General features: G+C 45.8%; 1 protein-coding gene, 1 long non-coding RNA gene and 1 pseudogene across 4 annotated transcripts; 1 reads left to right on the top strand and 2 right to left on the bottom strand.

Moving 5' to 3' along the window:
- The first annotated feature begins 26,507 nt into the window (after positions 1 to 26,507).
- LOC148000057 (uncharacterized) lies at positions 26,508 to 39,284 on the top strand. 2 transcript variants are annotated; one of them, XR_015641533.1, is made up of 3 exons: positions 26,508 to 27,033; positions 28,701 to 28,873; positions 38,330 to 39,284. It is a non-coding gene; the product is annotated as an uncharacterized LOC148000057 (long non-coding RNA). The 2 variants fall into 2 exon arrangements; XR_015641532.1 differs by lacking the exon at positions 38,330 to 39,284 and adding an exon at positions 30,601 to 31,986.
- Positions 38,569 to 117,404, bottom strand: LOC103694056 (proteasome maturation protein pseudogene). Of its 2 annotated transcripts, XM_087591824.1 has the most exons (6): positions 117,136 to 117,404; positions 50,128 to 50,224; positions 49,907 to 50,023; positions 46,023 to 46,170; positions 43,660 to 43,779; positions 38,569 to 39,124 (listed from the first exon to the last, which is right to left on the bottom strand). In XM_087591824.1, exons 3-6 carry the CDS (start codon positions 49,950 to 49,952, stop codon positions 39,025 to 39,027), a joined length of 414 nt encoding a protein of 137 aa, XP_087447950.1. In that variant the 5' UTR covers positions 49,953 to 50,023; positions 50,128 to 50,224; positions 117,136 to 117,404; the 3' UTR covers positions 38,569 to 39,024. The 2 variants fall into 2 exon arrangements, 1 of the variants encoding a protein (XP_087447950.1); XR_015641531.1 differs by lacking the exons at positions 43,660 to 43,779; positions 117,136 to 117,404 and adding an exon at positions 76,118 to 76,288.
- LOC148000056 (proteasome maturation protein pseudogene) lies at positions 64,450 to 64,991 on the bottom strand (annotated as a pseudogene).
- Positions 117,405 to 132,563: the final 15,159 nt, after the last annotated feature.

Raw genomic sequence — 132,563 nt, 5'->3', positions numbered from 1 at the left:
TGTGTGTGTGGTGTGTGTGTGTGTGAGTGGTGTGTGTGTGGTATGTGTGTGGTGTGGTGTGTGTGTGTGTGAGTGGTGTGTGTGTGAGTGGTGTGTGTATGTGTGTGTGAGTGTGTGGTGTGTGTGTGTGAGTGGTGTGTGTGTGGTATGTGTGTGGTGTGGTGTGTGTGTGTGTGAGTGGTGTGTGTGTGAGTGGTGTGTGTATGTGTGTGTGAGTGTGTGGTGTGTGTGTGTGAGTGGTGTGTGTGTCTGTGGTGTGTGTGTGTGTGTGTGTGTGTGTGTGTGGTGTGTGTGTGTGTGTCGCATCATTGAACTTTGGTTTCTTCAGAAATAGAAAACCACCTTGAAATGAACTCAGATCCTAAAAGATTCACAGTAGAGTTAAATTCACATACCGTAGGGACCAAGCAGACTTTAGGCTCTTAGAAAGCATGCTCCTCCAGCCCCTCTCAGCACTACCAGCTCTAGACTTAAGAGGGAAGGCTGAAGTAGAATTCCAGGAGTGAATTATTGGCTACAGAGCAGTGCTGGAGGATGGGAAAGCACAACATAGGAAAATTAAGACTGGAATCAAATGTTGCCTGGACCCCAGGTCATGACATATTGATGGTGGGACCTGGACAAATACATGATGTCCCCGAGCCTCTGAGATAAAGACAGGAGTGTCCAAGGTCATCGTGTGATATTAGACAATACATATGAGCACTTGGGATACCAGGTGTGCCTGGAGTTAGGAGACAGTAGATGCTCAGCTAAGTCCCCTTGGCTTCTCCCGTTGATGTTGGATGTTGGATACTACAGTCCAAAGAGCAGTAACTGTATTTTTTTTCATCTTTTATACTTTTAGTGCCTGGCACTGTGGTGGTGCAAAACTGACTGAAGAAATTATTACTGAGGCAAAATAAATTGACTGAAGGACATGAAAAGAATTAATAGTGGAACAGAAGAATATTTCTTTCTTTTCTACATACCAGTCAATACTGAACAGGATCTCCAAGGACCTGGGAATTAGAGGAAACACTTCAGAGGAGTAGGATAGATTCTTCCAGCCATTTCCACCTTTGAAAAGATTGGGTATAGTGGGAAAAATTATGTGTCATTTTATTTTTTTAATTAAATTAGAATCACTTCATTTCCCCTCTTCCTTTTCCTCCCTCAAGCTCTCCCCGTTCCCTCCCTCCAACTCCTCCTGTTCCCCCACCCCTTACTTACTTTCAAATTCATGACCTCTTGTCCTTTGATTGTTAGTGTTACATATTGTCTTAGTTAGATTTCTATCTAGCATGATAAAGACCAGGACCAAAATGGCTTGGGGGAAGAAAGGGTTTATTTCAGCTCACGGATCTTCTTCACAGGGGAGAAGTCGAGAGAAGGAACACAGTGAAGGGACTGAAGGCAGGAACTGAAGAAGAGAATGAAGAAGGAGGTGTCCTGACTTGTTCCCTGGGCTCGTCCAGATCGCTGTCTTATGTAACTCAAGACAACCAGTCCAGGCAGCATGCTATACGCAGGACCCTTCCACACCAAACACCCATCAAGAAAATACTTTATACATTTGCCTACAGGCAATCTGACAGAGGCCTTTCTTTTCCAAATGGGGTTCCTCTTCCCAGAAAACACTAGCTTGTGTCAGTTTGATAAGCAGAGAGAGAGAGAGAGAGAGAGAGAGAGAGAGAGAGAGAGAGAGAGAGAGAGAGAAATATTGTTTATATGTATAGTGTCAGGAACGACCACTTGATATTGGATAACCAGTAAGGAAGCTCATCCCCGAGGAAGACTAATCCTCCCTCCCTCAGCTGCCGTTCATTGTGTAGTGGCATGGGATGGGGCCCCATGAGAATTCCTTCTTCTACTTTAGCATGTCTATTGGCATCGTTGAGGTCTTCCTTAGGCAGCCAAATGGTTACGATCTCACAGATGTAGCTTTCCTGTCATTTTTTAGGAGACGAGATCTCACAGAAGACTTCTTGGTCCTCTGGCCCGCACCCTCTTTCTGCCCCCTCTTGGTAATGTTCCTTGAGCATTGCAGGTCGTGTGTTGTAGATACATTCGCTGAGGCAGGAGGTCCACTATCAGCCATTCTGTGCATTTTGAACCACTGCAGTTTCCTGTAATGTTGTTTCATCTGCTGATGAGAAGAGAGATCTACATTTGCCTGTAGGTGTGAGGATAAATATTCAGAAAGCAATTAGGGGTTAGGCTGGTCCAGTAACATGGCGATTGTAGGTTCTCCTCTAAGATCCATTACCTTAATAGCTGTGGGGAGCTGACTAGGTTTCCAGAACCAGGCATAATCTCCCTCCTGTAGAGGAGCCCTTAAGTCCAATTAGAGAGCTATTGGTGACTGCCTGCCATGATCTGCAAGTCACTATTGCACGTTTAGGGATAGCTTGCTGTGCTGGCCGTCAGTGTGGTTCATAAACACCACAGCTGGGTAGGTGAATTGATTGCTTTTCTTCTTTGGCAACGGGCAAAGCATCTTCCAGGTACTGTGAAATCTGGGCCTCCAGGAGGAGGCTTTTCGGGTCAGATCCAGCTTGAATCTTCTGAGTCCGATGTTAGACATGGTGCGTGGTGTCTTTTACTTTAACCTCTGAGAGACAACCAAGAGCAACAGCAATAGCCTATATCGTTTTGGGAGTCTCTTGAACTGCCCTGACCAACATCTGGAAAGGAGGTTTTCCATGCCTGGTGCTAGGGATTTTGCTTGATGGTCTAGGGCTTTCGGTGGGGGTTATTTTCAGACCAAAAGGCATAACTTGGGTTCAATAAAAAGATAGAAAAATAGATACATAGGTAGATGGATATCTATGTATGGATATATATACATATATGCTTATATATTGCCCATAGTTTGAGGTAAATACAAAATAATGCTTCCTAGAGGCTTTCCAAACATACTGTTATTGCTCCTCCCTCCTCCTCCTGTACTGCACATTCCTCCCTCCATTAAAGCGCTCCTCCTCCTTATTTTCCCCATTTACTGCTTCACATCATTTGTACCCTGCTATTTCCTCCTCCTCCAGGGCTCCTGCCACCATGGTCCTTCCTTTCCTCCTCTCTGTGGTTGGCCTTTTATAATCTGGGGAATACTCATATCTGCAAAATAAAAGGCAAAGGAAGAGGTTGTGGCTCAGTTGGTAGAGCGCTTGCTTACCACGCGTGAGACCCCGAGTTCGATTCCCAGGGTCACTCGAACAGACAGTGGTGATGCACACCGCTGACCTTAGCAGTCAGAGGTTAAGACTGGAGATCGAATGCTCAGATGCAAAAAAATGTTTGAGACAAACATGGGCTACACATATGAGACCCTACCACATTTTTTTCTAAATGTGTATGTGGGCATGTGTGTGTGTATGTATGTATGTATGTATGTATGTATGTATGTATGTATGTATATGGAAAATAAATGAAATATTTATTTTATGAACTGTATAAATAATTGTTTAAAAATGAGACTACAGAACCCAGAGACTAGAGAAAGAATATGGCTTAATATACTTTAAAGCAGGGAATAATATTAATATCCTATATAATTCTCAAGGTAAGTGTTCCTGGACCACGAATATACCAGGGCTAAGAAGACAGAGGGAAACACTGTGCCCCAGGAGAGCCTTAGCTATGCTGTGAGAGGAAGATCCACCAGGACAGGGCCAGCACTGACCATCAGAGGCTGACCAGGGTCCAGCCACAGACTGAGGGCACAGCATTTCCTGAAACCAATGTTCCGTACAACATGATTTTTAAGTTGACGACTCACGTTCACGTTACTCTGTTGGCGATGACGTAATGGTGATAATAATTAAACTTCAAAGACTTAACAGGAGTTACAAACTAGCTGCCTTATCTTACATCCAACCGAATCCCGCTGAGACCCTTTCCGCAAGCAGGCTGAGAAGGCTAGCTCCCCAGAGGGACCGCTTTCTCTCCTGCTTGCTTCGTTCTACACTGATGCTGGTTTCGACCGGATCGTCGTCGCCCACCCCCGAAACAAATCTTCATTGAGTAAATCAGCCCTTTATTTGTAACGGAAGAGCATCACACTTGAAAAATCACATTTCTCCTCTGCATGCTTGGGACCTAAATATCTGTCGTTTGGAACCAAATTCCCAATTCCAAAAATACTCGGAGTCCCCAGCTTAGCGGAAGCCCGGACACAGGAAGCGCCCAGTGGTTGGCATCCGGCCACATCACATGGGACCTGGAATAAAAGCCCGTGGTGCTCCGTGGTTCCCCAGCCTTTATTACATGGATCCTGGTCCTGTGACACACTGATGCTGACAACCCAGCAGATGCTGACAGGGAGAAAAGGACTGAGCGTTTCCTTCAAATTTTGAGCCTCTGAATTTCACTCAGAGGCCTTTTTTTCCCGGGCTACCCTTGCCCTGCCTTTAGTCATTAGACTCCATCACCCCAAGTCACTTCCTATATGCAGCCCGCATTTCCTGTAATGAGGGGGTGCTGAGACGCAAGCGCTCCACAGCCGCATTAAGTCTCAGGTTATTGAATTAGGTTGGCATAATTTTAAATATTAAGCAATCTTCCCAGCCCCTGGTTATTGTCACTCAATGCGGGAGACACATGTCATATTATCTGCCCGACACTGTTTCCCCTTGTCTGACAACAGCACCCCCTTCTCTTTTTGGGTAATTATCCCCCTGCCAATCCAGGTACCGCTGACTAGCCAGGGAAGAAAATGGCTCCCCATGAAGGGGCATCAGAGACCCATCCTGGGTTTTCTATGCAGACACAACAGGGGCAGTCATCTTTCTCTTAGGCCATCACTCTCCCGCCTCAGAAAGCTTGGAGAGCTCTCTGTAGATTTGCCCAGCTCTCAGACTAAAAGAACGGACAGCCTCATCCCCAAACTCTGGGTGCAGTCATGCCTGACACCAGCTGTACCTCTGCGGCTCCATTACGAGGCGGTTGTTTGCTCTTTCTCCACGCTGTCCCCCTCCAGGTTTGGTCACAGGTTTTCTTCCCACCAGCCTAAGCCCTATGCAGATCATTTAATCTGTTGGTTCTAGATCCACCCCACTTTATTTCAGCATAGAGCTTTCCCTAGGTAATTAATCGCTACCCTCTAGGCTCCGTGTTCTCAGAAACTTCTAGAAATGCCTCATCCTGGCACTAAGTCTTAATTTGCTCCATTGGTCTCACAAGCTCTATGCTGCCAGCACTTTCCCTTGTATCTCACACCCTGTTATTCTTAGTCCCTTTTCCTTTTGCTAGACTTTGGATTAAAGGTTTTCTATAGCCAGCGTTATTAATGAGGTCACCAGCCTAGCCATTAATGAGCTTTGAAATCATATGTAAGCCTTATCTGAATATTCATGTTTAGATGCCTTAGTCACCAATGCTATATAACAAGTTATTCCATATTCTAACAGTATAAAACCACAGACATCTATTGCTTCACAATTCCTGTGGGCCGAAAATTCAAATGTGGCCCAGCTAGCTGCTACCTAAGGCAATTAAGGAGGGGCACAAAGTCAAGAACGTGATGGGAATTGTGGTCAACTGGAAAGGAAAATCCATTCCTAGCTCCCTGTCCTCAATGCTTTGGGAGAAGGTCTTCCTAGGTCTCGGCTTGTGAGCCCCAGGAGCAATCCAAGAGCAGTGGGTGGCCCTTTGGCTGGTCTGTCATCTAGCCTTGGATGTGATATGATTTCACCTGGACTACAGTCTACAGATGAGGCACAGGTCACTAGGCCTGACCAGAGCTCCAGGTGAAAGGCTTCCACAGCATCTGAATGCCGGGAGGCAGGGGCCGAGGTTTGCTACAACAGTGCTGTGACAAGGATACTCCGATGTTGTCCCCTCCTGTATCTGTACTCTCTTAATTTCTGTTTCAATCATCAGCTTTATCCAATGTCTTTACCTTCACACACACAAAAGAAATTGCCAGACTGTTCTGTGTAAATACACTAGATGCCACCCACCTCAGCTTTGGAATGACAGTCCTTATTGCCCCCTGTTGCCAAGTTTGTGACACAAAGATCCTGCTATCACCTACTCGCCAATGAGCACCCCCAACCACACACACGCACACACTACACATGGCTATTTGATGAAAAGAGGGATGCTTTTTTAAAAGAAAGAGGAATGCTTTTTTAAAAATATTCAATTAGTATATAAAGTTTTAAATAGCATATAAGCACTATGAGTTTTTGTTTTGCTTTGTTTTGTTTTGTTTTGAGACAGATTCTCATGTAGCCCAGGCTAGCCTTGAATTTGTTATGTAACCAAGGCTGATCTCAGAAAACAAAACTTACTAGGTGGAAAATTTGGCTAGCATTTCTCCATAAATCAACCAGCCACACGGCCTGCTCTACTGAAGGAACGTTGACCCCTAATTACCATTTAATCATACAGAATGTCCCAAATACGTAAAGGGGTGGGGTTTACGGTAATTTATGCGTGTACTGTTTTGTCTGTAGGTGACACTGGCTTTTCTTTTCACTATGAGTTTGATGGAGAATTCAGTGTCACCCTTGCAGCCAGGTGCCACTGGCTAGGACCCTCCCAAGTCTCCAGGTTTCATCCAACGTCACTTTAGCATCAACATCTGTGAGGAAAGGCAAGCAGTACCTTAACACCCATATAGAAATGGTTTTGACTTCAGGAACACGCGGAAAGTGACTTAGGAACCCCTGGGAATGCAGGACACCCCTTGGAAGCCACTGTTACAGACTGCTATACATTTGTATTTTAACCCTGCTGTGTGTATACATGGTGGTTTGATAGATTATCTACTTCCTTCTGCTTTCCAAGGTCTGCCGGGAAAAGAGACTTGTAATCAGATGTTCTGAACTAATAATGAGCAAGAACCACCCCGATAGTCCTCAAACATCACTAATTCACAAGTTTTCCCAGAGAAACATAATTACTCAAGCCTAAAATGAATGTTTCAAAAGACTTTTCTCAATCTGGAAACAACCATCTCTTTCCACAAATAGTGAAAGAAAAAAAACAAAACAAAACAAAACCAACCCCATAGTATCCTTGCTAAAGTGCATATATAACTATTCAATCTTTCACAAGAGCTTTCCATCAAGTATGCTTCCTGAAGATCCCCACATTGAAACATTGAAAACTCACTTGTAGGAAGAGTGTCGTAGTCCAAGCGTCTCCCTCTCCTCTCGCACTTCTGAGCTCACATTGGTGAATTACATTGTATGCGATTCGCTTGCATGTATCTTTTAAATCCTTTTACCTACAGACTGTGAGTCCCTCCTGTTGGGGATAATTAGAGAGCAGGAAGCTGGGGATTGGGTAAGAGGGGAGGGGGGCAGAACAGATGGCAAGGAAGAAATACAGCTTCCTTGGGCATGAAGCTCTGGGAGACATAAAGGAGAGAGCAGGGGAGGAAACTTCCATTTGAACGGCCCTGTAGGCTCTGGAAAAGCAGAGGGTCGAGGTGAGTGTGGAAGGAGGTAGCAAAGTGCTCTTCTGAGTGAAGGATGTTGGGCTTTAGCACTGGCGACCAAACATGTCTACCCAGCTGGGTTAAATAAAGCTTTCTGCAAAAATCTTTCCGTTAAAAAAAAAACAAAAAAAAACAAACTTCATCACACGTCTCCGAGACTAGGGTAGACGTTGTTGAACATGTGAATAAAAGGCATGTGTCAATGTCATTGCTTGCACGCACACGCATAACATACTTGAGCATGCCATCTCTAGATATGTGCATTTTTTTTCAGTGAATCGAAACAATTTGAAAGCATGGTATAATCATGGAGACCGTCCTGAGAAGTCTCTATTGAGGGAGAAGGTATACACGAGAACAAAGGCTGTGATGCCCACTGCCACCCTCTCAAGTTGTGGAAACTCGGCTGAGGGTCTTGCTTCTGTGGCCCTCTTGCAGCTGAGGTACCCGTGAGGACTCCTCTTGGCCCGCTTGTCAGCTTTGCTCGTTAACTCTGCCTTTGCACAGACAGTGGGCTGAGGGTTTGAATGAATTGATCAGGGTCTTCGTGTTCCCACTGTAAGACCGTGTCTCCTGCAATCTGTCCCAAGTCCAAGCTCTCCCTCTCTCAGACTTTATCTGTTGAAAGGCCTATGATTCCATACATCCCCCCACCCCAAATCCTAATAACTTAAGACAACCACATCCCTAAGTCTAACGCCCCTCCTAAATTTGAAATTTTTCCTTTCAACTTTCAAAAAAAAATAAGAAAAACGAATGCCAATATTATATGCAAAATCTCAGAGACACATGGTCAACAACATCATAAAAGAGGATACCTAGTGTGTAGGGCACTTTAAAGTGTATTCTACCCCGTATTCCTCAGTTTCACTGTAAGGAAAACCATTCGAAGACTGTCGTGTAACCATGGGAATGGCTAGGCTGAAGTGGTGACATCAAGATTCTGTGTAGGAAATGGGGAAATGGGAAGTTTCCCTGAATATGAGGACGTGAGCTTTGCATCACCAACTGGAGAGATGGCAGTGTCCACCGAACATCGGAGGTAGCCTGCAGCCCAGTCACTATTCTCCTAGGGGCACAAAGGCATTCAAGAAGGCTCAAATACAGACATCAAGGTAGGAGGGGGACTTGCTGGGAAGAACTGCTCTAATGAATACAGGGATTTAAAAAAAAAAAAGAAGCAGTGGGTGGGAGGGCGGGTGGGTATGTTTATAACTCGTTATAAACATGAGTGAAGTCATTGAGGAACCGAACCAAACTAATTAACCAAAGAAAATTCCTCTTAATTACAAAACGGTGCTTATAATGGTAAATGTTCTGTTATATTACTTTTACTACAGTAATAATAATAATAATAAAAACGGGGACAAAATGAGAACATTCACAGAGCCTCTCAATATGCAAACATTGAAAAGGGAGTAGAGGAAGCCGCCAAAGCTACTCCTTGAATTTATTTTACATGTATGTACTCGTCTATTGTATTTTACATGTATGTACTCGTCTATTGTATTTTGCATGCACACGTGTGCGGGTCAGTTCTCAGGAGTTGGTTCTCTCCTACTGTGTGCAGTACTAGGGATCAAACTCAGGTCCTCTGGCCCTAATATGTGCCGCTTCAGGGATCAAATTCGGGTCCTCAGGCTTGGTGGTCAAGCACACCTAGCTGCTAAGCCGTGGTAGCTCCAGTTTAAGGATCACTGCCATAACAACGACAACGAGGAAAATCCACCCTTCCCGTTCTTAAAAAAACAAAAGAGTAAGTAAATCCGGCCCATTCCCCTGGAGCATCCACTTAAGGTCAGAGAACTCCAGGATTGTGCAGGCAAAGGAGGCTGGCAGAGTTTTGCTTGGGAAAGCTGGCTGTTTGTCAACAGAAATCACAGTTGGTGGCTATGGTAAGACAGTGCCAAGCACCACGAAGGGCCAAAGACAGGGCTATCATAAAACAGGATGGGGATTCTTTCCTAAGTCTCTGGGACCATGTTTCCCTCCTCTGTGTGCAAAAGCTAGTTGGACTTGCAGAGTGACTCTGTCCTCTTTTCTTTAAGCACTTGTCACCCTTAAAGTAGAGAACTGGACTGATTTGGAGTATCCTGTCGTACTGACTTTCGGGCAAAAATTACCCACCACCCCCCGCTCCTGCCCCACTTCACAAATACCTTGTGAAGCCGTGTTACCTAGCACTGGGCAGGCTGAGGCAGGCCGACCATGAGTTTGAAGTCAGCCTGAACTGTTACAAGTCATGGTCTCAAAAGAAACAGAAAACCCAGAATACCCAACGAGACGGGGAAAGAGAAAGCCCATCCTATAAAAAGACGATTTGACTCCAGAGAGAAAAGAAATAGTAGAAAGCAGCTTGCTGAAGGCTGATCCATGGATACTCTCAAAAACTAACCAACCCAAACCAACAAAACCGAGAATAATGTTACTGTGATTTAAATGCTCTACCATGGAGCCCAGAATGTTTGGGATAGAAGTGAATCCCTACAGAAAATGGACGGCAGTTTCAGAAACCTCCTTGATGGCTCACTTTGTTCTGCCTAATATTTTGGGGCAACAAACCCAACAAATTGAGGTCTATCTCTCCAACCTTCCCTTGCTCTCGCTCTCTTTCTTTTTTAATCGGATTATTTTATTTATTTATATTTCAAATGCTGTCCCCTTTCCTGGTTTCCCCTCCACAAACCCCCTATCTCATCCCCCACCCCCTGCTTCAATGAGGGTGCTCCCCCACCCACCCACCCACCTCACCACCCTGGCCTTCCCCTACACTGGGGCATCGAGCTTTCACGGGACCAAGGGCCTCTCCTCCCACTGATGCTACACATGGAGCTGGAGCCATGGGTCCCTCCATGTGCACTCTTTGGTTGGTGGTTTAGTCCCTGGGAGCTCTGGAGGTCTGTCTGGTTGATATTGTTGTTCTTCCTGTGGGGTTGTAACCCTCTTCAGTTCCTTCAGTCCTTCCCCTAACTCCTCCACTGGGGTCCCAACAGAGAGAAAACTCTTAGATCATTCATTTATCACCTAAAAGGCTCCCAACTGCAATCTCAGGGCTTTCCACCTTTGTCCAAGTTCCCAAAATAACAACTCTGAGACTTATTATTTATGAATAATTGCCCAGGCCATAAGCTTTGGCTTGTCCCCTGACTAGCCCGTAGCTTAATTAACCCATTTATTCTATTCTAAATCCTGCCACACGCTTAGTTACCTCTCCTCAGGTTCATAAGAACCACCCCCATAACTTTCAGGGTGAACTGGCTTCCAGTTCTCTACCCCAGAATCCTCTCCCCGCGCCAGAACTCCCGCCTCCTGTTTCCTGCCTAAGCTGATAGGCCAACGGCTATTTTATTGACAGGTGATGCTTCCATACAGTACACAAGAGACTCTCTATACACCCAACCAAAAAGAGACAAATTGCCTTCAGTCCCTTCCCTGAGACTTCCTCGGTCAGGATGGATTAAAGTATTATAAAAGGGCGGGCTTCATTGTTGGCGATTGTGTGTTCTCCATCTACTCAGCTTCCAGAGAGAATCATTTACAAACTCTTCAGTTCTGGGGACCCACTCGGCTGTCTGGAGATCACTTACTGCCCCCCAAAACTGCCTCCATTTCCACACCTTCCCTCCCTGTGAAGAAGACAGGTGAGTGCCTGAGTCTAATGGGGGTGATCAGAGGCCATCTTTCTCCTGTATGCCTTAGGTGTATTTCTTTTCTGGTGATATATGGTAGGGCAGAAGAGACATCTCCCTTGCCATGTGCAAATGTATTAGCAGTCCTTCCACCAAGAAGAAGGAATAGCGGCACCATGGGGCTCCCCTGATAAGACACAGATGGGGGATTCGGGCAATGCTAGATCCCCGGCAGCAAACATACTAGCAGCTCAGGCTGTAAGACAGAGCAATGGGGAGAGGAGAGAAAAGAGCGAGATGCACACACAAAGATTGTCTGCTATGGCCAGAATACATCAGGATGTGGGGAAACCAAGGGAGGAGATGCTGAGAAGATAGACGAAGAATGGAAAGGCTCCACGTTTAACGCTGCCTTCTTTTCTAATTACAGTTCTCCTCCTGGGAACATTCTAGAACCAGCGGGGATTGTTGTGATTATTACTACTGCTTATTGCATGTTGATATCCAAATACATAAATTATGCACCCAATCCTCCCACCTGCTGCATTCTAAATGAGTGTTTTCCAGAATGGCATCTCTGAGAATTCGTTTATCAGCAAATCAGGTAATGCGCAGGCCTATGTCTTTGTCATAAAATGCATCTACACATCTCTCTCTGTCCCTCCATGCTGGCATTACGGGATGCACAGCCATGCCTGGCTCTTTGTGTGGGTGCCGGGGATTTGAACTTGTGTCCTCATTGTTGCCCACCAATGCTCTTGCCAGCTTCCACTCTTCCAAGCCCCCAAGACAAAACTCTTGACATTCTGTGCTGATTTTTAACTTACACAAATAAGTTCCTCTGAAGATGTTCAGAGTTGTAACCCTGCCCTGATGGTGACCCTCTCTCAGGAAAGGCCTCCCATAGCAAGCATTAAAAGGCACTTTGCACTGGCTCCTGGGTGACACATTACCTGCACTATGCAGTTCCGGAGGCTGCAGCCTTCAGACCCCTTCCACATCCAGGCTGTTTGTACCTTCCTCGACCTCTTACAGCAGGATCTGTATTTATAATTCATGCCCCTCTGTTGGTTTCCTCTCCCGGTCCCTCTGGGCTGGTACTTAAACAAAATCTCTACCCACATTGAGCATGTGTCAATCCTTCCTCAATTAATAATTGATAGTAATGGTGATAATCACGGGCAAATGTTTAAGAGTATTTATCTTTTGTCTTTCAACTGAAGGTCACTTCTTTCCTTGTTACAAGGAAGCATCATTGAGACACAGATAAACTCAGACATCTTGAAACATCACTGACTGGATTTTATGTAATAGTTAACAAGAGGCATACACCAAACCTTGGAGATGTCCTAACTGTATTAACCATCATAATTTAAACTGTCTCCCAATGTGATTACAACAGTATTTCCCCTAAGAGAACACTTTTTCCTCCTACCTACTCCAATTTGTCACTCTTATCTATCCTCAGTTAAGGCCAAGGTCACCATTGGGCCACAGGGCTGGAGGGCGACTGCCCAAAGAGGTCTGTCCTCCTACCAGCAGAACCTGCTTTGTGTGGGAGCTTGTGAGAAAGGCTGTCTCAGATCCACTGGAATCGGAACCTGACATTCCTCCCGCCTGCTAGACAGCCCTAGTGTCTACCCTCAAACTAAACTCCCAGCTGAGTCCTATGTGCGTATTGTGGTTTGAAGGGTGTTGTTAAGGGTCCCTGCATAGCCTTGAGGATTACGTGGCCTGAGAATTACATAGCCTGAGGATTACACGGTAGCACCAAGAAGACCTAAGCCTCTGTTAGTGACTGGGAAGTAGATTCTGACTGTGACTAGTGGTGTGTGTGTGTGTGTGTGTGTGTGTGTGTGTGTGTGTGTGTGTGTGTTGTATAGGTGGGTGTACTCAGGTATGTTTGCCCATATGCATACCATATCCCCTCTCAGGGATGAAAGAAAGTCATTTCAGAAATGTAAGGCACACTGCTGTCCTTTGGCAAGGACAGCCAGACCAGAAAAGGTTAATGCACGCATCACGAATGTCCATCTTCTAAGTTGGTTAATGGATCTTCCTAGCTTGCCTGACTGTTTGTTCCTTTGCCAGATAGCCCAGCAGCTCCCTGAAGCATCCCCGTAATGTAGCTGCCTCGCCCAAATGCTAGAAGCATCTAGGTTTATCCCCAAGTTCCTGGTTTAACAAAATACATCTGTGCCATAGAGGCCACCAGAAGAATTTGCCTTGTTTTCTACGTCTGTGGAACAGAGGCATATGGATGGTAGAGTAGCCAATTAAAAGGTGTATTTCAAATAAAGAAGGCTTTCTCTTGCTTTCTTCCATTGACCTACCACTACTGTGACAGTGTCCCAAGGAATAGCCCAGGAGTCTTAGGCCTGAGCACTCCTGGGGAAATAAACTCTATCAGGGGTCCCTGGGCCTTTTCTCTCCTCCTCTGGACTGCCTTAGCCCACACTGATGATTTCACTGGGGTTGGAATGGATGAGCTCCAGAAAGGTGCCTTTTAACCCTGAAGTTCTGTCTCAGTGGGCTGGAGTTGACGATCAGCAGTTGTCAGGGTGTTCTATGAGATCAGACCTACTCACATACCCTCACAGAGGAAGAAGATTGGTCAGGAGGCTCAGGAAGCTTCGTGAGCGTCTCAACCCCACCCCCACCCCATCCATCAGATGATCTAAGAGGTGAAAAATTCACTGGGATCTCCCCATGGTACAACGGCCTGTGAGTTGCCCATGCTTCTTAAATAGGCCCCACGAGCTCAGATCACCAAGATGGACTTAGATGAAATCCTTTCTCCTGCCTGTGAGAATACTCTCGCTCCCTGGGAAGAACAGACCTTTCTCTCTGTCTCCTCAGAAGAAGTCACGGAATGAAGAGAAACAGCCAAGGGAGAGAGAGGTGAGAAAGGCAAACTGCTGAGAAGGAGAAAGGCTTGGGGGATGGGAAAGTTGGTGGCTTTGGCCTCTTGCTAAATGAAAATCAGAACCAGGGGGAGGACAGTGACATCTGGGATGAATGTGAAGGTGGAAAGGGAGACACCATGGCAACCCCCACAGTGGGCTCCTTAACTCTGGAACATTCGTTTCCTGAAAATCCCAAGCCTCCTCCCACACCATGTTAGCAGGGCTAAGGAACCACGTCAGGTTTAGTTGACTAAAACCTTTTTCTTTGTTTTCTGAGACAGGGTTTTCTGTATAGCCCAGGTTGCCTCAAACTCATGATGTAACTAAGAATGGTCTTGAATGTCTGATCCCCTTTTCTCTGCCTCCCAAGTCCTGGGGTCACACTGATGGACCATCTAAAACACTGGGGGCCTTGTGGTTTTGTATCTTGATCATGAAGAGCTCCCAATATTATTAAAGTGAAAAGTTCAATTTGTTTGTGAGGTTTGAACAACTTAATTTTTTTTACATCACGACATGGGTCAGATTAAAATTTAGACACTAAGAGCGCCGTCATCTGCTCGATGGCCCCGTCACTTTGAGAAGTGGCCTTTGTTACAAATGGAAAATAGCTGTGCTGACCCTGCAAAAAGACGGTGTTCTGCAGTAGAGAGCAGACGCAAGGCTTGACAGGTAGGCCAGCCGAGAACCAAGGAGACACGCTCTCTCAGCCCTTAACCTCTGCTCAAGAGGAAATTACTGATTTCACAGTGGTTTGCTTTCCAATCGCTGTAAGAACTAGAAATATACCAGGGATACCGTGGAGCTGAAACCAACATGTTGACAGTCAAGGATCTTTCTGGAGGCTTCAGTGGCTGCCAGCAGTCCTCAGTTTACGGCCATACAGTATCAACTTCTGTTCTGTGGGCAAATGTCCCTGGGCTCTTTCTTACAAGGACACTTGTGGTCCACTCTTAAGAATTTATCCAAATAACCCAGGATAATCTCCCAGCTATGGTTTGCACATGTCTGTTCCCTGGGACTTCTATGTCGAAGCTTAATTCCCACTGTGAGGAATTAAAGTGGAAACTTGACCCAACCTTAGCAGGTGATTGAGACTGGGACTGAAGGAGGAGGGAAGGAAGGTTGAAGACTCTACAACGATGCTTCTATTCTCAACATATTCCTTCCTTCTCCTCTATCTCCCAGAAAACTGCTCTTTGCTTTAGACTCTCTGTTGTCTGTTTTTAGATCTTTCTCCCCCCCGTAAAACTTGGTTAAGCTGGTGGCTTACACAAAAAGCCTTCCCTGGCTCTAGACACTGCACTCCGTGGAACTTCAGAGCTGAATTCTGTTTGCGTGTTGTTTGTGGCCACGGCTTTTAGACTTTGAAAGCTATTTGGGAAGCGTGAAGACACGAGAAACACAGAAACAGCATAACCACTTGAAGGACTGGGCAACTAACAAGTAGATAAGCTTGGTTTAAAGGCAGTATTGGATTTCTTTTCTTTTCTTCCTTTTGCGTGTGTGTGTGTGTGTGTGTGTGTGTGTGTGTGTGTGTGTGTGTGTACCAGATTCAGCTACATTCTAGTTCTAGAGGCAGATAAATTACATGGAAAACAAGAGGTAAATCCGTAGGCAAAAACAAACCCACCCCTTGACTTAAAATGTGTATCTCTTTAGAACACTCCCAGTGGGCCAATGGGCAAGCAGCATGAGCATTTTGTATGCTCTAAGCCTACAGAAGTGAGCACCCACCCACACTAGTTGGCCTTCAATAGGCTCATGTGGATATCCTTGTATCTTCAAACAGACGCCTATGCCAAGTTTCAGAACTGACTTGCCAACAAGAGCAAAGGGAATCAGCCAGTGAGAGAGAAGGGATAAGGGCATGGAAGTGATGTCAGGGGCACTAGATTGCAGGGCCTGAAATGTTGCCGTCACCTTCCACAGGTCTGCTCAAAGAGAAGCCCATTTGGGCCTTCATAGTTCACCATTAAGTGGAAACTTTGGTCCTAAAGAATGCCAGCGGAGACACATGACCTGGCCTTTCTGTTTAGTGGCACTTAAGTACCTGGAGGTACCCAGTCCTCATTCCATTCAGGGCACAGACAGCACTCATGTTCATTGTGCCCAGTGAGTCCAAGTGATTAATATCACCCTGTTTTACAGACAAGGGAGCTCAGGTCACTGACCAAACTCTTGCAGATCATGGCTAGGGCTAGGGTTTGAGTCATGGGCTTCCAGATTATGAACCCCTAAGACTGGTTCACGGTGTGCTCGCTGAGCCATCTGGTCTACTAGCTCCGTTTTTCCTGTGATACTAATCATTTCCTGAAAATGGATCGAGTCTCGTTTAGTTATCATTTCTTCTTCCAGCCTTGCCTTTCCTGTGCACTCCAACCCTGCCCTGTGCTGTGGGTTTGGGCCTGTTGCTGTCCCTGTCTAGCTGACTCACACAGTATTTCTCTGTCTCTCTCTCTCTTCCCTCCCTTCGGATCCTTAGTGGAAGTGTTGAGATCTAATAGCAAAGACTCCAGTAACATCTGCTTTGCCTTCTTGTCTGATTTCTTTGTATCTTGTTACCCTACCCCCAATAACCACCGGAGGTAGATACTGTTGTTATCCTCGCTGCACAGAGAACAACTGCAAAATGTCCAAGACACTCCACTATTCCATCAAGTAAATGCAACAGAGCCTTGTCTCGGACCCTTGTATTCAGGTACACTAAGCCACTCTTCTCCCTCTCTGGTTTCAGGAACCCAAGCCTCCCTGCTTCCCCTATCCCAGCAGCCTGTGTTTACACTAGTGTGCTGTGTGTGCCCAGGCTCCTCCTGCTGAGTGCCAGGAGATGTTAGCTTATCTGTCTCCACAGGGAAGCTCTGCATCCCACCAAAGGCTCTGCCCGTGGGGTTTGGCTGCTCAGAGACATAGGCTGCTCGGTGATGTCATGGTATTCAGTTAATTGACAACAACTCTTGCAAGGCTTTTGATGTCCTTGGTGGTCAAAGAGTTGAGGATCCATGTGGGGAGCACCAAAGGCCCCTGGCCACAGACACTAGACTCCCTGTCTGTTGCCCCAAGTGTAGATAAGCTTCATCTGCAGACAAGGGTCTGTAAGGGGGTAGCTAGCTGTCTAGCCTACAGTTGATTCTTCCAACTCAAAGGGAAATCTAGACCAGGAGCATGAGGGGTCTATGACCTTAGGTCAGAAAGACCTCTGAGGTTTGCTTCTGACTTCACGCCCAAGTAAAGGCCATGATGTTAGGGGACATAAGCAACGTAAAAAACAGCAGCCAAACACTTGGGATATACATCCTGTTATAAGTGCGCGCGCACACAGTTAGTGTACGACTAGTGAACTTTTTGCTGGCGAATTATCCAACTCCATTATTTTCTTTCTGTGATAAAAGCATTCGTTAGCAGGGGTTGACAAACTTCTTTAAAAGGCTAATTAACTACCATGTTCGTTTGGTAGGCCACACACAGTCACTACAAAATATTCTTCGTGTTTTACTTCTTTAAAAAAAAATAAGCTTGTACGAATATAAATCTGTTCTTAGTTCATGACTGTGCAGATGGGCTGCAGCCTGCATTTGACACACGAGTCATCTTACCACCCCTAAATGCAAATAAATATATAAGGGTACTGCAGTTCCTGTGGCTTGGGTTTGGGTTTGGTTTGGTTTGTTTCCTGACTGGCTACCTTAACGTTACAGGAGTGGCTGGGATTGAGGTCAGTCTGCCCAGGCCATAGGTTGTGGGAAAAGGTCTTCATTAGTCAATGTTTCCCACCGTGTAGAAAATGGAACACCAGAAAACTGCCATTTTATCACTGTGTTTGGGCAGATCTGTGGGAAGCTTGAGGACTCATTTCTGGCATCATCTTGCCCTGCCTACGGAGTGGGTATAACATCAACACAGCCTCAGCAGGGACCGCAAGGCTCTTGTGCTCCTCTGGTCTGACACATTCTACTTAGAAGTTACAAATTTTGAGGCTGGGTTCGCTAGCTGTGGCTTTGCAATGAAAGCTTTTCACTGTCTCACAGACCACAGCTGGGAAACGGTTGACAATGAGTAATCCTTGGGCAGCCAACCACTTCAGCAGCTGAGGAATGCCAAGGGGCAGGGCTTGGGGGTGACTTTAGGATATCCCAGATTCTCAAATACTCCCTTTGCTGCTCGGTGAGACCGAGCACCTCACTACACCAACCTGTCTTTTCTGAGGCAGGGCCCTGACCTGACCTCTAGTGCTGTGGGGGGAGGGAGGGGGTCATAGTCTCACTCAACTCCTAGCTTCTCCATCCTCCCAGTGGGAGGTAGAACCAGGCTGCACCCTCGCTTCCGGGATGTAGAAGGTATCTTCTGGATTTGAAGACTCAGATCCCTGAAGCTAGCAAGACCTGGGTTTGAGTCCCTGCTGTAACACAAATCCACAGAGCAAATGCTTTGGAAAACTAAATCCCTCTGGACCAAACCTCTACCATGAGGGCTTTGAATATCAATGGTCTCCAAGATCTTCCCACCATAAGCATCCTAGCTCCCGTGGGAGGCACCTCCTGACCCTCTACAGACAACTTTATTTCCTACCTCCTAGAGAAAAGAATAAATGGCAGCCAAGATAGACTTGCTCACATCTGCTCTCCTAGCCTCCATGACTGACATCTGTTTCGTGTTTCCCTCTCAAGCAAGGTAGACATAGAAGAGAAGGGAGTAGTGTCCTATCTTCCACGGGCGAGCGCTCCCCTGGAGCCTCCACCCTCTCCCAGGATTACCATCCCTTGGTCATGTCTTCACACCAGTGTCTCCATTGGCTCCTTCTCTGTCCCCTTTCAGAGACAGAAGCACATCTAAATGCTCTCCCTAAACACATCCCTTCCCCTAATCCACTCTCCCTCTGAGAGCCTGGTCCTGCCCTGCTTGCCCTGCAAAGTCTAGCAGCTAAACCCCTGAAGTCGAGTGTCTGTCCCTTACCGTGGCAGCCCAGAGGACAAACAACCCTATCAGTCTGCCTATACTCCGTTCTCCCTGCCCCTGAAAACTGGGGCTGGAGGACACTGTGCCTATCCTGTCTGTCCTCTCATTGTCATTCATATACTGCACTATGGGGAAAATGACACCAAGGAAACAGGCTCCGGCAAGCCATAACTTATACCTGCTTGGAAGGGGCAGCTCCTACCTAGGTCTAGTCATCTCCAGACTCAGCTGTTTCCGTTTCTGATCCACCGAGAGTCCCTTGCCTGTCTTAAGACATGGGGCCTTTGTAAGGGGAGACTCATTTCCTAGCCAATTTCCTCATTCTCTTCTTTAAAATAATGAGGAGGAGGAGGATTCTTTGAGAAGCTGAGATTCTAAACCTCCCCAGAGGTCAAACAAATTGCATTTTTGCAACAGAGATGGTTAGGGCAGGAGAGGGGCAGATGACGAATTGGATCCGTGAGAGCCTTCCTGTGCTGTCTTTCTGGAAGCCCCCAGCTGGCAAAGCTGCACTGGAGTGAGGGGAAGCCCCTCTGGTGGGCAGATCGGATCACAAATGGAGAAACAAGGCGAGCCAGCAGGAGCCACAGCAGCAGGGAAATTATTTCCTAATAAAACTACAAAGGGAGGGGCGATAACCGGGCACCGCTGACAAGTATTGTTGTCTTGTATCAAAATCTCTTTATAAACCTGTTTGAAGAAAAGAGTCCGGTTTCTCTTTGAAGTCCCAGTTCAAAGCCACTTGCAGAGTGGGGGACGGCCAGGGAAGAGAAGTCAGGAGGACTTGGCAAACTGTCTCTCAGCCCGCCGAGGATTTGTGAGATTTCCCAATGAGCTCTAATTATTAGTAGCCATGGAGCCCTACCTCTGTAGTGTACCCTCCTTAAATCCATCTCATTTAACACTGACTTCTCTGCAGACTGGTTCCCTGTCCTTGTTGGCAATTTTTCAGAGAGAGAGAGAGAGAGAGGGAGAGAGAGAGAGAGAGAGAGAGAGGAGGGATACCATCCCTTTCCATGCAGAGCAGGGAGTAGAGCTCTGGCCTCACTCAGGATGGATCCCATTTAGCGTGGGATTCTGACAGCCTCGTTCCCGTCCCAGGCCCATTCTCTTCAACTGTCCCCAGCGTACATGTTCCTTAGTCTGCATCCACTTAGTCACACCCAGTCCCTCTTTCCAAAAACAGGTTTCTCGGGTCTCCAAATGAGTGTGTCTCCAAGTGTAGTCTCCAGACTGGCAGCGAGAGCTTGGCTTGGAAATTGGCCGGAAGAGCATATAGGTGAGTCACATCCCAAACCTATGGTGTCGAACTCTGGAAGCAGGTCCTGGAATGTGTGGTATCCTAAGTCCTAAGGGAAAGTCACGGCCTTGGCTCCAGTAAAAGCTCACAACAATGGCGTGAGAAGCCATTCCTCCCCTGGTTGTGGAGAGCAGGACTGGCATCTACAGAACATGGTCTTAGCCGTATGTGGAGCTGAGGATGTGGTGGGAAGAATGAAGGAGTCGGTCTCTGAGGCTAGCAGTCCACCCTCCCCTCTGCAGGGTGTCTCGTGGAGAACAAAATAGACCCAATAAAAAGCCAGACCTTTCGATTTTTACAATGCAAGGTCAATGGCCTACTGACCCTTCTGGAATTGGCCCCACAGTCCCCCACAGGGCAGACATGAGACGAACACAAGGTGAGCTGTCTTGTCTCAGGAAGATCAAAGGAGCCTGCATTGTTTCCTCGGTTTGGTGCGTGAGCTGGTATAAGGTGGTGTGACATCCGGTCTGTGCCCGACCGCAGCTTCTTCACTTCCTTCTCTGCATGGGCTTCCCTGATGTTAAAACAGTCCTCAGTGTCTCCCTTCCACAGGATGGACCTGCCAGCAAGGTGGCTCTGCTTCCCTGACACAGGGGGAAGGGTTGGCAAATGCACCTCATGCTTCTTTTGCTTGGTCACTCAAACCAGGAGGAAGCATTTGACTAAAAGCAACCTTCCTTGGACATCCTGGTTTCTAAGATTAACACCCCCCCAAAGCCCTCCCCTCAGTACACATCCCACCATCCCCACAGGCTCAAGTTCACAGCCTGTACCTCTCATGTAGGACAAGTATCCCCGTTTCCTTCGATTTTAGTGGGGCCCACCACAGGGCAGCTATGAATGGGGACTTTTCATTTGGTGCTCTGTGCGTTGGATTTGCTTTGCTTTGTTGAAGAGAGGGTCTCTCATGGCCTGTGCTGGCCTGGAACTCACCATACAGCTGGGCATAGACTTGAACTTCTGATCTTACTGTCTCCAACTCGTGGAGGTTGCAGGGATGTGCCACCCCACTTGGCTTTATTTAGTGCTGGGATCTGAATCTAGGACCTTCTATAGACACAGCTCTACTGAGTTACGTCCCTGGTCCCCATTGTCATTTGCTTTGTTTACCTCCCATGTTTAGGATAGCACCTCCAAGAGCCCATATCACGGAAGGTCCACTGCTATTTCCTCCTGCCTGAACCAGCGCACTGCAGGTACCTGCTGCCTCCTAGGGTCTCCCCCTTCATCCCACCCCCATCCCCACTGTTCACTCCCATTCCATCCCTCATTCTAAGAGCAGGCCTGGACCACTATTCTGTTCTCATTGAAACAAACAAAACAGCCTCCGGCTCTGAAGTCTGACTGATGGGCGGTGCTTATTCAACTTGTAGCGTGAGAACACTGTCCCTCCTAAAACCATCCAGCTTATCGCCTTTGAGTCCCAGTCGTAAAAACATCCTCTCACACCAGTTCTTATGAATCCACCGCCAAGGAAGCAGGGGTCGCAGCTTTGGGGACAACAGAGAGATGAGGCAAAGCAGAGGTGGGGCGCCGAGACTGGCATCCCCTTTCAGCAGAGAGTCCTTGAATGGCTGCTCTACTCCATGCCATGCAAATGAGGGGCCGATGAGGTCATTGCATTCTGCTGGATTATTATCTCTGACATTTTATTCATAATAATTATAGGGCCTTTCCACCTTCAAAGTGCTTTGCAAACAATAATTAATTAATTAACACTCGTCACACCCCGGTGAGGTAGCTCAGTATTATTAATTTATCTCTCCGGCATATTATTATCCATCTCCTCCTCCCTCCCCTCCGAAAGGGCCACGGCGCTCTGGAGCTGAGCTTCCAATCCTCCGACGTCTCTCCCCAGCTCTCTCCATTCTTCCAATGTCCTCAGGGGTGTGACAGCCCTAGAAACACCTCTTTCGATTTTTAGAACAAGTTCACCATAACCACCCATTCGGTCTTGTAATATGAGAGTCGTTTCTGGTCCCAGAATGCACCACGCCTGTGTTAACTCAACTTTCAAGCTTACCCTTTCGGCCCACTCACTTCCTGTTCTGTCTCCCCCAACACACACAGAACTTGGTCTTTATTAGAGTGATTATTGTTACTGTTCTAGCACAAACTTATCTCTGAGCCCCTCTTCACCTCCTCTTTGTGTCTCTTCCTATCATTACAATTCTATCCCCTCTCCATTCACTGTTTGTACTCCTTGTTATTTGGATTTTAATTATGCAAATTTAGTGTCTCTAAGGGATGCTTAAAAGAAGGGTATCATTGACTCCTCTCTCCCAGCTCTCCCTCCCCATTTTTTATCTCCTCTCCTTGATACAGATTGTTCTCCACCCCCCATTCCCTCTGAATCTTGCAGCCCACAGCTGTGCCTCTGTCCCTGCATTCCTTGCACGGCAGACCTGTAGTGCCCACTGTGTGCCCACAGAGTGCCCACTGTGCACCGGCTGCCATGCTCTGCACTAAGCATGGAGGTAGGGCGGAGGAAGGAAGATGACAGAGATAAGTTATGACACAGGTGCCATCTCCAAAGAGGATGACAGAATCCCTGCAAGAGATGGTGACAGAAACGCGACAGCAGGCCAGAGAGGGTGGTAAAGTGTGATTCTGCCTTAGAGCAGGGAGAGGGAGGGGAGTGTTACAAGACTCTTCAAAGAAGCTGCTTACTGATGAAAACTGGGGAGATGCACCATGGGAAGGCAACGCATTCGGGGAATGCAGGCTTGGGCTGTCTCTGATTTCACCTTGAGCCACCCAAAGACAGGTACCCCATTGACATTCACTGAAGGAGGCTAAGACGGTAGAGAGTTAATGCCATGAACATCCAAAGGGATCTGTAATTTTTCATGGATAACCAGAGAGAGACAGAGAGAGAGAGGAGAAAGGACAGAGACAGAGGTAGACAGACAGATACGTACAGAGAGAGAAAGAGGAAGAAGAGGACAGAGACAGAGAGAGACAGAGGGAGAGAGACAGAAACAGAGGGAGACAGAGATCTCCAGAATGTTCCCCTCAACTCTGTCCTCCAAAAACCTCTGTGGGACCCGCCAGCCTTGGACAGTACTTTCCCTGGCTCCCACGGCCTCACGCGCCGGACCCCTGGCTCTGGATTCCCCCTGTCTGCCCTGCTCCTGGCTGACATCTCCTCCCGCACCACATCAATTGTCTCTAGGCTGCAGATGGCTGCAAACAGAAGGCGCTCCGGGCACGGGATCTTAGTAGACTGAGAGAGTCACGGCAAATAGCAAATGATGTCTTTCCATCACAAGTAAACTTGTCAGCCATATTTGCTGGTGGAAATTCAAATAGTCTTCTGCGTTCCTGTGTGTACTTGAAGGGGTGGGGGAGGAGGGCTTCAAATGCCCCGCTAAGGAGTCTGAACTGGTTCCTATAGCACAGCAGCGGGATGATGCTTACTGCCAAGGGCGGCCTGAAGGAAGTGGCAACAGCTGGGTGGATTAAAACAACGGAAATGGACACTCATGGTTCTTGTGACTCAATGTCCAAGATCAAGGTGAAGGCAGGGTTACAGCTCCTGTCAGCCTCTGGCATGGCTGGCAAATTGCTTTCATCTTGCCTCCATTCTCCCAAGGCCCTCTGTCTTTACATGGCCACCCTTTGATAAGAACCCGGGTGCTGCTGAACTAGCCCATCCGGTTCCGGTGTGACCCGACAACAGATCATTGCTAAATTACGAAGGGGCTGTACCTTCAATAAACCTATTGTAAGTGAAGGTACGTGTAACACGGCTGACCTACACATATTTACTTCAGACACGCCCAGAATATGCACATCTGCCTACAGCTGAGCAAAACTTACCACAACCTTTTTTTTGTCTTTGTATCTCATGAAACCAAGTGAATGCAAACTGAAAGAGAAGAGTAGCCATTTATAACCATTGTGCAAGGGTCGTACTGGAAACCACCTGTAACCGTGTTAACAATGTCCTTTGTCCATATAAAGTCACAATCTGAGATGCTAGGAGCTAGGATGTCACCTTATCTTTCAGAGGGTCCTGTTCCGCCTACATGAGTTGGGGGAGGTCACCTGACTAGACCCACACCGAAGCAGATAGGTGCCTGGGACTACAACTTGTAAAGGCCAGAAAAGGCCACAGAGAGACAGCAGGGAGGGGCCAAGAGGGCTGAAACCACCTCGTTTCCCGGAACCGACCCTGGACCCATCACACCCCATCTCACTGCTTCTCATCTCATGTGTGTGAGCTGCTTTTCTTGCCCTCGTCATAAAACTCCCCAGTGGAGTCACTTTAAGGGAGGAGGGATGTATTTTGCCTCACACGTTGACGGAATATAGCGGTTTTTTTCAAACTCAAACCATAGCACGCCACCTTTCGCGTGTCTGATTCACAATTATAAATAAATAAATAAATAAATAATAAATAATAAATAAATAATAACCTCAATGGCAATAGTAACCACTGCAATTTACCGTGTGCTTGCTGTAGTTCAGACACTATGAATAACACTTCTTTCAAACCCCACAGCGTCTGGGGATTTAAAGTCGGTGTCTAGGTCGTGACCTTAGCATCAGCTCTGTGCAAGCTACCTTTGGTAAGTGCTTCTGAACTAGTAACTCATTTAATCCTGTTGAAATCCACTGAGACCACACCCTATTTCACGGATGCAACAACGAAGGTTATACTTGTGGTAGCAAGGCTTCCCATTCGGGGAGGGAAGCCCTCAAACCTGTCCTTGCCCGCAGACTCACTACTCTGCCTCCGGAGAGCGGAAGGAATGGCCCACAGCAAAGCCAGAGGCTGCTTGTTGATGGGAGCGTGGGTCAACAGAATGCATAGGGAAGATGTTTTGCTTTTTCTTTGCTTTGTCTTTGTTTTATTTGTTTGTGTTCCTTCAGGGTTTTCAGCTTGGAGACAAAGCTGCACGGAAAACAAATGGAAGAAGTGGAGCAGGAAACAGAAAAAACGAGAACTAGAGATCTGTCTCTGATGTCCGCCCCTAACCTAAGACTATAGTCACTGGTGGTCTATAGAACCTGAGGGGTCACTGTGACGGAGGGCTTGCCTAACTTATGCAAGGCTGTGAGTTTTAATCCCAGCACCTCCCAAAGACACGAGAGACTATAGGATAAGAGCAGTAGTCCTCAAAACTACAAAAGTATTAGGCATACCAAAGAAAGTGTGCCACAGATGGCAGTGCCCATGGGGTCCCAGAAAAGCTCCCCAGGAAGAGATAACAGCGGCTTCTGAGACAGGCAAAGGATGCCCTTCCTTGAAACTCGTGCCTGAGTGGGCCTTGCTCCTGGGTTCAGCCATCTTCCACGCAGCAATGAGGATCTTGCTCGAACTCCAATCTGATTGCCACCTTCTTCGCTGTCGATGATATTCTGAGGCTCCCCTCGCCTGCCTACTGGAAGGCTGAAGCAGGGCGGTCCCTTCCCCACACTTCCCCCAACCCTCTTTGCATTGCTGGGCACTCCTTATTTGGGGTGAGCATAAAAACATCCGAGTCATCCTAAGACCAGGATCTCGGGCTGGTGAGATGGCATGTGGAAACCACAAAGTGCCAGATGTGAGGGAAGACATCTGTAACGCACGCCAGCACTCCTGTGATAAGATGGGGGATGGAGACAGGAGAATGAGCCTGAAGCCCATGGGCCAGCTGGCTTGGCGTATGTATCATAGCAGAAACAAGAAAGACTGTTTTGATGAGGTGGATAGAGAGATCCAATTCCCAAATCCATGTGCCATATCACAACGTGTGCAGACACTAATACACACACACACACACACACACACACACACACACACACACACACTTATACAAATAAAGAGTATTTAAAGAAAAGTACAGTTGATGGACAGTGCCCACGTAAGAAAGAAATTCTGTCTCTACTGAGATATCTCATCCTCGGAGGCCCCCTCCGATAGCCCCTGATAGTCAGTTTTACTTTCTGTCTGTCCTTATAACGTCAACTGTTCCGGACTGCCCTGACCCCTTCTTTATCTTTAATTGCACCACAGTTATGTCCAGAAGTATGACATCAGAAGTTATCACTCCCGGGCACAGACGGCCCTGCTTAACTAAAACCACCTAAGATCCTACTGCATCCCCCACCTCTGGGACAGTAAAAACTCAGGCATAATTACCAATAATGGTACCTGCCTGGAGGACTCCACGGTAAACAACTTCCTCCAGAATGCAACAGAACTCTGTCCGCTCCTGAATCATCTCCAGCCCTCCCTGATCCTCAGAGTTTACACTATCCCAGCCAACATCCCCGAATTCCTGGACCAAGCATTTGGCATTCTGGGTGAGTCTGGGACGGTTGGTATCTCTGAGCTATTATCTATCTCCAAGTCGCCAATAGCCATCCCTTCTGCACCTTTTATATCCCCTCACCTCTGTCTTTTTCCCTCTCTTCCTTCCTCTCTCTCAAGCTCTCTTTCTCAGTCTCATAACCCTGGACACATCCCTCCTCCCCACGGCTGTTCTCAAAACCCTCCTTCTCTTCTCTCTACCTCTGGGATTCCAAACACCCCTTATTCAAAGAGCTTAGAACTTTTACAAAGCCTTTGACTTCAAGCAGCTTCTGTTTTTTTGCCCTGAACACATCCCGAGGCAAGGACGGGCAGAGGGCCAGTCTGCTCGTTGATATTGAGCAAATTGCAAAACAATCACTTAGAACATTATTCTGCTGTATTTATGGAGCTTCCGAGCTTTCCTCCTGACAAGACTAGACACAGTTGTGGAACCAGTCTTCGTTCCTGTCTCAGACATCTGTGTGGAGTAGCTTTTTCAGCAAACACGACAGACTGCAAGAACTGAAGTAAGCCACTAGTTTTCATCTTCTCTCTTTTTGATGTATATACAGACGCATAAAAGACCCAGTGTTGAAAGCAGGTAGGGGTGTGGAAATATTATCCTACTGTTAACAATGTTTATTTTATTGTTGGGTTTTTCTGGCTTAAATAGTTTGCACAATTCAAGATTCTGGAATAGAAGAAAAGTACATTTAATTTCAAAATTAGGGTTTATTGATTGGTAAGAAAGGAAAAGCACCCCCTTCTCGCTCTGCAGGGCAGCCTGCTCTCACTGCTGTGGTGGTCTGGGATTCACTCACTCTAGCATGCTATGGGTTGAAGATTCCTTACTTAAAATGCTTGATTACATTTCAAAAATCTTACACTCTTGGATATTTATGCAATATGACCTGAAAACTTGAAACCCCAATACTCAGAGATTTGAAATACACATTCATTCACCGAAGTGCCAGAGGTTAAACCTAGGGCTTGTGGATGTTAGCTACGAGTTCTGCCACAGGGGTGGGGTGCATCCCCCAACCTTTGTTGCCTGGGGCAAGGGTGAAGATCGCAGGAGTTTGCGTGTATGTGTGTTTCTTTGTTTGCAGGTTTTGCTTGTTTGGTTTATCGTCTTTGAAACATGTTCTAGTTCGTGTCTGGGGAGGAAAGGGTTTGTCTCATTTATACTTCCAGGTCATAAGTCATCCATCGCTAAGGAAACTCAGAGCAGCACCTAAGCAGGAACTAAAGCAGAAGCCAGGAAGAGGCACGCATTACTGGCTTGTTCTCTGGCTCATGCTCAGTTATACAGCCCAGAGCAACCTGCCTAGGGATGGTGCCGCCCACAGTGGGCTAGTCCCTCCCACATCAACCATCAATTAAGGAAATCTCTCACAGCAATCCCTGATCTGACCAAGGCAATTCTTCTGTTGAGGGTCCTTCTTCCCAATTAACTCTTGTTGGTGTTGACAGTACAAAACCAACCATCTCAAGACAGAATCTCTCGGTATAGTCTAGGCTAGCCTAGAACTTGTGATCCCCCTGCCTCAGCCTTCCCAGTGCTGGGATTTGTATGTGTATGTCTAGCCAAATTAGTAACATTTAAAAATTGCTGACGTGATGCTCAGAAAGTTTCAGATTTTATAACATCTTAGGGTTGGGGATTGCAGTGGTCTGACCTAGGCAGGGGAGCAGTACCTACAGGTTCTACCAATGCTCTACCAGTGGGGCTAGAATCTGGGAAAGAGGAGAGAAAAATCAGTAAGTGAATGACTTCAGATCCAAGTTGGGAACAAACCCCAGAACTCCAAGGGCCTCAGGTGACCTCCAAGCTGAGGAAGAACAGCATGCACTCTGTCCTGGTGGGAGGCGGGGCAGCAAAGGCTGCCTGGGGTTCTTAGCCAATTCTGATCAAGAGAGCCTCATCATGCTGGGTCTAGGCAGAGAATAGCCTCCTGCAGCGGGCCCAGCATCCAGACAGTCCTCTGGAGCTGGCCATCTGCAGTGGCCAACCCCATTAACTGACCCTCTATCCATCCTCTCCCATTCACTTCAAAGGACACCCCATGAGGGAGAGAGACAAAAGGCTGTCAAGGGGAGGTGGGGGGAGGGAGAGAACTGGCTGAATAATTAGCCCCACAACTTTCAAAGTAGTCTGTAATCATTAATTAATCCACCCACCTGCGGTCCGCAGGCAGATGGACGCTCACCGCCCCCCTCCTCGGAACGCCCCTTGCTAACCAGAGCCTGGGGGCTGTGTGAATGTGAACTGGAGCTGCAGCGCCACCTGAGAGCCAAGGGACAGAGACCGCGGGCTCTGGCTTCGAGATCTACTGAGGACGAAAACCTACAGTTAGCCTGAGTGAGGTAGGTGGCAGAGAGGAATCCAGAGGCTTTGAAGACAGACTCCACCCCGTGGCTGGGGCAGTGGGGCCGAGGGTGGGCGTTCACTTCTAAAATGTTGACGAGGTGACAGCTCTGGATCTGTAAAGCCACCGTGTGTCCCTGCCTCAATGTCTGGCTGTCCTGGGCATCCCTAAGGGAAGAGAATCTTCCCTCCTCCCAGACCGGGAAGAGTGGTGCCTGGGTCCCAGCCAGCAGGTGGGAAGGTAGCTGCTCCTGCCTGGAGCAGAACTAGGTATGCACAGGCAGGTCTCTAAGGCAGGAAGCGTGTCCCCACTATGTGTCGTTGCTAGGAAGCTCAGCCTGGAGGTTTGGAGCTAGGGACACTGGAAGGAATCCTGAGGACGGACTGAGCCATGTCATGTATGCCGACACCACCCTACCGGCAAGCTTCATGCTCAACCCTCTTTTTTACTTCTTATTCAGAGCGTGGTGTGGATGTTCATGCCTGCAATCCCAGCGCTAGAGAGCCAGAGCAAATTGAGTATAATAAGTTCAGGGCCAGCCTGGTCTACTTAACAAGTTCCAGGCCACACAGGACTGTGTATTGAAGATACCGTCTGTAAAACAACACAAAACAAAGATTAAAAAGAGCCAGGGTATTAATTAGTAGGAGTTTATGCATTTGTGACCTCCCTGCTTCAGCGGGACTTCCAGGTGGTACCACGGGCCTACACCTCCAGGTCCAGCTGTCTCATGGATCTTAAATCTTTCAGTCATGTCCAACCTGTGATCCAGAGGCCCCCACACACCCCAGGATAGCTATGAACACAGTGCAAGTCCAAGTATGCTTAATTGAAATACTATGAGGTTGTTTTTCTTGGTTACTCGATTGGGTAGTTCTTTGAGCATGAGTTTTGTCACAGTGTCAGAAGGGTTAGACGAACCAGGGGAGGTGGTCTTTCACTTCCTGATAGGCAGACTATAATATATAGTACTATATAATATAGAATATAATAATAAAGTCAGGCTGCATCTTAAGAATCTGTCCTTACAGGTGAGCTTACACTTCCCAGTTCTGCGTTTCTATCAAGCCTCAGGAGAAACCTGTTGCCTGAGTGAACATCACTGTGAACTCAGTGATATTCATCCTAGCAAACTCAAGGGAATACCTGTCCACGGAGTACGTGGATCCCAAAGACAATGTCTTAAAACCGTTTGGGCCAGGGGAGAGGAGTTGTGCTAACAAAATTAACAAGAGACAGGTAATTCAGCAGTGAGGCAGAGGATGACGATGAGGCTCGCTGCGAACCAGCCTCATCCCAGAGCACTTCTACCCCCTGCACACACCTCCCTTTTCCTTCCCTCAGCTGTACCTGGGAGGGGGGAAATGCTCCTGCCATCCCAGTTTTTCAGTAAGAATTGAGCATGCGGCTGACTACAAGGGTCATGTAAGTGGAAGAGATGGTTTTCCAACTTTGAAAAAGTTATCTGTTCCCAAGATAAGAAAAGATGCTCAGGCAGTCTGCAAGCTGGCAGCCCTGCCTTGCTGTCCCCTTCTGCAAGAAAGCTTGATGAAGAGTTGGGTTTTCAGAGGGTGCTCTCTCTGGTGTCTTCCCAGAGCCTCTTTGGCTCCTGTAACCCTGGCCACAGCTAGACAAACCTCCCAGACAGTCCCCAGTGGATCATGTCCTCTCTGGTGGTACATGGGGTCTTGCTGACTCAGATGGCTCCTTGTTTTCCCATTGTAGGGTCCATCGGTCCATGAGGACCCATCTCCCATGGAGTGAAATTGTGTGGTGCTGGTCCCTATCTCTGAGGGCAGTCTCCGAATCCTTTCTGGTCTATTCTGAGTCCCAACTCAGAATAAAAGAATTGGGATAGCCAGACTCGTGGATAAAGAGTGAAACGGAGGTTCCTGGGACTGGAGAGAGAAGTGGGGAATTTCCATGTGTGGGGGGGTATAGTTTCTGCTAGGGACAAAGAGAGTTTTATAGCTGATGGTCACACAGCACTGTGACTTACGGACAGCCACTGAACCATATGCTTATAAGATTAAAGTGTACCTCATAAGATTAAACAGTACCTCATGTCCTTATATTTTTACCACCATTTTAAAATACATTCTCACGGGAACCAACTTGAAGATGTTATATGAAGTTAAACAAGCTGATCACAGAAGGGCTGATTCTGTATGATCCGTGTCCTCACTTGAGGAATAGAACAGACAGAATGATACACATTAAACAGGGATATACTAGATTGGCTTATAGGAAATGGTCTGGGTTGTCCAACAATGGTTATCTTCATACTGGAGAAGCCTGAGACCCCTGTAGCTCTTTAGTCCATGAAGCAAGATACCTGGACCATCCCAGTTGGATGCTGAAAGCCTCTGGTCTTCAGTCTAGGTTTGAAGGCTGGAGAAGAATGACAAGAGCCCCAACAGGGTAGATGAACCTGCAAGCATGACCAGAAGGCAGCCAGGCAAAGAGCAAACATTTCCCCCTGGGGTTTCCCTTTGCCTAGCTGTCACCCACACTTGGATGGGACCTCTTTTCACTCCATGTACCCTCATTTAGAAAATCCCTTATCAGCCTGGAGAGATAGCCCAGCTGTTAAAGGCTGGGCTCACAACCAAAATATAAGAAAATCCCTTACCACTGCACCCAGTGGCTTCCCTGTTGGTCGATTCCAGAGCCATAATGCTATCCACAAGAAGTATCTAGAAGTTTCTCAACCTTCCTAACGCTGGGACCCTTAATACAGTTCCTCACACTGCGGTGACCCTTGCCTCATTGCTACTTCATAACTGTAATTTTGCTACCGATATGAATCATAATGCAAGTATCTATGTTTTCCAATGGCCTTAGGCAAACCCTGCGACAGGGTCATTTGACTGACAGAGGGATCCTGACCGATAGGCTGAGAACTGCTGATCTAGAACACTCATAGAAAACAGAACTGAGGACGGATGAACTGAGGAGAGGGGTTGGGAAGCCATTGTTTGACAGTTCAAGGATTGAAATGAAAGCCTTCTACGGATGAATGATGGCGACTGCCGCACAATACAAGTGTGCTGGGTAGAGTCTCTCCAATGTACACTGTAAATGGTTACAACTATAAATATTGTATCATGTATTTTTTTGCTGTGATAGACAATTTTTTCTTTACATAACGACAATATCGGGTAGCACACCCTCTAAGACTTTTCTTTGCGTGAATGTGAAAGTTCTTGATCAGGCCCAGTAGTATACACCTGTAACTGCAGCCCTTACGAGGCTGAGACAGGGCCATTTTGGTCTACACAGTAGCACAACAAAGTCAAAGCAGGCACTTTTCACAGAGTAAAGAGACACTGACAGTTTCCCACTGCTCCCAGGACAAAGACCACCATGGACTTTTCAATCCAAGAAAACACTGCAGTCCCCTTCAGAAATGCTGTCCACCCCCCACTCCCCAACCCCCATCCGCCACCAGAGATTCAATCCATAAGGAAAATGGCCAGCTGCAGGCTCAGCAACCCTGAAGACCTGCCCTTTGAGAACAGCTACTGAAGAGGTGTCCCCTTGCTTTCTTGAGGGAGCCTATGCTCATGACCCAGGTGAGAAAGGCCCCTCAGTCCCCAGCGGTCTGTGCCTTCCCCAACCCCGGGAGTCAGTGTATGGAGCAGAGGCTGCAGCAGGTGTCTGTGTGGTTTTGCCACTGACAGCGACAGGCCTCACTGTAAGGTGAGAAAACCGCTGACGACCAGGCATGCAGACCTCCACCGAATGCAGCTGGGAGCCTGCCCAAGCTGATGTCTTCGGGCTGGTCTGTTCTCGCTTCCTGACAAGGGCCTGCACTCCCTTGCCTCCCTGTCTGCAAATTCCTTGGGCCCAGCCTCCAGTGGCAGCTGAGCTTTAGAAGGGGTTGGTTTTTATGACTGGAGCTGTCGGCTGGAGAGACATGTTTTAAAATTCATGACCTTTCCCATTAGGGTTCACAAAACAGATCAGACTCAGAGATGAAAGCTGAGTTGATTCTCTCACAGGCATCTCCACCCCTCCCCATCCCCTGGACCCACCCCTCCTTTTGGCTTCTTCCTCCCCCAGATTTCCTTCTCCATTGTCCTCTCTGATCTTTTGCATTTAGCCCCGTTTTTTTAATCCCAAAGCCAAATGAAAATTGCCCTGTCTCTAAACAGAGACTGCAATGAAGCCTGACTCTCAAAGGTATCTCCCTTGGTCAGGTAGGGAGAGGCCAGCCAGGGGACAGCTGTCCCAGAGAGATAGAGACCACTTTAGAGTTAAAAGGGAGCCAGGCAACAAGGGCAGAGGAGTAGAAAGGCCCATTCTGGGACAATCCCTCTAGGCTGGGGGAGGCCAGGACACAACAGGGACCACAATCAGGCCAATACGCTTTCGCATTCGGCAATGCATGCCAGGGAAATCAAAGAGGATGTTTGCTTCCTGCCAAGGTATAAACAACAACAGAGTTCCCAGGGAATCTGTCCTCAGCTGCCCTTCCTTGGAGCATCTCTCCTCCTGGGCTTCTCTGAGGGCCCCAGTGAAAAGCAATGCCCAACAGCCAGGCTCTGCCGCAGACTGCCATACAGGAAACCTGTGGACTCTTACAGCGCAAATGGGAAGGGAAGAGAAGAGAAGAGAACTGCTGACTTCAGGAATATTTGACGCCAAGGACTCTCACAGTGAGAGAGGGCATCTGTTCCCAGGAGAGATGGGTAAATTTAGTGAGAACAGATTCGCTACATTCTCTGTGTGTATATAAAGCCCAGTTAGTCTGTTCATAAGCCAGAAAGTTGATCATTTCAGCCACAGGTCCTGGTGAATCAACTCAGCCACAGTACTGGTACTTGGTCAAATGCTTAGATATAGGTATTGTCTTAGTCAGGGTTCCTATTCCTGCACAAACATCAGGACCAAGAAGCAAGTTGGGGAGGAAAGGGTTTATTCAGCTCACACTTCCACATTGCTGTTCATCACCAAAGGAAGTCAGGAGAAGAACTCACACAGGGTAGGAACTTGGGAGGCAGGAGCTGATGGAGAAGCCATGGAGGGGTGCTGCTTACTGGATTGCTTCCCCTGGCTTGCTCAGCTTGCTTTCTTATAGAACCCAGGACCACCAGCCCAGGGATGGCTCCACCCACAATGGGCTGGGCCCTCACATCCTTGATCACTAATTGAGAAAATGACTTACAGCTGGGTCTCATTGAGGCATTTCCTCAAGGGAGGCTCCTTTCTCTGTGATAACTCCAGCTTGTGTCAAGTTGACACACAAAACCAGCCAGTGCGGGTATGGAGTTAATCTGAGGGAAAGGTTAATACTCAGATTATTGAAGTCAATAGTCAAAGTAAACTAGATTACCCTGCATGGGAGTCTCCTTCTGCCAACTGAAATCCTCAAGGAAAAAGAACCAAATTTCCCCAGAACCCTCAGACCCGGGAGGACGTGGGAACTGTGCTTGGAATCTTCAGATCTGCACTGCTACTCAGGCCTGCGCTCAGTGTTCAGCCCGCCCATCTACCCTGCAGAGGTCAGGATTTCCACCCTGAGGCCAGCTCAAGAGAAAGGCCCCTCTTGTCCTGGAGAATCCTGACTAATACTCCTGCTGCGGTTTGAACATGTTCCTAGAAGTTCATCTGTTGGGAACATAACTAATGCACTGGTGGCATTTGAAGGTGGGGTCTTTGGGGGGGGGCATCCTTAAGACTAAATTCAGGAGTTCATGAGGGGAGGGTCCCATGATAGTAGGAGTAACTTGAGGCAGAAGACAGGCTTCCTCGTAACTGTGTGCGTCAGCTTTTCCATTGCTCTGACAAAATATCTAAGATATTTTGGGGGCAAGGGAGAGTCCCTCAGTTCCCAGCTTCAACTATGTCACTCTATGGTTATAGGACCCTGACACTTTGGGTCTGCTGCAGTACCTCTCATCACAGTCACAATGTATGGTGCAAGAGGTCCTCAGGGAAGCCAGGAAATTGAAGTGGTAACAGAAAGGAGATTGGGGTCCCTTGCCCTTGGACACCTCCTCAGTGACCTCCACTAGGCTCCACCTCCTACAGGTTCTGTCACCTCTAAATTCAGATATGGGCTCCCACCCAAGCCTGTAGACCACAGACTTTGGGGACACTTCTTTTTTTTTTTTTTAATGATAGAATTTATTTTAATATATGTATTCACAAATACTATTTTAAAAATAAGCATGTAAATAATAATTATAAAACATAAATCAGCCCTAATTTAATATCATCAGAGAAGAGAGCAAATATAGAAGTCAGTCTAACATTGTTGCATTTGCCTTTTAATGTCAGAAGAAACACTTACACGTTGCAATTTATCCTTTATCCTGTTACTATGAATGCCCCTCTTGTAACTTACATTCAAATCATTAAAATCTCTCTCTTTTTTTTTTTTTTTTTGGTTCTTTTTTTCGGAGCTGGGGACCGAACCCAGGGCCTTGTGCTTCCTAGGCAAGCGCTCTACCACTGAGCTAAATCCCCAACCCCCATTAAAATCTCTTAACAGTTATTAAAGTACTATTAAGTGGGGATACTTCTAAACCACAGCACATATGATTAATGCAGTGGGAAAGTTCTCAGCATATATGAGGATCTCTTAGATCTCCCAGCCTCCTGAGATATATATATATATATATATATATATATATATAATATTTTTTCTTCTCTATAAATGACTGTCTCTGGCATTCCATTATAGCAAATCAAAGGGGTGAAGACATCACTCATACACCCATTTTGCAGATGAAGAAACTGAGGCACAAGCAGTTTGAAGTCCTGGCCCCATATATTGAGGCTAGTGGTATCTTAGGCAAGGCAGGAATATGTGCCACCTAGAACCAGATTGGGTCTCTTGCTTTACGCATACTGAAGCCATGATTTATCTCACAGGAAATCAAAGCTACTAGTCCAGCAGCAAATCACAGGAGATGAGAGGTAAGAGCTAGAAGTGTCTGTAGACATTTGAAACCAGTGATGTGTGTTATCCAGCTAGGCTTCACTTTGATGTGCGACTTTAAGTATGTGATTTAAATCTCGCTGGGGCCTCCCTGAGAACTTCACAGGCTGCTGATGAATTAAACGGGATAATTTCACGTGCAAGTAATCTTTCCCAGGATAGGAATGCGAAGTCATATGGACTGTGGGATTAGACAGCAGACAGCTCCTGATTCTAATAGACTAAGTCTCTACTCACCTGACCTACCAGAAGTAATCTATAAATAGCTCCCTCTCAAATTTCCACTCAAAACCTCCAGTGTAGCAACTACCCATGCCGGTACCTATGGTTAGATCCGACCTGCCTGTGTTCACAGCCAGACAGCCTAGCTGTCCCTGTGATGGACTTGATTCCCACCTGGTGCCAAGCATCACCTCCAATAGGGGCAAGTTGAGTTCCCAGGTGGGACCCACCTCTGTGACAGCATCAAAAGACTCATGATGGTGTCTGGTCCCAGCTGGTGGCACTACTGAGAGAGCATTGTGTAATGGGTGTGCTAACCTCATCAGCAGGTTAGTCAACGGATCAATCAGAGCAGAAGGAACCAGTAGGGGATAGGGGCTGGTTGAACAAAGTAGGTCATGGAAGTTGTGCTTTCAAGGGTGCATCTTGCCACCATATCCTCCCCACTCCCTCCCCTGTGCCTGCTTCCTGGAGGCCATGATGTGAGCAGCTTTGCTCTACTGTGTAGTCACGCCCTCTGCCATGATGTTTGACCTGGTCTCAGACCCAAGCAACCATGGCCTGAGAGCATGAACCAAACACATCTTTTCTTCTTCCACTGGGCCAGCCAATCCAGGTGAACCTGTGCATTCTGGGTTCAGAGAGAGGCCCCGTCTCAAAAAATAAGGAGACCTGCATGAAAAAGACATGTACGCAACTCCCTACCCCCCACATTCTCTCAAGGGGGTGGGGGGAGAAAGAATTAAAAAAAAAAAACATTGTTAAGAATCTGAAACTCGGGGCTGGAGAGATGACGCATTGACTAAGAGCACTGACTGCTCTTCCAGAGGACCTGAGTTCAATTCCCAGCAACCACATGGTGGCTCACAGCCATCTGTAATGGGGTCTGATGCCCTCTTCTGGTGTGTCTGAAGACAGTGACAGTGTACTCATATTCATAAAATTAATAAATAAATCTTTTTTAAAAAGCTGAAACTCTTCAGAAAGTTAATAATATTAATTAATTGGTGCTATACAAAATGTAAACTTGACAGAGCTTATGACAAACTCTTCAGAAAGCGTTCCAGAGCCCTATTCCTGCCTCCAGAACATTCACCTGAGCCACCATGCTGAACCCTCCTGAGGGCACATACACCCATTGTTAGCAAGTATTAAGATTTTTTTTTTTTTGGTTTTGTTTGTTTGGTTTTTTTGTTGTGAGGAAAGAGACAATAGTTCTTTTCCAACTCTGTCTCTTGAAACTCCAACCGAGAAAGCCTTTGAGACACTCAGGCTCTGTTTCCTTCTCTGCTGAGAAGAGAAATAGTGGGAAAAACCCTAACAGCTACCTCAAAAAGACGCTCAGCTGCTCACGCGTTCACGGTGCGCCTTGCTCAGCTGGGCAGTGGGGGAGAAGGGGGAGGTGACATGACGCAGGGGCAGGAATCAGTGAAAGCACTTGCCATCAGATTGAAATCCTGTACAGCACAGATTAGTGGTGCTGTCCCTAACTAAGCACATCTCTAGTCCTGGGATGCCTCCATGAAATTACTTGAATTAACATGAATGTGGTATCAGCGGTATGGAAATATCTATCCTATTTTAAACATTGAGAGCCCCTCTTTTTAAAAACAGAGAAGGGAGGAGGGAAGGATGAAAATTATCTTAATAACAGTACGAAGTCTTCACAAAGTCTGAGTGGAAATGGAAGAGGATGAAGGGGAACCCTGGCATAGCGTCTGTCTGTCTGAACACAGTCTGTCCTGCTTGGCTTCCTGTGAGGTGGACTCGTAACAGGTTAGATTAGCCTTAGTAGCTGATATGGTGACGGCTTCTCTGATAATAAACAAGGAGTTGCCCACCTGGCCACCCAACTCGGTTTGCATTACGCCCTTGCGTTTCCTGTACGTTGGCCTTGGGTACCTCTGTCATCACCTTATACCAGACTCGGGGTTTGTTTGATTAGGAGCCCCAGTACATTCTTCACGATGAGCTCCGGATTCCCTAACTTAATTTCCTGTTCAAGTCATTTTCACCGAGTTATACCTTCATCTGCACATTCTTGCAAATGTATGACTTAAGCTCCCAGAGAGACTGTCAAATTCCATTAGAAGGGAATCCTGCCTTGACTCTACGAGTATTTACCAAGAGAGCCTGTATGGTGATTTGACCCATAGGGAATGGCACTGTTAGGAGGTGTGCCCTTGTTGGACTAGGTGTGGCTTTTTTGGAGGACGTGCATCCCTAGCAGGTAAGCTTTGGGGTCTCAGAAACTCAAGCCGATTCTCTTCTTGCTGCCTGCAGATCAAGATGGAGAAGTCTCATCTACCTCTCTAGCACCATGTCTGCCTGTGAACCACCATGCTCCCCACCATGACAAAAATGGACTAAACTCCCGAAACTGTTAGCCAGTCCCAATTAAATGTTCTTTCTTTAGAAGAGTTGCTATGGCCATGGTGTCTCTTCCCAGCAAAAGAACCCTAACTAAGACAGCCTGCTTAAGACATATGGCAGAAGGTGTCTGTGCAGAAACAAAAGGGGATTCAGGTAGGGAATTTAATTGTCGCAGAATGGGGACCCCCCACACTAGGCTCAGAGCGGGCAGATCATGCTCTGGGTCCTGCAGCACTGAGGGTTCCAGGGAAGAGACAAACGCTTACAGGATTCACCTCTCTGCTACTGATGTCTACTTGCCCTGACACTGCCTTTGGCAGAAACTTCCAGAGCCTTCCCTTCTTTGACATCCAGAGTACCAAACTCTCGGTTTGTGCCCATAACCTATACCACTAACAGAGGTGATGCTGCAGCTTTTGATTGGATAGGGCCCGACTAATTACAGTAGTGATGATGATGACGACGACGACGACGACGACGACGACGACGACGACGACGACGATGTAAGTTGAGACAGAAATGTGACTGGAAATACAAACAAAGCAATGGCTCTTCAAGTTGGGCTTCTTGCTTCTGCCTCCCGGTCCCCTGTGCCCAGCTGAGCCTCACTGCCAGCTTGGAGCAGCAGCAGCAGCAGTTTGATGCCAGTTTCTCGCGGGGTTGCCACACTCCCTGACGCGTGCCATCCAGCCTAATCTACTCGAGCTGTATCGAAATGAAAAATGAACAGGAGGTAGATCTTGCTGCTAAAACATATGTGTCAGAAAATCATTATGAGTATTAAATTACAGCAATAAAACGAACCAGAACTAATCTTGCAAATTAAGATCCAATAAATTCTTTTTTCATGGACATACCTTTTCTCTTAAAAAAAAAAAAGAAAGAAAGAAAGAAAGAAAAGAAAAGAAAAAAATCGCAAAATAAAATTGAGACCAGCTGCGTGAAAAGCTGAGTCTACGGCTTTGGCAGACGGAATTGGGAAGAGGTATGAAACCTGCCTTTTCAATGTTATAAATGGGCGTGTATTCTTGAGGGCAGGGGCGGAGGCTGACTAGCGGACAGCTATTGCCCCTGTGCCAGATGCTATAATGATCGGATTTTACACTGAGGTACCTATGTGGTTTTGGTGTTCAGTTTATTCATACGTGTTCCCGCCCCTCTCCTCGGCCCCTCCCCCTGCGCGCCCCCCTCCCCCCTTTGCTCCTTGGCTGGGGTCCTGCTGACATAAGAAACTAGTACATTGCTGATAACCTCTTATTTTGGAAGAGAGGACGCTGCCGTTCAAATTAAATCTGAAGCTATAAACAAGCCTTTGGAGAGTTGCCTGCTCCCTGGAATAACAGGATAACGCGCTCCCCGCCCCCCCACCCTGCGGGAGAAAAGAGACTGTAATTAGTTCATTGTCCGCCAATGGGCACAAAGGGCGCAATGCCCCGCACTGGGCTCCCTTTCAAGGCAAGATCTCCGGGCAGATGTTAATTAAGTGAGTAACTTCTATGGTCTCCTGGAAACGGCTCCCCTTCCAAAAGGGGACATTGAGGAAAGGGTGTGTGCCCTGACCAAGAACATACAGAAAGAGTCCCGGAAGAAGAAGAGAAACGAAACAAAACAAAACAAACAAACAAACAAAAAAACCCAGGATTCATCTCCCCGCTGTCAGCCCTCCTGCTGCTGGCACTGGCAGAACGTTCCAGAGCCGTTCTTCGACGCTTGCCGAACCAAACTATTTATAGCCGCGCAATCATTATAAATAAATCTGTTTGTGCCGCGTGGCGCCTTGGCCCCGCATGAGTTAAAACTCTCGGCTGGCAGCTATAAATAGCTGTTACACGCTCCAGTGTGACGACTGACGGGTACGTCCTCAAATTGTGACAAATAATGACAAGTTTGTTTGACAAACATTCCGCTGACATTCATCTGATTTTGAATAAATGGTGCCGCTTTCTTAATTTGGTCCCTGAGGCCCGGGATCTGGGAGACTTTCTTTCTTCTCCCTCCCTCACCTCCTGCCCGGGAACTGTCCTGCAGTCCGAGGTTGTTTTCTCCCCCTAATCAACTGGAAGGGATTGAGGCCATTTAGGGGGAAGCTTATTAAATCCATCATTTGTCTCCTGGGACAGTTCTGCTGTAGGGGCTTTGCAAGGGTCTGGGGAGTTTTGTTAATGACATGAGTGCCAGAGGGAGACAGAAGGGAATGAGAGGGCCAGGCTGGGGTGTTGGGCAATGCAAGATACAATAGGAAGACGAAGTGAAATTGAAGCCAAAAAGTTGAGTTCTCGGGCTTCAAGGAGGATCCGAGAAATACATGTTCTGGAAGCCTCTTAAAAGGAAACAGGGAAAGATGGGTGTGTGGGCAGAGGGACTCACAGCCTGGTGCCCCTGGGGAGTTGTCTAGGACTAGGTTGAGGTCCCCAGAGCCTGAGGTCCCTTCTCTAGGTCAGCTGGTGTTAACATGCATCCTGTGTTACACAGGATCTTAAAATACACGCAGACTGTCTATTGTAACGAGGTCCTTATGCTGGGAGAGCTGGGATGAACTAAACTTCCACATCCAGGGCTCCATGTTCATCAACCATCGGGTGGCTTACTGCCTTTAAAGCCCTTCAAACCGTCCTGTCTGGGGCTAGCACCCTCTCTCTCTGTACTAACTCTGTGTATAACCCCATGCATGTTCTTTGAATGTGTGTGTATATATGTTATGTGCATGTGAGTGTGTGTGTGTGTGTGTGTGTGAGTAGATGTGTATGTGTATTGTGGGGGGGAGCGTATGTATGTGTGTCTGAGTGTGTATGTGTATGTGTGTGTATGTTTGTGTGTGTGAGTTTATGTGTGAGTGTGAATGTGTGTGGTTGTATGTGAGAGTGTGTGTATGTGAGTGTATCGTGAGTGTGTATAAGTGTATGTGTGAATGAGTATATGTGTGAGTGTGAGTGTGTATGTGATCGTGTGTACTTATGTGTGTATGTGTATGTGAGTGTGTATGTGTGTGTATGTGAGTGTATGTGTGAGTGTGTATATGTGTGAGTGTGTGTACGTACGTGCATGTGTGACTGTGAGTATGTGCATGTGACTGTGTGTGATTATGTATGTATGTGTATGTGAGAGTGTGTGTGAGTATGTACGTGAGTGTATGTGTGAGTATGTGCATGTGTGAGCATGAGACTATGTGTGTGTATATGTGTGCAGGGGCACATGCATAAGATAATGCATACGTACATAAAGAGTAGAAGACCCTCTTGGGAGCTGTCAATGTTGGGTTTTGTCTTGTTATTTGCTTGTTTGGTTTGGTTTTGAGACAGAGTCTCTCTCTGGTCTGTAACTGACCAAGTAGGTAAGGCCAGTGGCCAGTGAGCCCAGGATCTCCCTGTCTCTGCCTCCCCAGGGCTGGGATTACAAGTGCATATCATCACGCCCCACGAATTTTACTGTGGGTGTTGGGGACTAGATTCAGATCTCCATGCCTACGAGACAAGTACATTCCTAACTAAACTAGCATCTGAGCCCTCCCTTTTCTGGTCTGTCCTCCATAAAGCTTTCGCCATCTTTTCAACACTCGACTCTAACCACAAAGCTGCTGTCCCCTGCTTAGCTCCTTCCTGGCCTGAGATGGGACTGCAGAAAGGGGACCTTGCTCTCAGAGCCCTCTTGAGCCTGTTCGATGTTACTATGACAAAACACCAAGGTCAAGGAATGCACATGTAAAGAGCTTTACTTTTCTCATAGCTTTGGGGGCTGAAAGGGGTGACAGTGGCTGCCTACACCACAGCATGAAGGTGGTGTCTCGATGGGAATGTGTGCGAGGCAGATGGTGGCAAAACAACAGGCAAGAGAGTTCCTGTGAGGCTCACTGCTTTACAACCATCCACTCTTGGGGAAAGTAACTAAGCCCTAAGAGAACTACATCAATCTCTTCCTAGGGTAGTGCCCCAGTGACCTGGTTACCTCCCACTAGATCCCATCTCTGAAAGGTCTATTGCACTGAGGGTCAAGCTGTCAGCACACAAAACTTTGGGGAACATCCTCAAATCATATCCAAACCACCATTGTGTCCTACAAGGGCAAGACAAGGCAGAGCCTTAAGTTGTATGCCCTAGTTCCCCTTGCTTACCTCATTGTCTTACCTGCTTCTCCTAGGTAACTTCCACATCCCACTGGTCTCCATCTGCCTAAATTATTGCAGATTCAATGCTCTGGTCAGCCAAGCCTTAAATGATCAGCTCTATCCTCTTACATAGGACAAATCTATGCTCTGCCTCACAGTGAGTTCCTCCCTCACCTCAGAGTGTGTGCCCTCAGATGACCCGGTCCCTTTCTGTGTCCAGACTGGCTTTCTGGACCCCTAGTGAATGCCTGTGGAAGCCAAGGTTTCCACAAAGCTGGCCCAAGCCAGCTGCCTGCATCTCCCCTGGATCCCTGCCCTCTTATCCCTGGCTTCCTCTTAGCACCAGCCTGTCTTAATCTTGCCTTGCAGAGAGATCTGTGAATTTGCTCATGTTTAATCCTCTTTCCCAGTGGTCAAGAGTGTACTCCTTTAATCAGTCTGGTACCATCTAGCCTGGTGTCTACCCAGGATAGGGTAATTGTGAGAGTCAACTTCCTAAAAATACCAGGAAACAAACAAATCGCCAACAGCAACAACAACAACAACAGCCAGGGCTGAAGAGACCGCTCAGCTGTCAAGCACTTTCTGCTCGCAAAGAGGACACACACTTGGTTACCAGCACCTACATGGCAGCTCACAGGAGACTTTAACTCTAGTTCCTGAGGCTCTGTCCCTAGGGTGTCTGAGGTCCCTTTCATGAGCTCATGACAGAACCCAGAACAGGGCAACATCAGAGCCCACGGAGGAGAAGCAGATGCAACGCGCTGACAAGCTAACCACCAAAGTGCAAAGCCACAAATTAAAAACTCCTTAAAGAGCCAAATCCTTGCTTAAAAGTTACAGGAGTTGGGGGGAGGACTCTGGCTCCCTTTGTGCATTTCCGTATTAGCACAGTCACACTTGGCCATGCAGATGTCAGTTCCAATAAACACCAGGGCTTTCCAGGGCCCCGGCCTCTAATTGAAGGGATTGTTACTGTTGGTGAATGGCTGGGGAATTAATTAGTGGAGAGCAAACCAGTTCATAAATGCCTGCTTTGTAAGGGGTCCTCACGTCCTGGGGACCTCGACTCCTGTGGCCAGCTCTGTCCTAGGAACCCGTGCCAGCAAATGGTATTTATCACCCTTATCGGCCTCACCTGGAGATGGGCTTCCCCGCGCGCGCCGTATGCACCACCAGGTTTGTTTCTTCCGGGGGCCCAGCAGGCATTGTGGGAAAAACTCCCTCGGATCTTCTGGCTCTCACTCCCACAGGCTGACTGAGTTTTGAAAACAGGCTTCATTTGCAAGTCAGAGATGGAAACAAGAGCGCAGGCTTCGCACAGCCCACGCCGTTCCCAGTTTGCGTGCAGGTTCGAACACGTGCTCACGCGTGCACTCCAGCTACTGCACGTGCATACACACAGCTGCTCAGATCGCTGTTAGGCAGGGTGCAACTGATTCCAAACCCACTTCTGAGCTGGATAAAGCAAGCCGATTCTTCAGGGAAGCATTATCCCTCAAGACTTAAGACGAGGCGGGAAGGGCAAGTCTCCCAAGCCCCCTTCCCTCACATAAACTCGGCTCAGAACGAACACAGCTGCTAGTTTTGCAAGCTACCCCCGGTAGTCTGCCCTGGGTGCCATCTTGAAATCTTTTACTTGGGGAGTGGGAAGGGTGCTTTATGCCGTTAAATTTGTGGAACTGAGGACGAGATTTTAGAATTGAAGTTTTTTTTTTCTCTTTGCATGGTTTATGCTAGACTGTATACATGTTCGTGCTCTATAGTAAAATGTTTCGTAGCTCCCCCCACAATTTTTTGCATTAAAAAATAACCCCTCTAGAGCAGTGGTTCTCACCCTTCCTCATGCTATGGTGACCCCCCCCCACCATAAAATTAATTTCGTCGCTACTTCAGAACTGTAACTTTGCTACTGTTACAAATTGTAATGTAAATATTTTTGAAGATGGAGGTTTGCAAACCCACAGGTTGAGAACTGCCGTTCCAGACTCTGGGCGTGGCCTTGGCAGTCTCGTCTGACCTTTGTAGTCCTGTCCTGGTGTTGAAAATTACCCTGAGTCACGAGGGAGTCTGGGATAGTCTGCACCGAGACCTTGTATCTGGTTTCTGGTTGGCCTCAGGAGAGAAAAAGGAGGGATTTACTCCTGGAGGCGCCATTTTTCTCTCCTTCTGTGGCATTATCCCTTCTTCCCCACAGGGCTGCTTCTCTGGCTCTCATCGCACTCTCTGTTCTGCTTTAGGCTAAGGGTCTGCTATCAGTTATTCGCACTGTAGAATGAATTAACTCAATTCACATCTAACTCCAACGTTAGAAGGTAGTGTTTGATTTTCATTGGCTTTATAATTAAAGCACAGGCATCTCTGAAGTCGGAAATCTGGGCTCCTGGCTCCTGCAACTGGGGAAAAAGGTAAGCCCTGGGAGCAGCCGCACAGCTCTGTGACAAATATCTCCACTTTAGCTATCGCGTATCACCATTTATTACCCCCGTCCCTTCAGAAAGAAGCCCCTCAATGGCATAGGGCTAAGAGAACGATGACAAATAATGTGTCACCAGCAAATGCGCACAGGCCTGGGGGGGGGGGGGTCTGAAAGGCAAAACTCTTTATACTTGCATGTAAAATTGTACTTTCTCCATATGTCTGCCGAGAAACAGTGAAATAAAAATATGTCACGATCTCTGGTGCTAGGTTAAGAGATGACGAAATTACAACCCAGAGAAGTGAAAGAAAGCTTTAAGGGTCAGTCACTGATCATGCAATTAGGGGCTTGAACTAGAAAAGAGGTAGGGTGGTCTCTGCCTCCTTTTATCCGACTTCTCTTATTCCGAAGCACTCTAACGAAAGGGACTGGAAATGGCTTTTCCACAACAGTGGCACATTCCTGTAAATCCAGCACTCAGAAGGTAGAGACAGCAGGATTAAGAGTTCAGGGCCATCCTTAACTGCAAAGCAGGTTCAAGGCCAGCCTGGGCTATATGAGTCTCAAAGGGAAAAGAAAATGAAAGAATTGGGAAGAAAAAAGGGAAGAATAAATCCTGAGTCCAATTCGCCCAATGTTCTCCCCTCTGGGTAATTCTCGGTAAATAGACTCAGGAGTGAGGCTGACTTTGTGAGCCTCTTCTCTGTATCGAATCTGCTCTCAGAGAAGAGCAGTGCAGACAGCAACTTAGAAAGGGCGATCACTTATCGCGGCTGCCACCCACTATTCCGACCCACACCCTCATGTTGTGAAGTCCTGTCCCCATACACTGCTCAGGGACCAGAGAGGGGTAAGTCCACTAAGGTCCCACAGGAACTTCCCGATGTTGATCTCCCAGTTCGAAGACAGTATCTCAAAGCAGAAGAAGGGATGGTCATCTTCCGTCACAGGTAAACAAACAACTCAATCAACTCAGGTTTATGATAGACCTAGGATCCCCCTGCCAGGACCAACATGGACATATACAACCCCCACCCTTACCTAGACTTTGTGCCTACTACAGCTCTCTCAGCATCACCCACCTCCTGTCACCTGAGATCAGCGGAGATCCCAGCTGTGGCCAGCCTACGTAAGCCATGAAGCTCTCGTTTAGAGATCTGCATTCAGCTATGATGCGATAAGTGCTTCTCATGTACCAGGCTCTGTGCCAAGTTCCAAGCCAGGCTTTCACTGTGCAAAGAAAAGAGAAACCATTCCTATTCTTGACAAGATGATGTAACAATGAGAAAGAAAGACAAACTCAGAGCTAGGGAAGCTGAGGTAAAGGCTCATGGGATTGGAGCTAACCTGGGCTATGTATTGAATTCAAGGCTAGCCTAGGCTATATAGCAAGACACCATCTTCAAAACCAAACATAAGTATCAAAAGGAAGGTAAGGAAATAGGTAGGCGGGGAGGAAGCACAGATTGACCTTTATCTTTATTTGCATGAAGGTCACAGAGAAGAGCCATGCCTCCTCCATCAGCAGGGTGAGTGGCTGAGGAAAGCAGAACACCAGAATGTCCTCTGCCCCAGCCTCATCCCAGGGTCAGCTATGTCTCGTTGCAGAGAGATGGACATGAAACGTTGCAGCCTTGTCTGTGGGGTGTGGGACATGAAGTACCCTCCTTGCCGTGCCACGTCTTAACTGAATCATGTCACAGGTGTCACTTCATTTCTAAGTCCTTTGTTAGCTCACTTCCAAGGTCTCCGGTCATCCCAAGACTCTGTGTTTGCTTTCTGGTTATTGGGTGGATCACATTTGGACTGCGGTAAGCTCCCCTCACCCAAAGCTGATGTGAAATGATTCTATTGCACTCCCTCCTAAACCAACAGCCAACAAACTAGGACATAAAACAACAGCATAGCATGCAATGGGACACGTGTACTGGTGATGTTTTGTCAATGTGACACAAGCAAGAGTCACCTGAGAAGAGAGACCCTCAACTGAGAAAATGCCTCCATCACAATGGCCCGTAGGCAAGTCTGTGGGACGTTTTCTTGGTTGGTAATTGATGTAAGAGGGCCCAGTGCACTGTGGTGAGTGCTGTTCTGGGCAGGTGGATCTGGGTGGTATAAGAAAGCAGACTGAGGGGTTGGGGATTTAGCTCAGTGGTAGAGCGCTTGCCTAGCAAGCACAAGGCCCTGGGTTCGGTCCCCAGCTCCGAAAAAAAAAAGAAAAAAAATAAAAGAAAGCAGACTGACTAAGCTGTGGAGAGGAAGCCAGTTAGCAGCGTTCCTCCATGTTCTCTGCCTCAGTTCCTGCCTCCAGGTTCCTGTTTTGCTTGAGTTCTTACCTTGGCCTCTCTTGATGATGGACTGTGATCAGGACATATAAACTAAATGAAGCCTTTTCTCCTCGAGATGCTTTTGGTCACAGTCTTTATCATAGAGGCCAAAGGCAAACTAGGATGAAAACACACAGTGAGTATAATCCTAAGAAAGCCATGCCTGATTATAGCCCGGCATAGTATGGCCATTAAAGGGGCAGTTGGTGGGTGGGTGGATGGATGGATGAATGAATGAACAAATGAATGGTGAATGCTGACATCCTTCTGTATTCATCACTTTTCTCCTTACTGTGACCAAATACCTACCAAGAAGCAACTTAAGAGAAGAAGGGTTTAATTTGGTCAATAGTTTTAGAAGGATATGATCCACGGTGAAGGCATGGTGGCAGGTGGCCCTGTGTGGCAGGAATGTGCAGCTGGGAGTCTTCACCTCACAGCTTGACAGAACAGAAAGCAGAGAACAGACAGGCCAGACTATAAACCCCAAGGCCTGTGCTCAATGACCCACTTCCTCTGAGGAGAGACCAGCTCCTAAAGAGTCCACAACCTTGCAAAACAGAGCCAACAGCTAGGAACCAAATGTTCAACTACAGGAGCCTATGAGAGACATTTTTAACACCCAAACACACCCCGTTACTCAAAATACATTAATATATGGTATCACATAATGGGGTATAAGAAAGGGACTACTTAATTGTAGGCATAATTATAACATGGTACGATGTGGGCATTCAATAAATGGATGTTGAAGAAGTAAACGGTGGGGTTTGGAGAGATGGCTTTGTGTAATGGTCACACAAGGATGGGGACCGAATTCCACTCTCCAGAATCCAACCAGCTCGATATGCCCATGCATCCCTGTCATTCTGACTGGAAAAGTAGAGATGGGAGGGTCCCCGTGATGCACGGGCCAGCCAGCCTAGCTGACACTGCGAGTCCTGGTTCATAAACATAAGGGAGCAAAGGACTGAGCAAGACACCCAGCATTGCTGACCTCTGACCTCCACATGCATGCATTTGCATGCATGAATATGTACACACAGTTGTGGAGTGGGAGAAAGGAAGATAGGGAGAGGGGGAATCATTAGGCCTAATAATACACACCTGCAGTACCTAGGAAGAGGCAAGAGGATCATGTGTTTTAGCCTTGCATAGACGATGTACTGAGTCTGTCTCAGAAAAAAAAAAGAAAAAGAAAAAGAAAAAAAAGGATGGATGAGAGCTATAAACGGATTTTAAGCTACATAAATACCTTCCGTTTCATTCAGCCAGCTGTCAGTGTTATGATTAAATTAAATTCGCTTAGCTCCATCCATCCTCTTCAAGTATGAAATTTAAGTAGGTGAGACCACAGGCACTCTCCCGTTCTTGCCCACTTCTCAGTAAAGCAGGTCTTTGGCAGCAGGGGTGCTGGTGACTAGATGATGGCTTCCTGTCACCTTCTCTCAGGCTGGCTTGACCCTGTGAAGGGCTCATCATCACATTCTGCTCATCAGCAAGTCTACCTTCTTTCTTTGAGCCTGATTACCAGCAACTTTCCTTTTTTACTGAAAGACGAGAGGGGCAAGCAGCCTCCAACTTTCACGTCTAATGTAGTGTGTGTGTGTGTGTGTGTGTGTGTGTGTGTCAAGGACAGACAAAAAATATGACGTTTGCATCTTCTGGTATAAGCATCTTAGCATAGGCAAGCTACTGAGCAGCTCATATCCAACCCTGATATTAGAGCATGGATCTCTTCCTCATCCTGAACAAGCATTTGGATGTAATGCTCTTGCTTTGGCAGGCTGCTATGTCCCATCTTCCTGGCAAGCTTTTCCCTGCTACCCTCGCTGTGACGACCTGCACCGACTGAGTTGCCCCGAGAGGCGAAGGGATCCCAGGCTGAGGCAGCAGCACAAGATATTCCAGAAGCAACTGGGCCAATCCACTTGCTGACTATTCCTGGACTGGGAGGAGAAAGCCTTTCTCTTTTAACCCTTGAAAATGTCAAACGTTGGGTTCTCAAAGGCCTATCTTGTGAAAGGATAGTCCTCTGTGTTCCCACTTCCCTCTCTGAAGTGCTCTTCTGTCCCCAAGTGGAAAGCCCTGGAGTAATCTGTTCGCATGCATACTACAGCATGTGCTGCAGGTCTACATCACACAATTGTGGAGGACTGTAAGTGCTTGCTGCTCCCGACCCTCTAGCCTAAGAGCCATCCCTTCTCGACAGTACAATCCATGCTCTGAGTGGACTCTCAACAGAGCTCCTTCAGCTTGGCTCTCAGAGGTCAGGAGGTAAATTCAGTCGTTGGTTTTCATGGATTTGGTTGGTTGGTTGACTGAGATAAAGTCTCCCGATACAGCCCTGGCTCACTATGTAGACCAGACTAGCCTTGAACTCATGGAGATCCACCTGCCTCTGACTCCAGATTGCTGGGGTTAGAGATGCAAGCCAACATGCCTGGCTTTCACGGATTTCTTGAAAGCAAGTTATGTTCTATGTTCATCTCCTGCAGCTGTTGTAACTCATTAACATAAACTTGGGGATTTAAAACAGTAGAAATTTGGATTCTTCAAGTTCCAATATCCTCAAGTCTGAAGTCTAGGTGTGAGACTTTCTTCTGGAGGCTCTAGAGGAGAGTCCTTCCTTGTCTTACCTGGCATCAGGAAGCTCCTGTAAGTCTCAGCTTGTGTCTGCATCATTCTACTCCAGTAGTTCTCAACCTGTGGGTTGAGACCTCTTTGGGGATGAATGACCTTTCCTCAGGGGTCACCTAAGGCCATCAGAAAACACAGATATTTGTATTACATAATTCATAACAGTCACAAAATTACAGTTATGAAGTAGCAAAAAAAATAATTTTGCAGTTGGGATCACCATGACATGAGGAACTGTATTCAAGGGTTGCAGCGTTAGGGAGGTTGAGATCCATTGCTCTGCTGTGACCTCTTCTTCTCTCTATGTTCATCTGTATCTGCAGAGACATTTGTTGTTGGATTTAGGAACCACCCAGATAATCCAGATCTTATATTGTGGAATCTCTAAATTGATTACCTCTGCCAGGTTTCTTTTCCTACATAAGGTTACATGTTCAGAAATTCGAGGGGTTATGATGTAGATATTGTTTGTTCCCAGGAGGCCAGTGTACAACGTACCACATTCCCTTCCAATGCTGCAGCTCGCCCCTAAGTCAGGGTTAGATCAATGTACCGTAGGGCGATTAACTGCTGTATTACATGGTCTTCTGCCACTGTGACAAAATACCCAAGCAATCAACTTATAAAGATGAAAGGTTGCTTTACTTAGCCCACAGCTCAAGGTTTCAGCAATGGCCATTACTTTGGGGCTTGTGACGGGACCGAACATCATGGTAGGAACTAATGTTGGGGCAAGCTGCTCACCTCCTGGTAGCCAGAAAGCATCAGGGACAGTATCTGAGGTCCCAGATCTCCTTTAAGACTCCCAGTGAAACCCCTTCCTCCTCACTCTCCACAGGTTCCTCCACCTCCACACAGCATCACAGGCTGCTACCTAAGCTTCTGATACAGGGGACTTCGGAGGTCACAGGCTCAAACATAACTTGATCGCCCCACCTTGTGCTGAGTGTTGTTTGTGGAAAGGGACATTACCTTGGTGTCTGTCCCAGGAAATGATCGAGGAGGCATAATTCTTGCTCCCCGGAAGTTCTCAGTCCAGTGAGTCAAGAGATTGCATCTACATCATCAATTATACACCATGATTGATACTATGAAAACCTGGGAAGGCCTGTCACTCAAGAAACCTACAGCCCATGTGCCAGCTCCAATCAGAGTCATCTTTTTGTTCATGTGTCACAGAATTAGCTTAACCGGAAAATGCATGCTGTTGAGAGGAAGAGGGGTAGCCTGGGGATGAAAGAGGGTCCTTGATGGAGAAGTTTCTCCAGAGCATGAACATGTCTGTCTGAATATTGAAAACACGGAGAGACATTTAGTGAGGACCCCGCACTGGGTGTGTAATGCATTTGACTCCGAGCAGAGAGCATGGCAGAGTCAGAAACTGCTCCCCCGTGGACGGAAGCGATGCCTTCCAGAAAAGCTGTCTCCAAATCTGTGCACAAATCAACAGCTTGGACGGAGGCCAAGAGGCAAACTCACTCCTTCACTGCCGAGTTATTTAGGCATTTAATGCTTCAGGCATGAGGGGCTGTGTGTGAGCCACCTTGCGAAAGCTGTGTGCTGAGCGTGCTGTAATAGGAAAGGGCCTGGCTCACACACACAGAAACAAGCCATGCCGTTTTCATTGATCACAGACCTTTGGGCTAAGACTGGACCCTGGGTTTCCTAAGCAATTTGAGTGCTGTGGTGGTTTGAACGAGAAACATCTCCCAGAGGCTCTTGTACCTGAACACTTGGTCCCCACTGATGTTGCCTTTTGAGGAAGTTATAGAACCTTTAGGTAGTGCAGTCTTGATGGAGGAAGTACATCCCTGTGGATGGGCTTTGAGGGGGTAATGCCTCACCCTGCTTCCTGCTCCTTCTCCCCCCTCGTTCTTCCCCTCCCCATCTCCATCTCCCTCCGCCCCCTTCCTAGGTGCAGCTGAGATATGACCAGCCTTCTTCTCAAGAAGAGAAATTAAACAAAAGTCCATCAAATGATTCGAGAAGCTTCTGTCTTACAGCAGAAGTTCCTCTCTTAGCTCTAGTCTTCCACAGTTTTAGGAGACAAATCATAGATAACTTTACTCTTGAGCATCGGCACATAGGCACAGAATGAGGCATAGTCAGTGCAAACGACCTAGACTATTGTGACTCAAAGTAAGATCATTTTATTTTGTAGAGAGACTCAGGGACTCTTTTCCTTAAAGGGCACATAGTAGGTTACAAAATGACTTGGGTTTTGTTTTGCTTTTTAGTTGAAATGTAACAGACATCATGAATAAGTTATTCTAAACTAGCCCTTGTCCTAAGAGCGCTATCATTTTCTTCAAAGAAAGAAATTACCTTGGGAAGAAAAACTGTAATGAAACTGTTAAGGACTTACTGATAACCACCAAAGTTCAATGACAGTTTCTATACCCATGCTTTGGTAGAAACTTGTGGAAGCAAACTTTTGTCTTAGAGAAGTAGCTGCTGGGAAACCTGGGTGTGCAAATTCTCCATTTGCTTCCAAGGTGACTTATGTTGACTTCTGAGTAAAGACATCAATGTGCAGTCTCAGCGATGATTAGAATTGGAATAGGGGGATACTTCTAGGAGCCTGGCCATGTAGCTGACTCGTTCTACCAGGGCAATGGGAGTTGATCTGATGGGTTCCCAGGTCCTCTGAGCATGTCTGTCAGCTAGACAGATGACTTCTGCTGACCTTATATAGCTCTCAAAGAAGCAGCCAGGTGCTGGCTTACATATGTAAGTATGCCCACCAGGAAAATCAGTCCTGATTCACTTTCCAGTCTCCCAGAAATTGGGGGAAGCAAATCCAACCTTTGGAGAATAGAGAAATGCAGGTGGCTAATTCTGTCCAAAGACGTCCTCTAGGAAGGTGGCACGGTACACAGTTTACCTCAGAGAATCTCTTCTTTCTTTTTCCAGACCTTACTGAGCCACACTAGTTTTGCAGTAAGCATCACATGTGGCCCTACTATGTGTCAAGCATGCTGTGCTAAACATTAGTGATGAAGAAAAGTTAACCAGTCAACACACAGTCTGCCCTCCATATCTAAAGGTTCTAAAGCCACAGATTCAACAAAATCTTGTATCAAAAATATTTGAGATCTGGCTCAATGGATAAAGACTGGCAACCTGTGTTTGATCCCTGGGACCCACTTGGTAAAAAACAGAGAACAAACTCCAAACAGTTATCTTCAGACATCCACACATGCACACATGAAAACACACACACACACACACACACACACACACACACACACACACACACACACACACGGAAGCATGGGAATTAAAAATTAAAAGAATAAGGGTTGGGAACATGTGCCTTTACTGAACACGTCACACATTTTCTCTCCAGGGATTCCCTAAGCAGTACAGCATAACAGTTATTCCCATGGCCTTTACTTTGTGTCAGGTATGGCAAGTGGTCCAGAGCTTGTTTAAAGCACATAGGCAGGTGTGTATAACAGGTTCTAAGCAAACGCTGCATCATTTTGAATAAGTACCGGCAGATTTGGGTACCTACAGCAGGGAAGAGGGTCTCCTAGAATCTGCACCATGTGACGACGCAGCTGTGGTCAGTTCTCACCTTCCGCCACGTGGGCTCCAGGGATCAGGCTGGGTAGCAAGCTCCTTTACCTGTGAGCCGACATCACCATGGGTTAAGCAATGCAGTGGAAGTGCATGCAAAGGATGGGGCTGGAGGGATGGCACAGTGGTTAAAAGCACCCACTGCTCTTGTAGAGGACCCACCTTGGGTCTCCATTGCCTACATGATGGCTCAGGGTAGTTCCAGAGAACCTAACTCCTTCTTCTTGCCTCCCTCCGTGGGTACCTCCCACATACACGCGGTGCCCATAAATTCATGCAGGTACATGCGCATGAAAATAATATTTAAGAAAAAAAGAAATACGTTTCAAGTGTCATCAGAAAAAAGTCTTGAAAGATGCCCCTCCCCCGCCGTGTGTATGACAGATTAGGAAGATAGAAATCAAGGTTAAAGCGAACAGCATCCTAAGCTAATAGCGAAGGAGCTAAACCTTGGCTGCAAACATTCTGAGCATCTAAAAATGCCTTTCTCTTTTGTTCCTCCTTAGAGTGGGTTGACTCCTTGGTTTTCATTGCTTCTAAAAGTATCTCCTGCACACGGTGTTGATACAGGGAGAAAGGAACCCTTATACACTGCAGATGAGGGTATAATTGAGTCCAGTTACCATTGATCCAGCTGTCCTACTCCCGGATGTAATTCTAAGTCAGCTGACCACAAACACGCTTACACTGCTTTTATTAGTCAGGGTTCTCTAGAGTCACAGAACTTATGAACTGTCTCTCTAGAATGAGGGCATTTATTGTGATGACTTACAGTCTGTAGTCCAACTATCCCAACAATGGGCAGCTGTGGATGGGAAGTGCAAGAGTCTAGTAGTGGCTCAGTCCCACGAGGCTAGTTGTTTCAGCTGCTCTTCTGCAGAAGTAGGTTCCAACAGATGTGCTGGCAAGCAAATGCAAGCAGAAGAAGAGCAAATCTTCCTTCTTCCAATGTCCTAATGTAGGCCACCTGCAGAGGGTGTGGCCCGGATTAAAGGTGTGCACCACCAACGCCTGGATCTGGGACTTGCTTTGTCCCAGGCTGACCTGGAATTCAGAGATCTCCTTGTTTCAGTCACCTGGACTTAAAAGTTTGCACTGCCTTGCCTGGGCCTAAGCTTTTCATGGCCACTATGCCTTAAGATCTCCATGCCAAGATCCAGGTTAGAAACGTGTCTTCCAGCCTCGAGATCTGGATCACAGGTGAGTCCTCCTCTAATTCTAGATTGTAGTTCATCCCAGATATGGTGAAGTTGACAACCAGGAATAGCCATTGCGCTGCTGCATTGCCTGTGGCGCTGTTTACAGTTACCATGTTATAGACTCAGCCTCGGTGTCCATTGTAGGCTGTGGGTGAAGTCCCCATCGAGTGAAGCTCTGAATGAATATGTATTTGACATGGGCTGGCCATGTTAGAGACCAAAACCTCTGACTCAAGTTAAACTTCAAAGCTTTCACCTCCTTCAACCAGACTCAGAGAGGCAAAGCTTTCCTCTGGCCCAAACACAACTGTTTAGGGATGACTGACCGGTGTGTGCACAAACTAGCAACCGTAGCTTCCTGAGACCATTTGACCACGGGATTAGCCAACTCCTCCCCTTAATAAACAGGTTGAGGTTCCCGGATGTTGTTTGGTAGTTGGTGCGGCTCCATCAGAATGCACGCAGCTTCTCTGTCTGTGTGTCTGTCTTTTCCTTACTATCTCATCAGCCCTACTCAGGGTTCCAGAACAAAGTAGTGGACGATCTGGCAGCCCATCCACAGGCCAGTGGCTAAGAAAAACTTGGTATATGAGCCCAATGGAGTTTCATTTAGTTGTAAAGAGCAAAACTGTCGTTTCCAGGGTGGGGGAAGGGGAGAATGTATAGAACTAGAAGACATCATGTTAGGAGAAATGAGCCACACCTAGAAAGGCAGATATCATATGCTTACTCTAAGATGCGGAACTCAAGGGGGCTTTAGTTTGTTTGTTTGTTTGTTTGTTTGTTTGTTTTTTGTTTGTTGTGTTTGAAGGTAGAAGGGGAGCTGTCTTGGAAATGAGATCAGTGGAGGGAGAGAGAGGATATGAACAAGGATGTCGTGTCCATGTACCAACAGGTCCTATGGAAACGATATTTTGTGCGATACGAGTACTTTGAAATGCAACTTTAAAAATAATGAAGTTTCTCCCCACACTCGGGTATTCAATGATGTTTAAATTTAGCAGCCTTTGCAAGGAAAGCCAATATAACTCAAAGTCCTTTTTAGAGTTCCTTGAAAGTGGAAAACCAACCTTCCCCTCCCAGTCTGAGCACATTGTGCTCTTTACCGATGCCAACTGTCTTAGTTAGGGTTTTACCTCTGTGAACAGACGCCATGACCAAGGCAACTCTTATGACAACAACATTTAATTGGGGCTGGCTTACAGGTTCAGAGGTTCAGTCCATTATCATCAAGGCAGGAACATGGCAGCATCCAGGCAGGCGAAGTGCGGGCAGAGCTGAGAGTTCTACATCTTCCTCTGGAGGCTGTTAGCAGAATACTGACTTCCAGGCTGCTAGGATGAGGGTCTTTTTTTTTTTTTTTTTTTTGGTTCTTTTTTTCGGAGCTGGGGACCGAACCCAGGGCCTTGCGCTTCCTAGGTAAGCGCTCTACCACTGAGCTAAATCCCCAGCCCCTAGGATGAGGGTCTTAAAGCCCACACTCACAGTGACACACCTACTCCAACAGGGCCACACCCACTCCAACAGGGCCACACCTACTCCAACAGGGCCACACCCACTCCAACAGGGCCACACCTACTCCAACAGGGCCACACCCACTCCAACAAGGCCACACCTACTCCCACAGCGCCATACCTTCTAATAGTGCCACTTCCTGGGCCAAGCATATACAAACCCTAACACCAACCTCAGATGACAACTCTGAGGAATACCAACTGGAGGCCTCCAGCCCCTCTGCCCACCTCCATGAACCTAGTTCAACATGCCTCTGATGGAGCACGTGCCCCTGCTCCTTCCAGCTAGAAGTATGAGCTCAGCTACAGCCCCCTTCCTTGCTGACCAGCCCTAGTGGTTCTAAACTTCCCCTATGGCATCCAGTCGACTTGGCTTCCCAGGAGCCCTGAATAGTCGATGTCATTCTTCTCTCCAGCCAACAAGAAGAAACCACTGGGAAAAATTAACCCGGTCTTCTTTACTGCCAATGGTCATCCATGGCAGCTTGAAGGACACTTCAAGAACTCAAGAAAAGATCGAAGGAGATACAGGGAAAGGGAGGGCAGTGGACTGGTTTCCTATCAATGCTGTTCAGTCCTTTCTCAGGGCATGGCAAGTAGAAAAAGAAAATCATTGTGGGGTCTATTTGATGCTCATGGCCAGACTGGACCAAATGGGGGCCTGGGTCCAGCCTACATGGCGTCTTTGTTGCCACAGGCTATCCTCACTGTGTCTTCCCCACCTTGCCACACGCTGCTCCAGAATAGGGCTTCCGGGTCTCAGGAATGCTAGCCTCCTGAAGGACACCAACATCCTGGGCAAGACTGGAACACAGTAGGGTCAAGGGGTAGGAAAGCCTAGTGGACAGGCCATTTGCATCATGTGTACCAACCATCAAAAAAAAAAAAAAAAAAGGTGGCCCAAAGGAGGACTAACAAGTACTGAATAAGTTTATATTTCACATGGAACCATAGAGATAGACTCTGCATTCATCTATACATGTCGACCGATTCATACCTGCACAGATTTATTTCTATTCATATATGTAACACACATAGTATCCCATAACCAAGTATGAAGAATATTTTTATCTAAAAATGTACAAAAATATCCTTCAGCCTGGTGTTCTTGTTCAAAAGAAACTATTAACTGCATTTCACCCACTAGCCATTAAGTTAGAAATTACCAAATGTGTATTTATAGGGATGATGACAGGGAACGCTAAGGAAACTTTTGAAAATTCTACTTCCTTTGAAATAGTTATAGTTTAGTTTTTTAAAAGAAAGTCGGCTGGGGCTGCAGATCAGTTGGTACAGTATGCGATACAGTATATATATATATATATGCCGTGACATAATGCCTTGTAAGTCTTTTGAAAACTCAGTTCCTCAAAATTACTTTCAACTTTCATAACTCCCAGATCTCTGCATGTTTATTTTGTCCACACACACGTTCAGGTTGATACCTCTTGACCAGTTTCTATATGTCAAGATGAGACCTTAAGAAGTCAGCTGAAGAGTGACATTTTTGAACATTTCAAGGTGGTACCCACCGCCAGCCAATGGCTGTTTCTGTGATCACTGGAAATTCTTTATTACAGTTTGGCCCCCATGATTTTATAAAAATAACTGTGAAAATGGAAAATAGATGTACAGAAATGAAATCCTTATGAATATAATAAAATGAAGGCCAAACCGAAAGTCATGGGTTCACTGTGGTTACCAATGTTGTGACTTGATCAGACTTGATCTAAGGGCAGAGGACAGTTAGAGATCTAGTTGTATTTTGCAGCCTGTGACAATGGAGACCTTTCCTCTGGTATAGCTTTTGTCACACACTTGTGTGAAGTGGAAATGCTTAGGAAGCAGATGCTTTATAAGTAAACTTGCTGGTCTCCACCAGCATCTGCACAGATGGGGTACCCACGCACTCTTGGGGACACACACACACACACACACACACACACACACACACGAAGAAAAAGGAAGCACCCCCAGGTCAGTGAAGGAGGAAGCTAGCCTTCCACTCCTGCTGTCAGGAGGAGTGTAAAGAAGGCAGGAGCTATGGTTTGGATAACGGATTCCAACCCTCATGTGTTGGAGGATTGATTCCAGCCTCTGGCATTCCTGGGGATGGGGTGGAATCTGCTGGAAGTCATGTAATGGGAGGAAGTTATATCATTGAGGGGTGAGGGAGTGTGCATGCATATGAAAGGGATATTGGGACCCTTCCTTTTCCCTCCCCCTTTTGATTCCTTGCTGTGAGGGAGGTACCTTCCTCCATTCCCATCTCCCATCCCTACGATCACAGTGTGCTGTCTCACCAGAAGCAAAAATCAATGAGGCTACTCGCTCACCAAAACCTCCAAGCCGAGAGCCCAAATCAGCCTCTCATTTTTAAAAAGCTGCTATTTTGAATATTCTCCCTAATAATAGAACTTGGACTAGCAATTAAAGAAGGCCCTTTGGGCAGCTCCCTGTTCCTCCTCTTTCCATAATTCACTCACGTCTCGCTGCTCTAGGTCTAGGGAAGAGTCTTAGCACAGCCCAGTGGCTCTTGGCAAGGGACACTTTTGTCCCCAGGAGACATTTGACAATTTCTGAAGACATTCTGAGTCGTGATTTAGGATGGGGTTCATACTAACAGCTAATGGAGATAAGCCAACAGCAATATTAACTACCCTACCTAGGGCAGCCCTCGCTACCATAAATACCAGGACCCAAAATGTCAACATCAGCAGTTCTGTTGAAGAAAACACTAGTCTTTAAAGTCTACCTGTAATTCAGGAACTCAACCTCTATTAAAATTCACCAAATCCAGGTCATCTCTCTGAAGCCCCTGGACTGTGCGTTTTCCTCCCCAGTTGACACGGGATGAGTGACTACATCCATGCGGACAGAAGAGCTGAATAATTCAGAAAGACACTGAATAATCACTGTCATTTGCTGAGTGCTTCCGGCAATCTGGCCAAACACGGTTTTCAGAACTCCTGTGTATATTAGCACATCTTATCCCGATAAGAGCCCTAGGCGAGTCCGCTGTGTTCCTTGTTTTATAGACATGCAGTCTCGAGCTAAGAAAGATTAAGGGGTGCAGTCCACGTCATGGAGCTGGGGTTGTGCTCCAGAAAGTCTGATCAAGGGGTAGAAGAAGAAACAGGGTCGATCGGCAAAAAGCTGGCCAAGCAGTCACACGAGGTATTCCCACACGAGACGCAGTGGAGGGAGGAGGTAGATGGAAAGCCAGCTGGAGCAGATCTGGTGGGTCAAGATTACAACCACAGTTTTTCCCTCCAAGATCTTAATGCTGACTCTGCCATAGAGACTGCAGTTCTGAGGACCCGGCCTTCAACATCAGGGCCCACTGCATGCGGCCCGCTGTTTAATGCCCTCACACCGTGACTCCGTCAGGGCAGATAAACCATGGCATAGAGAGAGAGAGGCTTCTCCCCTCTGCTCACACTCCTTACGTTCTGTGAACTGAGGCTTTGCTTTGTGTGAAAGCTGCAGACGTGTGAGGGGGACAGAAAGCACGAGGCTATATTTAAGTCTGTCACAGCAGCATGCTGACCAGTAAGGCTTGTTTATTCCGACCTTTATGTGGGGTCAAGTATCACTGTGCCGTGTCAGCTGGTTTATGGAGAGGCCCTGGTTTCAAGATCAGGCTTCTGTTTGTCTTCTCTGCGGAGCTGACAGGAGGATGGTTTGGAGTCATCATGCCCCAAACATCTGTATTAGAGAATCCGCAATGAAGAGCTCCAAATGGAGTTCCGACTGTGCAAAGCCCTTGTCTGTCAATAGATTGAGTTGCTATTTTTACCCAAAGAGAAAGCTAGCAGGGGGATAAATGAGTTAAGGACAGCAGAAACTGGCCGGCCAAGTTATTTTTACACACTCGTGAAGGGACACGGGGTGGGTTTTGTTTTCTTATTAGTGGTTTTTTAAGGGAAAATCATCCTTGGAGATCTATCTCATCTCAAATCTAGATGCTCACAGATAAATTTACCCTCCTCTGTTCCTCCCACTAAATAAGACTCTGAAAAGGGATGGATACTCAGGAGTTTGCCTCTGATTAAAATCCCAGGCCCTTTATATACCTTCTTATATAAAATCTGAGCTTCGATCTATACCCAGATGGGACAGGTCTTTGGAGAAGGAACTGTACCTATTGCCAATACCCACACAGGACAGTAAAAATGGTGCCAGTAGTAAGTAGTTGACACATATACTGACCTATCAATCCCCACATTTTTCTTGGTTAGTACTAAGATCTAATTAAAACCTTCCTGAAGAGTAACATTTCTATAGAAACTGACACAATTTTTTAAAGACCTAATTCTGTGAATTGCACAAACTAGACACACCTAAGAAACCACCACTCAGAAGAAACCAATAGGATGTGGGTGGCCCCGTGGTGAGGGGTGAGTACTACAGAACTGTTCATGGCTCTTGGCCGGTTTAACTCAGGGGCTATAGTCCCAGAAACTCAGCCACCGCTAAAGCTACCGGAAGCCAGTGGCTTCTAAGTTCATTAGCTCATATCTGAGAAGCAAGAAAGGGTTCCTAGAGTTTCAGAAGGGGCTGAATGGATAACTACAGAGGATGAAGACAGCCATGTTGCCCTGACAGGGTGTGTGCTCGCACGTGTGTGTGTGTGTGTGTGTGTGTGTGTGTGTGTGTGTGTGTGTGTGTGTATTGTGTATTATGGCAGGAACTGGATGAGGACTGAGGTGATTTTCACTGGGATTGGTCACTTTTAAACCCATGGGAAGGCCAAGCCAGTAAGGAGTCCAGACACCCTATGCATATGCCTTTGGTTTAATCAGAGTTACTGGCTTATTCATCAGAAGGGTCAGGTGTGCTTTTTGACTAGATGATGATCCACTATTGACCCCGCTCTACTGTCTAAGGCAGTGGTTCTGAACCTTCCTAATGCCCCGACACTTTAATACAGTTCCTCATGTTGTATGACCCCCCAACTGCAAGATTATTTTCATTACTATTTCATAACTGTAATCTTGCTAGTATTATGAATTGTAATGAAAATGTCTATATTTATATTACATTTGCTCTGGTGGTCTTAAGCAATACCTGTGAAAAGGTTGTTTGACTCCCAAAGGGGTCTTGACCCACAGAAAGAATCTCTGGTCTAAGAGGCACTAACTCCTGTCTCACAGCCACACTTCCATCCCCTCTCCCCACATTAGGTAACCCGCACCTCAGCTTATGACAATGCAGGTTTGGTTCCCACAGTTTTCACTTTGCACACATACTCGTGTACACTTTTACCCTGGACACATGCTGGTGTGGTGTACACTTTCACTCAGCACACATGCTGGTGTACACTTTTACCCTATACACACCTCAGTGTACACTTTCACTGTGCACACACACTGGTGTACACTTTCACTTTGCACACACAAGTGCATGCTTTCACTCTGTGCACACCCCAGTGTACATTTTCACTCTGCATATATGGCAGTATACACTTTCACTTTGCACACAGACTGTTGTACACTTTCACTTTGCACACACAAGTGTATACTTTCACTCTGCACACACCCCAGTGTACACTTTCACTGTGCGCACACACACTGGTGTACACTTTCACTTTGCACACACAAGTGCATGCTTTCACTCTGTGCGCACCCCAGTGTACATTTTCACTCTGCACACACCCCAGTGTACACTTTCACTGTGCACACATGCTGTGTACATTATGTACACTCTCGTGTCTGGCCTGTCACTCAGCGCTAGTGTCTGAGGCTCACCTGTATTACCGTGCACAGTTGCAATTTGTGTGTTGCAGATTTCTCGTCCTCCCAGCTCTAGAACTCCTGGTGTATGAATACGCTGCCATTTTTTTTCCTATTTTAATGTGAATGGGTTTTATGCTTCATTGAAGGTTAAAGTTTCAGGTTTGAGGTTAAAGGTTCAGGTCAAAGGCTAAGAACACAGAAAGGCAAGAGACTAAAATTAACTCCTATGAAGAGTAGACTTGGGATTACAGCTCATGCTGGCCTGATTCCAAAACCCAGGCATTGGGCACCAGGCTGTCTTGTCTCAGAAAAGCAGAGTTTGCAGGAACTTCTTCCTGTTGGGTGAAAAGGTCTTTTGTGTGAATAAACTGGGAGACTCTTGGAAGGGGACATTTGAATACTATGAGATGGGTTCTCATCTTCCCGTAACTGTGATGGCCTTCGGGCGTCTCTCTTGGCATCAAATCCACCTGGCAGGTTTTCCATTCTCTGTTACTTTGATTGCCTCTTCCAATGGGCCTGTGAGTGTCTCCAGCACCGAGGAGCCAAAGCCGGAGAGGCACACAGCACCTGAGACCTAGAGAGACCCTGAGCACAAGGCATATGCTTAGAGCCTCAGCTGTGGTGAAGGTGAATGTGTCAACAGATTCACAAGTGACAGACTGGGGTGCATGTTCCCAGTTATTTATGCATGCAAGCATTCATGGTGTTGGCCCGGCTGTCTTCCCTGCTCACATTTCTCCCATGAATAGTCTATGATGCCATTACCAGATTCCGAGCATGACCGTGTCTATGTCCAGTAAGTAGGCTAGCTGGATCCTCATTAGCACTCATAGTGTCTGCACATTTTCTAGAAGGAGAAGAAGAGGGAAGAATACCTCAAAAGAATCCTTAGAGATGCAACAACTGTTAGTGGTTGATCTGCTGCTAACCATCTGCCCTCTTCAACTGAATAGAAAGTCATCATAGAGGGGATGTTAGCCCAGCACCCAGAGGACATATTGTAGGCATCCATTTTGGCCCTCACAGAAATGACCCAATAGACCACCTGTAGATGAACTATGGGGACCTTAAGGAAGATTTCAGACCAGCTTTCTGCCCTGTGAATGGGCATAGAATCAGCCAAGGCCAAAGTCTGTGAGATTATCTGGTGGGTTCACCGGTAATTATGAAGCAAATGCAGTTTTCTTGAGTTAGTGAGCACAGCTTGTTAAGGTGACAGAAGGCCCTGGCTCAGCTAAGGTGGGAACCAGTTGTTTCATTTACATAAACACTATGGTGGTGCCCAGGCACCCTGCCAGAAGGACCCACCTGTGTCTTGTGGTGTCTGGGGAAATCCTTGGCTTCTCTCCTCTGTCTCCCCTAAAAGGTGGGAGAGCCTGCTAAGAGACCACTGGCATTTGTCTGAAGCTGCCACTCAGATCTCACACTTTAGAGCAGATAATTATGAGGAAGTTTAGAAGTCCTTTCAAAATTCCTTTTCCCAGGTCACTTTGCCAGAGACCCTGATCCTGTGAGTCTAGCTAGGACAGATCTGATGATGCAGGTGACCGCAACATCATCCTTACAAAGACTCAACGTCATACATCAAATTCCAGCATACTGGGAGCTGCGCCAAGAAACCAGACTTCAGCAATCAAGAGATTCCACGATGAGAACAAAGATGAGAGAGGGGTTGGGTGTCTTCAAGGCCCTGCCTCTGCCTGTGTTTTAGGTTTGGGTCCACATTCCAGGCCTTTAGAATGATGCTTTCTTCATTGTGTAAACATGTTCAGATTGTTTTCTAGTCACTTGCAACCAAACATGCCTTCAGAGTTTGGAATTTGAGTGCTCGAGAGGCAAGACACAGAGCACAGGCTTCATTTCCCCATATTCCTGTCTGCAACACAAAAAAACACATGAACCCCAATAGAGGCATCCTGGGCCATGTTGAGGAAAACAGGGGCCCAGTGGTCATGTGTGGCTACTGACTGTTGCTGTCTTAATGGAGGTGCTGGGGATGTAGTGACCATATAGAACTTGGCCCTGAAACTCACCGCAGCTCAATTCTGTCTGGAACGACTGCAAGTTTATTTACCCAGATCCTGCAGCTCCATATTTCTGAGGTGGGACATTTACATGCAGCGATATCAGTAAGTGGCTGCCACTCTGTTCTTTGATACTCTCTAGCCGTGCAGGAGTCTGCTATGGCAAGCATTGGTTCTTAGGTCTCGGAGACATCGCGAGCTACTGACTGCTGGAAATCTCCAGTCTCCAGAACTCAACTGCAGCTGCAGGTAAGAAGACACTGCACTGTCACCTGTGGCAGCCTTTAGGGATCTTGACTAAGGTAAATCTGGATCCTTAGCGTGTCACAGAAGAGGACTTCCAGGATGTGGCAGTAAGAAGCAGTGCTGGCTTTTACTAGAAGAGATTTTAATAGAGATCTGAAGCGTTGTGTATTAGGCTTCTGCAAGAAGAGTCCTGCTTTGTTATGTGTGCCCTTGTGATGGCTCTTAATGTTTTATCCTTTTTTTTTTTCCTCTCAGTACTTTAATGCTGTGAACATCAGACTGCAGCAGAGGCAACTACGAGAAGCGCATCCGTGGTTCCTGCACGGCGCCCTGCATCACAGCAAGCCCAGCTTATATTCCATCAAGTGAGGCTCGCCCATCAGTTCACTCTGTGATGGATCCTTAAGAATATCCTCAAAACCAGTGGTCTCATCGTTGCCCCTCAAAATATCCAGCAAGAGGTTTGAGCTCGGAAGAAACGGAAGACGCCGAACCTGTTGCACTGCCTTGAACTCCATCTGTCACTTCAGGGGAGCAAACACACCCTGGATGTTCCTCAGGGTGGAAAAGTTCATCTTGTCCTGGTTGAGCTGGAAATTTTTTTCTTGAATAATTCAAGAGGGTGACTGGGCAAAAGTTCACTTTGCACACAAGAAAACCCTTTCCGGAGAAGATCATGACTCTCAAAGGGTCCACTGGCTGAGAGTTCTGCAACTGGAATCCTGTCCTTCAGCTGCGACCCAAGGCCTCTGGCATCCATCTTGGAAACAGCTCTGCCTTAATGCTTTATCTTAAAGGGACTAAGGAAGAGGCCCTGGGGTATTCCCTAGTGCCCTATAGGATAACCGATGAGGTGAAACCCCAGCTCACAAGGCTCACATGGGAAGAAGCTAAGATATCTTTACTGTAAACAAAAGTTTTTGTCTTGTCTGTTGAGAGTCCCAGAAAATACCTTGAGAAGGAAAAAGGCCACAGGGTCTAAGTGTGGGTCACTGCTACTTTAATATTCTTCCTCATATAAAGGGGATACCATGTCTGAGGCAAATGTTAATTACACTGGAGTTATTGATTGGCAGCTGGTCAGAGGAGTCTTCAGATTGAATGGATCCTTCCTTTCCCATGTCTCCTTAATTTTCTTTCCATCTCATTGGGGTCTGGCCAGGAACACCCTGGAGCATGGAAGTCTTGGATGAAGCCCTGTCAGCCTGCCCCTGAAGGGAGGAGGCAGAAGCCCCTTCTCTGCATGAGATCATCCCAGTGTCTTTCCTCCTTTCTTAACCTCAAGGAATTGTCATAGAGATTTGAAGGTAAGGGTGGGCTGTAGGGGACAAGTCTAATGCCTGACATTTCTCCCTGTGGGCACAGACCTTTGAAACAAGGATAAGTCAGCAAAATATGCCAGGCCCGATGCTGGCTTTCAACCCTACTACATCTGTCCCCTGAGGCAACAAACAGCCGGATAGCCTGACTGCTTTCAGAAAGGGAAGAACCAGGAGGAATGAAGGAGTGAGGGGGGCTGCAGAGACAGAGAGGAAGGACATAGGTTAAGTCTTCAAAGCCATTATCTTGATGCAAGATACCGGGTACCTTTCTGTGTGACGGAAGTACATATGTGTCATTAATTCACTGGCTTCCTGTCTGCATCACTGGGTTCCCAACACTCTCTGCCTTCTATTCCAGGCACAGCAAGTTCCAAATCTGAGCAGCTGTCATACCTTGCACAGCCAAGCCTGCAATGTGCAGAGGAGGCCAGCTAATCCAGCAACAGGAAGATAGAGGTCAAAGGGTGCCACACGAGGCTCTTCATTAACTGAAGAGCTGACAAATTTATGAAAATCGTGAATCAGTTAATCCATTACTCACGATGATTCATAGCTAATTAACACCAGGATGGAGCCTGACCCTACTTTTCATCTCCACTAACTCTGAGTACCCATTTGCAGGCCGAGCTCCAGGGTAGAAGATGGACTGCATACTGTTAATGGGGTCCAAGCCAGCGCAGTGAGACAAGGCTAGCGGAGCAGGTGAAAGGAACCGGCTAGTCATGGCGGGACTTCCTCAGAGGGTGCATGTGCACTTTAAACTTTATATTATGGGAGATGGAGATGGTTTAGCGGTTGAGAGTGCTTCAACTCTTACAGGGGACCAGAGTTCTGTTCCTGGTGTCCACACCAGGAGCTCACATCTGCCTGTAACTCCTGAGTATCCAATCCCTACATGCACCTGCACTCACACATGTGTGTACACACCAACACACAGGGACACATATGTATGTCATTTGAAAGAAATAAAGTAAGTCTTTACATATTGGAAGTCATGGCTGTCTCGAGTTCTTTCAGGTTGTCATTGCCTCAGTATTGTTTTGAGTATAAATTAGCCTTTGTGATTCTAGAAACAACACTCATTTCGACAGTTTCCAGTTCTTTGCTTGGTTCCCCAAAGGGATCAACTGGGTAGTTGCCCTGTTCAACCTATAAGACAGCTGCCCACAATACACTTGCTGTCCACTGACCGCATGCCTCATGTGTGTCTCAGGTATGCTGCAGTGACCCCCTCAGAGACAAAATTACGTCCTCATGGAACTCACTATGGCTTTCCCTACTAGGTGTGTCCAACATTCTGATATTAGAACACAACATATTTATACAGAAAGCTCATATTTAAGAATTACCCAATTGAAAAAAACTTTTAAGAATAATCTCATGCTTTAAGTAAGTTTATAATTCACAGTTATATGGGTCCGATGTGGCCCATGGGCTGCAGGATGAACATGTCTGCCTAGAACCCACCAACTAGAACTCCTCTTAGGAATTCTGCTAGGAATCTACTAGACACTAGTTAATAATAAAGTTAGTTCATTCTCCTCTCCTTTCTCCCTTCCCCCTTTTCTTTTCTCCCTCCTTTCCTCTCTCTCTCTCTCTCTCTCTCTCTCTCTCTCTCTCTCTCTCTCTTCCTCTCCTTGCTAGTTGAACATGTGTGTGACTGATGGCTCCTCCTCTCCACAGACCCTGTGAAGCAAGTTGCCCTCCCCTCTCTAGGATCTGTGAGCTGTGCCCTGCTTTTATAACATCGTGGATCTTGTTGAATTTCTTCCTCTGTGACTCACCTGACTGATATACCCAGATATAACCCTTTCCTGGCCAGGGTTTTCCTGGAGAGTGGCTATCTTGGTAGGAATAAACTAGACACTGTTAAATTTTAAAAAAAAATAGCTATAGGGGCATCAACCAGTATAACCGAGCTTGCTTTGAGAGGCCCATGTGATCACAGTATTACACACTTGTTTAATTGGGTTTAGAATTGCCTGAAGGGTGCACCTATGGTCTAGGCTGTGAGGGTGATTTTAAGGAAAAGCTGTTGATGGAGAAAGATCCAGCGTGAATGTGGGTGGCCTCGTCATGCTTGGATTGAGTAGAAAAGGGAAAACAGGGAGCCATGTGGGTGTGCATATTCCCAGATCCATACGTTCTGATCGGGACATATGGGAAAGCAGCCTTATGGTCCTGCTGCCACAGCCATGATACTCCTGTTCTGTACATTAACCATGATGGACCAGGCCACAATAAATCCTCCCTTAAGTGGTTCCTTGATAAGTCTTGGTCACAATGATGAGAAAAGCAACCACTATAGATGCTTTGTTCAGATCACTCTGAAGGTTTGGGGATGCTATTTGGTTATGTTTCTTCCAAGGATTACAATAGCACATACAGCCATAAAGACTTGTTGTCCCTTTTATAATATCAGTAAAATCTGCTAACTATTGCCTAGATAATCAATATTTTGGATTGGGGTGACCTTGTCCTCTCAGGACGCATGGCAATGTTTATGGTTTTGATCACCATGGACAAAGGGACGTTTCAGGAATCTCGTGGAGAAGGATCTGGAGCTCTACTAAATGCCCTATAATAAAGAATAATGCAGTGTCAATAGTGCAAAGCTGAGAAACTTTGGGCTGGATCTATTTACTCTCGTGGGGTTGTAAAACATTCTACTCTAAGGCCATCGTTCATGTTTTATTTATTAGCTAGAATAATCATATAAAGGAAAACCTTCGTGCCCAACTATTTGGTTTCCCTGAGGTAGAACTCATGTAGTAAATGTCAGTAAATGCTTCAACTTTCACTAGCCAGTTTCCAAAATAATGAGGCAGTTCCCTCAGTTCTTCTGGTAGTAAGCAATGGACTTCATTTTCTTTTAAGAATCACTCAACTTGGAATGGGAACATGTCAACTAGACATGCTTCCCTTGGTCTGATAGCTACTGGTGCCTAAACTATCCTGTCTGAAGAGTGCAGCCTACCTGGTCAGTCCCTGAGTCTTCCTGATGTGCCCATGCACCCTAGCCTTCTTTGCAAAGATTGCTTGTATTCAGAACTAACTAGATGCTCTAATCTCATCCCCATGTGCTTACTGTCCTCAGTTGGAACCAGTCACTTCTTCAAGGAGATTCCTGTAAGTGGTATTTAGTGGTTACCATTTCTGTCCTAAGGAGGCTCACACATTTTCTTAAGACACAAATATCCCAAAAACATTATATTTTTCTCTAAGAAGGGGATTTTATGAGTTATATATTACACATAGGAAAACTGAGGCCTTCAAGAGAGTGGTTTTTTGACGTGAGTAAAGCAAATGGGAAAATTTGAAAGGAAGCAGTGAACATTTTGCTTTCTTAATCGGTAGGTGGGGATAGATGGTCTTAAAAGTGCAATCCTGAGATTTCTAAATAGATCAGAGCTAGAGAACCAGAAAGGCATGGAGATGCTAGAATTGGTGGATGATCCTCCAGCCAACATGAGAGCCTTCTAGGCTTTTCCTCCTTTACAAACAGCACTAGTGGATGTGTGCCAACATTGCCTGTAGGAAAATAGCACCCATAGGCAAAGACTTCTTCGGGGAAGGGTGTCTATGAGGGTGACAAGCCACAGGACACATAAAGAGTAACAGCTTGATCAAATCTTTTGGGAAACTGTTATGGTTTGTCTAGGCTCAGCCCAGGAAGTGGCACTATTGGAAGGTGTGACCTTGTTGGTGTAAGTGTGTCACTGTGGGTGTGGGCTTTAAGACCCACATCCTAGCTACATGGAAGTCAGTATTCTTACAGCAGCCTTCAGATGAAAATGTAGAACTCTCAGCTCCTCCTGCACCATGCCTGCCTAAACACTGCCATGTTCCTGCCTTGATGATAATGGACTGAACCTTTGACCCTTTAATCCCAGTACTTTGGGGGACCTGTTCTGAGTTAGAAGCCAGCCTGGCTATACCAAGTTCCAGGCCAGACTGAACTACATTGTCAGAACTCTGCCTACAAGAAGGAAGGGGAAGGAAGGGAAGGAAAAAAAAGACCATATGCATCATATACAATTTTAATAATTAAAATTGTATATGATATATAAATGACAATAAAGCCAGGGGTCAGGTTGTTTTGTATTTCTCAATGACATCCTCTTAATACACTGACAATGCAGAACCCCAGATTATTGTCATGGAGAGATTAAAAACAATACAGCGGCCATTTCACATCCCACCCTCCTCACGCCATCCAGTGAGCTGCCTTCTCCTAGACTTGGGTTAACACAAGCCAAGGCAGTTGAGAGGGGAAAGTGATGTGTCCATCACCATCACAGCAGAGAGGCACAGCAACAGGTAGGCCAGAGCAGCACACTTCGAGCTCTCATCTGAACTGCAAACATGAAGAGGAAGCGAATAGCGATGACGTAAGTCTTTGAACTCTTTTTTTTTTTTTTTTTTTTTTTGATTTATTTATTTATTATATATAAGTACACTGTAGCTGTCTTCAGATACACCAGAAGAGGGCATCGGATCTCTTTACAGATGGTTGTGAGCCACCATGTGGTTGCTGGGAATTGAACTCATGACCTCTGGAAGAGCAGTCGGGTGCTCTTAACCTCTGAGCCATCTCTCCAGCCCAGTCTTTGAACTCTTAACCCCCACTTCCAGAGGCATACTTCCTCCAGTAAGGCCACGCCTCCCCAAATAGCACCACCAACTGGGGACCAATTATTCAAAAACATGAACCTATGGAGGCTATCTCTATTCAAACCACCATAGCCACCCAGCCAAAAATTATTGTTAAGCAGCTAGGCTCACTAAGACATCATCCCAAACCCTCTGACCTAACTTATGGATCTTGGAACTTATTACATGGACTCTGCCTCCTTCCATTCCTTCTCGACTCCTACAGACCCATAGTTTTCTCTTCCTAGCATGAACTATTAAATGTCTCTGAGTTCTGGCTGCTTCTTTCATCTGGAGCAGGATATTCTCCTCAGCCTTTGCCTGACCCCAGCATCCTGCCACCCTGGCTCACTTACAAAGTACATCCCACAGGCAAGGCACGGCCGTAAAGGCACACTAAAGCAGGAAGCATGACAGTGGTTATCCCTAGTGCAAAGCAAGAAATGGGTGCACTGGGGAAAATGCAAACGCGATGATGACGTCATCAGCTTGGTTTTTGGACTGTCACTCCACGAAGGCAGTGCTAAGTAATGTTAACAGTGAAAATTATTCCCTGTGAGCATAGTCCCTGGGACATTTGTGACTAGAGAGAAATCAAATACTTCATGATTTCCTACCCTCACGTTGCCAGTAGCCCCATCGAGAATGAGAGCAGCTTGATGAAGTGACAGGGTAGGGACTTCCGTCTCGAGGGAAGCGTTTACTGGGGAGATGTCAGTGGAACTTAAGTTCACAGGACCAGATCTGGGATTCGGCCAGGTAATGGAGAAGGGACAGACTCACGGCAACCCTGAAACAGGTCGCTCACCACAGCTGGGAGGCGATAGTTCCCGGGATAGGGCTCAGGATGCTCCTGGGCAGGGATGCACACTGGCACACCAGCCTATGAGCCAGGCAGAAATGGCCTCCAGAAGAACCTTTGCCCTGGTGCTAATGATGAAACGACAGGCACTATGTTTTTCCTCGCAGCTTTGCTGCGCTGTAGTTGAAATGCTGTGTGTATTGGCTTCGTTTCTCTCCTGTCACTAGGACCAAATACCACACAAGAGGCAACTTAATGAAGGATTTGGGTTCGTGGTTCGAGAGGGGGCGTTCCATTCCATCGTGACTACTAAGGCAGCTGGGCCCGTGGCAACAGGGCAGGAGGCCATTAGCTCACATCTCAGTGGATCAGGAAGCAGAGAGCTTAGGCCAGAAATGGAGCCAGTCTGTCACCCTCAGATCCCACCATAGGCTCCATGAGGTCAAGACTCCAAAACAGTGCCACCAGCAGGGACCAAGGATTTTAACACATGAGGCCATGGGGAACACTTCACACTCAAGCCAAAACACTATACAAGTTACCCATTTGAAGAAGCTTTCTCAGTGGCTTCTAGTATATTCACAGAGCTGTCTCCATCAGCACCAGTTTTAGATTCTCTTCCTTATACCAGAGAGACACCCTGTATCACTTAGCTAGACGTGATCTAACAGAGTAGAAAAGGGATGAGAAAATTGGAATTTTTGTTTATATTGAATGTATTATTCCAACAACTACCAATTGCCCAATATCCAGCATGACACACACAGATGCAAATTCATCCGTCCGTCCATCCCTCTTCATGATGCATGTGTGGGGACCTACCTGCAGCCTTACTTAGGATCCTCATTCTTCGCCAGTGTCAGCCACTCAAATACATCTACTTGCACACCAGCCCTTCCACACACGAACCTTTCTTTCTCACCTTGGCAGGGAACACTTGAGAAAATTTAGCTGAAGACAGCCTTTTTTGGGGAGGCTTTGTTCTCTAGGGACTCCACAGTTCTGCCCTCAGATTCTCCACCTCTGGGCTTGTTCATTATTCCTGAAAGCTAACTGCCTTCCCCTCCAAATCTTTGTACTTTACCTACCTACCCCACCAAACCATCTATTTCTCCTTCCTCAAGATAGACAAGGTCCGGTAGTCCCCAACAGCCACCATGTGATTCCACGGAGTGCTTAATAATGACATAATTCGTTGAAGGTCTTCCCAGACTCAGGCAGAAAAGAAAGTACCTTGCTCATTTTGGAGAGGCGCGCTTTTGTGCTATTTCTGAGCCTACCCACCACTCTATCTCACCTTGTGTCACGGCCATCATTGAGAAGTACTCCTAGCACACAGGGATACCTGCTTGTTATCTCTCAACAGATCTCTGGGTAGCACTAATAGAGCGCGTCTGGAAGGTCAACCAAGTTCCTGGCTCCCTGTAACTTTCTCCCTTGCCACACTTAGCTTGGGACTTTTATCTTCATGGTCAAAATGTCTTCCCTGGATCCTGGCTTTTTCTCAGAAAGATAATAGCTTTTCTAGAAGTCTTGCTGAGTGGACAGCTTTGTCCATTTCCTGTTGCCCTGACAAACTACTAACAGGCAAGGAACCTATGAGTAATAGAAGTTTGTCTGGCCCTTAAGGGTCTGAAGACTGAGAAGTCCAAGAGCAGGACACCGACATCTGGTCAACATCTGGCGAGAGAGTCTGCTCAGTGTGTTGTAATATGGCAAAAAGTGACACGGGGACAGAGCCACTGATGTCATCCTGAGGACCTCTCACCCATGACCTCATGGAATCCTAATTATCTCCTAGAGGCTCTCCCTCCAAACACCATTAACATATAAAGTTGGAGCTTAAATTTCTAATAAAAACAGGGACATTTCCAGGCCATAGCAGGAGGGACCGCTTCGATCCTGCTGGCTCCTTAAGAATTTGTGATGTTTCTGCTATAAACAAAAATCCATGCCTGCTGTACAAGACAGAAGGAACATGGACGCTGAGAATGAGACTCGCAGGTGCTGAGCTGACGTGTTTCTGACCTTGTCACATCACAGAACCCAGTTCCTCTGGCCTCTCTCAATAGGCAGCTGGCACCACATCCAAGCCTGGGCAACTCTCTCCTGATCACCAGGCTCTGCTGGACTAAACCACCATCCAGACCCTCTACTGGCTGTGAGCTGAGTTCACAGTCCCAGGGGAGTTGCTAGGCATCCCACCTGACCCGACAGTAGCCATCTTGAGCCATTAAATCTGCCCCTATTATGCCCTGGCCCGTTTTCCTCACATGACTCTACAACCATCAACACGAAGAACATGGCTGGTGTCCTCAATACTACGTGGGATAAGCCAGGTACGTCCTGACTTGGATAAAGTCCCTTTTGTCCTGACAGTAGATAAGCCTTTCCTTCTGAGTCACAGGAACCAGATGCTCTTGCTCGAATCCAGCCCCACACACTTCTGTCGTAAGTCCCTTCATTACATCCTGTCTGCTTCCCTTCAGTCTGTGGCTCCTTGGATCCAGTTCTCATGGCCTGGGGCCAGGGAAGAGGTGGGTCATTTTATTAATTTTGCTGCTGGCAATAGTCCCTGCTTTGAGAAGAATTTTGTTTTTTGTTTTTTGTTTTTTTAAAAAGGCCCAGGGATATGCGAGGCAGCCTCCTGTCTCTCGGCTTCCGAGCACTCACTGAAAAGCAGGCCTTCATGAAAGAGCATCTAATATGTCCGTTTCCAGATGTGCCATGAGCCCCCTTTGCAGAAACCAGACTCACAAGGACTCCAGCATAAATTAGGTCTTAATCACCATTAGGAGATGAGTGGGAAGATTTGAGCAGCGCTCACCAGGGGGTTGGGGGGTGGGAACAAAGGGAGATTGAGGAGACAGAAGGAACAGATCCTCTTAGATGCTACAGTTCAAAGTCTAGCAGAAACACCCAAGTTCACAGGAGTTTAGCCTTACAGCACACACACCTGCCTCCACTCCCTTTGGTTGATGGGCTCAAATGGCCTAGAAAGCTTAGTTGTACGATCAGAAGGTTGGCCATGTGATATTTCTCCAGGAGATAACAGTGTAGCAGGATTCAGCTGCCCAACCACCACCACCACCCCGCCCCCAAGAAGCCCTGCTCCTGAGGCTTGGTCGGTGAGGGTTACATAATGTTAAACCCTTTCAGGTCCCCCTTTCATGTTAAACACAACCTGTCTCATGTTGCTAAGAAGAACACAGCATGTCTGGGTCCCTCAAGTCAACTGGGATCGAGTTGCCCCAACTCTTGGAAGATTAAACAAGAAGAAACCCGGCTGAATATAGAGCCATCTTGAGTTTTCAAAGAAATATCTTTCAAAATTGTGATCCTTAGAGAAAACCATGATAGGATCTGAGAAGTGTCAGGTACTGAGAGGAGCGCCGGTTCTGGCCTATAGATCTGGATTCTCAACGAGACAGAACACTTCCTGCCCGTCCATTGGCTGCCTCAGCCAGGAAATGAAGATTTAAATTAAGGGAGATTAAAATCCACTTCTGTCCCTGATTCTGTGTGCTCAAGTGCAGTGAAGTACATGGATCTTTCTGCATGAATTCTCTTAGAAAATACAAATCAAAGATGCTCACGATAATGACGGTTGAGTGGGTACCAGGAGCCCTTGCAAAGCACTTTAACCTGTTAACTCTTAATCCGTGCAGCCATTCTGTTATGGAGTGATATTAACAGCGCAAGTCTACTAATAAATTAACGAGAGATTGGAGAGATAAGTAGCCAGCCACTGCATTTCGGCTCAGGTAGTCCTGGCCAATCTCCAGTTTAATAAGCCAGAGCTAAACTTCCATCCCCCTTCCTCTATCTCATCCAAGCAGACTCTTCCAGTCTTCCATTGTTAAATAACCAGCAACTCCACCCCACACTCCATCCAGGCAGAATGCCTTTGCTGCCCTCCCCTCCCCGCCACATCCAGGTCACCACAGACATGTCATCTTTCCTTCAGAGTAGATAAGGAAGCCACAGTCTCTCACTACCTGAAGTGTGTCCACTCCACACCTACAGTCTGAATGGCTACAAGAACCTTCTTGTTGGTCCCCCTGCCCCAAGCCTTCTGCTTCACCCTCACGTGCACAGCTTTGCCTCTCTATGGCAGAAAGGAGGCTTGGCCAGTGAAACAGTACATCATTTTTGTACTCAGAACTTTTCAGTGGCCTCCCATCTCGCTGTGGCTGAAATCTAAAGTCTTTGACCTATAATGTTCTCCAAGAAGTCCTTCACTCTCCACCCCTCCTGCACTCCCACTAGCTTCATTTGCATGGTTCTCATTTGCATGACTCTCATTTGCATGACTCTCATTTGCATGACTCTTCCCCCACCTTAGCCACGCCCCCAGGCCCCCTCATCCCCCCGCAAGTGCACAGATCCCTCCCTCTCTCAGACATCCTTGGCCTGCCCTTTCCTCACACACACTAGCACCATTCTTCATTTCCCTCTGAACTCTGAACCTAACTCTTCTGACCAGGTAAAGTAGCACCTCCCCCATGTGCCGGTGTCCTCCTGGTTTGGTTTACCTTGGTTTATTTTCTTCCTCAGTGTGTATCCAGGTCTGGCTTGTATTATATGATAGGCTTATTTTCACTGCCATGTGCTCCCCGCAAAGCTAAGTTCTACAAGGACAGACTGGCTACTGCATTCACTGCTAAATCCCCAGGGTCAGGAGCAGTATCTGGTGGCATTCAAAAACACCACTCAACAGACAAAAGTGGTTGCCATTATCTAAGCCGAATTCTTTTTTGAACCACGTGACTGGTGAGTTTTGGCATAGCAAGAACCCATGTTCTCTCCCATTCAAGTAGGGAAATAATGCCTTTTGTATGTCACCTGTGTTCTTTAATTACCTATAACACAACCCACTGTGGACCTCTGAATGATACAAGGCATTTAAGTCACCAATTACCTAATCATTTGACTCTTAATGAACTCATTAGTGAGTCTGTCTGTGACAGTATGGACTAAGGCTGAAGGGATTACGTTCTGTTCTCCTTCTAAACCACGGGCGAATCACAGACCGGAATATAAACAAACGATAAAGTGATTTGTTAAAGGCAGATAATGTGGACGATGTAATTATGAAAATAAACTTTTAAAAAGCCATTTGTTTACCTGGGAGAGATGGGAACTGCCATTTCTGTTACAATTGCGCTGGGGAGAAGTCAAGCAGCGCTGGAGGGTGTGGAGTGAATCCCAAGGCTCGCTCATTTCCCAGGTGAGGAATTTTATGCTCATTAGCAGGTACTTTTCAGTTCTTGGCATGCGGGAGTCTTGGGTAGAAGACTGAATCACCATCAGAAGCCACCAATGAGGCAGTGGAATGAAAACAGCAAACATTCAAAATAGACATCTGCTTTAACCACATGACGAGATAATTAATTATCCACACTGGGATAATTTCGACAGTGAGAGAAAAATAAACAAACACTATATAATTTTTAAGGGTGCATTTGTAGATTGACAAATTGGTTTCACTAATGGTAGGTCTATAAAATCATTTAAGTCTTAAATCATTGTCAAGCGGGAAAGCGTTTCTCAAAAGCAAAAGGGCAATGTACATTAAAGCCAAAGTTTTAGAGTTTATTACATTGATTTGTCTAGATATTTTTAAAACAGTGTTAAGCAAAATCTCATCCCTGGTTCCTAATCACCTATTCTAAGAGTTGTATGATCATCTCCATATCTGATAGCATGCTGTTGGTATTTTTTTTTTTTATAGAATATATCTCAGTATGTGGGTAAGTTTCATAAAATTACCTACGATCTGTTTCAAAGATGAACTGTGTATTCAGTGTGAAGTTACAGGCATTCACCGGATTCTTCTGCCCGTATGTCTTTATAAAGAAAAACTCTTTTGACCACCCCGAGTGGTACTAGGATCAAAGCTATCACACCTGTTAGGAAGGAGCGCTACCACTGGACCACAGCCCCGGGGAGGAAGCATTAGCTATACAAGAGAATTCATCCTATGGAACAGAGGGCAGTCTCCAGTCTCGGTTCTCACTTCTCTTATTAAAATTGAAGAGATCTCAGTCCAAATCTCTTCAAGCGCATTGTCTATTCCCCTTCCTCCCTTCCTCCCTTCCTTCCTCCCTTCCTCCCTCCCTTCCTTCCTTCCTCCCTTCCTCCCTTCCTTCCTTCCTTCCTCCCTTCCTTCCTTCCTTCCTTTTTTTCCTGGCTGAGCCCCAAACTTGTGATCCTCCTGTTTTCAGCCGCCACAGTGCTAGACACACACCACCATCCCAGGCCCTTGCTTGCACCCTGTCATTGGAAGGAACAGCTCCTGTCTCTAGGAAATAAGAGCTGCGGTTTATTCTGGAGCAAATGGGAGTGACCGTGGCCGGGAGTATACATTCAGGACTCCACAAACGTACCGCTTCAATGAAGAAGCAGTTTTGTGGCATTTTTTATAGTAAGAGCGTAAAAAAGTTATAAATTGGGGAATTTTAAAAGGAGATTCATAGCTACATCAGAGCGGGGGATTCCAACAAGGAAACCTACGAGGAAATCTTCCCCAGTGACTTCAAATGCTGCCTGGCAGTATTCTTAGCTTTGGGGCTGGTAGAAGCTTGTGGTCTGCTAAGTTAATAGATTCCAAAAGGCTTTTATCCGCTAATCACAGGATGTTAGTGTTGACACAGGGCTGGACAAGGATAAGCTATTTAGTGGGCTTACACTAGCCCAAGGTAAGGTGCAATCAGGCTCTGGACCTGTAACATTCCTACCTCACCACAAAGCCACTGCAGCTCTAAGTCAGGCTGTCTTTGCTAGCACAGGAATTCTCATTCAAAATCCGTAGTTTCTCTAGCAAATGTTTTCTAAGGCTGGGCTTACCAAGGAAGCTATTTATTTGTGATCTTTAGAACAGTTTTGCCAAATTTAGATGCAGAAAAAAAATATATACAGGCATTCTCCGTTTCGTTCCGTTCGAATTTAGAATTCATTTAATTGCAGAAGTAGCGTCAGCAATAAATAAAGTTATTACAAAGCAGCATTAATTCCAAATGATATCATTCATTCCTCATTTCCTTTGGTTTCCTACGTAGAAGCCTTTTTTTAAAAGCAGCTTAAAAGAATCAAGTGTCACTGTGGGTTGGTTTGGGTTGGGTTTTTTTTTTAACAGAATTTGGTTTTTTGCTGCTTCTGACTTCCTCCCTCCCCCCACTCCCCCTCCCACCCCCCCCCCCCAGACACCAGAAGTTCTGTTTCGACAGTTGCATTTCCCTAAAAGCTTAAAGAGCTGAAGTTCTTTGGCTCACAACCCAGCTAATCCTTGTTTAAGGATTACCAGCTGATGAGAACAAAATGCAAACAATATTTAGAGAACTCATTTATTTAAAAAAAAAAAGAAGTGTAAGAGGGTCAGCATACACTGTGGTAAGCTGGTACACTGTGGTGTGCTGGGGTTGGTTCGTTCACAGTGTAGCCTTCCAGGGAGGAACCCCATTTCTGAAATCTAAGAGGAGGCAGAAAAGCAAAAAAAAAAAAAAAAAAAAAAAAAAAATGCTTATTCTGCCACGTGCATGTGTTTTCAGTTCCGTATCGTCTCAATCACAAATATTTTATAGTTCGATTTCTCTGTGTATAAATAGAAATGTTTATGTCTGTCAACTGTGGCTTCTATTCGGTTAGGAGGCTCCCACAGCTGATTCGGGTGCAATTACAAACTATGAATACACTGCATCCGGCTCCAAATGGTTTGTTTTCCATGGATTTCTTAACTTAGTCGTGACACTCTCTCCCACTTTGCTGTGCTCCCTCAAAGGCCATTAAGTGCCGCGTGTCTCTGCTATACTTGCCTAGAGTTGTCTACCGTCTTTCTTCGAGAGAATGAACTTCCGAAACCTTTACTTCGAGCCCATGACTTGAGTGGGAAATAGAAGTCAAAACATTGTTTCAACTAATTGGTTTTCTCGTAAAGAAAGTGATCTAAACAAGAATGGCTTGGCCACGTGTGGAGTTCTGTGAATGGTGAATTTCATCCCTAAAACTGAAATGGCCTTGCAAATTTGAGTTTGTTCAATGGTGCTATCTTGACCTAGCAGCAGAAAAAATAACATAAGCCAAATTAATGTGGAAGAATAGTCATGTCTTTTTCAATGAGAAAATCTTCATACCTCCCAGAAGGGCATATAAACATATTGACACGTATTAAAACTAATTTTTGAATAACTTTTTTTTTTAGAAAAAAGATTTTGTCTTCCTAGTTTACACACAGTCAATATGTCGCTACGACCCCTCTCCGTGCCAAATGACACAACAAGCACTCGGGCAAGAGTCACATCCACATTTTTGAGAGTTGTTTATTTGGGACTTAAGGTTTTATTAGATAGGTATTCTTTGTTTTTAGCTGAAAGAGTCTGTGTTTGTGTTTGTTGTAAAAAAGATCACAAGAGGGATGAAGAGATAGCTGGCTTTGTTGGCGAAGCGATGGCCACGCATCCGTGGAGAGGAGTTTGCAACTCCAGTATCCACAGCTGAGCACGACCGCATGTCTGGGTCGAATCTCCGAAGCCCAGTGAGAGATTTTGTCCAAAACGTAGGTAAAGAATGAGAGAGGAAAACATCCAACTTTAACTTCTGGCCCTCCATGCACATGCACACATGAACATGTAGACGCACACATACTCAGTCGTTCACTCATGAAGACAAAACAAGGAGGGCGCATCTACATCATTATCTACCTAATAGCTACATAAATTGTCTACATAAGTAAGATATCTACATGCATGAGATTATTCACGTAAGTAAGTATAGCCACCCCCATCATCTGCACACTGGTTCCAGCCTTTCTCTGTACAAAAACCTGTGACTGGTCAAGCACTGTAAGTGTCTGCTGTCACACTTCCTCACTTCACTGCCTCTGTTCCTCTAGAGAACCCAGACTGATACACTGGCCTTGGACAAATGACACAGAGTCCCCTCTGAGCCCTCCAGAAACAGTGAATTGGGCCAGCATCCTGCCTAACCTCTGCAGGGCTGAAGGGATACATTGCTATAGGTTTAAGCCTCCCATTCTATGTGTCTCGCTAAGGCAGCTGTGAGACATCAATGTGCAGTCCTCTCTCTTCAGAGGAGTTCTCACAAGTCCTCCAATCTGGTTTTAACTTAAGTTGTAGAGAGCCACCTCTCTCCAGCTTGGCAAATTGATTGCACAATTGTTTAAATACTTAGACTTCCCTGGAATTGACCTGACCTAGGAGCAGTTTTGGCATCTTTTGGTGGAAAGGGAACCAAAGGATACAGCTAGCTACAGTTGTCATGGGGAGAGGGTCACTTAGGCTACATCAGACCTTCTCTCCTCTCCCAGATCCCACTTTCCCTTGGGAAATGAATGAATAAATAGCTTTATCAGACATCCATGACGTCATAAAATGTCCAGGAACTTATGTTTTCTGATCATCTCCAAGTGCCTGTCTCTACTTTAGTCAACCTGCTGCTCCCCCAAAGCGTGGCTTATAGAGACAGGAAATTTGAGGGAGAACATTCCGTAGGCCTAAGAAGAATGGAGAAGAACATTGCATGGTACCTGCAGGTTAACAGCTTGGCGTTGACCTTGAGACTTAGACATCATCCCTAAGAATCTCTGGACTTACTCCCTGACCTCACCTTCATCTTCTTGTTGCTCAGCCACTCTATCTAGTGCCCCCTTCTCTCTGTTCCCCTAAACACAGGAACATGTTCACTGACCTTCTGAAAGCCCATCCTTTGCCGTTGGACATGCTATTTAAGCTTTGTGTGCAGCAGTCTCTTCATGTGGAAATTAAGTACAGTAGGATTCAGCCGTGATAAGTGGGACGAAGTTTAAAAGGAAAGGAATAAAGCAGCAATAGCTGTTGTCGGGCTGAATGAGAGACAGCACATGCAAAAGGTCACAGGTCAGATGAGGTCATCTATAAGGAATGAACGACAGAGGTGAATCCAGAGAAACTGGAGTCAGACTGGAGAGGACCAAAGGAGGGGAAGGTAGGAAACAAGAGGGATGCCCTAATGGCTTAATGAGTCAATAGGTTGGATTAGGTCCCCCAGAGAAAGGTAAAAGTTGTAGACCCGAAGAGCTGAGAGTCATAACTTCTAGAGAGGGTCAAAGATGGTCCCCAATCCAGTATGGCTGGCATCCTTTAGGGAAGCAGGGACTTGAACACAAAGATGGACACAGGCGTGACAGTGTGCACATCCACAGGGCAGTTGCTTTAAGACGAGGCATTGGAAGCAAGACACAGGTGCATGGAGACTCCACTCAGCCTCAAAGGAGGTCTGGTCCTGCGGTAGCTGTGGTTCCTTCTGCCTGAAGGGCTATGAGATGACAACTTTCTGTTATTTGAAGTCCTTAGGTTTAGTGTTTTGTCACAGCAGCCATGGGGGACTAAAGCAAAGGACGTGCAGTTTCTTCTGGGGGTGATGAAAATGCTCTAAAACCAGATGGAGGGGGAGCCACAAGTTGGGACCATATTAAGGGTCACTGACTTGTCCATTCTCAGTGGCTAAACCTAGTGTAAATTTTCCCTTAATAAACATGTATGTACTTACATGCATGTTTGTGTACATGTATACACACGTGCACATACACATGCATGCATGTGCAGGCATATACACAAGTGCACATGTGCATGTGCATTCACATACACACACTTGTACACACTCATACACACTTGCATACACACACACACACACACACACACACACACACTAACAGGTATTATAGTGAGGTGCTGAAAATTTTCAGTGGCTCACCTAACAGGAACTTAGACACTGACCCTGCAATGCAGAAACCACTCAGTGAGTGATGTAATATTTTCCAGTTTTCCCATGACCTTTCCACCTTTAGACATCAACTGAGGAGCAAGCAATTATTTCCCAAAGTTGCGTTCTTCTTATGCAGAACCTCAGTGGTCTCTCCTGCTTATCTGAACCATTGAAGATGACTATGACACATTTCACATCAACTCATTTTTCCAGAAGTTTCCAATCCAGATGGATTCTACCCCCAACCCAACCCCAACCCCTGCCTCCCCATTCATACCCGGAACCTGTCATCAAGTATTGAAAAAAATCATATTGGGCCAAATTTGTAAAAAACTTCTCTATTTCCATCTCAGCTTGTAGAGAATCTGCCAGTAAGAACGAGTTCACTTTACTACTTGCAACAGACAAGCAGAGGTCCTTCTTCCGGTTGCCCAAAGAGCATTCAGACACCTAACCTGAGGCACCAGGTTCCAGCGGCAGATTCACAATTCTCCATGAAGTGGGTGGATGGACAACCTATTAAAATGACTGCATACCCAGAAAACCTAATGAGGGTCTTAAAAGCCCACAGGGAATCACGGCTCGCTTTAAAGGTGTCTTGCTTTTCCCCATTCCATAAACAATAGGAGCACGGGAAGCTTTGCTCTCTATTGAAAAGCCAGCCTTTGAGGGATTCGGTGTTTTGTGAAGTAGGAAATCGATCACGGAAGAAAAGGGAAGGGGGAAAAGTGTGCAAGGGAACTAGAGCGATGGAAGGTAGGATTCAAGGAGACACGTTAGACTGCAATAGTCAATTTGAATCAAGCACACCATAGATTTGGGACCAGCATTTTGATACTATGTGCCTCAAATTACATCTCACAGAACCGCTGTAAATATGGCACTGCCCATGTCAACATGGTGTGTCTTCGGTAAAGCTGCCTTCTCCAGTTATTAATATTTTATTGTTTTTATACTAGGTGCCACCGGAGATCATGTGTGGAGTGTGCCCAAGCTCTTAGTCAGGCCCAAGCTCCAGGCACTGGCTCCAGCCACCCCCGTCTCACATCAGATACATACAAGATGTATGTACGTACTTACGTAGGTATGTCTGAGCTGTTTTCTTCTCCACCAACATTCCCTCCAGAATCTCCATGTTACTCTCTGTCCATATAGGAAAAGTTAACCCCACAGTCAAACACTACCAGAGGAACAATGGAAAATACTGTTTCTCAAACAACAGCGAAAGTTCAAGAACTATGTGGAACACTGGATTCTCGTCGCCACATTAACAGCCTGCTGGGGAAAGATTTCTCCTCACTTTCCTGTTATCACTACCACAAAACAGAATCTGCATTTATAAAGGAAAAAAATATATGTATACTGTCAAAGATAAGCCAGGTGAGAAAGTCTGAGTCAAACTAATAAGGAAGATTATAAAACAACTCCCAGCGCATACAGGCCAAGGCTTGCCCTGAATCATCTATGTAATTTACCAGTTCTAATCCTTCCATCCATCCAACTGCGTAAATGTCATTGTCCCCATTTTGCAGATGATGTAACCAAAGACCTGGGGAACATTGCCAAGGGGTTTGTTGATTGGAGCCAGCAGCTGGCCCTCTGATTTAGGTTTATCTGATTCCAAACCCATGCTGTTGATTATAGGGTTGTCTGCCCAAACGCATGCTTTTCCATACCTGCTAACCATTTCCTCTCAAATAATTCAGGTTCCTTTACAGAGGGTGATTTTGTTAAGGTTTCCACTGCTGTCCTTCAGTGTGACCAGGTCTGCTGGGCCAGCATGGGTAGGGCTCTCATTTTGATAAAGGTGACAGGCAAGTATGTTTGCTGGCTGGGACTTAAGATCCCAGGAGTTATAAACAAGTGAATATAGTTATTGCAAAGACAAATAATAAAAATGGAGCCCCTGAATGTATTGGGAGGGAAATCTGGGTGCCCTGCAGTCAAGATATAATTGCTAAGAAGAGGAAATCAGAGGTCGGAAGGGATAGAAAAATCCAACCCACAGCTCTGAAGTCTAAGGCAAAGGCAGAGAGGAGAAAAGGCTTCTCTTAGATAATTAAAACTGGGATCTTCCAAGATATGAAGTTAGGCACCTGACAAATTATATATTTCTAATTTCTAATTCTTATACCGGAGTGCCATAGGCTACACAGCCTCCCAGGTATTAATGAAAAGACTGCAATGGGGGGCCCTAAAAATCACTGCCGTGTGTCAAAGCTAGGAAAGCAGGCCCAGAAAACCCCCCTGGGGGGAAGGGGGAGGCCAAGTAAATATCTTTGATCGGTTGATTTTTAAACTGTTCCCAAACTAACTGACACTGCTTCCCTACACCGCCATGTCTGTGTGTCTGTGCATGTCAGTATGTCTGCATGTTTGTGCATGTTTGTGTGTCTCTCTGTGTGTGGCAGGGTGTGTGTTGGGGGCGGGGGCGGGACTCTAAGGATGTTTTCCGGATGGGATTCTCTATCTTTGAAAAGTACCTTATTATTCTTTGGTCTGACATTCTGACATCACCCCACCCCAGTGTTGGGCTAAAGTCTTCCCACACTTAGCCTTTCCACACTTAGAGGGACGGGAGCAGTTCCGGTACTTAAACCAAAATGGATGTGCAGCCGGAGACAGACAAACCCACTTCTGCTTTGAGCAGCCTGTTACACCCACTTATAAGCCTACAGAGAGCCAGGGTGTTAAAGAGCCAGGGGTGATGGGGGGGTGGGGTGTGTGTGTGTGTGTGTGTGTGTGTGTGTGTGTGTGTGTGTGAAAGGCCAGCATTCCTTGAGTTCTGCTTCCTGGTTCTGTCTTCTCCTCAGGCAGAACACAGGCTTTTTTTCAAGTCTCTCCCCATGTCTAAGCCTGCTCAGCCCCTGCTGGTGGGGTATAAATTAATCTCAACTCTGTAGACAGCATTTTGGCTATGCGCATCAAAAATATCAATAATATCCTCTTCTGCAAACCACAGAGAAATATAATACACAAAAGATTTATGGATGAAAATGTTAATTACAGAATCATATAAAACTGGAAGGAAAAATACAGTGTCCAATTATGGGAGGATGTTTGGGGAAATAATAATCCATCCATTTATGTAAGGATATTTTTGTCATTAAAATGATTATGGTATGCTAAAAGTAAAAAGGAGCTATGAATCTATGAATTCATTTACAGTACAGAATTCCACCATAAAAATACCACCCACAGGATGAAAATGCCAAATATATTTATTTCTGCATAGCTGAATTCTGTTTATATGTAAGATAATCAAGGAAATAACATTTCTTTCTTAGGTACAGTTTCCTTTATTTTACCCAGCTTTTGTATGACGGATGCTAGCGTCTTACAGGTACATAGACTTAGGAGGAGAAGTATCAAGTGAGAAAACCAGGTCACATCCCAGATACTCCACAGCTACACAGACTCAGTCAGTACTCCACACCCCTGAACCCAGTGACAGGAAGGCCATTGTGCTGATAAAGAATCACTATTAGGAAGGCAGTGACAAGCAGCAGATGCTTGGTAAACATTGCCTGTTGTTATCAAGCATTTATTGAGCACCTATTAAATATCAGTACTGTTGGTACAGACAATGGCTCCTTGTTCTTAAAGAAGGAAAACAGACATGTAAATAGATACAACCCCAAGAGATAAGCTCTGTAACTGAGGGAGATTTAGGGTAGTGTGAGAGTATAGAAGGGAGCTCCAGTCACAACAACACAAGAATTTTCACATCCACTGTCCACTGTCATTGATACCAGAATCCCTCCAAGAGTTTAAGACTCAAATGTCACATAATGTTTATGTGTTTAAAGTAACTTGAATGGAAGCAAAGTTCCACAGATTAACTATCCCCATAGGCAGGATGTGGTGGGATCCCATCCTCCTAAGCCTCTCGAGTATTTTGGTCTCCGTGCACAGCTGTAATCTGCACCATCCCAGTTCAACCTCACAGGACTTCTCTAAGAAAATTTTCATCTTTCATGAAAACCTGGAAAGGCAGAGTGAGCTGGCCACAGTTACTCAGCGAAATGGAACCAAAGTAAGATGCACTGTCCAGGTATGGAGGGAGGGAATTTAGTGTCACACCACAGCTGTTGCTGACAGGGCCTCCTATCAGGAAAAGCTCACATGCTACAACCTGGACCAGTGACCCATGTGTGAGGGTTTTAGTCTACACCATACCAGCATATGGTACAGTTATGAAATGGTGGAGCCTTGAAGGGTGGGACCTAGTGAAGCTAATTAAACCATTGGGAGCAGGTAGTTGAAGGGGATTTTGGGACTGTAACCCCTTCCTGTCTCACTGTTTGGTTGCTAGTGGTAAGGAATCTAACCAACTATGTGCTCCTTCCATGAGGCACTGCCTCACCCTAGGCCCAAAGGCAATGAGGCTAAGCAGGCAGGCACAGGAACATTCAAACAAACAGACTCCCTTGAAACCTTACTGTCTCGGGTATTTTTTCATAGCGATGGAAAACTAACTCATGTACTTTCATTTATTCTATAATGGTTACTATGCCTGTCATGTATCATTTGGTGACACAGATACCTTCCGAGAAATATACTGTTAGAAAGTTTCAGTGGTGTCACTTCACCCAGTGATATAATCTTATGGGAACACTGTCATATATGCAGGCCATTGTTATGTGACAGATGACTATGTATGAGAAAAAAGATATAGACAGCAGAGGAAGGAGGAAGTGAAGAAGATTAAAAAGGAAACTTTGAATCAGCCTAACTTGTGATTATCTGTACAATAAAGTTAGGATAAGAAACAGTTTCTCCATAATTGTCTCTATTTAATCAGTGAATTTTCCACTCGCAGTAAAAGCAAAAGGGTTTGACGCACCAATAACCACATAGGCAGTTGGGAAAGGCCAAACGCAAACCCTTAGGAAGGAAGCTATTTGAACGGCCTGCTCTTAAGAACTCATACTTTTTAACCAGAACCAAGGAAAAGAGACACAGACTTCTGGTCGACCCCAAGGCTCTGTGGTCATTTTATACTTGCTAACTTGTCTTTGGCTTATTTCTGACAAGCGCTTTTGAATCTATCAGCCATCCATGATGGTGCCATCTATTATTCTTAGGGAGAAATAGCCGCACGGTCCGAAGAGAGCAATGCTGAACTTGTATTCAGTTACCTGGCATTAAGTTGTTGGACTTAGCAAGTGGCTTGAACATCTCTAAGCTTCAGTTCCTCCACTTTTATAATACTGACATACTGATGGCTGCTGACCATCTGACCTCTTCAGACTGCTGAGAGACTAAATGCAATACATTACATCTTCAAAACGTACAGTAAAATGGTTAGGTTCATGCATAGGACAGCCTTCTGAGGAAAAGAAAGGATTTTTTTTTTAAGAGATGTCAACCATACCATCAGCAGCCCAGACTAATCAGGTGTCAAGCATTCTGGCTACTCAGAGGCAATGCCAGTCAGTCAGACCATTGCTGAAGTCACTGACTGTGAAAGTTAACTTTTACTGATAGCCTGAATGAACTGGTCATCTGTCACCTAGAAGAGACACCTCTGCACACGTCTGTGAGAATGTTCAGAAAGATTCAGCTGAGGAGCAAAGACCCACCTTGGATGCTGATGGCCCCGTTCTAGGTACTGTACAGACTAAAAGAGCACAGAGGGAGAAGCCTATTGAGAGCTGGCAATTGATCTCTCTCTGCCATCCTCCTCCTTGATATATAAGTAAACAGGCAGCCTCCTGTTGCCAGGCCTTCCCTAGAAGGATAGACTGACACTCTCCCTGGCAGGATAGACTGACACTCAGACATTTGCAAAATAAACCGTCCTCCCTTGAGTTATATCAGACCAGGTTTTTGCTTACAGCAGTAAGAAGAACAATGAATGCACCAATACACATATTTTCCGATGAAATTAGAACCACCCACAAAAGGGAGAGTTTTCTTTTTATGCAACTCGTATGGCTCTCATCCAACGGGATGGATTAAAATACTGTTTTGAACATCTAGGTTGATAATATACATCACTGACATAAAGAAATGGAGAACCGCTGTAGGATAAAATAAATCTCTCCTGGGCCCTACGTTTTTGGTGTAGAATCAGTGATGCTGTGAATGGCTCTTGTCCACGCATTCTTCTGTTGCCAAAATGGGCCTTCCTCATAGAATGACAGCCAAGCAGACGCTCAGCAACTTCCCCAACCATAACTGGGTGCAGTGATTGTCACAACTGATGAAATATGATTAGCAAATTACAGCTCTGGTGTTTTATTTTAAGGGCACATAAAGAAAATGAATGGACTGAGCTGGTTTGCTTCTTTTTTTTTTTTTTTTTTCTTCCAGTTGAATCATTTAAAAACGAGTGGGTAATGGAGAAGGCAAGAAGGATTGCTGGAAGAAAAGGCACAAATAACACGCCACTTCACAGCCTCTCGGCATAATTCATCCTCGCCTCCCGTCCCGAACTGTTGTTATGATGTTGCTCTACATGGTTAAACAGCTGCCATTTATTTCCGGAATCTTTACTTTAGCACTGGATAAATTGGCCTGGATTTCTTCTACTTTGTTTCATATAAAAGGAAAAAGATCACATGGGAGTCGCATCCTCGTGTCGCATGGAGCTGCCATTACTTGTTAGGCCGCCCACGGGGCTTGAGTAAAGGACTCAGCTCATCTTGTAGGTGCAGGATGTGTCCTGTCTTCTACCACATCTACTGTACAGTAAACTGCCCCATGGCAAAGCCCAGGGTTTGGGAGGTCTTACCTCCAAATGCCTCCTACAGGAAACAGCACCTGCCACCTTTTGTGTCTGTGTTCAAATCCTGGACTTGGAACTCTCTATGCCTCTCCCACAGAGCTGGCAGGGAAACAAAATTCCATAAGCCCCTTATTTCTCATTAGAAATGCCATTATAAAATTAGAGGCACATTCCTTTGGAAATAAACTTGGCACTGAAACGTGACTGCTGAAGCCCACTTAGGGATATAGTATGTTTGTAATTTGAGCACTTGAAAGGCTAAGCAGGAAGATGGCTATGAGTTCAAGGCCAGCCAGCACAGTTTCAGGCCAGGCTGACTACAGGGAGAGATCCCGTCTCCGTAGACAATGAGAAAGGCAGGACAGTCAAAGAGAGAGGAGGAGGGGAGGACAGCGAGGGGAGAGTAGGACGGAGGGACATATTTAAGGCATAATACTCAAATTGACTATAAAGAAGGGAGACTTGGGTATGAATTCAAGCTCCACTACATACCAAACCCAAGATTTGGAGAAGCCATTAGTCTTTACAAAAGTGAAGAATTTTAAAGTGGATTAAGAGGTATTACTTTATGGTACAAGTAGATTAAAGGGCACGGTAATATCTGGTACATGATATTATGATTACAACGGGGGTTCGACATTAGTATTGCTCAAGTTGAATGCATGACTAAAACCGGATTATAAGGCAGGACATGGAAGTTATACCAACAGGTCATGAAGCAGCATCGATTACAACAGTCTCTCCTCTCTGAGTGTCTTTAAATGCAAATCTTATGTTGTTCAGACTTGTCAGCCATCTCTGACTTGTGGCTCAGTGAACAAGTGTCTCACTGTGCAAGTGTGAAGACTCCACTGGGAGCCAGAGCCCACTTAGAACTGGGCACAATACTGAGCACCTGTGATCCCGGCCCTCCTGTGGGGAGGTGAGAGGCGGGGATAGGACAACTTCTGGGACTGGGAGCAGTGAGCTCGGTGTGCCCAAAAGTGAGCAGTAAGAAATCTTGTTTCAAGCAAAGAAAGAAAGCAAAGAGTGACACCTGAGGTTGTCTTTTGCCCTCCATGTGAACACCATGACACATGTGCATCTGTGTACACACACATACATGCACATATACACACATACACACAAGTACACATATATGCACACATACATACATGTGTACACATATATACACATGCATATACACATGCATGCACACATATATACATAGACACACACATAAAACAAGTACATGTATACACACACATACACACATGTGTACACATATACACACATACATGTACACATACATACACAGCATGCACACATATAAACATAAGTATACTTATATATACATACACACATATGTACACATATACACATACACACATACATTCACATACATATACACATACATATACATACATATATAAAAATATATGCACAAGTACACAGATATACACACATATACATATGTACACACATACACATATATGTGTATACATAAATACAGATACAAATATCACACACATATACATATATACACATATACCTGCACACATATACACACAATATACATACTCACATACACATACATATACACACATCACATATGTATAAAGATATTCAAAGTTAAATTAAAACCCTTATTGATGGTGATACACACCTATAATCCTAGCCCTTGAAAGACAGAAGAAGGAAGTTCAGAAATTTGAGGCCAGCCTGATCTATATGAGACCAATGTTTAAAAAACAAAACAGAATTCCTATTGGCTTTTTAAATTACACTCATAAAGCAAGAGTGTACAAATTAAACACTTCAGAAAAGCATGATATAAACAGCAAAAGTTCTGTGTAACGACCAAATCCATCGTTTCTGAGTCCCAATGGAAACTAGTCCAGTTACGTTGACTATCCCCACTCCCCTCCTGAAATGAGGATAGTTGATGTCTCTCATCCTGGGGCTAATTTTCAATAACCTCCTTTCACTTTCTAATGGTCCCTGGATACGAAGAAGATTACGCGGGCCTTTGACCTATAATCCACCTCCAAAAGAAAGGCCACCATCTGCCATCGAGAGCTTCAGTGTTATGTTTCTTTTCCCACAATTTTTTTTAACATTTCCTCTTACAAACTGAATGTTTGTAGACCCAGATTTCCACATGCGTTAATTTTCCAGTTTGAAATTAGGCAATATAATTCTGTTTCCACTTCTTTTTGAACTTCCCAGGTGACAGTAAAACAGAAATGCAGGAATGAGGAAGGGTAACTTTTTAAAAGTTCCAGGCAAAAGGTAATTCTAGCTGCGTTCTGCTCTGTGATTCTCACCCATGTGAACACGGAGGCAGAAATAGATGCCGTTTAAACGATCGGAGCGTGGTGCAGTCTTTGGAATTCAAGATGACTTTCTTGGATCAAAATCACTAATTTCAATTACTTGAAAAGACATTTCTTCATGACAATAAAAATAAATACTTAAAATACGATTTTAGAAGCTAAATGTTGAAGATATAGGACCATAAAGGGTTGTAAAAAGAAAAATAAGCAATATATACAGTCCAATTAGACTCACTGCGTGAGCTTAAAAGTTCTCCCAATTGCTTCACATTTCTGTAATCCAAGCTACTCTTTTGATCATAAAAGAGACAGAGACACTGGGGGCAAACTGTAAATCAAGTCTTTGCTGCCATACCCAACACTTTTCCCTTACAACCCAAACTTATCCCCAACTCACTTTGCAGTGGGCTCAATCAGGCCCGGAAGGTTGAGGGGAAAGGACAAACACTGGGTCCTTAAGATACTTTGTGTCGGGGTTGGGGATTTAGCTCAGTGGTAGAGTGCTTACCTAGGAAGCACAAGGCCCTGGGTTCTGTCCCCAGCTCTGAAAAAAAAAAAAACCAAAAAAAAAAAAAAATACTTTGTGTCCCTGCTCAAGGGAACAGCTGTGGTTAGGGCCACCTGATTCCTGTATTATAGTTAAAACAACTGAGGTTGCCATGTTGTAAACACCAGAGAAGTCCAAGAACCTGGCAGAGTCTCAACTCTGATTACTCTGGACAGCAAACCCAGTACAAACAGCTGCCTCACTGTAGCCTACTATGAAGAAATAAACTCTTATTTGTTTAAGCTACTGTGAGCTAGGTTTTCTGTTCGGTAGGGCTAAACCAACCACAATGCATTTCAAACCAATGCAATGACTTAACAGGGCCTGGTTTCTCCAAGTTAGCACCTACACAGGGGAAGCGAAAGCCAGACTGCTCATAGCCCAGAGGACGGAGGCTCCTTCAACCCAGGACATCAGATACAGAAGAGACTCTGCAAAGTAGGCCCTGAATGCACAGAAGCACAGGACAGGACATCTCTGGGATAAGCTTGCCTTATTTTAAACTGATAGCTTGCGTCTTTCTGGGAGGTGATAAGGTTTCTCTACTGCAGTTAAATGAGTAACAGTCCCTCCTGCACCACTAGCCTCCCAACTCTAGCCCCTCCTGGATTGTTAGCCTCCCTATTCTATCCCAAGTTGGGCCCCACTATTTTACTCTAAAGAAAATAATCTTAGAATGTCAGGCAAAGCTACATTCAAACATGAATGTCAAACATATTCCAGATGTAATTTTGAAATGATTAACCCCATTTCAGGGTGACCTGTTTGCAAACGCAGGCTCTGGTGTGGGGGCTGCCTGCTTTCCAGTCTTGGTCGCGCCTCTACTGACCCTCTGTAACCACTCCCTAGCCCCTGTGCCTTTGGCTTTTCTTTTGTGGAATGTGGAGAAACAGAGAATCCCTGACTACAATCATTGCAGAGAGTAACTGAAGTGGGTATCATTTACAGTGCGGAAAGGCTGTGTTTAAAACACTGAGCAGGGGACGGTAAAAGCTCAAGAAATACTATACCTTCTTATGGGTGGTTAAGAGCCAACCCCACCTTCCACATAAATATTCATATGCTGTGTACATGCCAGTGTTTGTGTAGAAATGTGTGTATAAGCATCGTGTTAAATTGCCTTTAATCTTTTCTGCATCTACTTAAAAACTTGGAGGGAAAAGAGTGCTGGAGATGGCTCGGTAATTAAGAGCACTGACTACTCTTCCAAAGGACCTGGATTCGAGTGCCGGCACTCACTCCATGGCTCACGACCACCTGTAACTCCAGTTCCAGGGCTACTGGTGCCCTCTCCTGGTCTCTGCAGGCACTAGGCATGCGCACGGCGGCACATGCATGCACAGAGGCAAAACAATTCGTACACATAAAAATACATCTTTTTTACGCTATCACGTTTTGTTCATCTGTGTGCGCACATGCACAGAGACACCCGTGCACATGTGCACCACAGCTCACGCGAGGCAAGCAGGCAGCAACTTTCGGAAGTGGCTCTCTGCTTCCAGCATGCTCGTCCTGGGGATGGAGCTCAGACTGTCGAGCTCAGTGCCATGGTCCCTTACCTGCTGAGCCACCTTGCCAGTCCCTGCCTCTACTAACAAAAGCAAGAACAACAAAATTCCCCGTCCAAGCTCATTTGTGTAACGAGACCCCAAAACAACTCTCTCCTCTCTTCTGGTCTTTGTACTTGTTTACTTGTAAACCAAATCTCACTGTGTAGTCCATGCTGGCCTTGAACTAAGAACCCTCCTGACTTAGCCTTTCTTCTGCTGAGATTGCAGGCCTGTACCACCAAGCTAAGCCTCACTTGCTCTTACTGTCACGAAAACCTGCGAGATGCAGCCACTTCCTCTGAAACCTCTTTGGATTTGCCGTCCCGAGTACCAGCTGCTAACGTGCAAACAAGTTTGGCATCTTGCTTGGTTGGTCCTTTTTCTCTCTGCAGAAGTTTTTATGCCTTACTATACAGTTTCTATCTTAGCTGTTCCCCAGCATGTGACGCTCTTGAGAAGTTGTGGAACCTTTCAGAAATAGATGCGACTGGGGAGTTTCCATCTGTTGGAATCCTCACGGGATTCTAATCTCTTCCGACTCCCCTCTCTCTGGTCCGGGTCATGAGGAGAACGGACCTTTGCAGACCCATGACTTCCTGCCGAGATGTGCTGGCCCTCCATTACCTCCAAGGCAAAAAGGCTGCCCCCGCAGTGAAAACCTGCACAACCACAGTCCGAGGTAAACGCCCTCTTCTTTTTGTATAGGCTACCTCAATACCTTCTTCTGGTGATAAGACTAACAAATGGTCTGTCCTCAGTCTTCCGTCTTTATTACTCCTGTGTAAATTTGTGAGCCCCTCTTTAGTGTCTCTTAGGCATTCAGTCTTCTTAATATTTTACATATTATAGCACATCTAAAATTAGTTACATTGGCCAAGAAGGGTTGTCCTTAATCCTTAAGGTTTCTTTCCTTCCTTCCCTCCCTCCCTCCCTTCTTTCTCTCTTCCTTCCTTTCTTTCTTTCTTTCTTTCTTTCTTTCTTTCTTTTTCTTCCTTTCTTCTTTCTTTTTCTTTTCCTCCTTCCTTTTTTTCTTTTTCTTCCTTCCTTTCCTTCCTTCCTTCCTTCTTTCCTTCCTTTCTTTGTTTTTTCATTTTCGTTTTCTATACCAAAAGGACTGGTCTTTCCCCAGTTCCAAACAGCCAGCACCCCTCCACCTCTTCCCTAACCACAGTGTTACCCAGGCTCCCCTCATTCAGGGTTTCGGGCTCCAATAGCCTGCTGTCTGCCCTGTAACTTCCCCCTCACCCTTGCATTTAGAATCCCAGATGCCTCTGCCACTCGATCACTATCTTCCAAATTGCCTTTGGGCGGCGGTGTCAGCAGCAGCAGCAGCTGCTGCCACTACTCTGGCCATGGTCGGAGTCAGGTCCAAGAGACTATCCGATTATCCCCTCGATGGCATCCTGTCTCTCATGTTAAAAACGTGTCACCGTCACTTTTCCCGTGTCAGCACCATGATGCATGGATCAGATACTCTCTTTTACTCTTGCATTTTGGCAGCACATAAGAATTAGTGCCAGACACTTTTTGCCAGTGACACAGAGGCAAAAAGTTAATGGAAATTTAATTGGAAAAAGAAAAAAGCCAAACCCTACCATCCCAGCAGGAAATGAACCCAGCGGCCATAGCAGGAGGTGGATATTCCATCCACCGGGCTTTGGGGAATGGCGTGGCATACTCGGCTCCAGAGAGGCGTTGTGCAGAGAGGTGTCGTGCCGGTAAACAGGTGATTCCTGTATTTTCCCAGTATTACTTTAGTCAACACAATGAAGAAAGGAAGTAGATTCCAATTTAAATGTCAGAGCTATCTACTGTAAGGGTTCTGAACAGGGGGCTTTAATGAAAATAGGATTTAATTTCCTGTAAATGTTTGAGTTCTTCAAACCTGATATATAGACGTGATGAATATTTATACCAGCGAAATGCATCTTCCTCTTAGAGCAGCGTTCAGTCAGCCACAAACAAAGGAATTATGGGAGAATTTTTCTTTTAAGGACTTTTATGGATTTTTTTTTTGTTTGTTTTAGAGGAAATAGCATTATCTGAATAGTTTTATACCTTCTTCCATATTTTTCTCCAAAAGGTTAAGGTGTACAAAACAAACGTTTCAAGTACCTTCTTTTAAGTAACGTTTTTACTTATTCTTGGAAAATCTCATGCATGTGTGAAGTGTATTTTAATCTGATCCACCCCCAACTCAAGTGTATTGTTTAGATGGCTCTGCACACTAGCAGCCTGCTGGGATTTAAACTATTGGGCTTTTGTGATGCATTATTTTTAAACCGAATTAAGCTTATCCAATATTTAATATCCAGATTAACCTAGTTTTCATACAATCTCTAGTACTTAAGGGAAGTGGGGTTCCCTGAACAAAGCTGGAACATTCCAGAACACAGTGAGGCTGAGATCACAATAAACCTCAGCCTCTCACGGTAGCTGCTCTCTTCATTTGGATGCTGGGAGGTTGTTGCTGCTGTTGTTGTTGTTATTTCTGTTGATATTTCTGTTGTTGTTTTTGTTGTTGTTGCTGTTGTTGTTATTTCTGTTGTTGTTTTTGTTGTTGTTGCTGTTGTTGTTATTTCTGTTGTTGTTTTTGTTGTTGCTGCTGTTGTTGTTATTTCTGTTGTTGTTTTTGTTGTTGTTGCTGTTGTTATTTCTGTTGTTGTTGTTGTTGCTGCTGTTGTTTAGACAGGCCCTCACTATGTAACCCTCCCTGGAGCAAACCTTGCTATGTAAACCAAACCAGCTTTGAACTCAAAGAGATGTAACTTCCTCAAAAGCGCTGGGTCTAAAGCCCTGTACTCTTTCTGCGTTTAGAGCATATGGCTGTTTTCTTAGGCCTTGCGTCATGGCTGTGTGCAACATACTATGTATGTCACCCTGAGTAAACCAACCATTGGATCACTGAAAGCACAGCGAAAGATTCACGGGAAGAAACAGTGCATTGTAAAATGCCACAAATTTCAAAACTCAAGCAAAGCACAGGGAAGAGTCAAGCTCCCAGTAAAAGATGAAAAAATTAAAAATAAAAAAAACCTGAAGATTTCATTTTCAAATATGAGCAGAGCCAGGCATAGTGGCTCAAACCTTTAAAACTAGCCTTCATGAAGTCGAGGCAGATTTCTGTGAGTTCAAGGCCAGCGTGGTCTATATAGTGAGTTTCCAGAACCAGTCAGAACTACAAAGTGAGACCCTGTCTAAAAATAACAACAACAACAATAATAATAACAACAATAATAAATAATGATGGTGATAATAATAGACACAAATCAAAATGTCAACAGATTTTTTTAAAGCCTACAATTTTTTGCCCTTTTTAAAGAAAAAAAGATTGTTTTTATTTTATGGATCTGAGTATTTCCCTGCAGGTATGCCTGTATACCACATGCATGCAGTACCCTAAGAGGCCAGAAGAGGGCAATGAGTCCCTGAAACTGGAGTCATAGCTGGTTATGAGTGGTCATGTGGGTGCTGGGAGCTCAACCCTGGTTGCAAAAGGTAAGTGCTCGTCACTGCCCAGCCATCTCTCCTATCCCTCGAGATTATTTTTGGAAGCTTAAAGTAAGACCTCAGTGCCTAGCCATTAAAAAACACCTTTGCAATAAGCATCTAGGATACTAGCTGGTAACAGTAGAAAATCAGAATTAAGAAGCTAGGGAAAGGAAAACATACAGAACCCACAAACAAATACCCACAACACCCCTGTGCTTCAGGTCATGGAGAAGGCCAACCTCAAACTGATGACAGAACATTCCTAAGCTTACTAACAAGTATTTATAAGCCTCTGTAAGTGATAGAGCAAAAATGGCTTTGTGGGTTGTTAATAAATAAAAAATAGGTTTTCAAATGCTTTAACTTCATCTCCAATGAATTAATTAGCTATACTAAAACCAAACCAATGGAAATAGGAGATCAGGGTGTCTGAAGCTAGGCATGGTGAAATAGGTCTATATTCCCAGCTACCTAGAAGGCTGAGGTGGGAAGATCAAGGACTCTGTTCAGTTTGGACTACAGAATGAGTCCAAGGCCAGCCTAGGTAATGTGGTGAGACTTTGAGGTACCTTGGTGAGACCCTGCCTCAAGATGTAAAGTGAAGGGATAGCTCTGTGGTGAACACTTGCCTAACATATGCCAGACCCTGGATGGCTCCAGAACTGGAAGGGGGCAGGTGTGTTGCTAGCTCTTTGCGTCTGGATCTACTTCGTGCCTGCAAAAGCTTCCCAAAATCCCCCAAACCAATGTCACCAGGTGAGGCCAAGTGTTCAGAGTGAGACTTTGGAGGACATCTCATATTCAAACAGTGTAAGTACTAGAGTCCATTAAGTGTGATGTCTGACAGTTACCCAAACTGCTTTTTCCACATCTGACCAATCAGTTAACTTGCCAGTGACTCTCAGCCATTCACTGTGTCCTTACTGCCTTTGATCCTAACTCTTTCCTACCAGGTGAAGGTGGCCACCAAATATATGTACACTTCGGTTCAATTAAATGCCACTCACAACATGGGGTTTTCCCTAACTCTGCCTATAGAAGCTGCTTTCTGCTTTCCCATGCATGAGGTACACTCTACTCACATCCATCATGTGGCAACTGAGCTATTCTGGTGTAAACATAGAAAAACTTGACACACAGAGAATCATTGATATGAACGCCCAACTTCTTCCTTGAGAGAATGTGGGTCATTCTCTATCCCTGTGTCCTTCCCACGGCACTCAGCATTGAGCCTTTGCCCTTCGTAACAATCAATAAACATGAGTCGAATTACTTAATTAACGTTTCTGTCCACTCAATATAAAATGTCTGCTTGAAGACAAAGGCCTGGCAATGAGAAGACTCACTGGGAAATCAATATTTCAATTTTTATGTATCCAATCAGCATCATATGATACAGTAAATAAGGTGCTATGGTATTTATCTGCACACAACCATGAAATGTCTCTTCTGTCTGCCCTCCCCACCAGAAACTTGTTGACTTTGGAGAAATCATTACCCATTTTGAGGATTAAGACTGTCATCAGTAAAAATCAGGGATAAAGCTGTACCTGAGGAGTTTTCTGGCCGGACAAGCCAGTATCTCATACATGGTACTGTGCTACAAAGGTATTAGAAAAGATACAAGTTAACGACAAACTTTGCATGTGAGGTCATACATCTATTGATTAGCTTGAGTTATCAATGCACAGTTAACACATATATCAAAACATTGGCTTGATATATACATATATATCATAGAGGCATAAAGTTTTGGGTTATATAAATCCTTACAGAACTCAAACCAACCCATAGATAAGCAATGCCAAGAAATCACTATGTCACCTATGGTGTAACAACAAAAGAAAAGGTTTTGCTACCAAGGCCCAAGGCAGAGGTGTCCCCACAGGAGGGATTGCTCACTCGCAAGGACCACACTGGCTCTCTGAGTGACAACTAGCAAGAAGCTAGCTAGCATCCCCTTTCCTTTACAGTTATTCTCATTAGCCAAACCTAGCTATAAAACATTCTGTGATGTCTGGAGATATCGTATGTGAGGCTGATGCTGGGCAGTAGAAAAGAGCAGGTCTAAAATCACTATGGCTACTACTTAACCTCAAGGCTATATCCCCAAAATACACAGGTACGCCTGCAAGAGTCACCACAGGAAGAAATATTACATTTGTCTCGTGTATCCAAGATCATCTTCGGTCTCGGTGACCTCATCTTTCTCAAACTATTTTACTGCACTTTCAGTTTTCTCTTGAAGGAAACTCTGGCATAACTGAATTACCGACATCCCTGGCTTGTGATATGGGAATATTATAAGTAAAATAAGGTTCATTTGAGCACATACACGACAACACCAAGAGTGGGATATGATAATGGAAGCAGTTACCCAGTGGCAACCGGACAGGAAGCTCACACAGGGCAGCTACACCGAACAAAGGAGACTTCCTCTCTAAGGCAGGACATGTGAGATTTTGTCATGCTACTCAGAAAAATGCACAATTCAAAGCTTATGGATTGAGCTGGGCATGGTGGTGCACACCTTTAATCCAAGCACTGAGAGGTAGAGGCAGGCAAAGCTCTGAGTTCAAGGCCAGCCTACTCCACAGAGCAAGTTCTAGGACAGCCAAGGCTACACAGAGAAACCCTGTGAAAGAGAGAGAGAGAGAGAGAGAGAGAGAGAGAGAGAGAGAGAGAGAGAGAGAGAGAGAGAGAGAGAAAGAAAGAAAGAAAGAAAGAAAGAAAGGAAGGAAGGAAGAAAGGAAGGAAGAAAGAAAGAAAAGAGCTTATGAGTTGATCCGGAGGATCTGGGGTTGAATGCTTGGCATTCACTAGGCCCAGAATATGACCTTTATCATTGTGAAGTAAATAAACAACATTTCGAGTTGTTTGTAGAATTTTCATTACAGGACCATGATTGATGGGGAAGGACTGAGTTTTTTTTCTGTATAACTCTAATAAAATGGGGTATGATATCTGCCTCATTCTTGTCTCCACAGATACAGGGACAAGTCCTCAGTAGTGGTATATTACCCAGTGCCAACTGGTTTAGAATCCAAGAAGATAGCCAAATTCTCAAGGAGAATAACTCCTTGTGAATCTGTTCATCTCAAAGATGGCCAGACTTTACATTGTCAGGACTCATACAACAGTTCGAATTTCACTTTAAACAACAACAACAAAAAACTCCGAATGGCACTTTCACTTAATAGAATGTATCGGGAGAAATTTTCTCCCAGTTTTCATTTGAGTTTAAAATGCTTCATCCAAGCTGCTTCAGTTTCCTGCTCTCAACAGGGTAATATCCAAAATACACAAGAACTGCCAAGCAAGCCAGGAAAATCACGTGCCTGCTCCTACAATCTACAAAGCTGCTATTAGCAAAAAGCTTTACTGCACGGGCTCTCTGACAGCCTCCTCCCCATCCCCATGACTACTTTCCACAGCACTGCCTTCTCTCACATGCCAGGTCAACGCTGAGGAGGAACTCAAACCACAAAGGACCAAAAGGCAAATATTTTTGCCCAAAGCTAATGTAACAAATTACACGCAAGATCTAAACTGCAAGAACCTTTTAAACGATGCGAATCTACCCAAACATACAGGATCCCATTTGCCAAGACTTAAAAATTAAATTAAATCTCAGTGAGGGACCCCTCAGGGATTTATAGAACTAAGGTTCTGGTCTCAATAGGGCTACAAGCTTTAGTCGTCAGCTCTCTGTTGCCAACCTATGCCCTCCATATGTAAGAACTGAGCACATACAGAGAACACACAGCTTCATGCAAGACAGGTTTCGGTGCATGATTAGAGACTTGTCTGCAATGGTTTCCAGCAAGTGCTCAGTTGGATCTGGATCTGGTCCATTCTGACTGTCACCTTGACTAAATTGAAATTACCAAGAAGGTACATCTTTGGTCATGTCAATGAGGACGCTTCCAGAAAGATTTAACTGAGGAAGGAAGACCTACCCTAAACTGGGTAACACCATCCCATGGGCTGGAGTCCCAAGACAAGAAAAGAGGAAAAGGAGAAAGCCAGGCAAGTTCCACCATAGAGGGTTGTTCTGATGCTAAGGTCCTGTTCCCCAATTGGTTCGTGATCAATCAATAAAGATGCTAATTGCTGGTCAGAAGGAAAGAGGCAGAGCTGGAGGCAGGCTAAGAGATGCAGGGGAGGAAGGGAGAATTTCGCCAAGCTTCAGAGGGAGAAAAGATGAGCAACCCTGTGAGATCTTGGGGGCAAAGCGACTGTAGGCTGTTCTCCAGGTGGGAGGTTAGGAGCATAACTAAGCTGAGGGCAGATTTACGGTGTTGAGCTGGGACTAAAGGTAACTGAGCAACTGAAGTTGAGGGCAGATCAAGAGATGCTGAGCTAAGAGTACTGAGAAGGGCAAGCTAGCTGAGGGAGATCAGAAGTGCCCAGCAGGGTTGGGGATTTAGCTCAGTGGTAGAGCGCTTGCTAGACCCTGGGTTCGGTCCCCAGCTCCAAAAAAAAAAAGAAAAGAAAAAAAAAAAAGTAGTGCCCAGCAGTTGAGCCAATGAGGCAGGTTGAAAATAAGTTTGTGTGTGTGTGTGTGTGTGTGTGTGTGAACCTGGGTAGGGCTGATAGCACAGTCTGCCTGGAGCTTAAAGCAAGGTAGCAAAAACTATGTGTTACATTCCACCATTCATCTGTCTTCTTCCTGTTCCACTCAGATGTGAGGGGTACTAGCTACTTGCTTTTTCTTCCATGGAGCCACCTGCCACCATGTTTCCCTGCCCTGATAGACCAGAGCTACTCAAATTCGGAGCCAAAAACAACCCTTCCTGCTGTGCATTGCTTCTGGTCAGGAACTTGGTCACAGTGACCAACCATTAAAGTAGCTAATACAGCTTGCTGTGCCATAAATATGACTAGGCAGTCTGACGATGGCAATCAGGTGAACACATAGAGCTGAAGCCAAGTTCTATTACTGCCAGAGGCAATATTTCATCTAACTAGAGAAGAGGTAGTGTCCCACATGGGGGTTTCCTGCCTCCTTGCTCAGCAGGTTCATAGTTCAGAAGGGAAACATTACAAATGCCCAATAGAATCCTGATCCCTAACTAGGAACACTTCAACTTTCAGAGTTAATGCTATCCTGTGGAAAGCCAGCTGAGGGAAACATTTGGACAAGGCAGTTTTGGGGGGAGTCTCCACCTTGATGAGCATTTGTGGTTAGACACTGGAAACCAGCAGACATATTGGATTGCAGCTGACTTTACCCATAGCTGTATTTCCTAGCATTCAACCCAATTCTCTATTTCCTGCTCCTTCGATTGTGGCTGAATCCCTAAGCCACAAAGTGGATGAAACTGAAGAAGCCCATTTAGAGAAAATAAATGCAGTAGGGAAACCAGCCATGTAACTTTGGAGTCAATCAACTGCATCTGTCTTTGTTTTGTTCACACACACTCAGTTGGACACCAGGCAGCAGCGGAGGTCACATTTTGAGAACTTGGAGAAATGCATGTTTTTAAAGTCAGTGTGTGCCATCGGTTTCTCTTCTGTCTTTCTCTATGCTCTGATTTACAGCAGAATCTCAAATACATCTTTTCCATCCTGCCCATCAACAGGGAGGTATGTTGCTGTTTATGATTAACTGCTTGCTTTCACAGAAGGTATGGCTCCAAATGTCCTCTTGAAAAACCATGCTAGTAGATGGGCCTCCAGTGCTTGAGAAAAAAGCAGCAGAATGCTGGCCACCAAATCCAGATTCAAGTGCAGACAATGGGATGATCCCAAGGTACACAGGTACACAGGTACACAGGTACACAGGCCAACCACGAGGAGGCATTCACATAAATATTCGGAGCTACCAACCAACCATTTGCAGAAGCCCCATAGGTTCTGAATGCTTCTCAGCAGAGGAGGAGGAGAAGATAAAAACGAAAAGACAAAAGAAGAACGGGGTATGTCTAGTTCCCAGACATCCACTATTACCAGGAATTCAGTATTCAGTATGGTATCCTGACAATTCTATTTTCTGTGCTTTCCCGATTTTCTATAATAAATAAATGGCTTCTGATAATTGAGGAAGAGGAAGGAAGAAGAGGAAAAGAGAAGAAGAAGAAGAAGAAGAAGAAGAAGAAGAAGAAGAAGAAGAAGAAGAAGAAGAAGAAGAAGAAGAAGAAGAGGAGGAGGAGGAGGAGGAGGAGGAGGAGGAGGAGGAGGAGGAGGAGGAGGAGGAGGAGGAGGAGGAGGAGGAGGAGGAGAAGGAGGAGAAGGAGGAGAAGGAGGAGAAGGAGGAGAAGGAGGAGAAGGAGGAGGAGAAGGAGGAGGAGGAGGAGGAGGAGAAGGAGGAGGAGGAGAAGGAGGAGGAGGAGGAGGAAGAGGAAGAGTCCTCATTTGCCAACTGTATAGCTTTCTGAGCTCTGATCATTGAATGGTAGAGAGGGAAACAATGGGTTAGAGAGGGAAAAAACCAGAATTGATGCCTAATGGAACTAAAACCCTCTCGCTTCTCTTTATTTATATATATGTGTGTTTGCCTGCTTGTCTGTATGAACACCACCACATATATTTATGGGTGACCAGAGAGGCCAGGACAGGGGGTCAGAATCCTTAGAATGGACTTATAGGTGGTCATGCTGGGAACCAAGCTTGGATCCTCTGCATGAACATAAATACTCTTAGCCACCGATCCCCCTTATATTAAATTTTTAATAAGCTACCTTGTTCCTCTTGCCTACATATAAGCACCAAAATATAGTCTGATAGGCAATTCTGGAAGTTCTGTACATGATGAAGTTTGATAGCCTGATGTATGTAGAACTTTGTTTCCTTTTTTCCTCTTTCCTTTTGATTTGAGTTTTTATTTTGTTGTTTGGTTGGTTGATTGGTTGGTTGGATGGTTGGTTGGTTGGTTGGTTGGTGGTGGTTGGTTGGTTGGTTGGTTGGTTGCCTGGTGGGTTGGTTGGTTGGTTGGTTGGCTAGTGGGTTGGTTGATTGGTTAGTTGGTTGGTTAGTTGGCTAGTGGGGTGGTTGATTGGTTGGCTGGTGGGTTGGTTGGTTTTGTTCATGGGGGATTTAACCAAGGCCAGGGTCTCACTCTGTTCAGATAGGTACCCTACTGTTAAGTGTCTCCCTAGACCTTTATTGATTTTGAAGGAAGGTTTCCCTATGTGACCCAGGCTGACCTTGAATTTTCTATTTGGCTAACATGGCTTTAAATGCCTGGTCTCTCTGTCTTTATTTCCTAAGTAGTGGGGTTGCAGATACTCCCTCAGAGGCTAGAGGGGTGGGAACCCCTGGAATTGGAATTTCAGGAAGTTGTGAGCCATCTAGTGTAATTTTGCAACCACTAACGCTATCTCTCTGGCCCCCGAGTTCCATTTTGAATGTTAATCTGTGTCCTCCTAAGTATTTTATCAGTAACATAATGGTCTAAGAGACAAATCATGGGATGAATAACAAAGCACAACTTTTTGATATCAATCACCGAAGCTGTACTATGCTTTCAGCAATTTAAATTAGAGAAAACAAAGTTCTGGCTAAACCCCTATGCACTATGCACTATGCCCTATGCCCTATGCACTATGCCCTATGCCCTATGCCCTATGCCCTATGCCCTATGCCCTATGCCAAGAAGTTAAAACTTGTCAAGAAACTAAAGACTTGACTATGTTATATATAGTACTTAAAAAGAACTATCATAGCTGCTAATGAACACAGTTTTCTTACTATCTCTCAGGAAAAGACGGAACCAGAGAACCAAAATTGGTTTAGTATAAATGTAAAAGGTAAAATAGAACCTTCTGGAGATTTTTTTCCCTTTCTTTAATACCTTCCATATATCTGAGCATGTGCCCTGCCAGCATCCATTTTATGTTCTCTGGGATATATCTCAGATGTGATTTTAGTTTGGAAGCACAGCTCAGAAAGCCATCGTTCAGTTTATGGAACACCTCACACATTCCCCCAGCATTACATTCATCTACTCTTGGAGCCTTCATCCAGAGCTGTCAACATCTGCCCCAGCAACGGCCACATTACTCAGCACAGAGCAACCAAACTCAGTCTATGTAGGAGAATGTCAGCAAGGTCAACGGCTGTCTAGGAGTGAAAGAATTTGTTAGTCTCAAAAAATAGCTAAGACCAATGGCCATATAATATGATAAACATAATAATATAATCTAGTATAAAATAAGTGGTGTAGGGCCTGTATCACCATGGGTTAACTGCTCTTACTGTCCTTAAAAGGGAAACAATTGGTACTTATGGAGAAAACTAATTCCTTATGCCTAACAGGGCTCACCGCTCCATTCTCTGCCACGATTCAGGTATCACGCTTTCTAAGTAAGTGAAGAATGAGAAAGGGAAGGAGAGGCATGTGGGAAGAGGTGCAAGCCTGGTCATTAAACTGGAACACCCAAAAGATGCAAAGTCCTATGAACCCTCACTTAACAATACAGCAGCTCACATATGTGGGACCAAATGTTCTTCTTCACAGCAGCCCTGTCTTGGTCAGTGTTCTATTGCTAGGAAGAGACACCTTGACTAAGGTAACTTTTATAAAGGAAAGCATTTAACTGGGGCTGGCTTACTGTTTCAAAGTTTTAGTCCATTGTCATCATGTCAGAGAGCATAGGCAGGTATGGTGCTAGAGAAGTAGCTGAGAGTTCTACATCTGGATCTGCAGGCAGTGGGAAGCATGAGAGAGAGAGAGAGCTTCTGGGCCTGGCTTGGGCTTCTGAAATTTCAAAGCCCACCCCCAGTGACACACTTCCTCCAACAAGGCCACATCTCCTAATCCTTTCAAATGGTGCCACTCCCTAGTGACCAAACATTCAAATCTATGAGCCAATGTGGGTGGAGGGGTTCATATTCAAACCACCACAAATCCCATCAGAATGGTGATGCTATTCCTGCTATTCCCATCTAACAGATGAGAAAACTCAAGGGAAAAAGAGATCATGTCTCGAGATGTCTCAAATAGAAACTAGAGCTCAGTACCATCTCTGTTCTTTTTACCTCTGTAAAAACCCATCCAAATATTATCCAAAGAGAGTTTGGACAGAAAGTATTAAGAATTCAAAGAAACATGCCCCATGATGTTCTGCATAAGTTATCAATGCCACTTCTCATGCTGCTATTTACAATTTTCTTAATGTAGAGACTTATCAGAGCACACACCTATTGTCTTTCTTGCTTGAACAATCTCCATCTAACTTCAAGATACCAAAGTCTCCCAGAACCTCATCAGCATAAGGTCAATTCTGTGTCCACACAGGATCCACTAGTCAAGAAATCTTCCCACCTTCTCAAATCTTTTAGACTTTGTGTTAAGCTGTGCAACCATTGCTGTCATAGCAACTGTACTTCATCCTTCATAGCCTTACTCACCCACCCACCCACACTACAACTTGAGCTCTTGAATCCCAAAAGGCAACTAAAAAAGGAAAAAAATGTTCACCTTCACTGTCAGCTCAATCTGATTTAGAGTCAACTAGGACACATACCTGTGAGTGTGAGTGAAGGCCTGTCCAGGGAGAGCAAATTTAGGAGGGAGACCCAGAAGCATCACAGATGGTCTGGACTCCCAGAATGAATGAAAAAGGACAAACAGAACATCTAAAGAGCAGCAGGAGTCATCTCTCTCTGCTTCCTGATTTTGGCCATAATGTTATCACCTCATGTTCCTACCACCATGTCTTCCTCTCAACACGGGGCTGTGTCCCCTCAAACTGTGAGCCCAAATAAAACCTTGCCTCCTTGCATTGCTTACGTTGGGCGATTTGTCACAGCAGTGATAAAAGGTATTAATATAGAAGACCCATAAAGTTCAGACCAGGGCACCACAAGCTCACACCAAGCCAACTAGCACTTGGCTGGGGCAGGTGCTTAGTACTCTGTTGTTTGTTCTTGCCCTGTCCTGTCCCCAGTGTGACTGTTACAGAACCTCTACTTAGGGTCCTCATGCCAGGCTAATACCATTTCCTTCATTAACTGGAGACCTAGCACAATCTTCACTTTGTGGCCCCTTCACCTACCTGGACCCCCTCCTCTCAGCTCTCTACCCTGTCATCACTATCCTGAGGTATTCCTCTCAGCAATCTGTTCTGAAGCCAGCCCCGGTGTTTCCTTCCGCCTCTGAAGCATTCCTTGTTTGTATCTTTCCTTTGGCTCTCGAGACTCACTGCCAAGTATTTCTCATCCTCCCCTTGAGTCTTCCTTTAGTATTTTAAATTGTACAAACAACAGTGAGGATTATCTCTTTTCGTGCACACATCCTGTCTGCTCACCCACATTGGGCGTCCTCCAAGGTTCTGTCCTTTCCCATCTGCTCATCTCGCTTTCTAATGACTCCCTTGGATAGGTTTCTCCCACTTGCATAACACCATGGATTCTTTCACAGTCATACCCGAGCCCTATTCAAGGGCCACTGGCCTAATAGCCCTTTCCCTTTCTCTTAGTCGCTCCAGATGCCCACTATTTCCAAAGGCCATCTCTGACTCCAAGGACACCTCCTTCAAAGTACACAGCTTAGAATTATCTATGCATTTCCTAAGTTTCTTTAAGACAAGTTTGGTGTGCATGCGTGCATGTGTGCATTCATATATGACAATGCATGTGTGAAAGTAGGAAGACAACTTGCAGAAGTTGTCTATTATGTGGAGAGGGATGGAACTCAGGTTTAAACAGGAAACGCCTTTACCCATGGAACCATCTCACTGGCCCCGAGTTTCTCTAGCACTTGCATCTATACAAACAATTTAATGCAGGCATATATTCTAGCCTTGTTGTCAGTGACCGTTCACATCTCCTGTTCCTCTAAATAGTACCTGCCCTTCCTGAGGATAGCGATCAAGTCATGTGCGTGCTTCTCTAGCACAGTTCAGTGTATTCTAGATGCTTCGTAACCTGCTTGCAGCCTCTACTTCAAGAGTTAAATCATCAGCGCTAGAAAGAAGGCTCAGAGGTTAAGAGTGCTTGATGCTTGTACAACAGCTGGAGTTTGGTTCTCAGCACCAAAATCAGGCAGCTAGCAATTACCTGTAAGTCAAGCTCCAGGGGATCCAATATCTTCTTCTGGCATCTACAGGCACCGACATAAAGGGCATACACACAGTGAATAAATAAATAGTTAATTAATTCATTTAACTTAATAATAATAAGTCCTGAGAAAAAGACTTAATATAATTCAGGATTTTGGTTTCAAAGGTGGCACAGCAAATAATGATCATAGTTGCAAAATCAGAAAGAAAGAAAGAAAAAGAAAATTCTAAACCAAAATCCTTGGAGGAAGAGGGTTTGTATACTTAAGACTCCTTTCTCACAGGTCACCGAAGTTAAAGACAGTGCAGACAGCCCCAAGCGTCACAGGGTTGCTTTAGTCCGTTATTTAAGAGCCGAAACAGTGCCTTGAAAGAAGCTGTCTGGAGCCTGATTCAGCCCTCACTCTGCCAAGTGCAGGGTCACATGTGGCCAAGCAAAGCAGAACCGATGAAAGCCGGTATGTCCAGCTTCCTCTCAGATCAGCAGCTCTAACTGCTGCTAGCATTTAACACGGCCCCGGTCACACCTGTGTTCTCCAGCCAAGAACACCGACCAGCTCAGCACCTTCTGAAACCTACGTGGCTGGAATCCAAGGCAAATATGAAATAACAGGTGACTCACAGCAGTGAGAAGCCAGCAGCTGCCATTGTAATCCAGGGAGCTCACTCACAAGGCAACAGGGCAAGGGATAACTTGCAAGTGAGTCGGATTTAGGGCTGGTTCAACCTTCAGTCTTGTGAGGATAATAATTCAGTAATTGCTGACGAGAAAGTCTTGCCTCGCCTCTTCTTGATCTGAAAGTCTTACTGGCTCTCCTGGATTAGAGAGCTAGGCTCCATGTTAGAAATGAGGTATCCCAATCCTCACCACACACCCTTCAAGACACAGCCTCCGTGGAGAGGACAACAAGAAAGCCAACAACCTAATCCTACTATTCTGGAGGCCGAGACAGGGGAATTACCATGACTTTAAAGACCAGCCTGGACTATGCCTGGCCAGACGGGGTTATGGAGCACATAGTGTCTCAGAAGCGAAAACAAGGCCAACAGCCCTCATTCTCGGACTCTTTCCTTGTGAACTAAGCTCATAGGAGCAGACAGACGTTGTGGACATTCTCTCTAGTGTCAGAACAATCTCCATATCACCGTTACAAAGGACATCAGCAGGAAATCTAAGGCAAAGAGGAAATGTCACAGGTTCGGCATCGGATTTTGTTTCTTAGGTCCACCAGCAGTAACATGGAGAAACGGGAGAGGATACTAATTCTTCAAAAATAAGGGTTAGTCCTGATGTCTCTCCCACATCAGAGTTTTCCTTATACAGAATGCTTTGACCTGGGCGGTTCATGTCCCAAGAGTTCAGAACGTCAACGTCTTCATTCAGCAAATACATAGCAAGCATTTAAGGTTCTGGATGCAGTTGTGAGTTCCGAGAAGTAGAAGTCTCTGCTCTCAAGCAGCTTCTACCCAAAGGAAAGAGCGAATGAACAAATGAACAGGCAAGTAGACTCAGATGTGGTTACAATTTGATTTTGAGTGCCCCCTAAAGGGCCATCTGTACAAGGTCTGATCCCTTGTCCTTAGTGGGATCTTTGGGAGGTAGGGCTTAGTTGTGGGAAGTTCAGTGATTGGGTGCATGTCACTGAAGACCATTGAGAAGTTGGTCCCTCTTCTTTTTTTTCTTGCAAACTGCAAGAATGTAAAAATTTTCCTCTGCCACATATTTCTATCATGATGTACTGCCTGGTCACAGGCCCTAAAGCAACAAAACCAAGTGACCAGGGACTGAAATTAATGGATCAAAATGAACCTTCTGTCTTTATAAGTCGATTGTCTCAAGTATTTTGATATAGTAACAGGAAGCTTGCTAACATAGATGGTGATAGGGACTGTGGGGAAAATAGACAAAATTAAGAAGAAGATGGAGAACAGTTATGGATTGCTGAAGGGTTTTCATGGAAAGTTTTGCAAAAGAAATAGTATTGGAGAAAGCCAACAGAATTGTGAAGCAGTGCTTGAAGGAGTCAGAGACACTGAATGCTCTGAGCAGGAGAAGGATTGATGCATTTGCCAAATAGCCAAGAAGGGTAGTAGATCGTGAGAAAGGGAGGCAGATGCCAAATCATAAGTGAGAACATTGACCTGGCCTTGACATATCTAGTCCTCGTTTGGAGACAGAGACACATCGGTTATTTCAACAATGCTAATTGTCTTAGTTAGGGCTTTCATTACTGTAAAGAGATGCCATGACCAAGGCAACTCTTACAAAGTACATTTAATTGGGGCTGGCTTACTAGTTCTAAGGTTCAGTCCTTTATCATCATGGCTAAAGCATAGCACCATCCAGGAAGGTGTGACGCTGGAGGAGCTGAGAGTTCTATACCCTGTTCCAAAGGGAAACAGGAGAAGACTGACTCCTCCTCAGGCAGTTAGGAGAAGGGTCTCAAAGCACACCATCAAAATGACACGCTTGCCCCAACAAGGCCAGACCTCTTAATAGTGCCACTCCCTGGACCAAACATATTCAAACCACCACACTAATTTAATGAAGAAAAAAAAATAAAACAACAACAAAATAAAAACAAACAAAAAAAATCAATATAAAGTCTCTATCCTGGTAAGTGAAAGGCTAGAAAAAGAGTCAAGATGCCTTCAAAGCAACCATGATAGGAAACTGCCTCCACCTTAGAGGTGGGAAAACAGGAGGATGGTACTGGATTATCAAAGTTAGAAGCTCACATAAGAATCCCACAGGGTTGGGGCCCAGACCTCAGAGACAGGGAGACAGTTTCATTGTTCTTGAAGGAGTGCTATGAGGCTAGTTTTCCAGTGAGGGGAAGTTTGCAAAGAGAACTGAACTTCTGATAAAGGGAGGAGCTCCTGCTACCGTGGGGAAAGGGCTAAGGTGCTGTTCCTAGGAGCTGCAGGACAACAGGAAGTTCACAGAAAGCAATACAGGAAGGAGCGCAACCCCCCTTTCTCCTCCCTCTGGCAGCCCTTCTGCTAGCCCAACTTTGTTAGTCTGCTAGCAAAGGAGAGATGGGGATTTTAGGTTTCCAGTAGCCTAGCTCCAGCAGCATAAAACTAGTGTAGAAGCCCAGGTTTGGAGTCGAGAGGCAACAACTTTATTACTGACACCGACAGAATGAGGCAAGAAGGCCCCAGAAGATTTTTACACAAGAATGTGACGAAGGCTGACTCAGTCTTGACACCCGTGAGCAAGAGGTGGTTGGGTATCTGGATTATAGGAATCCTATTGACAGCTGGAGTGTAGGCTGTGACAAGGAGGAGGAGGAAAAGGATGAGGAAGAGGAAAGGAAGGAGGGAGAGGAAGGGGAGGAGGAGAAAGGAGAGTAGTCAAGAGTCATCCCCACACTTTAGCCTGAGCGAGAGAATATGATGGAGAAGCGTGCTTAAGAAGGAACAGAGTGGGGGCTGGGGATTTAGCTCAGTGGTAGAGCGCTTGCCTAGCAAGTGCAAGGCCCTGGGTTCGGTCCCCAGCTCAGAAAAAAAGAAAAAAAAAAAAAAGAAGGAACAGAGTGGTCAGGAGCAGCTCTAATTGCTGGGGAACTAGATCCACAACAGTCTAGATCAGAACAATGGATACGTGAGACTCACTCCACCATACAGAGACAGGATTAGATGAGGTCACCAGCACTGTGCCCACACCGCTCCCTGTGTGAAATCGTTAGGAATAACATCTGGAGTCAGAAGATGTGGATTCGAATTTCAGATTCCAGTCATCCACTGCTCTGACCTGAATGTGAAATGTTCTTCATAGGCTTGTGTGTTTGAACTGTTGGTGTCCAGCTGGTGGCGCTGTTGGGAAACCCTTCGGAAGATGGAGCCTTGCATCACCAGGGGTGGGCCTTGAGGTTCTGTAGTGCAGCCCCATTTCCTCCTGTTCTACTTCCTCAAGCTCCTCCCACCATGCCTTCCCCACCATGATGGCCTATATCCCTGGAAAAGTTAGCCACATGAAGTCTTTTTACCAAAGTGACTATGCTTGTGTGAGGAAGGCATACAGTCATGGGGGGAAACTTCACACCAGCGTCTGCTAGGAACTAGAGATCAAAGCTCCTGACAGTCCCATATTATTATTAGTTACAGTTAACCCAAGCCTAGAGCACAGAGTCCAGAAGCTAAAGTCTCAAGAGCAAAGAAAGCTAAATTGTACTGAACCAAGTTTGTTCATTGCCAACGTGGCCATGGCATCTCACACGAAGATGTTTATAAGCCGTATCTCTGAACCCGTGCAGTTCACCACTGACCACGTTATGCAGCTATTTCCTCTAAACTGAGATGTTTCTTCATGGAGAGAGGAGGGAGTCTCACAAGACTCAGCCAGGTTCACAGGGCTCTTTCCCCTGTAGTCAGCATGCTTCTGTAAGTCAACCCCTAGCTCAGAGCCACTGCCAAGGTAGTCTAGGCTGCCATCATGTCTTTGGTCTGTCATTGGTGTCCTGTTATGAAGTGAATGATGCTTGTTCGCCTTTCCCCCCAGAAAACCTTGCACACCATTTTAACACGCTTATTTTAAGTACTTTCTAATGGGACAATTCTAGATCCGTAAGTATAGCAAGTAAGCCCACCCCCGTTTCCCAAGCCGGAAAGTAGTGTGAGGTCAAGTTTGTCCTCTTTGATGAGCAAGATGCAAACTATGAAAGTTGAGAGGGAACATCTCAACTTGTTAAGAACTGAGACTCTAATCTACAATTGACTAAGCATGGAGTAAGATGAGATTCTAGACTGCAAGCATCACAGAAGAAAAGGAGGGAGGGGAAGGGAGGAAGGGAAAGACCGGCGTGGGGAGAGCTACAAATAGATTCTAAGAAGACACATCTCACTCGGTACCTGTGGCTCCTCCCAGCTCTCCCAGCATCCTGCGGTACCTGTGGCTCCTCCCAGCTCTCCCAGCATCCCTCGGTACCTGTGGCTCCTCCCAGCTCTCCCAGCATCCTGCGGTACCTGTGGCTCCTCCCAGCTCTCCCAGCATCCCTCGGTACCTGTGGCTCCTCTCAGCACTTCTCACCATGCCCTCTACCCTAAACCTCTCCCTCCCAGGGGCTGGGCTTCCCTCCCCCACAGCTTTAGGTCTCTGCATAACTCTGCCATTTTAGGTATCTCCACTTCATAGCCTGAGCTACCTCTCTTGCTCTCCCTTCCCCTCTCTCTTCTTGAGGTCCGGTTTAGTCTGCCGGCCATGCTCAGCCTGAACTCTTCGTTCTGCCTGCTTTCTCCCTTATATCTACAATAAAATTTTTCTCCATAGTCTAAGAGTAGTCATGTCTCCTTTTATTTCATTTCTTTTCCCCCTATTCCACCAGCAAATCCTTTAAAATGCTCAAACTGAGTCTTCGTACAAGCCCGAGAGAGCAATGGAAACCTTGCCTGAGGATGAACTTTTATGACATGGGGTTGTTAGTCACATGTATACTGTGTGCGCTGTGGATGACTCAAAAATAAACACTGCACTACGACAGCTCTGGGCCTCAAGCTCAGGTGCCACTCCCTCCAAGCCGGCCTGGGAACCAAGTCCCCTCCTCCATTGAGAGCTGGCCTCTCACTCCTCACGTGGCAAGGGCTTTCCTTCCAAGAGCTCAGCTACATGGTTATGTAAGGTTCTCCTGTCTTCTTGGGCCAAGAACTGAGTCAGCTGCCTGCCTAGATAGGTCAGTTCAGGAAACCAAACCACACAGCCCAGGAAATGCACCGAGGCGGAGAAGCCAGTGAACCTGCTGGGAGTTGGCTGTCCTCAAGGGCGGCCAGCACGCCTCCTTCTGACCCGGAGTGTGAAATCCAAGCTTCTATGCAGGTCAGCGCGAAGGACCTTTGAACGAAGTCTCTCTGTGGCTGCCTTGTCGGGGATCAAAAGTGTTCACTTGGCTCTTCTGACAACCTTTTCCCACACAAGGATACAATGCTTTCATAGTATCAAAAACCTCAATGTCTGAAGCCGCCATTCCAAACAGCTGTTTCTGGAGGCTAAGAGAACCTTCTAGAACAGCTGTTCTCAGCCTAGCTGAGGCAATGCCTCTGGAGTTGGGCCCAGAGAATTGAGGGCGATAAATTTTAAGTTCTTGCAGTGTTCGGGCTGTGTGTTTTAGAACTCACCATTGGAGATTTTTAGTCCCGTCTAGGATGGTAACGTGTCACTAGCCTGGGTCGTGAAAAGACACATCAGACATGACAATCAAAACTGAAGTCCTTTCCTGCCTCTCTCCACCATCCCTGGTGCAATTAACAGGACAGGACAGATCCCTAACCTTGGCTGGTCTCTCAACCTCAGTGTAACTGAAGCTGGCTCCCACCTAACACCCTTCTGTTATCCATTGAACCTGAACACAGCCCCAAAGAGAACTATGACAGAGCCAGGAGTCTTGAAAGGCTGATGATAGACTCCAAGCCTTCCGGAAGAATCCTGTTACAAAAACAGGTCGTTGGGAAAGACAGAGGATGCCTTTCCCGATTGGGAAGATGGCCCTGCAGGCTAGAATGCCTTCTATTCCGTTCTGGCAATCTTCTGCCATGGGCTGGAGAGAGGCTTCAGTACAGTGCTTTCCTTCCAAGCACAAGTACGTGAGTTTGATTCCTAGGACCTATGTTTGGGGCGAGGGAGCTGCCAGGCATGTGTGACCCCAAAGCTGATGGGGGTGGAGACAGGGAAGTTCCTGACGCTGACTAGCCAGACGTCCTACCTCACTTGGTGAGTTACAGGCCAGAGAGGGATGGTGGACCACTCCTGAGGAAGGACCATCAAGTGTGCACGCATGTGCTCTTGCACAGGCGCAAAAGCAACTTCTGGCTTGCTCAGCACTTTACGGTCTCATGAACCCAGCCGAAGCTTCTGAGGAACTGAGGAACGGCCACTAAAGGTAGACCTGTTTGCAGGTCAGGCTTTACCTGTTCAGCCACCTATTGGTTTACAATAAAGTGCCAGAGGTAACCTCCGCCTTTTACCTGTTTAGAAGAGAGAGAGAGAGAGAGGGAAAGAGAGAGAAAATGATAGGAGGACGTGATGAAGAGCTATCCAGCCTCCTTTCTGTGCCTCAGTTGCCCTATCTATCACACAGCCGGCAAATTCGGACATCCGAGCCCCATTCACAGGAAGCTAAGTGGAGCTTGAGCCAGCCCAATTTTCAACAATTCACATTTCCCCCAGCACGTGCTCACGAGCCCCTCCCCCACTACCCTCCCCCCTTTTATTCATTCCTGAAAGCTTCTATTATCAATCACTGCATGAGGTAAATTTTCAAATCAGCAGTCAGGGTTTTTAAGCCGCAGGACTCCTATTACAGGCAAAAGGAAGCAGGTGACCAACACCAACGCAATCTCAAAAATCCATGCTGCTGCGGGAGGGAGGGAGCGGGCCTTCCTCCTTTCATTCCCTCATTTCCATGGCTCGCATCAAGGGTAGGTTTTTAACAAAGCCTTTCCTGAGGAAGGTTCTATCTCTCACAGAGGGCCCAAGGGAACAAGGAACAGAAAATGGGGAACTAAATAGGAAAGAAAGGGTAGAATCCGTGCCCATATCCCTTTGGAGTGTTTGAGTATCTCCCAGCTCCGGGAGAATTTGTCTTGAAACTTCCTGACCTTCTCTCTCCTCCTCCTCCTCCTCCTCTTCCTGCTCCTCTTTTTTCTCCCCCTCTCTCTCCCTCTCCCAGTCCCTCTCTGTCTCCCTCTCCTCTCCCTCCATCCTCTCTCCCTCTCTCTCTCTTGCTTTCCGTTTATAGTCTTTACAGAAGGAGAGATGCCTCTTTCTCACTGGCTAGACCACTCCCCTTCCAATGTCCCTGACTGTGCTCTCCAGCATCTCAGGTGTTTTCCAACCCCCAGGGGAGGGAGCAAGCCTGCCCTTCTCCCCTCTGAGGCCAGAGGGGAGAAGGGCAGGCTTTAATGTCACATGGTGGTTGAATTTTTGTGCTGTGCCTTTAACCAAGACATTTGGTACAGTTGAGCCTCCCTATCCTTTGGAGTTCTGGACAAACCCCACACACCCAATATGGGGATTTTGAAAGTCTAGTCCCTCTGTGTAGTTTCAGTCAGTTGAAGGTATTTTCTCTCCCATGATACCCTTGGCCACTATTTGCATGTGCTCCATCATGGTTTCTGGATGTGTCCTATGGACCCCATCCTGTATTCAACATCACTCCCACACGCAAATGACATAAGAAGAATGGTTCTGTGCTGTAGGATATCTCAGTGATTAAGAATGTGACATTTCTGCAAAGGGCTGGGGTTTGGTTCCCAGCATCTACATCAGGCAACTCACAACCACCTGTAACTCTAGCTCTGCGGGCTCAGACACTCTCTTCTGGACCCAGAGGGTACCTGAACGCATGTGATCATAGTCACGCACAAACATGTGGACACACATAACTAAACAAAATAAAAATAACTGTTTTTAAGAGGAAACGTTCAAATCCAACACGAATGAAGAATACGTGATTCACAGTACCCGTACCCCTCAGCTACCCTATGTCTAGTGGGAGAAGGGAATTCCTTTGTCCTCTCTTCTAACTCAGCCCCAAGGCCTAGAAGGCAACAAAGAAGCAAAGGTCTTGAGGTTTAGAACAAGGAGTGAGAGAGTTCACCTGGGCAGGGGTTGGAGAAGCATGGAGGAGACCACTCAGCTAATCAAATGAAAGGCGGTCATGTTTCCGACCAGGCATTAGTGACTTGGCAGTGGATTCAGTGGTGCCCCCTGTTTGCACAGAAGAGACTGTGTAGACGCAAGTCTCTATTTCTCAGCCCCCTGAGTCCTCCTTCTCTGCACCCTGAAGCTTCAGGCAGGAGGCTCAAGACAAGATACACTCCCTAAGTATGAATCTGAGCACTTCAGTCTCATTCAACCCCCACCCCACCCCCCTCACTCCCATCCCCATGTTCACAGCCTCTGCCATAGTAGGCACTGCTTGGTAGATTTCCTTCCAGCCCACCCTCCACACTATTGCTGACTCCTACCTTCTTTCCCATCATTCCTCGCCTGCCTCCAGATAGAGATGAACACTAAAGAAGAAACAGGTGCCCAAACACAAGACTCTCAATTTGAGCCGACAGTAAACAAGCCGCAGGAGACTGCCCAAACTGGAAGAAGAGCCACCTAGACCCATGGGGGAGAGAGTTGAGAGATTGCTTGCTGCAACTCCCTCCCCCAACAGCTGAGCAGCCACCCCACCTCTGGGGCAGCCAAGTGAAAAGTGTTGGGGGCAGGGTGAACTACAGTGCTCTCCCATGTTCAAGTTCCAATGGGTGATGCTCATGATAAAAGTCCTCGGCTTTGTGCAAACATCCAAGAGTTCCTGGAATAGACATTCTCCACAAGATAAACAAATACAGGGTTGATGCAGGAAAACACAGAGCAGGAGAAAATAAGTCAATGCAACATGGGACGAGGTGAAGAGAGCTTCAGAAGCCAGTGGCGGTGACCCCTTCATTCGGTATAGTAATGTCACAAAGATGGTCTTTTGCCTCCTGACATGAAAGATTTATATATTAAATAAGACTGGAAACCCTTCCCTTTTTAGTCTAGCTGAAAATGTCTGTATCCATTGATATCCCATAGCCCATGGTATGGGCAGCAGTGGACTCAAACTGAGGGCTTAAAATACTGATAGGTGTAGGCTTGGGTTTTTCAAAACCTGCTTTAATTAAAGGTTCTTAAATGCTTCAACCTCCCTTCTAGCCCACAGACCAGAGGTGGCAGAGAAAGAAGGCTAATAGGAAAAGGGGGTTGCAGACCTGTTTAGAAGTAATTCTTTGGGGGCAGTTCCACTTTGTTGTCAGGATATCGGCAGTCCAGTCTAATAGTAAGCACCAAACACGAATCAGTAGCAGTGGTGCAGAACATCCAACAGAAACAGCCAGGCATCCACCAAATCAGCACAAGCCCGAGGAAGCAACAAGAACCAGTCGGAAAACATACCAAGAAGTTCTTGGTGTGTTTTCCCTCTGCAAAGTGAAAACCAGCCAAGACAGTGAAGGATTGCGAGGCACAGCAATGCAAGAGTGTCCTCGCTGTCTATGAAGTTATATTTATATTTTTATAATCACATGCCCTCTCAAGCGTCCACTCCACCAAAACATCATAAGCCCTCTCATGTGTTTTGCTTCAGCAAAAAATCCTCTCACAAGACAGCTTCCAGAGACACATCATGTGACATAGCTGAGTTTCCAAAGAAACCAGAGTGGCTTTTCAATACTATTCTAGTTTGGAACGATGAGAGCCTTGAGGCTGGCTATAGCCAGGCTAAAGACACAGTAAGATGTCTTTTGTCAACGTGTTTGAATTAATAAACATGTAAGGTATTAACGAGGCACACCTCTGGGTGAGGTTCTAAGGGTATTTCTCAAGAGAAGTAACTTGCAGTCCTAACTGCAAGAGTGGCTCGCCCTGATGAGAAAAGATGTGTCCGGGATGTGGGCTAGGATTGATGGAACAAAAAAGGAAAAAGCAGAAAGCCAGCGGAGCACCAGCATCCTTCCCTCCCTGTTTTCTGGTCCACTGAGGCCTGAGAAGCCCCAACCTCATATTCCTACCACCACGGAGCCACGTGCCACCATGCCTTTCTCATCGTGATGAGTTATAGGCCCTCAAACTGTATGTCTGAATAAATCTTCGTTCTCTGAAGAGTGCCTCTGTCAGGTACTTGGTCTCATCAAGGAGAAAAATAATTAATAAACAGAGCATATCAGGCTTTCCTGGTACCATTACAGAAGGCTGCAAGTCACTTGCTGGAGGAAGAGAAAGAAAAGAGCTTGAGACGACGACTAAGGTTTGTCTTTCAAAGCATTAGGAGTGCGCATGCGTGCGTGCGTGCATGCATGTAGAGTTGGGGGTGGGGCAATAGAGATCAAAGGACAAAGGGGAGCCCTTGCAAGCTCACGGTGCAATTCTGTTGCAGGAACTCAGGTAGTCAATCTGCACAACACTGCTGAAGAAGCCACCACTACTTCTCCAACCCCTCATCATATCAAGTTTTTTTTGTTTGTTTGTTTTCTTTCGTTTGGTTGGTTTTTGCTTTTTAACGGATGGGTCAGATGGTGTTCCAGGACAGAACCAACAAAACCTTCAGTGACATTGGTTTTGCAGTTCATAGAGTTGCTTAGAAAGAGAGTGGTCCACGACTTCCTGTGAGTTTCCTCACCTGAAAGCTGTGTAGCTCACTTAGCAGCCACACACTGACCAACAGGAGCCAGCTCGTCCAGCCTGTCCAGCCTTGTCAGCTTGATGCTTCTAACACCCTTAAATGCAGTCATGTTTTCCCAGCCAGGCAGAGAAACTTAAAAAAAAAGAAAAAACAGCTTTTCCACTCAGTGTCTGCTTACCTTCCACTTTTGAAATAACAACTAAGACCAATAGCAAAGTTATCATTGTAATCATAAAAACCAAGAGTCTCTGACCTGAGCTCCAATCAGTAAACACTGAGTATCAACTTAACAGGCAATGTCATGGGTTGGGGATTTAGCTCAGTGGTAGAGCGCTTGCCTAGCAAGTGGAAGGCCCTGGGTTCGGTCCCCAGCTCCGAAAAAAAAAGAAAAAAGAAAAAAAAGAAAAAACAAAACAAACAAAAACAAACAAACAAAAAAAAAACAGGCAATGTCATGTAGGAGACAAGACTTTGGGCACTCCTGTGAGCTGTCAGCTTCTTATCTTCATTCGGTTAACTGAGGTGGGAAGTGGGTGGCACCATTCCCTGCGCTTGGGTCCTAGACTTGGTTAAAAGGCAAAAGCTAGCCATGCCCCCAATACTCTGTTCTCTGCTTTCTGGCTGCGGATGCATTATGACCTCACACTCCCTCTGTCAGGACTTCCTGCCGTGATGCACTGGACTCTAGAACTTTGAGCCAAATAAACTTTTCCTTCTTCAGTTTGCTTTGCTCAGAGTATTTTATCACAGCCACGGGAGAAGCAACCAAGACACCAGCTCTCTTATTTCCCAACGTTGCGACCTGGGGCAAGTTCCCAGGACTCAGAACTTCAGTTTCCTTCTTTGAAATAGAAGTTGCTATGAGAAACAATAGAAGAACTGAAACACGTAGATACCATGATTGTTGTCATGCCAATAACAATAGTAAATAAGGATTCAGCTGACTTACCAAGTAACGCGAAGAGTGCATTTCTCCTCACCTGAATGCTTGCCGTCACTTGAATATGATTATTAGCAGACGATCTATCTTTAGTTTTATGCAAAAATGTTCTGCTCCGATTACACTGAAAGCTCCGGGAAGCAACAGCACCATTTCATCTAGCAACATCATCCTCCCAATAGCAACGAGAAAGAAGAAGGCACATCTGAAAAGCGGATTGAATAGGTTACATTATAGTAATCACAGAAAAGGTGCAATGGTCTGTAACCAAACTTAGACCAGAGTTTGGTGTCCTTGCCTGCCTTGACCGGTGGAAATATGGCAGCAGAGACAGCGGGCACTGTCTCTGGACTCTACTCTGCTTTAGACACATCTCCACTAAGGCAGCCAGAGCCCCTTTCTGCAGTTTGCTCACTAAAATATGATGTAAGGGTATAAGATACAGGGGGGGGGGACCTGCATCTTATCCCCTTTGCACACCTACAGTCACACAGTAGGCCAGGATGAATACACGAATGGTCCATCCACACGTACCAGCAGGCCATGGCTCAGTGGTAACAGCCCCTGATGCCCAGCCTGAGGACCTGAGTAATTTCACAAGAGACGTTTTTCCTATTTTAGAATCCAGTGCTGAACCCATACTACAATCCAATAGTCCAAGGACTTTGTTTTTAATATCTCCCCTTCCTTAATTTTACTATAAGCCGTCTAATCTAATCATGGCCGCCCCCTCCGCCTCTCTTAAGTTTGTTTTGGTTTCGCCATCTGTTCTGTAGATATTCCTACACTTAGACCTGAGGCCCCAGAGGAAATCTAGAGGTGAGGTGAGACACCGGACAGGTGTGAGGCCCGCCAATAGCTAAAAAAAAAAAAAAAAAAAAAAAAAATCAATAAATCTCTTGCCCTCCATTTTCCCAGAAATTAAGGAGAAAAAAAATCATCACCTTCATACAATATAAGTCCTTTTCTCACAGGGGTCTCAATGCATCCAACATGAACGGCTCCCACCTCACTCTGCCCTGCCTGAGTAGCTCTGAGCTCTCCAGCATAGATGTGTATCTATGAGCTTCCAATTATTGCTGCTAGATTCAGTCCCGACCTCAGACCCCTCCTAGTGTTACTAAAAGGCTGATCAAGAGGAAGTCCACGTGAAATAGAGCTCAAAGTAGTGTGGCTTGTCATTGCAAACACTAAAACAGTTCCTCAAAAAATAAATAAAGGTATGTAAATAATGTCGCCATACAGTCTTCTAAATATGCACCTAGACGAGTTGAAAGCGGGGACCAGAAGACATACTTGTACACGCGTGTTCACAGCAGCTCTCTTTACAGCAGTCAAGAGGCAGAAATAACCCGCATGTCCACCAGACCATGAACAGATAAACTAAATGGAGATGTAGACTACTATATGGTCTTAGGAAGTCATAATTTTTAAAAATGGGGGAGTTATTTTGGAGGACTTTGATCTTTTGTTGTTAGTAGTGGTGGTAACTGTTTCGTTTTGTTTTTTAAAATCTTTGTTGGGGGACAAGGGGTTCTAGGGAGTTGACACAGTATCTTCACCATATCTCAGGCTAGCCCAGAATCCACTAGGAAGCCCAGGCTAGCCTACAGCTTGAAATTCTCCTGCCTTAGCATTCCAAGTGCTAGGATTACAAATGCCCACTACTACAGCCAGAGAAAGACAATACACTCTTTCAGAGGCGACAGTCTGGATCAACTTTGAGGATGTAATGCTAAAGGAAAAAAGAAAGTTACAAAAGACAAAGACTACGTGTTTCTCTTTAGATGGGTACCACAGCCTCCAAACTCATAGAATAGTGGTTGCTGAGCTGGGGAACGTGTGACAGGGTATTTAGTGGGTAACACATTTCAGGTTTGCAAGATGAAGTGGTTTCTGAAGATTGGCTGGTGACTTGACAGTCGACACCGCTGAACTGCAGCCTTAAGACGGAGAATTTATTTTTATGTCACGTGCACTTTGTGACAGCTTCCTAAAGGGGAAGGGATACCAGGACTTTCTATGTCCCAGGGACACCTGTTGGTTCCCAAAACCGAGTCTGAATGGCTGACCCACATCACCCTCAGATTCCACCCTGGCAATTCCTTTGCAGCCAACAGGAGCCTTCCTATCCCTGAACACCTTGTGTTGCGAAAAGAATAGGTTTTTGATTGTAGGCCACAGAAGTAGAAATATCAAAAGCTCCCATCTCTAGTTAACATTTCTGTTTCATTACCTTGTGGTGGTTACATGTGTGTAAAGAAATAGTCCACTGGGCCAAGTGTAATGGTAGAGATCTGTAATCCAAAGGGGAATTATAGGCAGGGGCAGGAGAATGGCTGCAAGTTTGAGGCCACTTTGGTCTACATAGTGAGTTCAAAGCCAGCCAGGTCTATGCAGGAAGACCCGGGGCGGGGGCAGGAAGGAGGAGGAGGAAGAGGAGGAGGAGCAAGAGGGAAGGGAGGGGGGAGGGAGGGAGGGAGGGAAGAGAAAGAGATGAGAGAGGGAGGGAGCTAAACACTGTTAGTCTCCAGATTCAGTCTTACTTTGTTATTGCTGATTTCATTTCTACAGCCATCTCCTTAAAAGATGATATTGAAAGGCCTCTCCGGGCCTGATAAACTCTTAGACAGTATGGAGAGTATGACTTTTGCCTATTGATGCTATTGTGGAGGATACAGAGGTAGGACGACAGAGCATAAGACAGTGGGGCAGTTTGGCAATGTTCTTTTGCATCAGGAAAACAAAGGCTGCCGGTTGGTTGTGCAGCCACGGCTCTCAGCACAGGCCAGCAGACACAGGAAACTCAGCCAGAGCTAGTGGCCCGCCCATACCATGAAATAGTGACCATTTTCATTTTTATAAGACATGCATACATATGTGTATACATGCACCTACACGCGACACCCTCAAAGCCCAACATAAGAATGGCTGACATAACTGTATGTGTTGTAGATTCTTTTCCAGATGCTGTGATAAAATACCCTGACAGAAGGGCTTATTTTAGTTTGGAGTTCAAAGTTCAAGCTATCATGGCAGAGAAGTCAGAGAGACAGGAGCTTGAAGTAGCTGGTTACATCACATCTACAATCAGGAACAGAAAGGGATGAACCAACACTGTTGTTGTTGTTCAGCTTGCTTTCTCCATCTTGTAAAGTTTAAGACCCTCTGCATAAGGAATGGTCTGCCCACAGTGGGCCTTTTCCTACCTCATTGCAATCAAGACAATTCTACAAAGGCGTACACAGATGCCCACCTCTCAAGTGACTCTAGATCCTGTCAACTTGACAATTAACACTAATCATCAGAGGGTGAAATTTAGTATTCACTGTGAGCAATGTTCCAAGCCAGATGCTTTCTGCAGTTGGTAGGTTTTTGTGGACTTTTAGTGACAGCAATGCTAGTCTTGAAAAATCTGATGATGGCCAGTTACCAGAAGATTCCAAAGTGCTGACGCCAAAACACAAAGGCTAGAAGACAGCATCCCCAAAGGAACGAAATGGAGACCCCCAAAGCACCAGGTTAGAGTAAGTCACTTGAGATGTTAGAACTCAGACTCTATGATGTAATGCAGTCTGGTATCCTGGAATTGGGGAGTAGGGGGTGGTATTTGTGTCAGCTGTTTCTACATAAGCCAAGAAAAGTCACGTCTGGCAGGCTTGGGTGGGAATAACCAGAACACGCAGGCCGGAAACTGTTTCTTCCTCCCCTGTGAACATGAGCTGAGAGGGAGGCGGGGGATGGAAGGATTCAGGGGCAGGAGGATCTGGAGCCAGGGAGATGACTAAGGTCTGATGCAAGCACCACGAGTGTGTGGGACTCGTGAGACATACAAGTCTGGAGGCGAAGATGCTCTGGGCATGATACAGGGATGCCACCCAGCCTGAGTTAGCCAGGAAAGGTTACCTGAACTTTCTGGTGGCTTTGACGTGGCGGGCAGGGTCAGGGTACTTCTAAATTCTCTTTCTAGTGTTCTCTTCTTTGACAAATGAACTGGAATCCCCAAAGCAAAGCATACTAAAGAGGAGGCCTCCTTCTCCCAGCAGATTTACGGGCCTTCTGCACCCAGCCCGTGTTTGTCAGGCCAAAATGGTAAGGGTGGGCTAATAGTGTCAAATTACAGCTTCCTATAATAGGGAAAGTTAAACAGACAAGCTTTCCTACCCTGAGGAGAACGAAGCAGAGGTCAGTGCTAGCAGCTTTGAACATGAGCGGACCTTCCCTCCGCCCCCTTTCACATGTGTCCCAGCAACAGTAACAGACAGATTCGACACAAAAAGAGACACACCTGATTAGCCATGAATGCAACAGCTGTGGCCTCCGTCCATAGCCACTGCTTCTCACACCCTTGTTCTGCCTGCTTTGGTTCCCCCCCCACCCACTTTCTTTCAAATAGCAAAAGGAAATTAAACCTACCATTAAGACTCAAGTTAGTGGGAGGGGAGAGTATCAGCAGCCAGGCCTTTGTCTCTCTGCTCACTGGTTAGTAATAGGTACCTTCTATCTGGCCTTTTCATCTGAAGAAGAGTGTGGCCTACTGTTATCTGCTCCCTCAACTCAAAACCTGGAGATAGGGCAGCCGTGGGTAGAAGAAGATGGAGGTGACTCAAACGGGGAAGAAAAGGGTGAAGGTGTGTCCCTCCTCCCCACCCGAGCTCCTTTTCAAATGCTTGTCTTTGTCAGCTGGAACTCCCTGATACCAAAAAAGAACACCCACCTTTAAGACAAACTGACGATCTTACAGAGGAGGCGGGACTCATCGGAACATTGCCCTTGCATGGAAATGTGCTTATTTCGACTTAACCTGAGGTGGCAGGACAGAAAAAGAAACGGGTAAGGTAGACTTTTTGGCCTCTCGGATGCAGACAATCCCGAGGTCACCTTCACTTCCAAGGCCTTAGCGATCAGATAGAGGAGGAGGGACTCTAAGTATTGAATTGCCAAGAATCTCTAGTGGCATGATGTAATCAGGTGAGTTTCCAGAAACCTGGTAATTAAAACCCTAAGTGTCAATCTAATTTTTTTTTTGAAAGGTGTTTTGTTTAGTTTGGGCTTGGTTTTTTTTTTGTTTTTTTTTGTTTTTTTGGTTTGGTTTGGGGGAGATTGGGCTCCTGAGTTAAGCATCCAATTCCTGAATCCTACATTGCTGTTCTTAAAATGTCTTTGTCCATTGTCCAAAAATCCCTTCTGTAGTTTCAAAGGCAGAATGATAAAAAAAAAAAAAAAATGATCAGAAATCATCGTGCAAGTACAAAGCTTCTGACAGAAAACAGTGGGTAGTAACTAAGCAGCACGGTCCCACAGAAATCCAAAGAATGTCCCACATTGCCTCACACGAGTAGGAATGAATGGAATAATGGCAGACACCGTGGAAGCTCACAGTTCCTCATGAAGGCCCAGGCCACAGAGACACAGAGGGCAAAGGAGAGGCCTCAGTCAAGGGTGTGACTTGCAAGCAAGCACAAGGACCTAAGTTCAAACCCCAGAATTCACAGGTTTTAAAAAGCCAGGTGTGTGGGGGTTGGGGATTTAGCTCAGTGGTAGAGTGCTTGCCTAGCAAACCCAAGGCCCTGGGTTCGGTCCTCAGCTCTGAAAAAAGGAAAAAAAAAAAAAAAAAGAGCCAGGTGTGGTGACACACTTGTAATTCCAGCACTGGCTAAGGTGAGTCAGGTAGATCCCCGGGGACTTGATGGCCGGTCTTCTTGCTTGGCAAGTTCCAGGCCAGTGAGAGATACTGACTCAAAAAGAAAAAAAAAGGGTAGCTAATGAATGACAGAATAAAAACATCACGGAGGTTGTCCACTGGCTTTTACCAGGCACGTATGTGTACACATGTACACAGACATAACAAACACCAACAAAACCCTTGGAGACCTCGTGTCAGATGCCAGAGAAGCCCAAGAGTCTTAGGGCACTGGGATTAATTCTAGAATACAAAGGAAGCCTCCTTGGGGGCAGTCGGGGGTGGTTATACCTTTTGACTCTTCTTTCTTCCAGGTGTCGAATAGCCAAGTCTACTCTCAAGGCAAACTAGGAGTCCCATCTCAAAACCTTGTGAGGAGACACCACTTACTCTGCCAATAACACCATCTCCATAGCTTCCCCCCAATGCCTCCAAGTGTCTCTTTGGCTTCCTAGAGCCCATGGCTTCAGCACAGCGAGCCTGTCTGTTTTCAATGCTTTTAACACGTGGCAAACGGGTGGTACTTTGAACATGACTGTCATCTGGCTGATGAGAAAGCTGTTTTCCATTTCTGGCAACCAATACTTCTGGCTTATGACAGGAGGGAAGGGGCTGAAACTACACTTGGGTTGGATCATGTTGATAACATTTTTCATTTTTGCAGCTGAAAAAAAAACTTAGAAAACTCTCCTTTGGTGTTGCAGAAAATGGCAATAGAATTGACACCATTGTTGGCATGCCGACTAAACTGCATTCATGAAAGAAAGTAGGTTAGCATCATCTTTTCTCTCTGAAACACAACATAATATAGTAAAAGCTGGGACTGGACCAAGGGTTTAAAAAAGCTGATGGCCTGGTGCGCATGCTCACTGGGGACAGGGGTGGGCGGGGCATTGCCTGGTACACATGCTCACTGGGGACAGGGGTGGGCGGGGCATGGGTAAGTATGATTGCCTGGTATGCATGCTCACTGAGAATGAGGAAGGGCATGGGTAGGTAGGATGGCCTGGTGTGCATGCTCACTGGGGACGATGTGAATTGGAGGAGGTCATGGATACGTATGGTGGTTCATTTTTTTTCTCTCAAGCACAGTGTTTCCTTCTCTGTTTCCTCCCTTACCTGATCTAAGCTGTTGTCCTTTGCCACATGCTCTGGCCACCATGATATTCTGCCCAATCACATGGGACCAAGACTTCTGAAACCATCAATCCTGAATGATCTTTTCCACCTTTTCATTGTTCTTTAGGTGTTTTTCTCACCATAATGAGAAATGTAGCTAGAAAGAGGAAGTATGGCTTCTGTCAAAAGTCCATTTTCAACCCGCCTCATTCTGCATTTGTCCATTAGGAATGCAGTTGCAAATACCACAAGCTAGGAGGCTTATTGTAAAAATAAAAATGTATTCCTCATAGCTTTGGAAGCCAGTCCAAGATCAAGGAATTGTCAGGTCATCTCTGGGATCTCTTTCCCGCGTTTGTAGATGGCAGTCTTTTCCCCGAGTCTTCAAGTTATCTTCTTTCGACACAGGTCTGTTCCCGGATCTCTTTCTATAAGAATACTAGAGTGCTTTAGGGATGGATCACCCACATGCCCTCATTTTAACCAGTGTCACACTCCGAGGCACTAGAAGGTAGTAGTCCAGTGAAGAATTCTACAGGCATGCAACTTACCCCTCCCACCCCATGGAGGAGCTTGATACTCAACTGAATAAACTCAGCTTCATTTCGCCTATAACAGACTCTGAGCCTGTGGCCTGGATCCCTTAAGGGAGAGAGCAAAATTCTCATTTGATGTCCGACTTGCTGTGGTTTATGCAGAACAAGGCAGAAGTGGGAAGGACTGTGACATCACTAAAAGGCACTCTCTCAGAAGGAGAACCAGGGGGTTGGGGATTTAGCTCAGTGGTAGAGCTCTTGCCTAGCAAGTGCAAGGCCCTGGGTTCGGTCCTCAGCTCCGAGAAAAAAAAGAAAAAAGGAGAACTAGTTCCTGGGATCCCAGCAGGCATTAGAACCATCATATCCTTTTCCAGAAAAAAAAAATTAAAGACAGATAGCAAGAACAATGGGGCAGGACAGTGTGCGTGCTTTCTGACTGCATTCCTTCGCCCCCTTGGACCTTCGTTAGGGTCCTTCTCAAAAGGGTTTTCCCTCTCACATTTACAAACGGCAGGAAGGAGCAGAATGAATGGCCAGATAAAGCAGAACACTTTTCTCATGACACTTTCGCCTGAGCAAAAACACGACTTCTTACGTGAGCAAAACGAAAGAAAAGTGATAGCAGATGACTAACCAGGGTGACAGGAAGATGTATGGGTGTTCAGGACATCAGGAGCTTTTGAAACAAGCAAGGCCGGTGATGAAATGAAAGTGGGTGAGCGAACGCCCTCGCAAATGGGGCACAGGAAGAACTATGAATAAGAGCCTCCCCCGATCCCCAACCAAAAAAAACGTGAGTGTGTAATTTGCAGCGTGTAGCAGTGGGTTGACCATGATGGTTCTAAATACCCTCTGACACACATCTACAAAGGAACCAGGTGGCTTTATTCCAGATGACAATTTCTTACTAATCACCCTTCATGATGACTGATTGTGACACTGTGAGTCACCAGGGTTCTCTCTTAGAGCCCCGTTTACTCATGGGCCATGTGGTGGCTGTGATTGGGAAGTGAGTGAATCCAGAAGCCCACGATTACAGAAGTCCATGGGGGATGAGGGTCCGGATGATGTCATGTGGGGTGGATTGAACTGCACCCCCTAGAACAAAAGCTGCATTGAAATCTTAAGCCCCAGTTCCTACAAATATGACTCAATTAGAAAGGAAGCTATTGCTCACATAATCAGTTAAGATAAGGACCTACTTGAACAGGGAAGAACCAACATCTGATGTGACTGAAAAATGCATGAAGAAACAAGGATACCAGAAGAACACCATGGGCCAATGGAGGTAGACACTGGAATGATATATCTATAACCCAAGGAATGCCAATGTGTCCATTGCTTTAGCTAACAAAAGGAGCTTACGGGTGAAAGGATTTATTTTGGCTTACAGTTTCAGAAGATACAGATCATACTGACAGAGAAGGCATGGATGGAAACAGGAACATGGGAGGCAGCTGGTTGGCATGACCTCTCCAGTCAGGGGGCATACACCATCCCTTCATGGTAGGTCTTCCCTGATCAGTTAATACTCTTTGGAAGTATCCTCATAGACAATACCAAGGGTATTACTCCACTGATGCCCGGGACACTCTTAAATCTAATCAAGTTGTCAATAAAAAATTGGCCACCACAATCAGAGAACACCCACCGCTAGAAAAAGGCAAAGGATTCTCTCCCTTTGCTTCAAGAATTCAAGCCTTTGGAAGTAGGAGAGAATAAATGTTTCCTCCTCCAGTCTGTGGTATTTTGCAAAAGCGAACCACCATAATGTGGCTCCCGGCCACCAACAAGCTTGGGACCACCTGTCCTTCTGCTCCAAAGCTTCTAAATTGATATTCTTCAGAATATTCCCCTCTCAAGAACAGTTCCTTTTCCCCAATATTTCAAAAACATAGTCTTTTACTTTTCTTCTTCTCCTCTCCTCAACATTTGGCAACTCCACAAGTCGAAGATGCAAGAGAGTCCATTTTCCCTCTCTGAGGTCTTAGCACTGATGCCCATGAAATGGGCATCACTCCAGACCTTCATCTTTTGATAGGACTTGAACTAAAGTTGATTTTAGACTTGTTAACTAGAATTCCATTTTCACCAGTGCTTTAGAATCCAAGGCCATGACCAAGAACAAGGACAGCACAACAAGGATGGCTCAGGAGTTAAGGGCACTGGCTGCCCTTCTGGAGAACTTATGTTTGATTCCTAGCACCCACAGGATGGCTCACAACTATCTTAAACTCCAGTACCCAATGCCCTCTTCTGGCTTCTGGGAGCACCAGGCATGCATGTGATAAACAGACATTTATGCAGTAAAACACCATAGTAGTAACAATTTTTTTTTTTATTTTAAAGATGTGGAAACCTACTTTTGCTTCTCCCTTGTGCTATTCTTGGATTTTGTTATAAAAAAAATGAAATGGAAAATGTTTCTTGAATAAACAGTTTTGCTCAAAGAAAGAGAAAGAACGTCAAATAAGACTATAGTCCATTAAAGCTATCATCAGTCAATTAAGCTACCAATTGAGTTTTCTATGTGCTTTTATTATGGTTTTTACTTTTCAAACAGGCTCTCACAATGCAGCCTGGGATGTCCTAGACTGATTATTGTGTATCCTAGGCTAGCCTGCAACCCATGGCAATTCTCCTGCAGCAGCATAAACCACAATTACAGCTCAGTATTTGCTGGTGCTAAGAAAGCCAATTTACAAATGGATTATGGATGGGCTGTATATAAAACAGAAGTATGACCACTTCAGAAACCCAACCCATTATTGAATGCTAACCAGCCCAGGAAATCAGTCCACCACCGTTAGTCAAACCTGTAAGACATCAGACCACTATCTTCATCAACAATCTGGGAAGCCAAATCATAACTCCACAACAATGGGCTCAAAATAGCTAACTCTGAGTAACAAGAAATAGCTTCTCTAATCTTTGCCTCTGACTCCAATGTGGAACCAATCAGAGAAAGCCAAGTACACACATTGGCAGCCTGAAACCTTTCCCCTCTCCTTTGAGTTGCTCCCCAAACACAAATGTGATCAATGCCTCCCTTCCTATTGTGAGGGCTAAGTAAGAACCCCTTGGCCCTGCTGTTTCTATTGGTCTTCATTTATTTCCATAACACCAAAAATACACTCTGTATATGACTCAGGGATAGTATAGAGAAAGGCATAGAAAGTGCGATCTTACCCTTAACAAGCTTCTTGGGGATTTCAGACCAAATAAAAGAGAACGAGAACCACATCACAATGACTAAGCCTTTGATAAAACAAATAAGGACTAATAATCCAAATTCTGAGCAATGGGCAGAGGATTTTGGATGGGACAGATTGCTTTAATCTGGAGGATCTGCTGTTAATCTGCGTTTCAGAACACAAAGCAGAATTCTTGCAGACACTACTGGACCCCTCACTCACAGTTATTCAAACTTGGAGTTCGTGGAAACACAAAGTAACCTTGGCAAGAAACCTATTTATTCCATGATTATTTTACTGACACCTGAAGAGAAGATGGCTTATTGGGAACGTCTTTCCTTTTCTTTCCCTAAGCCTCATAGTAGTCAGGACCTTCCTCTAGTCATCAACTGTAGATGGGACACTCGCACAGTGGGCATCCTAGGTCCGCTTCCCTGTGCTCCCATTTCAAGCGCTTTCCCCAGTGTCTTGGCTGTTCACTAAAGTGAGTCTTGACCCTGGACATCAGAGATGGTTCATCTTCATTGGCGGCTTAACAAGATTTAGATTCACCCAGGAAACATATTGCTAGGCACATCCCTGTAGATGTTTTCAGAAAGGCTTAGTGGAGGAGGGAAGACTCGCTCTGAATGCGAATGGGTTGAGGATACATTCTGAGGGTGGAGGAATGCAGGGGAAATCATGAGCGCCAGTAAGCATCCCTCTTTCCTCCCTGGCTATTGATGCAACATGACCAGCTGCCTGGTCTGCCACACCTTCCCCACCAGACCGGACTGTGTCCCCTCTAGCCAGAAGCCATAATAAATTCTTAAGCTGCTGCTGCCAGGGCTTTGCTCACGGTGAAGGATTATTATCAGTGCACTGGGTGAATATTGAAGGCACCTTCCCTGATGCCGAGGTTGCAAAGCAGCCAGTAAACAGGACTCCTCTGCCTAGGTTCTAGGCCAAGTAAGAGGCCAGGAGTCAAACAGATAGAGTGGGACATTAAAATGCACAATGTCTTAATTGGAAAGTATGAGTCTCGGACGTTAGCTTTCTTAATATTATGGCACAAAGTCACCCAGCTGGTGTCAGGAAGGAGTAGCAGACAAAACACTTTGCTACAAGGACATCTGCCCTTTGAAACTTAAAGCCTGAAGGGGCAGCAAATGCTTCAGTTTTCAAAGCTATTCCCAAACAAAGCTGAGAAGGGGAAGCCACACATACATGCTCAGTTGCTTCTCCAACACTGACTGAAGTTCCTCTTAGGCCAATGAAGTGAGGATAGGGCTAGCATAGGAATCTATTCAGTGCAAACATGTCCCCATCGTAAACAAGGAGAGAGAGAGAGAGAGAGAGAGAGAGAGAGAGAGAGAGAGAGAGAGAGAGAGAGAGAGAGAAAGAGAAAGAGAGAGAGAGAGAGGTAAATGTTCTCATCTAAATCCTTCCTATAACAGGGATAAGCTTCTGCAAGACTTGAGATGCCAAGCGCGCACACACACACACACACACACACACACAGAGAGAGAGAGAGAGAGAGAAAGAGAGAGAGAAAGAGAGAGACTCATGATGTGGTTTAACTTTGTACTTTGTACTTCTGGGATCATGACAGCTTTTAGGCCTGAGGGGAATAAATATTCTCACAGAGAAAACTCTCCCAGGCTTGGCTGTGGCTGCTGATACAGACTTGCTAACCAGGAGCCCTGAATTTCTGTCCCAGCTCCGGCATTAAGTGGCTGTATGCTGGAGTCAAGGCTACTTGTCCTCTCTGTACCTTCCTGGTCCCGGTCCCCATCATACAGTGGGAAATAACACAGGGAAAGTCCACACCACAGAGGCGGGAAAATCATTCAATACGAGGGAACAAGAATGTTTCTCTTTTAAAAAAGTGAACATTGAGTAGCCCTTCGCCACCTAGAAGAACATTTTAGTGCTGTAAATGGACCCCATGAATGTGAAGAAGGGACACAGAGGTTCCCTCATGTGTAGTTTAGTGTTTGGGTGTGTGTGTGGTGTTTCATTTTTTCTTAAACTTCTTTTGGAAAGTGCATAGCTGGCAGCTTAGTACCCAGTTGAGATCAGTTACATTGATAACTCAGAAACCTGGGATGGATTCCTTCCTACCCTCAGGGAATCTTGGCCTGAATCATCCCTTATAAACAAGAGACTAGAACAACCTTCTCCCTGGAGGTTGACATTCAGTGAAAAGACATCAGTTCTCTTCTGCAACTTCTTGAAGACTGAGATTTACTGGTGAACCAGTCTTTGGCCATGATGACATTAAGATTTCCATTCCCCAGACAAGTTTTAGATTTACTTTTTAAAAATGAGGTAGGGGAGGGGATAGGGATACAAAAAAGCTCAGGAGGTAGCAGGCCTGACAACATGAGTTTCGTTTTTAAGACCCATACTGTAGGAAAGGACTGAGTCCTGCAAGTTGTCCTTTGACCTCTACATGTGCACCATGGCATGCACACACACACACACACACACACACACACACACACACACACACACACACACTATTCAAGCACTTGCATGCTAAATAAACATAACAAAATATTTAAA

Source organism: Rattus norvegicus, chromosome 17 (genome assembly GCF_021556685.1).
Source record: "Rattus norvegicus strain SHRSP/BbbUtx chromosome 17, alternate assembly SHRSP_T2T, whole genome shotgun sequence".
Taxonomy (NCBI): domain Eukaryota; kingdom Metazoa; phylum Chordata; class Mammalia; order Rodentia; family Muridae; genus Rattus; species Rattus norvegicus.
Note: the sequence above shows the minus strand (reverse complement) of the source record. Positions and strands in the feature narration are given on the sequence as shown.

What these genes read in the sequence shown, in the direction of transcription:
- LOC103694056 (XM_087591824.1), bottom strand. Translation starts at nt 49,952, where the DNA reads ATGATGCAGACACAAGCTGAGACTTACAGGAGCTTCCTGATGCCAG. An exon ending in CAGGAGCTTCCTGATGCCAG is followed by an intron (nt 46,171 to 49,906) that starts GTAAGACAAGGA and finishes TTCTTTGCACAG; the next exon opens with TGAAAGCCTGGCTTGGAACT. An exon ending in CTGATCTCAGGTGACAGGAG is followed by an intron (nt 43,780 to 46,022) that starts GTGGGTGATGCT and finishes TTCAAAACTCAG; the next exon opens with TCAGCCTGTGGGAGTGAGAG.